This window comes from Rattus norvegicus, chromosome 17 (genome assembly GCF_021556685.1).
Source record: "Rattus norvegicus strain SHRSP/BbbUtx chromosome 17, alternate assembly SHRSP_T2T, whole genome shotgun sequence".
NCBI lineage: Eukaryota > Metazoa > Chordata > Mammalia > Rodentia > Muridae > Rattus > Rattus norvegicus.
In genome coordinates this window covers 8,916,387-9,057,283 of record NC_141550.1, presented here as the reverse complement: position 1 = coordinate 9,057,283, position 140,897 = coordinate 8,916,387, and the positions used below count along the sequence as shown (strand labels likewise).

General features: G+C 46.3%; 5 protein-coding genes and 1 long non-coding RNA gene across 21 annotated transcripts; 5 read left to right on the top strand and 1 right to left on the bottom strand.

Moving 5' to 3' along the window:
• Positions 1 to 25,056: 25,056 nt before the first annotated feature.
• Positions 25,057 to 29,564, top strand: Tmed9 (transmembrane p24 trafficking protein 9). Its single transcript, NM_001009703.1, is given in 5 exon segments — positions 25,057 to 25,244; positions 25,400 to 25,500; positions 26,844 to 26,969; positions 27,593 to 27,739; positions 28,710 to 29,564. Coding segments are annotated over 5 exon segments (708 nt in total). The 5' UTR covers positions 25,057 to 25,060; the 3' UTR covers positions 28,860 to 29,564.
• A 2,082-nt stretch (positions 29,565 to 31,646) lies between these two features.
• Positions 31,647 to 40,110, top strand: B4galt7 (beta-1,4-galactosyltransferase 7). 3 transcript variants are annotated; one of them, XM_087591236.1, is made up of 7 exons: positions 31,647 to 31,775; positions 33,478 to 33,639; positions 35,360 to 35,722; positions 37,428 to 37,653; positions 38,580 to 38,663; positions 38,929 to 39,033; positions 39,424 to 40,110. In XM_087591236.1, the coding sequence occupies exons 1-7, from the start codon at positions 31,726 to 31,728 to the stop codon at positions 39,577 to 39,579; spliced, it is 1,146 nt and encodes a 381-aa protein (XP_087447362.1). In that variant the 5' UTR covers positions 31,647 to 31,725; the 3' UTR covers positions 39,580 to 40,110.
• A 15,701-nt stretch (positions 40,111 to 55,811) lies between these two features.
• Camlg (calcium modulating ligand) lies at positions 55,812 to 66,654 on the top strand. 6 transcript variants are annotated; one of them, XM_087591596.1, is made up of 5 exons: positions 55,815 to 56,061; positions 57,578 to 58,041; positions 59,686 to 59,791; positions 61,212 to 61,277; positions 66,057 to 66,654. In XM_087591596.1, the coding sequence occupies exons 1-4, from the start codon at positions 55,896 to 55,898 to the stop codon at positions 61,274 to 61,276; spliced, it is 801 nt and encodes a 266-aa protein (XP_087447722.1). In that variant the 5' UTR covers positions 55,815 to 55,895; the 3' UTR covers position 61,277; positions 66,057 to 66,654.
• A 4,254-nt stretch (positions 66,655 to 70,908) lies between these two features.
• Positions 70,909 to 117,069, top strand: Ddx46 (DEAD-box helicase 46). Of its 6 annotated transcripts, none has more exons than XR_015640632.1 (23): positions 70,909 to 71,089; positions 74,990 to 75,178; positions 76,732 to 76,875; positions 80,466 to 80,562; positions 81,361 to 81,526; positions 84,134 to 84,285; positions 85,658 to 85,771; positions 86,744 to 86,909; positions 87,409 to 87,529; positions 88,292 to 88,467; positions 89,276 to 89,397; positions 93,817 to 93,895; positions 95,504 to 95,586; positions 97,877 to 98,041; positions 98,433 to 98,595; positions 100,032 to 100,225; positions 106,087 to 106,224; positions 106,603 to 106,752; positions 109,889 to 110,069; positions 111,576 to 111,794; positions 112,443 to 112,587; positions 113,253 to 113,326; positions 114,361 to 114,953. XR_015640632.1 is itself a non-coding variant. In XM_087589771.1 (23 exons), exons 1-23 carry the CDS (start codon positions 71,073 to 71,075, stop codon positions 114,406 to 114,408), a joined length of 3,183 nt encoding a protein of 1,060 aa, XP_087445897.1. In that variant the 5' UTR covers positions 70,909 to 71,072; the 3' UTR covers positions 114,409 to 114,953.
• Positions 117,070 to 117,663: 594 nt separating this feature from the next.
• LOC147999978 (uncharacterized) lies at positions 117,664 to 126,078 on the bottom strand. Of its 2 annotated transcripts, none has more exons than XR_015641456.1 (3): positions 126,020 to 126,078; positions 119,758 to 119,845; positions 117,664 to 119,119 (listed from the first exon to the last, which is right to left on the bottom strand). It is a non-coding gene; the product is annotated as an uncharacterized LOC147999978 (long non-coding RNA). The 2 variants fall into 2 exon arrangements; XR_015641455.1 differs by having other exon boundaries at positions 117,679 to 119,119; positions 125,449 to 126,078.
• A 94-nt stretch (positions 126,079 to 126,172) lies between these two features.
• On the top strand, positions 126,173 to 136,093 carry C17h5orf24 (similar to human chromosome 5 open reading frame 24). Of its 3 annotated transcripts, none has more exons than XM_087591304.1 (3): positions 126,173 to 126,220; positions 131,922 to 132,354; positions 132,642 to 136,093. In XM_087591304.1, exons 2-3 carry the CDS (start codon positions 131,925 to 131,927, stop codon positions 132,791 to 132,793), a joined length of 582 nt encoding a protein of 193 aa, XP_087447430.1. In that variant the 5' UTR covers positions 126,173 to 126,220; positions 131,922 to 131,924; the 3' UTR covers positions 132,794 to 136,093.
• The last annotated feature ends 4,804 nt before the right edge of the window (positions 136,094 to 140,897 follow it).

Here is a 140,897-nt window from a genome sequence, read left to right as displayed (position 1 = left end):
ATCAAGACCTACATTTTTACCGTCTGAGATGGGTTAGACTCAATAGCCCCTGCTTTTTGATGTCCAGTTTAAGATGAAAAGCCTCAAAGTGTTCATTCGTCTATGTCTTTAACTTTAGTTAAATTCCCTTCTCCTTACTATATAAGCCTATTTCCAGGCTCTGTTTTTGTCATACAGGCTGAGTAATCCCAGAAATCCCATGTAGATCATGTTGGAAGATCCCGAGAGCTGCCTTGCCGTAGACTTTTAAATTTTCTGTTAAATGCATTTTTCTCATTCCTTCTATTCTCCCTCCCTGCCTTTATTCCCTACATTTGAAATCAAAGGCCTAGATTTCATTTTTTATATATAGATTTATTTTATTTACTATATATAAGCACATTGTCGCTGTCTTCAGACACACCAGAAGAGGACATTGGATCCCATTACAGATGGTTGTGAGCCACCTTGTGGTTGTTGAGAACTGAACTCAGGACCTCTGGAAGAACAGTCAGTGCTCTTAACCCCTGAGAGCCATCTCTCCAGCCCAGCCTGGATTTCTTTATTTCATGTGTACTTAAGAACATTTAAACAATTACCATTATACCCTCTTCCAGCCTTAAAAACAAATCAAATTTTATTGATCGCTGTCTTTTTATTTATTTGCTTGTAGGAAGCAGGCAGTGTCTACCATCTGACTCGTTCTCTGCCTTGGTGAAGCCTGCCTCTTCATAGCAAGGGCTCCCAGCACCCTGATGCCCAAGCTCTCTGGGGTAGCTAGAAAACTTTCAGAAGAGCCCAGGGTAAATCCCCATCGGCAGCTGTGTTTCATTGTTCGAGTTTTGTGGCTTGCGTGGATTCACAAATGAAAACAAACACAAACACACACACACACACACACACACACACACACACACACACACATTTAATGTGCCTAACTAGCTCAATGGTTGGGCACTTCTAAACCTCCCTGCAGTTTCTCCCCTGTAGTTTCTACACTTGATCTTAGCCAAAAGGCCGAGAAGCGATTACCTGATAGTTTCTATAACTGTTGTTATATATAGTTTATAATCTAAGATCCTCTTTTAGACTAAAAGGGGGCAATGTTGGGGAATGTTTTTCAGCACTTTATATTTAAGGACTGATTTCTGTACCCAGAGATCTGAATGTAGTCCAGAACTGTTAATTGTCAATTTTTTTTTCTTCTTTTTTCTTTTTTTTGGAGCTGGGGACCGAACCCAGGGCCTTGCGCTTGCTAGGCAAGCGCTCTACCACTGAGCTAAATCCCCAGCCCTGTTAATTGTCATTTTTATGAAACATTTCCTCACTCAGCATTTTGTGAAACAATGACCTCCAATATCTTCTGATTGGTCAATAAAGAGCTGATCAGGCTAAAACTGGGCAGGAAAGTATAAGGCGCGACTTCCGAATGTTTCAATTGGCCACAGGAGGACTCAACATGAGGAATCAGATGAAGACAGAGATATCAGAGTGAGGCCAAGATGACCAGTAATGCATGTGGTGAGGAAGTTGCAGGCATAATGTCACTGTGCACTGTGTATAAACATTCACCTGTCAATAAAAAAAAGTTTTTGGCCAGTGAGCTGAGGCAGAATTCAAAGGTAAGACACCTGGCAGGGAGAGAGAGAATTCTGGAAATGACACAGGCACATGAGAGTTGCACCTAAACTCTGAGGAGACAGACACATACATCTGAGAAGTAGGTAAATAACCATGTGGTTCTAGAATAGAATAAACTGGATTGTTGAGATATGAGTGAGTGAGGGAACAGAGCCAAAGTTATTGGCTTATATATAAGAAGTTTCAGAGTCATTGTTTCTGGGAACAAATCTTGGGAGGAAAAAACCACAAATCTTGGGAGAAAAAAAAAAAAAAACCTCTTACAGATATATGGCGCCCAACATGGGGCCTAGATGTCAAGCTTAGAAAAGTCCCTAGTAAGAGGCAGTGCAGTGGGGCTGGGGATTTAGCTCAGTAGTAGAGCGCTTGCCTAGACCCTGGGTTCAGTCCCCAGCTCCGAAAAAAAAGAACAAAAAAAAAAAAAAAAAAAGAGGCAGTGCAGTTATATTTCGCACTGAATGTTGGGAAAGTGCTTGCCCAGAATCTGAGACAGAAATCTAAACTTAAAGTTTGGGTGAGAAGAGAAACAACCACACTCCAGATGCAGAGCAGTTTCTTTGTTTTGTTCCTTTAAGAGAGGAAAAAAGCCATAAGAGCAGCTGGGAAAAACAGTTGCTTAGCAACACAGTTTCTCAGGAGGCCAGGTGTGGCTGGCTGCAGAGAAAAAAAATGGCTGAGGAAAAAACACAGAGAGGCTCTTTTAAGAAGCACCTCCCAGGGCTGGAGAGATGACTCAGTGGTTAAGAGCACTGACTGCTCTTCTAGATGTCCTGAGTTCAATTCCCAGCAACCACGTGGCCCATGTGGCCCATCTGTAATGGGATTGAATGCCCTCTTCTTGTGTATCTGAAGACTTACTAAAAGACAGATACACTATACTTATATACATAAAATAAATTAACTTTAAAAAAAGTTTTTTTAACATCCACACCTAACATGTGCTAGGCTGAGGAGATGCCTCAAGGGTCCAAAAGCAACTTTCCAGAGTTGGGGAGGGGTCAGGATTTGGGAATACACATATCCTGGTTACAAATAACCAGGCATAAACAGGACAGAGGTCAGGTCAATGACAGTGCAAGGTCTGAGCTAAACAGCAGAAGCCAAAACACAGACACAGAAGAAATATTGAACACAGCTAAAGTTTGGGTCAAGTAAAATCATGTTTAAATGCTAAAGAGGAAAAGCCCAGAGTTACAGGAAGTGACTGAGAAGTCCAGGCGAGTATAGTTGGGTTAGAATAGATCAGTATCTGCCCAGCTGTAGTGCTCAGAAGTATATAATAAATATACCAGGTCTCTGTGCCATTGTTTTAGGCAAAGGAGGGCACAGAAAAGTCCTCAGCTATTACAGAGTACTTGCCTATTATCCTATGCAGAGAGCCCTTTGTGTTTTGTAGCGCGGAGGGAAATGACAGAGCATTCTGATGATTTTGGTTCTGATAAGAACTCCAATTTCATGTTGTTAAAACAGATGAGCGGGTTTGACTTCTATTGTGGTCCATGTAGCCATCCTTTGCCATCCCAAGTGTTTCTGCTCGGCTGGAAGGTGTCCTGAGACACAGGAGCTCAGGAACCACGCAGCTCTGAGAGGAAGCCTCTTCAGCAGAGGCGTTGCAGCTCCCAGCGGAGGGGATCCCCAGCTGAGCTAAGGAGTCTCAGCCCTGCTCCTTCTCTTCATTGCTTCTTGGCTTCTTCCAATGAGAGAGCCACACCAGGGAGCAAATCTCACGAAAGAGACTGACTTACTGGAGGGTTCAGGGCATGGAGGGATGAATCCAGGGAGTGGCTGCCCCCTGCTCCTGGGAACAGACAGCAAGAAATTAAGCAACGGGCAGGGTTTACGTAGGATTTCTTAGGGGGCGGAACTTCTCAGAGCAGAGACTTCCAGATTGGTGATTGGTGGGGATTTCAAGTTATGAGCTTGGGAAGTTTAGGGATTGGTGGGGTTTTGTGGGACGCTTGGGGATTGGTGGGTTTTCCTGCTCAGAGGCGGTGGCTTTTTTTTTTTCCATCCCCTTTCCACTTCATCAGGTCCATGGGTTAGGGTGGGTAGGGTGGGAAGTCCTTCCTAGCCACAGCTGGCTTTTGCTGAGGTGCCATCTCTGTGGGGCTTCTTGGGGTGTCTGGAGAGGAGGTGCTGCTGCCACTGGGGACAGCTCCTGTGGAACTGCTCCTGCACCCTGCTGCGGTGTTTCACCAAAGCTGTAGGCTGAGGCAGGAAAGATGGTGTCGCCACCATGGACAGCTCCTCAAGACAGCAGTAGGCTGAGGCGGGAAAGATTTTGCCACCATGGATAGCTCTTGAGGGCAGAGTCTGCTGAGGGGAGAAAGGTGATGAGCCACCGTGGACAGCTCCAGCGATGGCTACCGACTGAGGTGCTGTCATTTTGACAGAAGCCACCATTTTTGACAGCTCCTGCAGGGGCATCTCACCTCAGCTGTAGGCTGGCACAGGAAGGAGGAGCTGGCCGCTGCTTTGATGGCTTTTTCGGAGTACCCTTTAGGGACTACACCAAGACTTCTGTGGATGTCTGAAATCGTGTACAGGATAAATCCCCTCCACCTGTATAAAGGGTTGCTTGCTGGGATAAATTCTGCGGTGATGTATGTATATATTTTTATTAGGTAAGAGGTTGGAGAGATGGCTCAGTAGTTAAGAGCACATACAGCTTTTGCAGAGGACGTGAGAGTCCCTTCACCCACATTGGACGCCTTACAACCAATCACCTATAACTCTAACTGCAAGGGACTCTGACACTTGGGCTTCTGAAAAGGAGGGCACATACATTCATGGTACATATACATTGCCAAAACACACAGATGTAATTTAGGGGGGGAATTAGGTAAGAGAGCAACTCCAAAAGTACAATTAGAATGACGTACTGTAAGAAACTTGCAAGCAGGGGTTGGAGATTTAGCTCAGTGGTAGAGCACTTGCCTAGCAAGCGCAAGGCCCTGGGTTCGGTCCCCAGCTCTGAAAAAAAAGAAAAAAGAAAGAAACTTGCAAGCTTCGCGCTGCTCCTGGGTCTGGGTCCATTTGGTAAAATAAAGGCTATTTGAGCACAACTATTTTAATACCGTGACAGTCAGTCAACAACTGAGACGGCAACTAAGTAACTGACAGGCCGGTGGTGTGTTTGGAAGGCACAGTGTATGCATGCACTAGAGGAGGAAAAATAAATTGTACAATTAGCCTGGCATAGTGCCACACAACTTCGATCCCATCCCTCAGGAGACAGAGGCAGGTGGATTGCTGTGAGTACCAGGATAGCCAGAGCCACACAGAGAGACCCTGTCTGAAATAAATAAAATAAAATCATAACATAAATAGGCCAATAAACCACACAAATAGATATGAGTTGTATCTGTTCAGTGTCGTGTTGGAGGTTGGCACAGTGATTTTATGTATTCAAATACTAAACTAAACCCCCGAGATCTGGTTGCCACGACTTTCAGATCCTCATGTATACCTAAGCGATGCTATACAAATATCGTTCCCCAACTTAAAGATATTGGTTAAGTAAAAGTGGCTACAGCGAGTTACCAGGGAGAATAGAGGCAGGCAGGGTTTCAGTTACCAGCCTGGTGCAGCAGGACATTATAAACAGATGTTTTAAATAAAATAAGCACTTTTCAGGTCAGTGGCTAAGGCTTTGTTAATTTCTCCCAAAGAGTTGCTACAAGCTCTTTGCCAATCCTCATTGATTGCCCAGAAAGACAAGGTCTCAGCATCCGTATAAGGTACTCAGAGTTCTGCCAGGTCTGTTCCTGACAATTGATGCAATCTTTTTTTTTTGAAAGACATTAGTTATATGAGTACACTGTTGCTGTCCTCAGACACACCAGAGAAGGCATCAGATCCCATTACAGATGGTCATGAGCCACCATGTGGTTGCTGGGAATTGAACTCAGGACCTCTGGAAGAGCAGCCAGTGCTCTGAACCGCTGAGCCATCTCTCCAAGGATTTTATCTTTTGGGATTCAATTGGAAGCTCTTTTTATTGGCCTGTTTTGTTTTGTTTTGTTTGCTTTGTGTGTGTGCTGAGAAAATCCATTCCATAACACTATCTTTGTATAATGAGCCAAACAGGAGAGTGAGTTGAAGGCAAAAAAAAAAAAAAAAAACCCCAAAACTGCAGTCAAGAATTGCAGTGATTTTCTGGGAGGTGTCTGCCCCACTCTAGCCCATGCATTTCCTGAATAAAAGACACAGAACATTGTAATTTATTAATAAGCTAGTTGTACTGGCTTGTCTGTGTGTCAACTTGACACAAGCTGGAGTTACCACAGAGAAAGGAGCCTCCCTTGAGGAAATGCCTCCATGAGACCCAGCTGTAAGGCGTTTTCTCAATTACTAATCAAGGGTGGGAGGGCCCAGCCCCTTGTGGGTGGTGCCATCCCTGGGCTGGTGGTCCTGGGTTCTATAAGAGAGCAAGCTGAGCAAGCCAGGGGGAGCAAGCCAGTAAGTAACATCCCTCCATGGCCTCTGCACCAGCTCCTGCTTCCTACCTGTGTTAGTTCCAGTCCTGACTTCCTTTGGTGATGAACAGCGATGTGGATGTGTAAGTTGAATAAACCCTTCCCTCCCCAACTTGCTTCTTGGTCCTGATGGTTTGTGCAGGAATATAAACCCTGACTAAGACACTCCACAGTTTACTAATGGCACTGTGTGTGCCAGGCTCTGAGCTATTCTAACCTGCATCCCAGCCTTAGGTCCCATTCTCTTTGCCAACTGGATCTTGCTCCATTTGTTCTGTTCCATTTATGACTTCAGGGCAATTTTCTCTTTGCAGCATGCTCATGGTCCACTCTGCCTCATGGCAACCTCCTTCTGAGAGAACCAAATCTCTTGGATTTAGACTCCATCTTAGAGAATCTGACCTCAGGTTGAACTCAAGTTAACTAAAAGCCAGTACCTAACACCAGTTTCCAGGTTATTCCCCAACAAATCTGCACCCCCAGGTTACAAGCCTGCCCCTGACACGTCACTTCCTAACAACGACCAATCAGGAGAAAAGCAGAAGTTAAGTTTATGGTTTGGCTCCCAGCACCAGCCAATTAGTTTAAAGGCCATAATGGCCCCCAATCAGATGTGTACCAGGTTAGATTCACCCTTCTTCCCTCCATAAATACTTACCTGGGGGCTGGAGAGATGGCTCAGTGGTTAAGAGCACTGGCTGCTCTTCCAGAGGTCCTGAGTTCAAATCCCAGCAACCACATGGTGGCTCACAACCCTCTGTAATGGGATCCGATGCCCTCTTCTGCTGTGTCTGAAGACAGCTACAGTGTACTTTTTTTTTTTTCTTTTTTTCGGAGCTGGGGACCGAACCCAGGGCCTTGCGCTTGCTAGGCAAGCGCTCTACCACTGAGCTAAATCCCCAACCCTTACAGTTTACTTTAATATATAATTTTTTTCTTTTTTTTTTTTTTTCTTTTTGGAGCTGGGGACCGAACCCAGGGCCTTGCGCTTCCTAAGCAAGAGCTCTACCACTGAGCTAAATCCCAACCCCCTACTTTAATATATAATAAATAAATTGTAAAAAAAAAAATACTTACCTGAAACTGGGCTCAGGGCCCCCTCCCATTCTCCTGCTTCATTTATTCTGCTCAAGCTTGAATAAAAAGACCCTAATCCAATTGGGGGTTCATGAACTTTTCCTGGCATACTTCTTCCTTTCTCCTCTTTCTCCCTCTCCTAGTGATCCCTAGCTGAGACCCCCCCACACTCAATCTCAAGTCCTGCCTTCGCCTCCCAGTCAGAGGCCTTTTATTACCCAGATTATTGGGGAGCATTCCTTACTGTACATTGTTCAGCACAGTGCCCATGTTCAGACTGCAACCTGATCTCAGGGCCCGGAACTCAGTATCTGAACACACGGTGCACAAGACCGTATGCAGCGCACACGAGCATCTTGTAGTCTCTGTTCTACAGCAGCTAACTCTCTCTCTGCCTCCCCCGTTAATCATCTTGGACCCTTTTAAGTCTGAATCTCATTGTATTGTTTGAAACAAATTACTTAATTCCTTTGAGTAGTTCATTCAATGTTAAGCCATAGCCAATAAACGTCTCCCCTTAATCTCTGAGAATCATTAAGAGATTGCAATTGATCTCTTCCGATCTGTAGCTTTTGTGGTTGTATTTTCTGTTCCCTTGTCATATAAGCAAAGGGTTAATAGAATCTCCTCCCTGAAAGGATTTTTTTTTTTCAGGAGCAACTTGTAACCCCCACCACAGCACAATTCTTGGTGTTTCCTTAAACATTTTCTCTAAAGTAACTGTGTCAGAATCAGTCAACAAAGTATCGTCTGTGCAGTGATAAACAACAGATTGAGGAAACTGCTCAGGAATTGTTTCTAGTAGTTGTTGCAGAAAATATTGTGGAGCTTTGAATATACTTTAAGGCTGTGGGCCTTTTGTAAGGCAGTTTCCCCAGTAGCTCATCTAAATTAGCCTGACTTCCTGGCCTAACCCCCACCACAGGACTAACCATTTACCTCCCTGCTCCACTCCAGTCTCCCTTCTGTGGCCACTCTTGCCACATCACCTGCGCACCCCTGGAAGCCTAGGCCTTCTTTCTGGTTTATATTTAGAAAAACCTTTCCCCTTAGAAATGCCTTGTTCACAATTTTGTTACAAATGACCAAATCTCTCACAATCAAAGCACCAAGCATTTTGACCTCTGAAGCTGTAAGCTGCTTGGTCACAGTCTCTTTGCAAATGACCGCATTTCCCATGATTGAAGCCTCAAGCGTTTTTTTGTTTTTTGTTTTTTTAAAGATTATTTATTTTTAATGTGTATGAGTACACCGTCGCCGTCTTCAGACACAGCAAAAGAGGGCATCAGATCTCATTACAGATGGTTGTGAGCCACCATGTGGTTGCTGGGAATTGAACTCAGGACCTCTGGAAGAGCAGTCGGTGCTCTTAACCACTGACCCATCTCCCCAGCCCGAGACTAATTTTTGTAAAACAAAACAAAACAAAAAATCCATGAAGACTTCTTCAGACCTACATAGTCCTTATGAGTGAGTTGGATTTTCCCCCCAGGTTCCTGCACTTGGTCCCAAGCTCTTAAAGCCACTAATAGACACCATTCTATAATAGTGTCATTTGTTCACCCAGCAACTGACCTTTTACTCTACTCTGTCCCCTGGTTCTATTACTCACAGCTTTCCCCCTCACCATGTTAACCATTGCAACATAGGCCTCGGGTACAGCTGTTTCCAATCCCTTCCAGTCTTGAGGAATCATTCTATTTTGAGTAGGCCGGTTATTTAGAATTTGTTTCAGATGAGGCCACTGCATCCCATCTGAATTTCTACGAGACACTATTCTATCTTGTCCTGATCTTGTTATACACCGTACAGACACATGCAGTCCATATGCAGTACATTAACTGGCATGTGCAGTGTGACTACTGAGGAAGAGGATAGTGGTTTTGTAAACCTGGGCCACCCCTCCTTCCACTCTGGTGACACAGTTGGTTTGAGATGAGCCCTTGAAACAGATTGTTTCATCAGACTGTTCTCCCCAGTGTCCCAGCTTTCCTCTGGCCTCACTGCCCTCTGGTACAGTTCATTTCCCTCTTCCCACCTCCAAGAAGCTTCCCCACTGTCAGCCACTGGGACTGAGCTCTTTTGTTCTCCTGTTTCTGGTGCTTCTTGCTTGCCTCCCAAGTGCTTCCACATGGACCCGCAAATTTTCCAGTTGCACAACCAATTCTTCAACCCTTTCAGGAGTAAGAGCAGAGAGATCCTTTTCTTTTTTTTTAAGATTTATTTATTTATTATATATAAGTACACTGTAGCTGTCTTCAGACACACCAGAGGAGGGCATCAGATCTTATTACAGATGGTTGTGAGCCACCATGTGGTTGCTGGGATTTGAACTCAGGACCTCTGGAAGAGCAGTTAGTGCTCTTAACCACTGAGCCATCTCTCCAGCCCAGAGAGATCCTTTTCATTTTCCCATTTCAGCCATTTTCAACCCCTCAGGATCTTCATTTCCACCTGCAATTTTTCCTGTTTGCAACCATTCTCCCAACCAAAAGAAACAAACAAACAAACAAAACAAAAACAAAAAAATCAAACAACCAAAACCAAAACTGAACGAAACAACAACAGCAACAACAACAACAAAAAAAAATCACAAAACAGGATATAGGGAAAAGAAGGGGAAAAAAAATCAGGACATCCCCTCTCAGGGACATGTCAACAGTAGCAGCCACAACTATTTTTTGACTGGTGTCTTGAATAGAGCTCTCCATTCCTTCCTTCCCTGCCATATTCTTTTCTTTTTTTTTTAAAGATTTATTTATTTATTCTATGTAAGTACATTGTAGCTGTCCTCAGACACACCAGAAGAGGGCACTGAATCCCATTACAGACGGTTGTGAGCCACCACCTTGTGGTTGCTGGGATTTGAACTCAGGACCTCCTGAAGAACAGTCAGTTTTCTTAACCATTGAGCCATCTCTCCAGCCCCTTGCCATATTCTTTATGGCATTTCAAATCAAATTTTCCGTTTTGCCTATGCCCATGTCTGGGTGCCACTTGTAGTAGCTGGTCTTTTCTATGTCGTGGGTTCTTCTGTTTTGCTTGTTTGTTTTAATTTTTTTTTAAAGATTTATTTTATGTGAGTACACTTAGGACACACCAGAAGAGGACATCAGATCCCATTACAGATGGTTGTGAGCCACCATGTGGTTGCTGGGAATTGAACTCAGGACCTCAGGAAGAGCAATTTGTGCTCTTAACCGTTGAGCCACCTCTCCAGCCCCGTGGGTTCTTCTTACTTCTACCCTTTTCCACTCTTTCAACCCCCTAACACTAGATAAGAGGAGGAAGAGGATGGAGAGGAAAGGAGAGAGCTTGAGCCCAATTACAGTCAGCTGCTGTGGAAAATCTGCCCCAGAACAGGTAATACCTGGGATTAAAACAAAACCATTCAGGGGCTGCAGAGATGGCTCAGCGGTTAAGAGCACTGACTGCTCTTCCAGAGGTCCTGAGTTTAAATCCCAGCAACCACGCTCATAACCACCTATAATGGGATCTGGTGCCCTCTGCTGGCCTCCAGGTATGCATGCAGGCAGCCTGAAAATAATAAATAAATTAAAAACAAAAAAAAACAAAACAAAACAAAAAAAGCCATTCTTAGAGTTTCTGTGTTTTCTAAAATTCCAAAATTGTCACTGCAGGGTCTCACTATGTAGCCCTGGCTGGACCTCACTATGAGACCAAGCTGGCCTCAAACACACAGAGATCTGCCTGCCTCTGCCTCTGATGCTCTAACATTACAGGTGTGCCCCCATGCCCAACTCAAAAGAAACCCCTAAAGGACTGGTTGGCAGTATGACTTTTGCAGCCGTTAAACTCTCTGCTTCCCCCACCCATTTCACCGACACAACTGGCCCAGCGACACGGGGTGTTTCTCCCAAGTTGACTGGTCCTCTGCTGCTAGGTGATATGAGTCTCTGGGAATCAGCCCAAACCTGTGTGGAACTTTATTTTGAGGAGATCAGCCAGTTAGCTTCCTGGGGAATCATGATTATTGTGCATGTATTAGTGAGTGTTTGATAACTGCTGTACCAAACAGGATTCAAATGTCAAAGGTTTAGCCCCTTGGGTTTTTTGTTTTTGTTTTTGTTTTTGTTTTTTGTTGTTGTTGTTTTGTTTTGTTTTGTTTTTGGTCATGCCACAGTCATTGGTTGAATGAGAGTTTGTTCATGGGGTCACTTCAGTCTTCTGCTTGTGGCTCTGCCTCTTCTGGGTTCTCAGAGTCCTCTTCAGTCAACTACAAGATGGGAAGGAAGAGTTGGGGAGGGTTGCTGTGTTGGTTTGTAAGTGCTAGGCCTGGGGATTGGCGCTATTAGAAGGTGGGGCCCTGTTGGAGCAGCTGTGTCACTGTGGGTGTGGCCATCCTCAATCTCCCTAATGGTGTGATCCTGTGTAATCAGAGCAGGGAGCCTAAGAGGGAAAGTGAGCCACAACAGCTGGGGGGGTACTGAGGCCTCAGGTGGTGAGTGAGCTGAAGAGAACAGACTCATGGGTGGCAAGCTTCACTGAAAAGCTCATTTAATTGGGGGGGACAAGGGGTCAAGGGTCATTTAAACCCTTTCGGGGGTGAGTAGGGACTATGGGGCCAGGATACTGGGGATGGTTCATTTGCATAAGGAGGAATTCCAGGTGCTGCCAGACTTGACCTCATCAGGGGAAAGAAAATTTAACCTGGCTAATGGCTACATGACCTCCTTTGGTGAGGCAAAGGTGGGGGGCACAGGCTATGTGCACCTGTGGCAAAGGGGACATGGTCCTACTCCTGCCGATCTCGGGATGAGGTTTCGAGGGTTGGATGTGCCTCGACCCCACTCTTGCTCCAGGCCAGCTTCTCCCAGTCCCACCGTTCCATAGCTTCAACCCCACATAACTGGGCACAGTAGCTTCTATCTATTACCCTACGATAGGAGTGTTTGAGGCAAAAGTCTAATTTCTGGCAGCCCCAACACATTGGGCTTGGCCCTTCATCTCCGATACATCAATTATAGAGATAATCAATATTGAAAAGCAGGGAGGGGGCTGGAGAGATGGCTCAGTGGTTAAGAGCACTGACTGCTTTTCCAGAGGTCCTGAGTTCAATTCCCAGCAACCACATGGTGGCTCACAACCATCTGTAATGGGATCCAATGCCCTCTGCTGGTGCGTCTGAAGACAGCAACAGTGTACTCACATACATAAAATAAATAAGTACGTCTTTTAAAAAAGAAAGAGGAGTTGGGGATCTAGCTCAGTGGTAGAGCGCTTGCCTAGCAAGCGCAAGGCCCTGGGTTTGGTCCCCAGCTCCGAAAAAGAAAAAGAAAAAAAGAAAGAAAAGAAAGCGAGGAGGGGGGATTTATATCAATGTGCCTACATTGAGAATAGGAATACATAAAGGGATCATGGTAGTTAATCTTGACCATCAACTTGGGTATCTGGAACAGATGAAAAGACACACAGAAGGAGTGACTGAAAGGAGAAGATGCTACCTGGGTGACTATAACTGTAAGTCTCTTGCTCAAGTCATGACACAGATACTTTAATTAGTTATGAAAGCTTGGCCTTAACTAAGGCTTGCCCTCACCTAGCTCTTATACTTAAATTGACCTATTTATATTAATCTACATTCTGCCATGTGACTCATTACCTCCTCAATGCCTTCTTGCTCCACATCTGGCTGGTGGTGAATCTCCTGCCTCAGACTCTTTCTTCTATCTCTTCCTGGAAGTTCCACCCCTATCCTTTCCTGCTTTGCCACAGGCCATTCATCTCTTCATTAAACCAATCAGAAGGTGGTGAAGATGTTGACAAAACGCGGAGTCAACCGTGGCGTCTCATAAAAATAACAGCCCCGCGTCCTGTACTCAAATCTCTGCAGGTATACGAATCACCACTTGAATAATAGTGACAGCCTTTACACACTGCACGAAAGATTACCCCCAACAGGCGGCAGCTTCCATGCAGTGGCTCTCAACCTGTGTATGCGTCGTCACAACCTGATTGGGGTCGCCTAAGCCCATCAGAAAACAGATATTTGCATTATGATTTATGTCAGCAGCAAAATTACAGTCATGAGGTGAAGTGGAAACTTAAGGGTTCTTCGGAAGTCATTTGTGTTGGATGGCGTTTTGCTAAGGCGGACTCGTGAAGGAGAGTTCTCTGGAAGCAGACACAGGTGAAAGGATGTTCTGCTATAAAGCAAGCACGAGAAATGACTTCACTAGCAACAGGCATGTACTGGTCTGCCTTGCGTTGCATAGTTGAACTGCATTCATTGGGACTCCGTAGAGAGAAACCGCACCAAAACACTGCTGGTGGTGTGCTGCCGTTTCTCGCTGCTTTTGCAGACTCAGGCTGATTGGCTGAGTGGCGTCAGCTGAGGCAGACAAGTGGAGGACACGTGATGTTTGGGGGGTTATACACGGGCTGAGCTTGGCTTGATTATAGAGGTGGCCATACAGTGCTTGTGGGTCTAGTGTAGCGGATATCCATATGCAGGTGAGGGCTGGCACAAGATAAGGCAAGGCCTGTGGTTGGGCAGTGAAAAAGTAAGGCGGGGACAGAGTTTTTGTAAGGTGGGGGAGAGGAAAAAGAAAGAACCACGATGGAGGCAGAGAAGGACGACCCAGATCTGTGTGGCCTTAAACGACCACAGGTAGCTATAAATATTTCCTTCTTTCTTTCTTTCTTTCTCTCTTTCTTTCTTTCTTTCTTTTTTTTAAAGATTTTATTTATTTTATGTATGTGAGTACACTGTTGCTGTCTTCAGACACACCAGAAGAGGGCATCGGATCTCTTTACAGATGGCGGTGAGCCACCATGTGGTTGATGGGAATTGAGCTCATGACCTCTGGGAGAGCAGTCAGTGCTCTTAACCGCTGAGCCATCTCTCCAACCCTGAATATTTCTTAAGGGATGGATTTTTATAGGACAATTTGTCTTATCCAGGTGGGCACTTTATATCATTATCAATTGGTTGTGAGTTTATTATGTAGGCATTTTGTGGATTGAGAATTTAAGATATAAGTCTGATTGCTAAATTACAAGGTTATTGAGTTCTGATTTTAACGGGTAACTGGGAGTTGTGACTATAATCACAGGGGGCGGATGCTGGGAATGTGAGCGGAGTCTGCAGCAAGAGAGTTGCAAGAGGGCGGCTGCTGCAGGGCTCAGGGAGTAGCCAGCCCACCGGAGCTGGCACTAGAGAGGGTTGCCAGAATCTTTTTTTAATATTTACCACAACAGTCTAGTGTCTTCGCTGATCTTCACTTCACTGCGAGAGACACAGTTAAGAACTCCTGATGAGGGCTGGAGAGATGGCTCAGCCGATAAAGAACAGACTGCTCTTCCAGAGGTCCTGAGTTCAATTCCCAGCAACCACATGGTGGCTCACAACCATCTGTAATGGGATCTGATGCCCTCTTCTGGTGTGTCTGAGGACAACCACAGTGTACTCATATAAAGTAAATAAATAAATCTTAAAAAAAAAAAAAAAAAAGAACTCCTGATGATCCTGCTGACCTTGGTCCCTCTTCCTAACTCACGCTGAGGCTGAGGCCTGGCTGTCTTTGCTAGGTGGTGCCACCGCTGCTGATTCCTGTTTGCTATCCTGGCTCTACCGAACTGGCCTGCTGGTGTATCTGTGAAGTGTTTGGAAATGAATCAGGCTGCCACTGGTGGCCTGGGGAACTGTAATTTCTCCCAAACCTATTTTTTTTTTCTTTTTCTTTTTTTCGGAGCTGGGGACCGAACCCAGGGCCTTGCGCTTGCTAGGCAAGCGCTCTACCACTGAGCTAAATCCCCAACCCCCCAAACCTATTTTTAATGATGGTTCTTAAATTATGTAACCTCCCTTTTAGCCCACCACCCACCATTAGGTAGTGGGAAAGAAAGGATATGGGAAAAGTGGACCTGTTCAGAGAGGTTCTTTGGAGCAATTCCCAACTGTGTTGTCTGGAAATCGATAGTTCAGTTCACAGGTCAGCAGTGGCAGCTCGATCCACTCGAAAATACCTCACAGATACGCCAGCAGTCCAGTTCAGTCCAGTTCGGCAGAATTGGGTTAGCAACAGCAGTGACACGACCTAGCAGAGACAGCCAGGCCTCAGCCTTAGCATGAGTCAGCAGGAGGGACCAGGGGGAGCACGGGTATTTTGTCTGCAGATTATATAGGCAATTTCTGCCCAGTGCCGCGACAAGCAACCTCACCTGGAGGTAAAGATGCTCAATGTCTTATTTGAACTGTGAGGGAGGCACTGTCAGGAGCAGACGTGTCTCTAGTCAAAATTCCTAATAATAATGAATTGATTAAATGTCAGATTCTGTGGACTTCTGATGTTTTTGAAGACTATCTGTTTATATCAGGTATATCTGAATTGTTAAACCTTGACTACTCTTACCTATTTCTAAGATTTATTTATTTATTATATATAAGTACACTGTAGCTGTCTTCAGACACACCAGAAGAGGGCATCAGATCTTGTTACAGATGGTTGTGAGCCACCATGTGGGTGCTGGGATTTGAACTCAGGACCTCTGGAGGAGCAGTTGGTGCTCTTAAAGACTGAGCCATCTCTCCAGCCCCCTACAAAAAGCTATTTCTAATTGAATAATATTGAAAACACCTTATTATACTTAAATCAGAATCTAATGTAGCTGTGAGTTTGCTCTCTGGCCCTTAACTTGCATCACTTACTCATCCTAGACAGTTTGCAATGGCAGCTACAGAAGGACAGGGTCAAAGCCTTGTATCCTTCAGTGAATTGCATAGGCACAATGCCTATCTAAGAGTAACAATATTAATTTCAAATTTTGTGTCAATATACAAACTTATACCAATGTGAACCTTATTTCTTTATCAATTTTGGAACCATAGGAAGGAATCCCCACGTGGCTCCGGAAAAATCTGAATATTTCCCTCTATCCTTAGAAACAAATAAATCAAATTTATAAGTTGCTATTCTTTATTTATCTGGTGGCTGGTGGCAGGCAGTTTTTATTGTCTGCTTCTCATTGTCTTCCTCCTAGCTCCTTGCTCTTAGCTCCTAGCTCCTCTCAGGGAACCATCCAGCCTCTCTGCACAGCAGGGGCTCCCAAATCCTTTGCCCCCAGGTCCACCGGCTGAGAGCTGGGCTGAGAGCTGGTCCACCCTCACTCACAGCTCTTACTGCTTACATTCCCAGCGTCTATCTCCTGCTCCCAGCGGTGGCTACTGTCTTGTAACTGTCTGCTGCTGCTCTGTTTACATCTGCGTCCTAATGGTTACGGTATAAACTCCCAACAACCCCCGACAACCCGTTAAAATCAAGACTCAACAAACTAACTCAACAGTCAGATTTACATGTTAAATTCTCAATCCACAATACATCTGCACAATAAACTCACAACCAATTGGTAAGGATATAAACCACCCACCTTGGTAAGATAAATTTGCCTACAGAAATCCATCCCAGCTACCTTGGCAATTCAAGACCAGATTGGGGTCATCCTTCTCCGTCTCTATCTTGATTCTCCTTCGTTCTCCCTCTCCCCTGCCTTACAAAACTTTGTCCCCACCTTATTTTTTACTGCCCAGTCATGGCCTTGACCTAACTGGTGCCAGCCCTCACCTGCATATAGACATCAACCTATAGGCATTTTGGGCTGCCCTGCTTTGACTCCTGCAGGGTTACACGTGAGCACCCGTCCAGAAGCTATCTGGATTCACAAATGGAAGGCAGGCACGCAGGCCAATTAATTTTAAAATCCCTTGGCTAACTCAAAGACTGGGCACTCCTGAACCTTCCCTTGCTACCCCAGACCCAATTGGGAAAGGGGCCAGTGTCCACCCACCCAAATTCTCTCATGGCTGGTTGGCTTTCTCTCCTGCGACTCCTACTCCCATCTTTGAATGGAGGCCTCCCTCCATCCACTGAGTCCTGACTATCCACGCTCCTTTTTCCCACTTCTTAGCCCATGCAAATCGAAAGGCCCTGCACCATCTCCCTTTTGGCTGCTGGCATCTTTATTGGTCGATGAAAAACCAATTGGGGGGAGGGGCTGGAGAGATGGCTCAGCGGTTAAGAGCACTGACTGTTCTTACAGAGGTCCTGAGTTCAATTCCCAGCAACCACATGGTGGCTCACAACCATCTGTAATGGGATCTGATGCCCTCTTCTGTTGCGTCTGAAGACAACTACAGTGTACTCACATACATGAAATGAATAAATCTCAAAAACCAACTGGGGACAAGGACCTTCAGCATGTGGACACGCAGATTCCTAATTAAATCAAAGCATGAAAACCAATCCCCAACACACAAGGAGGGTCCTTTCCTACAGTTTGTAGAATAAGGATCACTACTCAGGAATGTGGACAGCACCCCTAAGCTTGTGTCTCAAGCTTGTGTGCCACTGTCCTTGTGTCTATGATCAGATCCAAGGGAGAACTTCCCTAGGAACATCCACATTAGAAAGCCTGAGTCCCAGGATAGAGAGATGGCTCAGCGGTTAAGAGCACTGACTGCGGGGCTGGGGATTTAGCTCAGTGGTAGAGCGCTTACCTAGGAAGCGCAAGGCCCTGGGTTCGGTCCCCAGCTCCGAAAAAAAGAACCAAAAAAAAAAAGAAAAAAAAAAAGCACTGACTGCTTTTCCAGAGGTCCTGAGTTCAATTCCCAGCAACCACATGGTGGCTCACAACCATCTGTAATGGGATCCAATGCCCTCTTCTGGTGTGTCTGAAGACAGCAACAGTGTATTCATATACATAAATAAGTTATTTTATTTTAAGAAAAAAGAAAAAGAACAAAAAGAAACCCTGAGTCCCTACACTCACTGGATGCTCTTCAGCTTTTGCCCAAACTATTCTAAAGCTCACGCTGACCTCAGACGCAAAGCTTCCTGCTTTTCCTGGAGTGCTGGAATTACAGGAACACACCAATCCTATTCTAAAGTTCTTTTACTCTGTTTAAAATCTGGATTTGTCATTTTTTTCTTTAAAAAAAAATCATTGCCAGGATAGAAATCTAATACTTTCCCCAACAATTACCAATGCTGTATTCCTGGAAAGTAAGGATTTGGTACCTGAGTGGGTTTATTTGTTTGCTTGTTTGTTCATTTTGTTTTGTTTTGTTTTGTTTTACTTTATTGTTATTTTAAGACAGGGTTTCTCTGTGTAACCCTGGCTGTCCTGGAACTAGCTCTGTAGACCAGGCTGGCCTCCAACTCACAGAGATCCGCCTACCTCAGCCTCCTGAGTGCTGCTGAGATGAAAGGCGCTCCCAGCAACGCCCTGCTTCGTGTGGTCAGTCTTAGATGCACACATTAGCTTTGCTTGCTATCTTTACCAAGTACGAAAGATATTTTATGATTTCCTGTGTCCAGCATGTATTAAAAGCCCTGACTCCGGTGCTGTAGAGATGAACAGTGGTTAGGATCACTTGCTGCTTTTGTAGAAGCCATGGCATCTGTCTGTAACACCCACGTGAAGGCTCCCAAGAATTGGTAACTCTGGTTCCAGAAGAGCCAATGCTCTCTAATGGCCTTTGTGGACCCTGGTGACTCATGTGGAGTCTAGACGTATGTGCAGACAAAACACTTATACACAGAAAATAAATAGACCTTTAAAAAGAGCTGATCCGGAGTAAGAGATTAAATGACTCCTTGCTCAGGGGATGGCCTTTGGGAACAGGATCTTGCTATGCTGCCTAACTGGCCTCAAACTCCTAACTCAAATCATCCTACTTCAGTCTCTTTTATTTTTAATTATTTATTTAGTGTATATGAGTACACTGTAGCTGTCTTCACACATCAGAAGAGAGCATCAGATCTCATTACAGATGGTTGTGAGCCACCAAGTGGTTGCTGGGAACTGAACTCAGGACCTCTGGAAGAGCAGTCAGTGCTCCTAACCACTGAGCCATCTCTCCAGCCTCTGCTTCAGGCTCTTGATTGGCTGAGGCTATAGGTGCTTTGTAGAATGTTTGACACTGCTTTACACCGAGTTGTAAAATCAGAACCCTACTCATCTACTCACAGCAGTGTACCCAGGATTACTCAGTTGATGAGTTTAAATGTGGCAGGATGTTTCAGAAGGTAAAGGGGCTTGCTCCCAGGATGGATAGCCTTAGTTCAATCCCCAGGGCCCACATGGTAGGAAGAGAGAACGACTCCAAAAAGTTGCCCTCTGACTTACACTTGAGTAGTACAGCATGTGTGCCCCTTCCCCCAAATAAAGAAGAAAATGTCTTTTAAAATAAGGTAAGTGCTAAGAACAAGCCGAGGAGAGTAAAGGATTGCCACCAAGTGTACCTTAAGAAGCCTTACCGTCACCTAAGCACTAGGGTGTGCACATCTTTATCCCCCGCTGTCTGGCTATGGCTTTCTGATAACTTTTGAGCCTGTATCGTGAATTCAAGTCTATACTGTGAGACTGACTCTATTGCTCTTCCCAGGACACTGGAGGCTTCAAGATGTCGAGGTTGTCGTCTCCTAAGTGTTCAACCCGTTACAATAGCCAGCCTGCCTGTGCTTCTTTTTCTTTTCTCCTTTCTGTTAAAGCTTTTTTTTTTTTTTTTTTTTTTTTGGTTCTTTTTTTCGGAGCTGGGGACCGAACCCAGGGCCTTGCGCTTCCTAGGCAAGTGCTCTAACATTTAACCTAGGGTTCGTTCTAACCCTAGAACGAACAGGGTTAGTTCTACCACTGAACTAAATCCCCAACCCCCTGTTAAAGCTTTTAAAAATGGCTAGTAAAATGGATCAACCAATTGTTACATGAGCCATCCAGTCTGCAGTATTAAATACATCCTTGTTTGTGCAACACATTTTCAGGACTCTTGTCGTTTCACACTTAACTCTGGGAAACATCTCTCCACTTGGCTGAGTGAGCCCTATCAGTCAGTACGTCCCTATCTGTCTCTATGAACTTGAGTGCTAAGATACTTTGCATATAGTGTATATCTGTGCATATGTGCACAGTATATATGTCTATGCATATAGCATGTCTATACATATGCACATAGTATACATCTATGCATATGCACATAGTGTATATCTATGTATATGCACACAGTATGTCTGTGCATATGCACACAGTATGTCTATGCATATGCACATAGTATACATCTGTGCATATGCACATAGTGTATATCTATGCATATGCATGCACACAGTATGTCTGTGCATATGCACACAGTATGTCTATGCATATGCACATAGTATACATCTATGCATATGCACATAGTGTACGTCTATGAATATGCACATAGTGTATGTCTATGCATATGTACACAGTATGTCTATGCATATGCACATAGTATGTCTATGCATATGCACATAGTGTATGTATATGCATGTGCATAGTATATGCATATGCACATAGTATATGTCTACGCATATGCACGTAGTATATGTCTACGCATATGCACATAGTATACATCTATGCATATGCACATAGTATGTCTATGCATATATATATTGTATGTCTATGTCTATGCATGTGTGTAGTATGTCTATGCACATAGTATATATCTGTGCATAGGTATATAGTATATGCCTATGCTCATGCATAAATTATGTCTGTCTATGCATACATAACATCTATGCACACAGTATGTGTCTATATCTATGCATATACAGAAAGTGTGTCTATACACATAGTATGTCTATTCATGTGCCTATGGTATGTTGTCTATGTCTATGCATATGTAGTATGTCTATGCATGTATTATATGATTATGTCTAGCATATGAACATAGTATATATCTTTCGGTATTGGTTTCTTTTATTCAACGTTGTCCTCAAGGTTCATCCACACTGCAGCATATGCTGAAACACTTCCTTCCCTTTAAAGAGCTGAATACTACATTGTTGTACATAGAACCCACCTTCGCTTTCTTTAAAAAGTTGTTCTTTGAGGGGCTGGAGAGATGGCTCAGTGGGTAAGAGCACTGACTATTCTTCCAGAGGACAATTCCAAGGAACCACATGGCGGCTCACAACCATCTGAAATGGGATTCGATGCCCTGTTCTGGTGTGTCTGAAGACAGCTACAGTATTCATATAAATACAATTAAAAAGTTGTTCTTTGGGGGCTGGGGATTTAGCTCAGTGGTAGAGCGCTTACCTAGGAAGCGCAAGGCCCTGGGTTCGGTCCCCAGCTCCAAAAAAAAGAACCAAAAAAAAAATTGTTCTTTGGACTTACGTTCTGTGTTTGGGTGTTTTGCTTGCATGTGTGTATGTGTGTTCCACGCATGCCTGGTGACTGAAGAGGTCAGAAGAGGGCATTAAATCCCCTGGAACTGAACTTAAGGTTGGTTGTGAATCACCACAGTGGTGCTTAGAATTGAACTTGGGTCCTCTGCAAGAGCAACAAATGCTCTTAACCACTGAACCATCTCTCCAGCCTCTTTAGCCACTCATTTGGTGGCCGCTGTCTTCGTTATTTTTACATCTCTGTGGCCAAATCCCTAACGAATACCTAGCAACTTAAGAGAAGAGAGGTCTGGGTTGGGTCACAGTCCACAGAACGTGGTCCATCTGGATAATGAAAAGCACAGCAACTGGGGCAGCTCCAAGCAGAGAGGCGGGAGTGTGAGCAGATCAGGAATCTGGGCCGTGACCAAGAGCGAGGACTATTACAAGCATCATCGTCGAACGCCTGCCCCTGAGATCCACTTGTTAGACCACTACGGCTAAAGTGTCACAACTTTTACAGATTGTGCCACCAAGCAGAGGCCAAGGGTCCAAACAAGTTTATTGAGCAACATTTCCAGTGCCAAATATGCATGGGAGCACTTGGATTGCTCAACCTTGGAGCTATTTTAAACCTGCTATGACGGCGGTACGTTTATCCTATTTCGTCTGTTTAATTAGATTTGCGGAAGACAGGGTTTCTCTGTGCAGCCCTGGCTTCCCTGGAACCCACTCTGTAGAGCAGCCGAGCTTCAGACTCAGACACCCGCCTGCTGAGTGCTGGGATTAAAGGTGTACACCCTCACGACTGGGCTCTCTTTATTAATTACTTTTGACACAAGGCCTCACCATGTAGCCTTAGATGGCCTGAAACTGCGTAGACCAGGGTGGCCTCAAACTCACAGAGTTCCATCTGCCTCTGTATCCCTTGGACTGGGTTTAAAGGCACAAGCCACCATGCCCAAGTCTTACAGAATACAGAAACCCCATTGTCCATTTCAACTACATTCCTGCCAGCTTCTTACTCCTCCAGGATCACCCACAACTGCAGCTTTTGGATCTCTAGATGAAGTCATTCCTTTCTTTACACTTTCTTACTCCTGCCGGGTGTGTTTTGTTTTGTTTTGTTTTGTTTTGTTTTGTTTTGTTTTGTTTTGTTTTGAAATGAGTGCTCTATCTGCACATATGCCTGGGTGCCAGAAGAGGGCAGCAGATACCATTACCAGTGGTATCTACCATGTTGTTAGTTTTTTGTTTTTTGTTTTTTAGATTTATTTATTTATTTATTTATTTATTTATTTATTTAATATATATAAGTACACTGTAGCTGTCTTCAGATACACCAGAAGAGGGCATCGGATCTCTTTACAGATGGTTGTGAGTCACCATGTGGTTGCTGGGAATTGAACTCATGACCTCTGGAAGAGCAGTCGGGTGCTCTTAACCACTGAGCCATCTCTCCAGCCCTTTTGTTTTTTTTTTTTAAGATTTATTTATTATGTACATTGTAGCTGTCTTCAGACACACCAGAAGAGAGCATCAGATCTCATTGTGGATGGCTGTGAGCCACCATTTGAACTCAGGACCTCTGGAAGAGCGGCCAGTGCTCTTAACCACTGGGCCATCTCTCCAGCCCCACTTCTGCAGTTCTTTAGCACAAGCCCTTTCCCCAATCCGATTCCAAAGCTGGGGACCTCTGTGTCAGATCACAAACTTGCTCCCATCCCTACTGTTCTAATTCCTGTCTGGGAGAGTTGCCGCACGCAGACTCTGTAGGATGACTTCTTCCCTGCTGAACTCTTTACCAGGTTAGCAAGAAGTCTGAGCAACTATTGCTGTACTGTGCTTGTTTTTTTTTTTTTCTTTTTTTTTGGTTTTGTTTTGTTATCTAAGGTGGGGCTGAGATAGCATTCCTGGTGTAGAATGAGAAGCTGTACTAACACGGCTACCCCTAAAGAGGCAGCTGATAGCGGATGGGGTCTTGGGACAGAAAGCACAGGGGATGAAGTTGGCAGAGCAGACTGGCTCTGCCACTTCCGTGACTGTAGCTGCTGTTTCTCAAGGATTATAGAGGACACCATCTGAACCATACAAGTGCTTCATCAAGGACATTGCTAATGGCATTGTCAACCTAGGTCCCTTGCTCTCCTGTACCCCAGAGGCCCGAAGGGGTATCAGGTCTAGCTTTTCTGCTATTTCTCTTCATCAGCATTTCTGGGGTGCCCACTGGATCTCCTGCACTATCAGCCTGTTCACTCTTGTCTGAGCTACACTGTGGGACTCCCTCTTCTTGCCGGTGTGAGGTTTCCTTAACACCATCAATCTGAAGCCTCAAGAGGGATGTGTATCCTTCATCACCCTACAAGCATGAAGAGATTAATCCCAGCAGTAGGGAGGCAGAGGTAGACAGAGTTCTAGGAGTTCAAGGCCAGTCTGGTCTACATATCAAGGTCTGAGCCAGCCAGGGCTACGTAGTTAGACGTCTCAACAACAACAACAACAACAACAACAAAAAGGTGCTACAACATATCTACTTAGTACACATAAAGGTATTGGCGAACAAGAAACACAAGAGAATAAACAAATAAATAAAACAAACAAATAACACAATGATTGTTATAAATCTTATTAATGACTAAATTAAATTAAATGTAAGTGGCATACTCTACAATTAAAAGGGAGAGCTTGGCAGGATGGCTTTTAAAAGGTATGATCTAATTGCATGTTGCCCATAAGAGGTTCATCTTTTAATATAAATAGAGTAATAAAGACATATATACATCTAAAAGGTAAGCGTGGGAAAGGATAGACCATGCAAACAGTAACCAAAAGAGAGTAGAATGGGGCTGGAGAGATGGCTCAGCGGTTAAGAGCACCCAACTGCTCTTCCAGAGGTCCTGAGTTCAATTCCCAGCAACCACATGGTGGCTCACAACCATCTGTAAAGAGATCCGATGCCTTCTTCTGGTGTGTCTGAAGACAGCTACAGTGTACTTATATATAGTAAATAATCTTAAAAAAATTATTTAAAAAAAAAGAGAGTAGGGGTTGGGGATTTAGCTCAGTGGTAGAGCGCTTGCCTAGCAAGCTCAAGACCCTGGGTTCGGTCCTCAGCTCCGGAAAAAAAGAAAAAAAAAAGTGAATCTAAAAAAAAAGAGGGGTTGGGGATTTAGCTCAGCGGTAGAGCACTTGCCTAGCAAGCACAAGGCCCTGGGTTCGGTCCCCAGCTCTGAAGAAAAAAGAAAAAAAAAAAAAAAAAGAGAGTAGAATGGCTGAACATAGTGTTGCATGATTATATCGCAGCACTTGAAAGTCAGAGACAGGAAGATCCCCACAAATTTCAGGCCAGCGGAGCTTGCATCCTAAGTTACGGGGAGGCAAAGCTACACTGCAAGACCCTGTCTCAAAACAAACAAAAGTAAAGAGGGATGGGGAAGAGCTATATTACTATTGTGTGAATCAAGTTCGAATCTTGCCTCCGCTTATTTTCGTTGCGCAGACTTACAACCATTATTAGTCATCTCGCTATTTGGCTAAATCAAAGAAAATCCTCCCATTTTGGAGACCCCAATCCGCGTCCTGTAGAAACCCGCCCCAATCAGATACTGCCGCGCATAGGCGTGGTGTATCTAGGGACTTGTAGTCCACGCGGCGGAACTCGTAGTCCCGGCAGGCACCGCGGTAGCCTCCGCAGGTCTACGTGGCTCGGCAGTCTGCGCCTGCGCAGGCAGGTGGGGCAAGATGGCTGCAGTGCGAGGCGTGCGAGTTGTCGGAACCTCACCTGGACTCTTGCTGGGGAGAGGGATGCGGGCCTTCCTGCTACTGCTGTGCCTTGCAGCCCGCGGAGGCGCGCTCTATTTCCACATAGGAGAGACAGAGAAAAAGTGCTTCATTGAGGAGATTCCGGACGAGACCATGGTCATCGGTGCGGGGGCGAAGGGAAGCGTTTGGGACAAGTCCGTGGTACTGGGGCGGGGGGATGCAACCCGTTCCAGGTAGCTAGCCTGGCACTGTCCTTTCGGCCGCAAACTCGGCACCTCTTTGAGCATTTCTCATCTTCCCTTTTCTGCCTGTCTCCAGGAAATTACCGGACGCAGCTGTATGACAAACAGCGGGAGGAGTACCAGCCAGCCACTCCTGGGCTTGGTATGTTCGTGGAAGTAAAAGACCCCGAGGACAAGGTGAGCTGCCCCTTACCCGCTCCCGGCTCTGCGTCAAGCAAGCTCCGGTACTTCTTTGTTAGTTTCCGTATCCGTTCGATCGAGAAAGATAGTTGGTGTTGTGCGAAGATGCTGGATCTTCTCCACGAACTTGGGCCGCGGTTGCAGGACAGGTGCTGTTCTCAACTTCTCAGTGACTCCCCCAATCCAGTTACTGGCCTTGAAGCACTTCCCTAGTCTGTGAAATGGAAGCTCACTTCCTCTAGCGATAAGTGTATTAATTGCAGTGATGGGTATTAAAAAGTTGGTAATCTTTTTTTTTTTTCTTTTTTCTTTGTTTTCGGAGCTGGGGACCGAACCCAGGGCCTTGCGCTCGCTAGGCAAGCGCTCTACCGCTGAGCTAAATCCCCAACCCCAAAAGTTGGTAATCTTAAAGGTGTTATTTAGGCCTTAATTTCATAAACCAGAGCACGTTCCAAAAAGGGGTACCTTTCAGGTTGAACAAATAATGTTTTAAAGACAAAAGCAAAATAGTTTTGTTGTCACTAACCATCAGTGTAGTTGTAGAAGTTACTTGTCATCACCTTTCAATCCCAACACTAGGGAGGCAGAGGCAGTCAGATCTCTGTGAGTTTGAGGCCAGCCTGATCTACAGAGTGAGTTTCAGGACAGCCAGTGCTACACAGAGAAACCCTTGTTTGGAGAAACCAAAACAAGCAAACAAAAAAGCATTTGTAGTTCTTGTTCAGAATCAGAGTTTGATTCCCGGCATACACATCATGGCTCACATCAACTCATAGGCATGGACATGAACCACATATAATAAGGCAAAACACTCATACACATAAAGGAAAAAAACAATATTTTTTTCTTTTCTTTTTTTTTTGGAGCTGGGGACCGAACCCAGGGCCTTGCACTCTCTAGGCAAGCGCTCTACCGCTGAGCTAAATCCCCAACCCCTGGAAAAAACAATACTTAAAAAAATTAACAGACATTAAAAAGCAAAAGCAACAATAACAAAAACCCTGGTAACATGCTGTTAATTGCAGCCCTGGGAAGGCAGAGGCAGGCCAGCTCCACGTTAGAGGCCAGCCTGGGCTACTAACCCTGAAAGAGCTAACAGTGGATACGGAGCAGTCCTTCTGGGGAGCAGTCACTTGCCAGCCTGATGTCAGACCCTTCAACCCTGCCCCAGATAGTTCTCCAGGATCGTTTCATAATTGCAGCTGAGTTCCTTTGGATCCGTTAGTGCTGGGACATGCCCAGCTCTTCTTGCAGACTTTTGTGGTACTTGGAGCCTTTATCGCCATTTTTTAAACCTCCCCGCAGCAGCACTGACTGAGATTCCTCCCTGTTATCTGTAGGTCATTCTGGCCCGGCAGTATGGCTCTGAGGGCAGGTTCACATTCACCTCCCACACCCCCGGTGAGCACCAGATCTGTCTTCACTCAAATTCTACCAAGTTCTCCCTCTTTGCTGGAGGGATGCTGGTAAGTGGATCCATGGGCGACCAAAGGCTTTCAGGCAGCATACCCCGCTTAGGACTGGGGACTGGTACTGTCAGTGTGGCAGATACTGGATTTTGTGCCTTTTAAAGCCATTGGATTTCCAGTGGACATACAGGGCACAGTGGCTGATCAATTTGTATAGCCGTCCCTTATGACCTTAATAGTGTGCTTCTCTACAGTGTATACATACCTTGCCGTATACTTTATTGTCTCTAGATTACTTACAATCTCTAATGCAGCGTTAGTGATATATATGACATATGACTTGATCGTGAGAATGACCAAAAAGTCCTCATACTCAGTGCAAATGTGCATGTTTTTTGAGTCTGTGTTTTTGCTTTTTGAAGTTTTCCTGGTCCTCAGAAGCCACCGATACAAAGGACAAACTGTATGAACGTCAGTCAGAGCGTGAGCCCAAGCTCATTATGTTTGCTTGTCTACCTGGGGCCCCATAGCATTGAGCGGGTCTCAGTGTGTGAGCTGAATTTAAAAAACAAAACAGAACAACAACAACAACAAAAACCCACAACAACAAAGGAGAGAGAGGAGCTGCTGCTAGTCGAAGGCAGTGGGCCTGCCTCACCTTCTCACTCTTCCGTCCCCAGAGAGTTCACCTTGACATCCAAGTGGGCGAACACGCGAACGACTATGCGGAAATCGCGGCCAAAGACAAGCTGAGTGAGCTGCAGCTGAGAGTCCGACAGCTGGTGGAGCAGGTGGAGCAGATCCAAAAGGAGCAGAACTACCAGCGGGTGAGTGCCCGGCCAGCCAGCGGCAAGCTTGTCAGACAGGAGTCGCAGGAAAGATTCGTTATGGAAGCCCATATCATTTACCTGTGCCAGAGTGCAGGTCTAAAAAGTCCATTTGTAATCGAGCCACAGACTTGGAAAAGCCTGACATCACAGTAAATCACAGTGACAAACAGGAGAACATGGTAATTAATACCAGCACTTTAGGAGCCGCTGTAAAGGTTCTGGGTGCCCCCCAGAATCAAAAGCCTCTGAATTTTTCGTGCAGGAACCAGATAGATATCATGAATGAATTGTAGTTGACCGGCAGTGACCCGTCTAAACAGGAAAAGTTACACAGTGTCTGCTACAGCCTCCTTGCAGTAAAGGCAGCCCTGAGACTTTAGCTCCCCGCCTTACCCTTCCCCAGTTTTTTTAGTTTTTTGAGACAGGGTTTCTCTGTGTCCTGGAACTTGCTTTGTAGTCATGGAACTGGCCTTGAATTCACAGAGATTCACCTGTCTCTGTCTCCCGAGTGCTGGGATTAAAGGCATGCACCACCACTGGCTGATATGAGACCACATTATAAAGAAGGAAAACAAACACAAGCAGAAAAACCGTAAACCAAACAAACCTTGTCCAGCCCACCAGTTTTTATTCTGAATATATGAGCAGATTGAAAGAACCAGACAGAAGTCCACACTAAGCACTCCAGGACACCACTGTCACTTGGAGCTGTCACCACCACCTTCCCTCTCCTCTAGGTATCAGGAAGGGTCAAGTGAGGACTGTATCTGACAGATGGACAGACAGACTTAGGAGAAATGCATTAGTCTGCCGGCAGTCATCTGACTGTTGCCGCCGAAGGTAGTCCCCACAGGCATCTGGCCACACTTTGGGCAGAGTGGGTGGCCCTGGGGCATCTTTGCAAGCTGGGAACACAGTGGTTCCAGCAGTCTTGAACTACTAAGCCTTGCCATTTATTTCCCAACAGTGGCGAGAGGAGCGCTTCAGACAAACCAGCGAAAGCACCAACCAGCGAGTGCTGTGGTGGTCCATCCTACAGACTCTCATCCTCGTGGCCATCGGCGTCTGGCAGATGCGGCACCTCAAGAGCTTTTTTGAAGCCAAGAAGTTGGTGTAGCTGTCCCAAGCCTCACAGGCAATCTTTCTTCCAGGCTGTGGGAAAAGGACCTGGAGCCAGTTCCTCTCTGGGAGGACAACTGGTTTTCAGCCATAGATGTTCTGGAGGAGAGAGGGACTGCAATCATGTCCCCGTTCCTCAGGCTCAAGTGGAGGACGGCAACCGGCTGGCTAATGCTAAGCAGGCAGTGGGACCAGCCTTCCCCACCTCCACCTCTGGACCTTCTGCAGTAATCACTCGGGGGCTGGTGATGCCCTTGGTGTCTCAGTGTTACTGATCAGGGATGTGGGTTGCTGTCTGGGGTAGGTTTCGGGAGGGACGTGGGTGGGCCAGCAAGCTGATTTTCCTTGTCTTCCTTTGTTAATGTGGGATTTTGAGCAGGTCAGGGTGCATCAGTGACTCCTTGCTATTCCAGAAACTTGCTTTTCCTGCCTTTGGCTTAGAACCAGCCTGCTAACCTAAGGTGTGTTTGTGTGTCAGTTTAAGGGCGTGGAGGGGTTGCAGTGCACGAAAGGGGCCCAGAGGTTGATTTTAGTTTCTCACGGTTGTCCTTTTGGGGCTTGAGCAGCCGGTATCAAACCAAGCAGAGACTTTGGTGCTGGTTGGAGACAGAGCCTACAGAGTCTTAGTTACTGAGTTTATTTTCAATGAGTGTGGGTTTGTTACATTGGTTTCCCAATTAAAAAAAAAAAGATGAAGAAGAAAGACTTGTCCCGTGCATGGTTACTCTCGGGTGTGATGGTGCATGGACTCAAGAGAATGGAACAAGGCCAGACATGGTGTGCACAACTTTAATCTCAGCACTCAGGATGCAGAGGCAGGTGTACCTCCGAGCCTGGTCTACAGAGCAAGTCCAGGACAGCCAGGGCTGTTACACAGAGAAACCCTGTCTGGAAAAAACAAAAGGAGAGGAAGGGAAGAACATCTTCCAGTGGGCACAGGGCCTCACATTCCAGACGAGTCTTCACCTGAACGTCGCGCTCTCCATCCTTGCGTGTTTCTCGTAGCAGGCACGAGGTGGTGGGTTCCTCTGAGTCTGCAGAGCTGCTTGTATTCTTCTCATCGGGGCTTGATGGGGCTTTGAGAGGGATACCCGGAAGCCAAGTGCTGTCCTTACCGCACTCATCGAGAGTACTCGGGCTGAACATGACCAATAACTGAACACTGGTTTAAAATGAGTCAATTTGGGTTTTGATGTAAAATTTAGTTCCTTGAGATTTAGAGGGACAGGTCACATGACTGTCTCATCACCTCATTGCCCTACCTAATTGGTCTCTGCAGGAGGTCAATCCTGCCTTTAAGATCTGCCACATCAGACTGGAGACATAGCTCAGTGGTTAAGAGCACTGACTGATCTTCCATAGGTCTCGAGTTTATTTCCCAGCAACCACATGGTGGCTCACAACCATCTGTAATGGATTTGATGCCCTCTTTTGGTGTGTCTGCAGACAGCTACAGTGTACTCCTATAGTTAAATAAACCATATTTTTAAAAATGTTAGAAATACCAAGTCATATAAAAATTGTCCAGATTCCGCCTTAGAAATCCCTGAGCTGTCAAGATGAGGCTGGGTGAGAGTGAGTAGACTATTCCACTTTCTGTTAGGGTGTGTTATCAACTCCATTACCATTTCCAAAGAGCTAGGTATGCTGGAGCAATGTGGACCTGAAAACAAGTAGTTCATAGACAGACCCAGGTCCCCACCCCCCCCACACACACACACAGGCAGAGACAGTTAACTTGGTAAGTTTCTGGTGTGGGATGCAGAGCCCCAGGGTGAGAAACGATTGAATTGTATGTGTCAGGGTTTGGTTGTGGGGAGGGGAGTTAAAAACAATTAACTTCTCAACCAGTAGTGAAGATCTACGTTTAAACAATATACTTGAGATCATTGTGCTTGGAAAAACGATTATGCAGACAAATCCTGTGCCTCGGTTCTTTCAACTTTACGGTGGAAATAATACCTATTCCTAAAGACTGAATTTTTATTTAGTAGTAAAGAATTTAGAATAATAATGACTAGCACAAAGTAGGACTTAATAACTGCTAGGTACTTATTAGAATATTGAGTTTTGCCTGAAAGAAGAGCAGTCATTGAGTCTAGTAACCGCTTCTCTTCTCCCAGGTTGGAAGTGGCAAAGCATGAGGGTCAGTCAGGGAGTGGTTAAATTAACACAGGCAAATCGGGAGCTCCACTTCCTGTTCCTTCAGTTCTCTAGTTGGACGACAGCATTTACACGGTAGTGACTGTGCCAAACACGCACCAAATGGATTTACGTTTCCTACAATGACCACACAGAGTAAGAACAATTCATGTACCCAAGTGCTGAAACAGCCACAGAAAAATTGACTCGTCTCAGCCTTGTTGAATTATCAGAGCAGTGTTTGAAGTACAGTCTTCCGAGATCAGCTCTGAATCCTGAACTGGATCTTGTGCTCCAAGTGTACATGTTTACTCTGCTGGGCTGACCGTAGGAACGCTGCGATGCTAACAGCCTTCATTGGGAGGGGTTGGGGGGAGGATGTACCTTATCCCAGATGTGCTGTTCTGGAGTACAGGTCTAGCCCCAGCTAGTCTCTTGCTTGTTTGCTGGCCTTTGACTTGGGTGAAGGGAGGGAGTTCCCTTTCTTGTGACATCCAGTGGGTCCTTGTAGGTAGTGAGAAGTTAGGTCCCCCGCCATCGTTTTGATTTTTCCAGGCAACGGAACCGTATAGGCTGCGGCTCTGAGGTGCAGCCGGCGCGGCCGGAGGAACGGACCGGGCGGACCAGGGGGCGGGCCGGGGGCGGAGACGCCGCGTAGGCTGGGCAGGCCGGGCGGCGGGACTGGGGAGCCGGAGCCCCATGTCCTGCTGTGTCCCGCCACGATGTTGCCCTCCCGGAGGAAAGCGGCGCAGCTGCCCTGGGAGGATGGCAGGTGAGCGGTGGAAGCCGGCAGGAGCCGCGTCCCCCTGAGTGCCATTCCTTTTCCCGGCCTCCTGCAGAATCTAGCAGCCCGACGCCGTCGCATCTGGGTTTCTGGGGGTCACCCTGAGTGTTTGTGTTTCTCTGAGGGGCGTCATTGGCATTGTCTCCGTAGCTCTCTTTTCTGCGCGTCCCTGTGTCTGGGCTTCTGCCTCGGGTTCTCTATTAATTTTTTTGTTTGGACCTCGAGCTAGTCCAGTTGTTCTCAACCTATGGGTCGCGGCCCCCTTGAGTTGCGTAGCAGATGTTTACATTACGATTCGTAACAATAACAAATTTGCAGGTATGGAATAACAACGAAATTTATGGTTGGGGGCCACCATAACATGAGGAATAGTATAAAAAGACTGCAGCAGCAGGGAGGCTGAGATCTACTGATCTAGCCCCTTTCTCTCATGTGTCATTTGTGTGTTTCTGCATCTATGTTTTCATGCAGCTGCTGATTCTGTTCACTTCTTACAGCGGATCTCACTGTGTTGTGGTGCTGAGGGTCTTTCTTTCTTTCTCTCTTTCTTCCTTTCTTTCTTTCTTTTTTTTTTTTTCTGTCTGTCTGCCCTGTCATATCTATGTGACTTCAGATCCCGTCCCTTTCCTTCATGCTCTCTCATACTTTGCGGCTGGCAGGGAAGATCACACCAGACAGAGCTTCCTGTGTTCTCTTCCTGGTTGGTTAGCCATTGCCTGTCTTATACTAGACACACCCAGTATTCATTTCGTGTTCTGTTGTACTTATGTGGGCCCTGCTTTGAGTGTTAGGTGTGAGTCTGGCTCGAACCTGAGTTTAAGATATTTCTCACTGAAACAGAATGGGGGAGGTGATTTTCCTGCCTAGATTTATGGGGGCATTACACTTTAGGCTTGAAATATGCTTCTTGTCCCCATTTTCTTTCCCCAGACACACGTTGGTGCATATTCACTTAATGAATGGCACATTTGCTAGCTATTGTAAGACTCTGAGCTTTAGTGGGCACAATTTTGGGGGGGGGTTGTTTTTTGTTTTTTTCAGATTTGGTGTTAAAAAGTGACAGTAACATAATATTATGTCCAGAAATAGACCACTTGATTTTTCTGACCTTGGTTATTCATCTCTGAAAATGAATATCATCATATTTGGAAGTACTCATTGAAGAATGGTGAAGATTGTATATAGGGAAAATAGAGGAGAGTTGCCATCTTCTCATCATTTTCTATTATTGTGTTCTTAGAAAAATAGATTGATGTCCGTTCTGCGCTTTTGACACAGCAGCATAGATCCGAACAACAAATATAAAGTAGTGTAGTAGCCGGGTCGTAGCGCTAGCACGAGCCTGCTTGGGTTTGAAGCGCCCCTAACTAGCCTTAGGCAGTGATTGATAAAGGAGAGACCGTCCCTTTTCTAAATCGTTCCTGAGAACCTGAGTGTGGGAGCAGCCACGACTGCAGTTCTGGAGACTACCACCAGGTGGCACCAGCAGTATCTCGGTGTTCAGTATCGCTAGAGATAGAATTGGGACCCTCAGTGGTTTTGGCCTTTAGAGCAAAGAACGAGAATGAACTTTGGCACACGATCTTCGTAGAAGGGGCAGGTTGCATTGAAGAACCAGCTTTAGAAAGCATATGGACCTTCCAGGCCATGACTTACTCCTGGATAATGGTCATTGTTTATTCCCCCAAAGGAGGCCTTTTACCCATTGTTCACCTTGTAAGTCTCAATCCCGATCCCAGAAAGAGCCCAGAGTGCAAGAAGGAATCTGTAAAGGTTCCAGGCTTGTGAGACCATTTGCAGGTCTGGGCTCTACTACTCCACAGTGGAAACCATCACCACAGGACAGTGGGGGGTAAGTCAGAAACCCTGTGAGGGGAACCCTATCAGCCATCTCTCAGCTGCATGTGGGACCTGGGCCTGGCTTTAGGGCTGCTGGCTTCCAGATTTGCAGTTGTGTCCTTAAAGAAAGGCAGGCATGGATGTGGCTCCAGTGTTTGCCTTGAAGCATGCTTGGATTTTTTTAACCCTTTCCCTAACTCAATTGATGAGCTCTTTTCTGTCTGTCTGGGCCTGAGGCCACCAATGAAAACCTGACATGTTCTGCAAGTAGGACCATGCAACCCATCTCATGCGAGTGCTATAAAGAGGAAAGGAAGTACCAGGTACCCTGGGAACACAAAGCAGAGAGTGTGGCGGGGGCAGTGATGGGTATGACGTGGACTTTGACCTTGAAAGATTGGTAGAAGACTGCCAAGCAGATAAAATAAGGGGATATCTCGCAGGAGAAAAAGGCGTGTGGGGATGGGCTGTAGCAGGAAGGCGTGTGGCAAGTGGAAAGGCCTTGTGTTACCCTGAATGAGAGTGAACGGTTATGAGAAACTGGAGATTTGACAAAATCACAGAGCGCCTCGACAGTGGATTCTGCCTGTTAGACTAAGGGTTTGGGCATTAATCTTGCAAGCAGAGGCAGAACATCGCAAGGACCAGTAGACAAGACCATCACGGGCGGTGAGCTTAGGAGGAAGCGTCTACAAGACCTAAGAGCCAATTCTTGACCCTTAGAGGTTATAAAGTAGGTTCCTTTGCTGGTCACTTGGGCAGGGGCAGGGGGAGCTGGAGAGGAAGCCTCCTTAGGTTCTTACAACCTTTCCTGGTATCCCCAGAAACTTCCAGAAGGGGGACAAATGTGAATTCCACTGCTTCTTTTTTGCTTCTTTGGTTGTTTTTGAGATAGTCTCACTGCGTAACCCAGTTTGGCCTTGAATACAGAATCCACCCTGGCCACTTTGTAAGGCTTTTCACCTGGTTTTTTTTTTTTGTTTGTTTGTTTGTTTTTAGTAATTGTTAAACTAAAGAGCAGTTTACCAGACACCCAGTGTCTGAGATATTTAGTGTTTGACCAGGTTCTTAAATTAGAATATAGGTGCTGAACCCTGTCCTTTCTTCATCTCGTGCTATGGATTATCCTGTGCTCTGCCACTATCCCTTTAGACCTTACACTGGGCAGTTTTGAGCTTCCTAGACTAACTATTTGCAGTTTTGCTTGGGGCTTATTGTTAGTACACACCCATTCTTGGGGGCGCTTTCTGGGCACCTTAGCAGCGCAACAAAATAACATTTTCTGCTGGGATGGATTTTCTGGAGAATAAGTTTGGAATTTGGAAATCAGTGGTTGTATCTCTGTAAGCTGGAACCTCTCCCACTGGCTCAGGACTTGAAGATTCTGTCCTAGGGAGACACAGATATGAAACAATGAGCCCGTCCCTTCCTCTGAGTGCTCCACCGGGACTCCAGCAGGATGCAAGAAGTCATTGAATGACTGGGGCAGCCCTGACTGCTCTGACTGGTCTGAGAAGGTCCCAGCAGGTAGCACGAGTTGGGCCTACAGAGGCAATAGCCTGATCACGTGTGGAAGTAGCATGCGCAAAAACATTAAACACCGCTTCTGCACTAATTCCCGGTATTCAGGGGAGGCCAGTCATTTGGGCCTACATGTGAGGAGGCCAGGGAAGGGTCCTGAGAGGATCTCAGCTAGCCCCGTTCACCTGACCTCCTTCCCGCTCTTACCTCAGGGCCAGGCTGCTTCCTGGAGGCCTCCGCCGGAAATGCTCCATCTTCCACCTCTTCATTGCCTTTCTCCTGTTGGTCTTCTTCTCCCTGCTCTGGCTGCAGCTCAGCTGTTCTGGAGATGTGGCCCAGGTGACCAGGGGACAAGGGCAGGAGACCTCGGGTCCACCCCGAGCTTGTCCCCCAGAACCGCCCCCTGAGCACTGGGAAGAAGATGAGTCATGGGGGCCTCACCGGTTGGCAGTGCTGGTGCCCTTTCGGGAACGCTTTGAGGAGCTGCTGGTCTTTGTGCCCCACATGCACCGCTTCCTAAGCAGGAAGAAGATCCAGCACCACATCTATGTGCTCAACCAGGTGGATCACTTCAGGTGAGGAGCAGCTCCTGAGCCTGCACCACTCATCCCGGTGCCTCTCTCTCCTTGCCCTCAGTTCCCAGTGCCTGTCCCTCTCGCTCGCTTAGGGCTCGGGCCTGTAAGGGACTACTGCGAGTAAGGGCCAGATGGTGGGAGGAGGAGGCCACTCTGACTGGGTATAGTGGGAGTGGGGTGGGTCCTGGTCTAAAGTCTGCTTCAGAGAGAGAGATCACTGTTTGTGGAATGTTGAGTAAGGATATTGAGAAGCAGTGATGCAGGGTTTCTGGAGGAGCCTGCCTCAGTCCTGCTGTCTCCACTCACCTCCCAGCAATCCCTGTCCCAGGATCTCTGGGACTGTCTCTTCCACTGTAGCCTTGGACTCTTCTCCCCTCTCAGGACAGTGCTCCCTCTGGCCACAGGGCCCCTTTTCTGCACATCTCCTCCCCCTCTCAGGACAGTGCTCCCTCCGGCCACAGGGCCCCTCTTCTGCACATCCCCTCCCCCCCTCAGGACAGTGCTCCCTCCGGCCACAGGGCCCCTCTTCTGCACATCCCCTCCCCCCCTCGGGGCAGTGCTCCCTCCGGCCACAGGGCCCCTCTTCTGCACATCTGCTCGTCCTCCTCACGATTCATATTAGCACATAGACACTCAGAGATAACTCCTCTTAACAGGCAGTAGATAAAGGTGTTTGCCACCGGGGCTGGGGATTTAGCTCAGTGGTAGAGCGCTTACCTAGGAAGCGCAAGGCCCTGGGTTCGGTCCCCAGCTCCGAGAAAAAAAAAAAAAAAAAAAAAAGAACCAAAGGTGTTTGCCACCAAGCCTGGTGACCCCACGTGGTGGAGGGAGAGGCCTGACTCTTACAATTTCTCCTTTGATGTCCACCACTCTGTAATTTACTGATATTCTAAGTTAATGTCTTAAAAGAGGGGTTGGGGATTTAGCTCAGCGGTAGAGCGCTTGCCTAGCGAGTGCAAGGCCCTGGGTTCGTCCCCAGCTCCGGGGGAAAAAAAAAAAAGAGGGAGCCAGGAATGGTGGCACCGCCTTTAATCCCAGCACTGGAGAGGCAGAGGCAGGTGGATCTCAGCCTGGTCTACAGAGCGAGTTCCAGGCTAGCCAAGGCTATACAGAGAAACCCTATCTTTTAAAACAAAACAAAACACAAAAACAAAGAAAAGAAAGGAAAGAAAGAGAAGAGAAAAAGAAGGAGAAAGACTTCTTTGATATATCCATTGCTGTTACCCTACTTCTTTCTTCCTTCCCTTTCATTTTTCAAGGCATTCCCCCTCTGCCTCTCTGTCTCTCTCTGTCTCTCACTGTCTCTCTTCCTCCTCTTCCTCCTCTTCCTCCTCCTCTTCCTCCCAGCTTCCATATAATCACTCCCTCTGGCTGTGTCAAGTTCCACCTTAGATGCTGCCTGTCATTCTGGCCCTCCTGGCCCCGTGTCGATGAGGATCGATACCCACCTACCCTGCCAGTTTCCATTTCAGTGCCTGGCTTGACTTGCTTGAGAACAGGGATTTGTTTCTCACTGCTATTTCTTTCATGAAATTTTGAACATTTTCTGGCATAAACCCTTGTGCGGCAAGCTGAGGGGACAGTGTTGTACAGTGTAGTCAGTGCTGGGTGGTGACAGTGAAGAAGCTCTCATGCGTAGCCAGGGCTCGAGTTAGGTTGATGACCAAGCCTGCTTCGTCTACCTGGCATCATTTACCTTGTGTAGGTTCAATCGGGCAGCACTCATCAATGTGGGCTTCCTGGAGAGCAGCAACAGCACAGACTACATCGCCATGCACGATGTGGACCTACTCCCTCTCAATGAGGAGCTGGACTATGGCTTCCCGGAGGCTGGGCCCTTCCATGTGGCTTCCCCAGAGCTCCACCCTCTCTACCACTACAAGACCTATGTGGGTGGCATTCTGCTGCTGTCCAAACAGCACTACCAGCTGGTGAGGCCCAGCCCCACACGCTCTGCTCGCTTGCTGGGGATCCTCCCCATCATGGGTCCAGGCCGGTGGGAGGGTAGAGCAACCTTCCTGGGGCCCAGCACATGGAGCCTTGCCGGAGCCTGACAGGGGATGTGCAAGGGAACCAGGAGTGAGTGCATTAGCCAGGGGGAGCTCTGCTGTGACCACAGAAGTCCCAGTGTCAGCTGGCCACAGGCAGCCAGAAATGGGAGAGCCTACAGAACCTCCCTCCCTGCAACGTTACTGGGTCTTCCTTTGTCTTCCCAGGCCTCGGTGCTGCTACTCTACAGTCCTCTTGTGCGAGAGGCTGTGTAGCTACAGCCTGTAAAACATGGCCTGGTTGGTGGGAGATGGAGTCCTTCACGCCCTAGGAGTCTAGACAGGAGTCCCACACTAAAGCACATTGTCTCTGGATGGGACCCAGGCACACAAGTGGGGAGGAGAGGACCAGAGTGGCTTTTCTCTGTCCTCCATGGCTGAAGCCAGTTTTGTAGATGAGGCCCCCCAGCAGATGCCAATCAACAGTGTTAAAGAGCCAGTTGTCCCTCAAAGACAGGAAGAGACCTGGGCAGTGCCATCTCAGGAGAAAGGGAGTTGAGAGGACATGAAAAGTAGCAGTCAGCAGTCTTTGCCCTCTGAAGAGAGCCCACACTTGAGACACTAGTCATATACTTGTTCAACGCCCTGTTAGAAGCAGGGTAGGACTAAGACGTGCTGAGGCTTCCCCTCGACCCCATGCTCCCACCACAGAAGTGAGGGGACCTCACAGCGCCCTGTATCCACTCAGAACAGTCAGAGCAGGAAGAAGAAAGGGGGCCGGCTGGCTGGGCTCAGACTTGGTTCTCCCGAGCAAAGTGCACCCCTGGGAGGAGGGGGCATGTGACAGACACTGCCTGTCTTTGTGTCAGTGCAACGGGATGTCCAACCGCTTCTGGGGCTGGGGCCGAGAGGACGATGAATTCTACCGGCGCATCAAAGGAGCTGGTCTCCAGGTAAGGCAGGCTCCTTGCACGTCCCGAGGTTCCCTTTATTGCTGCATCAGAATTCTTGGGGTCCCCCGGGTTCTGATCCCTGCCTTTACCCCGACTCCCGGGTCTCATCCAGTTCTGTGCTCTCACTAGAGTCTCCTCTCCTACAGGATGGCTCCTAAGAGCCTCTGCCTACAGCAGCTAGGAGGATCCCAGAGGAGTTAGTGGTAAGGGCCAAGACTACAAGAGAGGCAGCCTGACTGACGCCTGCATTCTTTGTTCTCCTTAGCTTTTCCGCCCCTTGGGGATCACAACTGGGTACCAGACATTTCGCCACTTGCATGACCCAGCCTGGCGGAAGAGGGACCAGAAACGCATTGCGGCTCAAAAACAGGTGCTGGCTAGTCAGTGGAGTGGTGAGGGATAGGTAGGAACCAATGGGCCTAGTCATTTCACCAAGTTCCCCTTTGGCCAAACGGCGCCTTTCCCCCATGCTGGGCCCAGGCCACTCAACAGGCATTCTCCATAGCACCTTGCCCTGTTTGATGGCTGCTATGTGGATCTAGGCACCATGAATCAGCCCAGACCTCAGAGTCCATGCAGGTTGGGGTGGGAAGGCTTAGCCCCAGTACCTGTATTATCCCACATAGAAGCCTGTGTTTTCCTTACTGAGGGGTACAGGCCTGGGCAGCATGTCAGCCTTGGCCTCTTTCTCTTTAATGGAGACGTGAACAGCTGGTGCCATGAAGCATGGGTTCACGTTCTCTCCTTCTCTTCTTTCTAGGAACAGTTCAAGGTGGACCGGGAGGGAGGCCTGAACACTGTGAGGTACCGGGTGGATTCCCGCACGGCACTGTCCGTAGGAGGGGCCCCCTGCACTGTTCTCAATGTCATGCTGGACTGCGATAAGACAGCCACTCCATGGTGCACATTTGGCTGAGAGCTAAACTGTGAGGAAGCTTAAGCCTCCAGACCTCAATGCTGCTCAGGCTCAGGAAACCTCAGGCCTTAGGCCCAGCTCAAGAGAAGCCTGAAGGAGTAGCTGGCCAGTCTTCAGCAACCTGCTCCCCAGAGCCAGGCCCAAGTCAGGACACAGGTAGACCTGGGATGCTGCTGGAAAAATTTGTCAGAGAGGCTGGAGCTGTGGCTCTTGACTGACCTTCTCTACCCTGCTTACCCTGCTCTGCCTGTCCACCCGTGCTGAGGCCTGAGGCAATGAAAAGGTGGACCAGGACAACCTCAGCAGGGACAAGCTGCTCCTCCGGAAGAACAGCCTCATGAAGATGTAGTCAGAAGCCGCCACATGGCCAGTGCGTATGGCAGTTGCTATTAGGAGACTTAGAACGGCAGAAGGCAGAACACAAGCCCTGGGCAAAGGAGTGGCTGATACTAGCTGTAGCTGGTGCCACTGCGGAGGAACCAGGGCACCAGATCTCACTTTTCAAAAGAAACTAGAATGCTGGATTCTTAAGCAGAATTTCTTGATTTTTTTTTTTTAAAATGGCAGCATGCCCTGTCTCACAGGGCAGTTGACAGGGGCTGGGGTCCACCTAGGAGAGAATGGGGGACAAGAGACGCAAAGAACGGACCACAAGACAGGAGGTCTGATCAAGCTGACATTTTTTAATTTTTCTCAGGCAGAAGTTATACTGGTAGAAGCAGGACGTGGGGTGGGGTTAAGTAACCACAAAGGAATGAGCTTGGCTCAATGAGCAGGATGTTGGGGTGTAAATCGGTTGGCGGGAGGAACAGTACAGGGAGGGTTGCTTAGTGACCTGACCATCAGCGCTAATCGACCTAACGACAAGATTTATATCTGTGTTTTAAATTCAAGCAGCGCTGCAGGCTTAAGGCTCCCAACAGCAGCCCCTAACTAAAGCTTTGAAAAGCTATGCAGGCCAAACAGAATGTTTTATGGGCCACACGTCTGTCACCTTTGATTGACCAGAAGTGATAGACTGGGGTCGGGGGAAGGCGGCAGGTGTGGGTGGGCAGAAAAGCCAAAGGCCGGTTTCCTGTTCATCCCGGCTCATGGGCAGCCCCCTTGCTACCGCTGGGAAGCCTGACTTGATTCTGGCTTTGTCTGGTTGGGCTGTCTCTGATGTGGTGCTGCATCCGGCCTCATTAGGAAATAGGCAGAAGGAAGAGAGGTAACTGAAGAAGTAGAGCCGTAGGACCTGATGGGCTGGGGACAGGACAGCTCAGAAGGGAGCCATGTTCCTGAGGTGGAAGAAACTGCAGAGTCTGTATTCTCACAGCTGGAAGGAAGGGTGGGTGTTGAAGCAGAGCATGGGACTGGGGAGTACCTGGGGAAACCTAGTGTTAATCCTCTAGTTGAGAAGAATAAGACCACTACCATGATTTTTTTTTTCGGAGCTGGGGACCGAACCCAGGGCCTTGCGCTTCCTAGGCAAGCGCTCTACCACTGAGCTAAATCCCCAACCCCATGATTTTTGAGCCGAATTTGAAGCCAGCTTTATTAAATATCGGCCAGGTATCTGTTTTGGCCAAGCGGGGATCGCTGGTTAGAGGCACGTTGTCCTACAGCTCTCTAACTCAAGCTCAGACTGGAAGCAGAAGGTTAGCTCACATCTAGCACCAACATGAGTAGGGGAATGAGCAGCTGTGTAGACAGGGTCCAAGCAAGGCTTGCCTCGCTGGGAGCAGGAAAGAAGCAGTGCACACACACCCAGAATGCCGCAGAAGGAATGGGCTGCGGTCCAGGGCTGAGAGGGTAGAATTCACAGTTGCTTCAAGACTCGGGGTGTCTTCCGCCCTGCTGTGTGCGGTTGGGCAGACTGTGAACCACACAACCTGAGTGTAAGTTCAGCAAGAGGCTGAGATGGACCGGGCAAGGCTTCGGGTTCCATAGGGACAGAGCCTCAGCCACTGCATTGAGAAGCACAGAGCCGTGGTAGCTGAGAGCTCTAGTCCTCTCATCTTGGATTTACATGTCCCCTTGAGCAATTACTCATGCCTCCTGGGGGTGGTGGACACAGATGTGACAGCCAAGCCCTGAGCTCTGCATGGACCTGGCATGCAGAAACACCTGAAAAGGGAAGGGTCCCGTCTACCTGTTCTGGGGCTGTGGGACCAGAGGAGGGCCAAGAAGAGGCTCTCCAGGCCCACATTCCCCTTGGTTTCCTCCGCACACTGTCATTGTGCTGTGGATGCCCCTGGCAGGAGCTGGTGGGCATCCCTGGCAGGAGCTGGTGAGCATCTCTGGCAGGAGCTGGTGCAGCCCACGTCTGTAGCCTCCCTTCCTTGCTCTCTATTCTCCCCCTTTCCTGGAGGGTGGAATAGTCCTGGAGCCTGGTGAGCCAAGGCTGAAGCAGATGAATCTGCCTCTGTGTTTCCCTTTCCTGCGTTACGCACTCACGGTCAGCAAACATTCCTGATCTGCTACTGGGGATGTGCATAGACTCTGCCAGGACATAAGCCTACTAGCCAGTGTGGGTGTGGGAGCACTGACTGTCATTCAGAGGGCCATCGCCATCGTCACCTCTCTTCCTGTGTTAGGGTTCCCTAGTGAGACGGCTGATAGAATGAATGACATGTGTGGGACTTAAAGTGACTTACAGGCTGAGGCCTGGCTAGTCCGACAATGGCTATCTGCCAAGAGTCTAATAGTTGCTCAGTACACAAGGCCGGATGGCTTAGCTGGCCTTCAGTCTGTGGTGGAATCCCAAAGGTTCTAATATCAGCAAAGGAATACCTCAGCTGCTGGACAGACTAACTTACCAGCAAGAGTGAGGACAAACAGGCCAAAACCAGATTCCTACTTTTACTTAGGCTGCCACCAGAAGGTGTGGCTGAAATTCATGGGGGGGGGGGGGTTCCTCCTAACTCAAAGGATCCAGTCAAGAAAAATCCAGCTGAGCGTTGATGGCCCAGACCTTTAATCCCAGAGGCAGGCAGATCTCTGAGTTTGAGGCCAGCCTGGTCAACAAAATGAGTTCCAAGACAGTCAGGGCTACACAGAGAAACCCTGTCAACAATAAAATAAGAAGAGAAAAATCCCATACAGGTGTGCCCAGTGGCTTGGGTTTTAGTTAATTCCAGATGTTAGTCAATTTTGCAACCAAGAGCAGCCATCACACTGCCTAGGAGCTAGGGGCCGTTTATTTTTGTATATTGAGGCATAAACAGGCAATAAAGAGGCTTACCTGACAGGCACCGTGGCTTGGGATCGGCCTCCCTGGTACCCACCCCCAGAGCCCGTGACAGGTGTCCCAGCCTCCTTCTTTGAACACCTCCTGCTTCTCCGTGGGAGAAGGCATGCACGGAGGGCTGCCACTGCCCCACCTCTGGGAAGAAAGCTGGCCACAGGAGGTGCAAGGCTCTTCTGCCTCAAAGAAGATGATTGTTTTGACTGCTGGGGAGGGAGTGAACTGAGGGACTCTGAAGAGACATCAGGGTGCCCCAGAGTGTTGCACAGTGAGAGGCTATACAAATCTGTGGTGGGCTCATTGGTGGAGCAGGATCCTGTTGGAATGAGGAAAGCTTCCAGAGGGGTGAATCTACACATACGGAGGGGCTGGAGAGAACACTAGGATCAGGAGCCTGGGAGTGGTTGTTTGCACCCCCCAGACCCTCCAGAATTAGGGAGCTGGGCAGAGGAAAGGCTGGGTTAAGTTGTGATCTGTGTTGGCCACACTAAGCAATTTATTTTTTATTCCAGAAGTGCAGGGTTTTCTTTCTTTTCCTTTCTTTCTTTTCTTTTCTTTTCTTTTTTTTTTTAGTACAGAATAGATTTTATTCAGGACATGGGGAGTGGGGTTAAGAGGGTAGTAGGGCAGAGAAAGAGTAGTAGAGAAATAGAAGAGTAGAGGAGTAGAGGCCGGCCATGAGCACGTGGAGAGAAGGGGGAGGGGAATGGGGAGAGAAGGGACAAGGGGAAAGAGGGTAAGAGCAAGAGAGCAAGGGCAAGAGAGAGCAAGCAATGCAGGGTTTTCTCACAGAATCTGGGCAGATTTCAATCCGACAGATCATTTGAGGTTTAACAATCCAATGTAAGGGCTGGGTATGGTGGTGCATGCCTTTAACCCCAGCACTTGAGAGGCAGATCTCTGAGTTAAAGGCCAGCCTGGTCTACAAGGTGAGTTTCAGGAGAACCAAGACTTTGCAAAGAAACCCTGTACCGCAAAACAACAAAAAGGACCCGGGCCGGACCGCAGGGTGGGTTTTGGAAGCAATGCAGCCGAGAAGACACAGTGAAGTGGCATGGAGGGAGATGCGAGGTCCCGAGTCAGCAGCTGCTGCTCCTGGCTCTCACAGGGTTAACTGTACAGGCCAGAGCCCTCCTCGACAGTGTGCACTCCTCAGTGGACCTCCACAACACCAAGTGGATGCACACAGCCTCTGTGTCCTCCCTTCCCCTGTCGAACAATTGAAGTTGATTTTGCTCACGGTTCTAGGGGCTCAGAGGTTCAGGAGTGTGGTGCTTGCACCTGAAGGCCTTTTAAAAAAAAAAAAAAAGTCTATTTTTTTCAGCCAAGTACTGGTACAAGACTAGACTCAGCACTAGAGAGGCTGAGGCAAGTGGAGGTCTGTGAGTTCAAGGCCAGCTTGCTCTATGTAGTAAGTTCCAGGACAGCCAGAGCTACATAGGGAGACCCTTTCTTGAATGCCCCCCCCAATTTAAAAAAGTTTTTTTTCTATGATGTGTGAGTTTCTAAATTCCTTGACAATTTCATGCATGCATACAATGACTATATATTCCCACTACTAACATTGTATCTTCTTTTTCTAACTTGATAACTCACTAAATCCAACTGGTGCTGCTCATATGTGCATGTGGGTGTTGGGAGGGCATCCACTGGAACACGGGAAACCTCCCATTGTCCATACCCTCAAAGAATGATTCTTCCCCAGAAGTTACCAACTACCAAAACCCCCTCAGCATGAAGGAGACTTGGAGATCACCCACCCTGTCTGTGGGTGAATTTTAGCTGGCTTGATCTTGTGTAGGTCTTGTTCTATGCCATGCCCGGAAAAGAGCATTTCACACTACTCCAGCCCTTGCAGTCTTTCCTCTGCCTGTTCCTCAAAGTTCCCCTAAGCCTGGGCTGGAGAGATGGCTCAGTGGTTAAGAGCACCGACTGCATTTCCAGAGGTCCTGAGTTCAAATCCCAGCACCCACATGGTGGCTCACAACCATCTGTAATGAGATCTGATGCTCTCTTCTGGTGTGTCTGAAGACAGTGACAGTGTACTTATATATAATAAATAAGCAAATCTTTTTTAAAAAAAAAGTTCCCTAAGCCTTAGCAGGGGTGAGGAAGGCTAGGTCTTATAAAGACAGCCCATTTAAAGCTGAGCGCTCCATCTGGTCTTCCTAGCATTTCGACCAGTTAGTATGTGTGTTTGACATATATGACACATATTTGACACATTGTGTGTGTGTGTGTGTGTGTGTGTGTACACACACACTCACACTCACATACACTCACACATATGACAATTCCACAGTGTGGCCATTTTGCAAAATAACACTAACAGCGGCAGGTTTTGTCCTAAGTAGTACCAGACATGAGATCCCCCTCCTGTGAACCAGAGAGTGGTGAGTTACTCCGTAACACTCAGGCCAGTATTGCACCAATGGACACATCTTCCCCGGCAGGTCAGTATTGTGGCATGTATTGTCCAGCACACATGTACCAACCTGCATAGCACCTCTGACACTAGCACGGTGGGGAGGAAGTTTCCCAGTCCTTTAGAGCCAAAGTGTGCGGTGTTCTTCAGCAATAAGGCCTTATCGTGTAGCTATGGCTGTAACCATTGTTGTTTCAGAGGCTTCTGGGGCCTCCCTAGCCAACAGCGGGTAAGGAGGAATCTCATGCCTTCCACTCCAGTTACTGTTCAGGGACCCGTGCCTGCTGCCACTGGCATTGTGTGCACCTATGCAAGCTACCCGTGTAAGCTCCTTCCTTAAAGTTACATTTTGAAGTCAGCTTACTAAATAGTGGGTTTCATAGCATCTTTTCACACGTCCTTAATTTAGATTAGCACATGCACTCCATCTCTGCCATCGCCACTTAACCCTTTAATCTCTGCTATTCCCCCATTTTTATCACATTGCATGCATTCTACTATCCCTCCAACCAACTATATTTTCCATTCAGTTGTGAGCTGGTGGGCTTCCATATTGGCTTTTGTTTGTTTTTTTAAGAGGGTTTCTTGGGGTTGGGGATTTAGCTCAGTGGTAGAGCGCTTGTCTAGCAAACGCAAGGCCATGGGTTCGGTCCCGAGCTCCGAAAAAAAGAAAAAGAAAAAAAAAAGAAAAAAGCAAAACAAAACAAAAAAGATAGGGTTTCTCTGGGTAGCCTTGGCTATCCTGGAACTCAGTCTGTAGACCAGGCTGGCCTTGATCCCACAGAAATCTGCCTGCCTTTGCCTCTCAAGGACTAGAGTTAAAGGACTGCAACACCACACTCGACTCCCTTTGGGTCAACCCTGCTTCTACCCGATTTCCCCATATTTCTATTCTTTTCCTTGCCTAAACCTTTCCACCCACAATATTTGTCTTAGGATTTCTTTTTTTTTAAAGATTTATTCATTTATTATATATAAGTACACTGTAGCTGGGAATTGAACTCAGGACCTCTGGAAGAGCAGTCAGTGCTCTTAACCGCTGAGCCATCTCTCCAGCCCTTGTCTTAGGATTTCTATTGCTGTGATGAAACACCCATGGCCACAACACAAGTTGGGAAGGAAAGGGTTTATTTGGCTGACACTTCCACATTGCTGCTCATTATTGAAGGAAGTCAGAACAGGAACTCAGTCAGGGTAGGAACCTGGAGGCAGGAGCGGATACAGAGGCCATGGAGGGGTGCTGCTTACTGGCTTGCCCCCTCCCCCCAACCCCTCCCATGGCTTGCTCCTCATGGTTTGTTTAGTTGTCTTTCTTATAGAACCCAGAACCACCAACCCAGGGATGTTCCCACCCATAATGACCTGGGCCCTCCACCATCGATCACTAGTTGAGAAAATGTCTTACAGCTGGATCTCATGGAGGCATTTCCTCAAGTGAGATTCCCTCCTTTTGTATGCATCCAGTTTGCATGTCAAGTTGACATAAGACCAGACAGTTCAGTAGTCTACCTTTCTACTTCCCCCTGATCTATCTAATCTGCAATGTCCCCTTCCCTAACAGTCCCCACCCATCAGTAGGCCCTCTTTAGGCTCCTGGCTTCCACCTGTTCTCCACATCTATCCTCCACACAAGACAGAGAAGATGTGCCATCTCTCTTCCTGGGCCTGAGTTACCTCAGTGTAACTGTTTCTACTTCTGTGGTGATTTGAATGAGATCGGCCCCCATAGGCTCATACATTTGAATGCTTGGATCCCAGTTGGAATTGTTTGGAAGGATTAGGAGGTGTGGCCTTCTTGGAGGAACTGTGTCACTGGGGGTGGGCTTCGAGATTTCAATAGTCCATGCCATACTCAGCTTGCTCTCTCTCTCTCTCCTTCTCTCTGTCTCTGTCTCTGTCTCTGTCTCTCTCTGTCTCTCTCTGTCTCTCTCTGTCTCTTTGTCTCTGTCTCTCATTGCCTCTCTGGATTGTGCTTATGGATCTGATGTAAACTCTTAGCTACTCCTCCATCTCTGCTGTCTCAGCCTGTCTTCTCCATGTTTCCTGATGTGATGCACTGTAATCGTCTGGACCTATGTACTCTCAAGTTAAATTATATATATAATATATCATATATATGTATATGTATATATATTATATATATACACATCTCCTTGGTCATGGTGCTGAGTCACAACAATAAAAAACGTAACCAAGACAAATTCTATCCGTTTACCTCTAACTTTCATGATTTCATTTTTCTTCACAGTTGAGTAGTATTCCATTTGCATATGTACATATGTGTCTATGTGTTTTTCTTATCTACTCGTGTGTGGATGGGCATCTGTGTGAACTCCTCCTTGCATCATCAGCTCCACCGTCAGTATTTTATTTGTTGTATGAATGGGTATTGTATGTACTGTATGTATTTGTTGTATGAATGATTGGGTATTATATGTACTGTATGTATTTGTTGGGTGTTTTGGCTGTATGTATGTCTATGCACTATGTACATGCCTGGTACCAGAGGGGGCATCAGGTCCCTTGGAACTGGAGTTTCAGATGGTTGTGAGCCACCACTTAGTAGATGCCGAGAATCAAACCCAGGACCTCTGGAAGAGCAGCCAGTGCTCTTAACCACTGAGCCACCCCTCCAACCCAAACTTACTGTCTTTGAAACTGGTTACTACACTGGAGAAATGGCACAGTGGTTAAGAGCACCGGCTGCTCTTGGTAAGGTTCAATTCCCACCAACCACGTGGCGGCTCACGACTGTTTGTAGCTCCAGTTCCAGGGGACCCAATGCCCTGACACAGACATACATGCAGGAAAAAATGCACATGAAATAAAAACAATCCATAAAAAAGAGCCAGGTGGTGTGGTGCACACCTTTAATCCCAGCATTGGGAGGCAGAGGCAGGTGGATCTCTGTGAGTTTGCGGCTAGTCTGGTCTACAGAGAAACCCTGTCATGAGAAACAAAAAACAAACAAAAACAAAAACAAACAAAATTCCCAACTAGTTACTGTTAGTCAGGCCATGCAGAGGAAACAAACCTACAACAGAGGAAGCAGTGCGTACGTTGTCTCGGCCCTGGACATGGCAGAGGGGACAGTGTGACCTGTATTTTAGGTCTGTCCCTGTGTGGGAATCTATAGGGAGGTGGTTTCCTACTGACAGAAGAAAAATTAGGAGTAAGATTCGAACCCTAGAAAAATCAAGCTGTATCAAGAAAATGAACAAGGGTGCTAGAGAGATGATGGTTCTGTGGTTAAGTGCACTGGCTACTCATCCAGAAGACTTGGCTTCAATTCCCTTTGGTGCCAGTTCGTTTTCAAGGCTCTGACGCCCGTTTCTAGCCTCTGAAGGCACTAAGCAGGCTAAACACCCACATGCAAATAATTTTAAATAAAAAGAAAGGAAATTATGTCCAACAAGAGCGGACTTGAATACAATTTAATTTAAGATCTACTAGTGTGCCTCAGTGGTTCTTTTTTTTTTTTTTTTTTTGTTCTTTTTTTTTCTTTTTTTGTTCTTTTTTTTTCGGAGCTGGGGACCGAACCCAGGGCCTTGCACTTCCTAGGTAAGCGAAATCTACCACTGAGCTAAATCCCCAGCCCCAATGTGGTTCTTAGCAATCGCTTGACATTCAGAAGCAAATCAGGACAAGACGCTGTGATGCCCATTAGCATCCAGATGCCCTCGCCTCCAGAGTTGCTCAGTATTGCCATCTGTGGTTCTCCTCACCGCCTACCCAAAAGGTCAGCTCACAGGCTTCCCTCCCCCATAGCCCTGCCATTACTGCTGTGCTCCCTCTCTTCTCCCTCCCCCTTTCGGCTCGTGTCCTGGTCCAGTCTGCTGGCCATAATCAATTAACTACTTAATCTCTCTGCTCTGGAATCCACCAGATGCCTCTGGCTGTTCTCGCCCTCATATCTATAATAAGCCCCCCTCCCCAACCACACTTGATAGATGGAAATGGGTTCCAGCATTGGGACAACTGTGGGTTCCTTTGAACCTGACAGGCAAAGGCTTGCACAGCCTACAAGTAGGCCCAGGAAGCTTAAGAGAGTTATAAGCCTCACAAGGACTGCTTCCGAGGTTGTAGAAGTAGTAACAGCTACTGGAGACGGGAGACTCCCTCTTGTAGAGCACATTGCATCCAAAAAACAGAGCTTCTATGAGCTATATCATGCTAGAAGGCTAAGGGTGGTTGATGATGTCACCCATGCTCTCTGTGTGACCCCAACAGATTCACTGGTTCACTAGGCTAGACTTGGCTACAGTCATTTGTTTTGTCAATTATCGGTTTCTTATCTGGGCTAAAGAGATTTCTGCTCACATCCCCCCAGGGAAATTCGTACAACACTCATTTTCCTTTGACTCAATAAGTAGCACAAGCCGACTTCGAACTTGGTATTCACGTGTCCTGTTTCAGCCTCCGAATTCTGGGATTAAAGCTGTGCACCATCATGCCAGGTTACCTGTTGAATTATTTTTTTTTTTTTTTTTTTTTTTTTTTTTTTTTCCACGTGGAGAGGTTTAATGAGAGAAGAAGAGGAGAGGAGAGGAAAGGCCGGCCATGAGCACGTGGAGGGAAGAGGTGGAGGTAGAGAGAAAGGACAGGGAAGAGAGGAAGAGCAGGGAAGAGAAGAGAACAAAGAGCTGTTGAATTATTTTTTTTTCCAGCCTTTTGACAGTGATGAGGAGTAAGGCCATCACTTTTTCTTCGGCAGTTAGATAAGGAAGAGACAGAGGGAAAAGCTGTTAAAGTCAGCAGGGCCAGCTTCTCTAAGAACTCAAAAGACAGGCAGGAAGGGAACATTTATCTCCTGAGAAGGAGGTATCTGCAGGACTGGCGAGCCCGGTGGGGAAAATCATCCCAGGAGCTGGACTCAAACACCGCCTCCAGTAAACTCAGTTCAAAAGTTGCGAGTTGAACCCAGAGGGTGAGAATTTTTAAGACCGTAACAGTTCAGCTAATCGCCTCCATTGTGTTTTTTCCTCTCTGACCTTGAAACTTGGCACGTTTTCCTCGGATAGGAGGCTTTTCCTGAGCACAGCTCTCTCTCTCCCCACAGAGTTCCCTACACTCCCTCAGGTCAGAAGACCCTCAGATCCATCTCCACTTTATAAACAGGCCCAGCCTATCAGAGTCCTATACTGGGTACAGATGGGCGGAGCCAAGGAACCAGAGGCTCCCTTTCAAGTCCCGCGCTTGTGTGTGGAGAAAACTCTGCTCGTCCTGGTTCTTCCCTCTTCACAGTTGTGAGACAATGAACCTGGGAGGCACTGGCCCTAAGTTAGGAACATCTGAACCAAGAAACTGACTCTATCTCTCACAGAGAATCCTCTAACACCATGCCAGACTTCCTTCCTTCCTTCCTTCCTTCCTTCCTTCCTTCCTTCCTTCCTTCCTTCCTTTCTTTCTTTCTTTTGGATACAGGGTTTCTCTGTGTAGCCTTGGCTGTTGCCAGACCCAGCATAGCTGCATAAGGGGAGGTGTCACAGAGTTCCTGCTCCTGGAGCATCGCTAGGCCATTGATCCCATGACCCCCACGTGTGCCGATGATGCTGTTGTCCCATAGTTGAGCTGCTGTCTTCACCACCTTACTTCAATCTTTCTTTCTGAGGAACATACTTCCCCCATTACTCAGGGCTAATCATGCAATAGTAACCCCAGATGCAGTTTTCCGGAATGAGGGATGGAGACGGTCATGAGGCTGTGGAGGGTGAGTGACAGGCCTCCGCTCGGCCTTCAGGGTCATGGGAAGGGATCCAGACAATATAATCATAAGGCCTGTAAAAAACCTTCATGGTTCTTTTTGGAAATGGTTCATTGCTGGCCTTGGCCTTGAATTTGGGATCGTGAGGAAGCACGTGTACCCTCCGGTCCCATGACTGCTGCACTGATCGACTTGGGGACATCAAGGATAGAGTTAGAGTGAGCTCAGAAGGAAAGGGTATGGATGGAAAATATAGGAATTTATATATGATTTAGGAACAAATAGTATCAGAAGGAGAGCACGTGGGGCTATGGAATTGCTAGGACGAGGAAATGAAGATTAGAGAATTAAAAGCTGAGGTGGAAGCATATAAAAGCTAGTGCTCTGTCTTTCTAGCCGACTGAAGAACCCAAGGTAGCAATGCCTGCAAGGACATCAGAGAACTAACTGTTTCACTGTCTTTTTTTTTTTTTTTTTTCTTTTTCTTTTTTTCGGAGCTGGAGACCGAACCCAGGGCCTTGCGCTTGCTAGGCAAGCGCTCTACCACTGAGCTAAATCCCCAACCCCTCACTGTCTTATTTACATAAATTCAAAACTTTGTAAGGAGTTACTTTAATTTCAGTAGTTTGTCATTTTTTTTTCTTTTTTTCTTTTTTTTTTTTTTTTTTGGTTCTTTTTTTCGGAGCTGGGGACCGAACCCAGGGCCTTGCGCTTCCTAGGCAAGCGCTCTACCACTGAGCTAAATCCCCAGCCCCTTTTTTTTCTATTCTTACATGGAAGCGGTTACTAAAGACTGCTGACTGGGGCACCAGAAAGCTAGAGGAGCTGTGTCCAGCTATGAAGAATGGGCTGCAGAAACCTGAAGGGAAATGTGCTTGGTTCTGCTCTAAGAAAACGGGGGCTGGGCTGGAGAGATGGCTCAGCGGTTAAAAAGGCTAGGCTCAAAGCCAAAATAATAAGAAAGTGGGGTCTGGGACTGCTGATCCCGGACTTACAGAGTTTATGTACATTTTAGAATTCTTGATAATAGGGGTTGGGGATTTAGCTCAGCGGTAGAGCGCTTGCCTATCGAGCGCAAGGCCCTGGGTTCGGTCCCCAGCTCCGGAAAAAAAAAGAAAAGAAAAAAAAAAAGAGTACTTGCGGGCTGGGGATTTAGCTCAGTGGTAGAGCGCTTACCTAGGAAGCGCAAGGCCCTGGGTTCGGTCCCCAGCTCCGAAAAAAAGAACCAAAAAAAAAAAAAAAAAAAGAGTACTTGCTGCTTTTACAGAGGATCCAAGGACTGCTCCTAGCACCCACAGGGTGCCTCACAACTGACTATAACCCCAGTTCCAGGTGATCTGACACGCTCTTCTGTCCTCTATACACACCAGGCACTCGGCAGAAGGGACAGGAAGATGTCCCTAAGTTTGAAGCCAGTCTGGTACATAGTGAGTCCCATGCCAGCCAGAGTTATGGAGTGAGGTTCTGTCCTAGCGCCCCACAAACACCCTTCCGGATTCCAATAAGACAAAATAAAATTCTCTAAATAAACGATGTATAAAATGAGTTTTATGTTGTTCTGTTTTGTTTTGTTTGCTGTTGTTAAGAACAAAATAATTTGCTGGAATATGGAGTTAGCTGGGTGTGGTACACATGTGCACACATGATCTCAGCCTGTGGGCGGCAAAGGCAGGTGGATCTCTGTTGAGGTCTAGGCTTGCTTGGTCGATACAGTTTCAGGACAGCCACAGTTATGTAGAGAGAAACAGTCAAGGGAAGAGAACAGGAGAGGGGAGGGGAGGGGAAGACAGGACAAGAGAGAGGAGAGGAGAGTATGCACTAAGTGAGGGGACTGGATGTATAGGGATGAATATTTGTTGCTCTTGCAGGGGACTGGAGTTCAGCTCAAAAACATCATGTTAGCTCAAAAACATTATTTATTTATTTATTTATTTATTTATTTATTTATTTATTTATTTATTTATGGGTTTTATGCGGGAATGCTGACTCACACATATGCAAGTGTGCCTCCAGGCCAGAAGAGGGCGCCAGATTCCTTGCCAGATGGTTGGGAACCACCCATGCAGTTGCAAGGATTTGAATTTAAGCTCTCTCTCTGGATGAGCTGCCAGTGTTCTTTTTTAGATATATTTATTTTATTTTATGAGTACACTGTAAATTCAGACACACCAGAAGAAGGCATCAGATCCCATTACAGATGGTTGTGAGCCACCATGTGGTTGCTGGGGATTGAACTCAGGACCTCTGGAAGAACAGTCAGTGCTCTTAACCACTGAGCCACCTCTCCAGCTGTAATGGGATCTGATGCCATCTTCTGGTGTGTCTGAAGACAGCTACAGTATACTTACATATAATAAAATAAATAAATCTTAAAAAAAAAAAAGAGTTGCCTTGGTCATGGTGTCTGTTCACAGCCGTGGAAACCCTAAGATGCAGGGTCTCAGTATGTAGCCCTGGCTGAACTGATGGTGTATACCAAGCTAGCATCAAACCCACAGATTACCTACCTGCCCCTTCCTTCCCAGGCTTGAGATTAAAGGCATGCACCATCATACCAGGCAAATTATGGCTGGTAATCTGTTGGTGTAGAACAAAATTCTGCAGGAAGGCAGCAAGTTCCATTTTAGTAGACGCCTCCTGTCTACTGATGGAATGCATCAACTGTATCATCTCCTAGTGTGCGCATGAGTGTGCTGTTGTCCATCCAATGGAAGCCTGATGTGCTTCCCTGACAAACACTGCCGTACCTAATGGCTTTCATTAGTTTACTGTCTCTACTCTTAGCCTGCATGACCGACCCATGCTATACCACCCCTTTCAAATCAGTATGATCACGACGCTCAGCCTTGACCCCTTACCTGTTTGGTTTTTTTTTTTTTTTTTTGAGCTGGGGACCGAACCCAGGGCCTCGAGCTTGCTAGGCAAGCGCTCTACCGCTGAGCTAAATCCCCAACCCCGTTTTTTGTTTGTTTGTTTGTTTATTTTGTTTATATGAGCACACTATAGCTTTCAGACACACCAGAAGAGGGCATCAGATCTCATTACAGATGGTTTCGAGCCACATGTGGCTGGCTGGGAATTGAACTCAGGACCTCTGGAAGAGCAGTCAGTGCCCTTAACCGCTGAGCCATCTCTCCAGCCCATAACTTTCAGATTTATCAGTTACCAATTTTTTGCTTTTTGTTGTTGTTGTTGCTGCTGTTGAATTTTTAAAATTACTTATTATTTATTTTATGCATATGGGTATTTTGCCTGCATACGGGTATTTTGCCTGCATACGGGTATTTTGACTGCATACAGGAAGCTCTACACGCATGCATTACCTGCAGTGGTCAGGAGAGGGCACTGGATCCTGTGGAAACAGAGTTACAGACGGTGTTAGCTGCCCTGTGGGTAATGGGAATAGAAGTTAGGTATTCTGGAAGAGCGCCCAGTGCTCAACAGCTGAGCCTTTTTTTTCCCTTTTTTTCCCCAGCCCCATTGTTGCTGACTTTTGAGACAGTGTCTCGCCATACATCCCTGGCTGCCCTAGAATTCACTAAGTAGATCACGCCAGCAGGAATTTATACGAATATGCCAGCCTCTGTCTCCCTGTTACTGGGTTTCAAAGCTTTTGGTTAAGCCTATACTCCCAGGCATGACTTTCTATTGCGTTTATCAATTTTTCTGTTTAAATTGTCCCATCCTTCGGTAGTAGGAGCCAGTTAGGCTCCCTGGTCACACTGATATCTGATAACTTCCTTGTGTGTTGATATGAAATAAGTCTTTGAGATAGCAAGAAAATCTAAGTAAACAATATGGTGTGTGTGTGTGTGTGTGTGTGTGTGTGTAACTTTTATTTTTATCCTATTTTATTGAGGCAGAGTCACACTGTAGAATCTGCTACAAAAAAAAAAAAAAAAAAAAAAAAAAAAGAAGAAAGACAAGTGCCTGCTATTGCAACCTCCATTTTGCTTCCTGCACGAGTGTAAAATGAGCCTGCTCCTTACTGGCATTTCACCCACCAGGCAGGGTGTGGGCTGTCTTCACACAGGAGAAAACAGAGGGCACTTGGTAGTGAGATGCGGTTTATTCAAAGGGTCAGAGATCTGAGAACAAGGTTATACTCCTTGGAAAAACGATTTAACACTCCATGTCAAAAGGGCAGTTTCACAGGGAATGAAACAGTTAATTTTAACTGCTCAAAGTTTGCATTTCCCCGAATACAAATCTGGCTAGTATTGAACGGTTTTAAGTCTGCACTCTTCAGCACCTGAACTGGAGAGCGAACTCAGAACGAACGAGCTATTAACAATATACCTATGCAGAGCAACTTAGAACAAACTACTGGTGCATACTTCAGGCTCTTTTCTAATATAGAATACAAAGTCCTCTACACGGAGATTTAAGCACGCAACAGGGTTGCAAGAGTAGGGAGAAGGGAAGTAGGGAGTGTTGGCAATTTAGACGACAGGGGTACAGAAGAGACTAGGGAAATCTGGCGGAGTGCTGTAAAGAACTAGAATCACCACCGCCACCAAATCCCAGGGCCATGCTCCCTGAAAGCGTCGCACCCGCAATTACGTATCCCAGGAGCAAAGAGACGTTGACTGGTAAAAAGCTCCTGCCGCTGCAACCTCCATTTTGCTTCCTGGCAGAGAATAAAATGGACCTATTCCTCACTGGCATTTCACCCATCAGGAGGGTGTGGTCTCTTCACCTTCGAGAGCAGCTGAGAGGTAAACCTGGTGGTGAAAAACCTCAGCACTGCGAGCCAACTTGGAAGGGAGAACCCTTAAACCTGGCCTGCCCTCACTGAACATGGCGGCAGAGCCTCGTGCAGGCCTTCGGCGCATGCTCACTCCTCAGTCCCCGCCTTCTAGGGGCGGGACTACAGTGGGAGTGGGACCGAACTCTGAGGCCCTGCCTGAAGTCATCCTCGCCTTTACTGTCACCCTGAACCAGGCAGTAGAGAAAGCATGGAGCCGATGCCTTCGGCCACCGACGGCGGGGACAGGTCCGCGGCGCCCTCGGGCCTGTCGGCTTCTCAGCGTCGAGCAGAGCTGCGGAGGAGGAAGCTGCTCATGAACTCCGAGCAACGCATCAACCGGATCATGGGCTTTCACAGGCCCGGGAGCGGCGCGGGTGAGAGCTTCGGTTTCCCCGTCTCCCGCCTACCTCTTTGAAAATTCAAGATCCTTCCGTCCCCTCAACTTCCAATCCATTTGACCCCAAAATGCACTCTGACCCAACTCTGTCCCCGCCCCCTAGGTGACGACCCATATTATATTGTCGCTTAGCCCCAGGATGTTCCTTGTTGCTTCCAATTTTCTTGGATCCTCGCCCTGAGATTGTCTCCACCCTGGCCACAAAGCCTTCGTTCCGGAATCTGTGTGTACGGTTATCTGAGACAGCACCTATATTCCTGATTACTCGCCTTTCTTGAAGGCTGCGCATTTTATCCCCATTCTCATTCCATTGCGCCCCCAGGGAGATTTTCATATCCGCTCCAAATGCTTTTCCTTCCAGTTAATCCCCTGACCTAGCTTTTGCCTTTTGCTTTGTAACTCTCGTCCACCACATCAGTCGTTACTCAATTATTGGCTGGTCCGTCCATTGTGGATCAGAGACCCTATGGTCCTATCTTGGTGGCTGTGCTCGGTGCCTTCAACATTGTTACAGGTCTTCGAGGAGAGGGAATACATATGTGCGAGCATTCTTTATAGACCTTCCCGAAAGTTGTGATGCCCCCGCTGAGATTTCCTTTCATTAGCAGAGGTACATCACATTTTAATAACTGCATTTACCCTAAGAAAACTCATCTTTCATGCAATGCAACCTCGTGTTTTCTTATGAACACAATTGAATACAATTATGCTTGACTTCTTTAAGTTTCAGTTTGGGTGTTTCCTTTAGTAATTGGCTTTTTAGTCACTGTTTGCAAGCGTGGTAGAACTCAAGTATTTCTATGAGGCGTTAGAGATGTAGTTCTGAACTTCTAGACAATAGAAATGAGATGTGTGGGTACCACTTTCGAATCATCTGAAACAGTACAGGAAATATTTTTTGTAGTGATCAGTCTGAAGATAGTCTTAAAGTATTGGTGTTTCTCGAGTCCCTTTCCTATTCTGTTCTTTTGCTCTGCAAATTTTTATCACTTTTAGAGTTCTCTCTTTAAAAACTAGAACAGCATCCTAAAAGTGCCAGCTCATGGCTACCCAGGGGATGGCCACCGTGGTTATAGGCACGCCACACCCTGTGCTCACAGCTCTCCCGACTCAGAAATGTAATTGTAAAATAGAAACCTTAAGAGACTTTAATGATTTTGTATTTTTATCAGTATCAGCTAGTGGGAGAAATTGAGGCATATCTCTGGGTATTTTTTTCTGGGAAAGAATTGTTCTTTATTTCTTGGGACAGCCTGTGCTTGATTTGCTTGTTTACTTAGAAGTGGTAGTTTCTGTCCTCAGCGTTTGAACTTCCCTCTGCCAGCCTGCCTTTTTGTGGCGGCCTATTTGAAGGTGGTAGGCGAAAGAGCTAGTTCTGTTTTCTGCATCAGTCTCTATCCTGACTCAGAGACCTAGTTCTAGCAGCAGTGGGAGCGTTTAAGATGTTCGTGGGTATGTAATACACAGAGCTCTTTTTTTTTTCCCTCCCTCAGAAGAAGAAAATCAAACAAAGTCAAAGCCACTGGACAGTGACATACTGAATCCCCTCGGCGTTCCTTCCGTTTCCAAGAGGGTAGTGCTTGGCGATTCAGTCGATGGAGGAGTAACTGACTACCAGCCCAGTGGTGGCGCCGACATCAGGGGAGCCCAGCTGGGAGACAAACTGGACTCATTCATTAAAGCACCAGAGTGCAGTAGCAAGGATGGAGTTGAGCTTCGGCAGCGGAACAGAGGTGACCTGACGGCAGACTCGGCCCCGAGGGGTTCTCACCACGGCCTAGAACAGTACCTCTCCAGATTCGAAGAAGCAATGAAGTTGCGCAAACAGCTGATCAGCGAGAAGCCCAGCCAGGAAGATGGACGGACGACGGAAGAGTTTGACTCTTTTCGAATATTTCGACTGGTGGGGTGCGCCCTGCTTGCTCTTGTTGTCCGAGCTTTTGTTTGCAAATATTTGGTAAGCCAAGAGCTGCAAGCGATCAGCTAGGAAAACGCAAGTCAAGGTGCCGTGCTAGGGATTTCTTGTCAGCATTACCGGATCTATCCGGCTGCTTGAACGTGTGTTATACGTTCTGTTATTTGTCCCAGTTACAGAATGAGAGCCTATTCGTAGTAATAACTAATGTCTGTAGCACTTTATGTGCTCGTCTTATATTAATTCACTTAAACTCCATCTTTAGGAGCCATGTGTTGTTTGAACCCTCGAAAACTCAGATGAATTCTCTTACCCAAGGTCACAACAGCCGCTGACAGGTGGGGTGAAACCCAGGCAGTTTCGTCCCAGAACCGAAAGTCCAGATGCCTATATGTACTGTGTATTAGCAAGTGATTTCCCAAGTGGTTTGAGATGTTGAAATGTGCTTCTTGCGGTCCTGTGTATAGGCAATAGTCTACCGTTCAGAGATCGATTCTGCAATGCATAATGTAGTAGCATCCTAGCAACAGTGCATTGTGGGACACAGACGAGTGCAGAAAGGCACAGTCTATATAATTCAGTGTCTTGGCTAGAACTTTTCTTTTTAAAGATTTATTTATTATATATAAGTACACTGTCACCATCTTCAGACACACCAGAAGAGGGCATCAGATCCCATTACAGATGGTTGTGAGCCACCATGTGGTTTCTGGGATTTGAACTCAGGACCTCCGGAAGAGCAATTAGTGCTCTTAACCACCGAGCCATCTCTCCAGCCCTAGAACTTTTTTTCAAAAGATTTATTATTAATGTATTTCTGTGTTCTGTCTACATGTGTGTATGTATGTGTACCATGTGCATGCCTGGTATCTACCGAGGCCAGAAAAGGGTGTCAGGTCCTCTGGAAATGGACTCGCAGGCAGCTGTGAGCTGCCATGCGGGTGCTGGGAACTGAACTCCAGCACTGTTACCCACCCAGCCCCTGCCCCAGCCTCCCAGTGTCTTGATTTGAAGTAGGTCCATTCAGTAGTCATTTTAAGAATGCTTACTGTGTATTGGGTACGGCCATAAGATTTTCATACATCATTAGGCAAAGCAGGTTTTTTTTTTTTTTCTTTTTTCTTTTTTTCGGAGCTGGGGACCGAACCCAGGGTCTTGCGCTTTCTAGGCAAGCGCTCTACCACTGAGCTAAATCCCCAGCCCCATTAGGCAAAGCAGGTTTTAAAATCCGCTTTTGCAGCGAGGCACGGCAGCTCACACCTTTAGTCATCGCTCTTGGGAGGCGAAGGCAAGCAGAGCTCTGAATTCAAGGCCAGCCTGGTCTACAGAGTGAGTTCAGGACAGCCAGAGCTACACAGAGAAACTGTCTCAAAAAAACAAAACAAAACAACAACAATAACAGCAAACCTGCTTTTATGCAAATTTTTTTTTTTTTTTTTGAGCTGAGGACCGAACCCAGGGCCTTGCGCTTGCTAGGCAAGTGCTCTACCGCTGAGCTAAATCCCCAACCCCTGCAATTATTTTCTTAAATAGAATCTGTTCAGCAGATTTGATTGTCTCCCCTGATGGTAAATTGTCAACACACCAGAGACCAGATGATTTTAGTACATGAGCCAAGAGCTGCTTTTACCTAAGGGCTCTGTGCTATCATGACTCAAAAGCTATACCTGTTTTCTTTTTAAATAGATTTGTTTATCGTGTGTGTGTGAGTGTTTTGCTGTATACTCCGTATGTGCTGAGTACCTGCCCATTCAGAAGAGGGTGACAGAGCTCTGTGGAACCAGAGTTATAGGTAATTGTGAGCCACCATGTGGGCCCTGGGAATTCTTCTGCAAGAGCAAGAAGTGTTCTTCCCACTGCACCATCTGTCCAGCCCCTATGCCTTGTTTCTATGTAAGGATTTGCTGTTGGTGTTCTGGCTTTTGGGTTTTATTCGTATCAGATAGTCAGTGGTTTGTTTCTTGCCCCTGCCATACAACAATGTTTGTTCCTTTGCCCGTTGGGAACCTTTTACATCTTAGAAGTAATTATGTGGACTAAGTGCCATATTGATCTTTTTCCTTTTGTTGACGATAAGATGTCAAGCTGCCTTATTATTATTATTATTATTATTATTATTATTATTATTTATATTGGTGTTCTCCTTTTTGTACCTCTGTGTGAGGCTGTCAGATCCTCTAGAACTGGAATTACAGACAGTTGTGAACTGCCATGTGGGTGCTGAGATTTGAACCTGGGTCCTTTGAAACTGCTCTTAACCACTGAGTCGTCTCTCCAGCCCCCGCCCTACTCTGTTTTAAAAAGTTGTGTGTGTCAACTCTGCCCCCAACTCGGAGGGCTCTGTGGCTTTCAGTCAATTGTCAGTCTCCTCCAGCGGAGAGAGATGTTACTGCACCACTTAATACTCTAAAAGGTAAGTTTTGGACTGTGGATGGTAGGGTAGCCTGTAATTCTAGAACTCTGAAGGCTGAGGTCGTAGGATCATGATGAGTTCAAGGCCAGCCTCTACATCCATGGTTCTCAACCTTCCTGATGGTGCAACCCTTTAACACAGTTCCTCATATTATGGTGACCCAAACCATAACATTATTTCCGTTGCTACTTCCTTACTGCAATTTTGCTGCTGTCGTGAGTCGTAATATAAATATGTGTGTTTCCTGAAGGTCTTAGGTGACCCCTGTGAAAGGATCGTTTGGACCCTGAGGGGCTCGCAGTGTACATGTTGAGAACTGCCGCTCTACATGATAAGATCCCGTCTCATAAAAAGAGAACAAAATTTTTTTTTCTTTTCCTTTTTTTCGGAGCTGGGGACCAAACCTAGGGCCTTGCGCTTGCTAGGCGAGAACAAAATTTTGTATGAGAGAACACATTTGGGAGGGAGCGCACTGAAAAATGACATGACTTGGTGTGTTTTATGGTTAGAGAATCAGACCTTAAAAAACAACAACAAACAAACAAACAAAAAAAACAGTAACAGGGTTGGGGATTTAGCTCAGTCCTGGGTTCAGTCCCCAGCTCTGAAAAAAAAAAACCAAAAACCAGAGAATCAGACCTTGTCGTTACCTTTACTTTTCTACAGAAATAAGAATGCTTTTAGCTGTTGCATTGAATGTTTTCCTGTCCTGTTTTGCTTTTATAGCCTTTGCTAAGTTGACTTATTATGATATGAGTAATCTACTGGAAATACTTAATTTTATTTTCTATCTTCACAGTCTATATTCGCTCCATTTCTTACTTTGCAACTTGCGTACATGGGACTGTACAAATATTTTCCTAAGGTAAATTTACGTCTTTTCTTAATTACGATGTATTTAGGCTGACTCGTGACTCAGTGATTGTCAACAACTTAATTTGTGTGTGTGTGCATATTTGTGTATGTGCAGGATATGTGAGTGTGGACGCGCTTTTGTGGAGGTCAGAGGACAGCTTTCCAGAGGTGGTTTTCTCACGCCTTGGCTTCTAGGGATCAAACTCGGGTTGTCAAGCTTGCAAGCAGGCACTCTTAGCTGCTGAGCCACCCTCATGGTTCCTGACTCACTCATTTAAAAAAAAAAAAAAAAGAACTTAAGGGCCGGGAAGGTACCTCAGTGCTTAAGAATACTTACTGCTCCAGAGGACCCCACATCAGGGGGTTCACAACTGCCTGCAATTTCAGCTACAGCTACAGTGGGATCTAACTCCCCGCACTCCTGTGCGCATGCCTGCACAGATACACATAATTAAAAAATAAAATAATTTTTTTTTGTTCTTTTTTTTTTTTTTTTTTTTCGGAACTGGGGACCGAACCCAGGGCCTTGCGCTTCCTAGGCAAGCGCTCTACCACTGAGCTAAATCCCCAACCCCCATTTGTTACTCTTGATCTGAGTTAGTGCTTTAGGGTCAGGACCAACAAAATGGCTCCTTTGAAGGTAAGGAAGATTTCCACCATACCTGGCCTGAGCATGATCGCTAGGACTTGCATTGGGGAGCAGAGAATGGCCTGTGCAAGATGCCTTCTGATCTTCACACCTATACTCAGTCAATTAATAAGTCTAACACAAGCGTTCAAAGTGGTGATCTTCAGGTTCACCAGAAAATTGAATAATTCGTTCTGTGGCTAAGAAATTAATTTTAAAACAAATCGGATTATTTACTGAACCCAGTTTTGGACCCATGCTAGGCTAGCCGTTCACGTTAATGTTAAGAATGAGAAACATTTGACAGTCACTCAGCGGATTGATGCTGACAGCTGATGTTTTCCTAGTCTGCTTGACCACAGGCAGATGCATCTTCTCACTGAGCTGGGCTCGCAGGATGTCCTTGTAGGTCAGGCCAAGTGGTGCTTGCAGGTAATTCTAGTATTCAGACGGTAAAGTCAGAGGAGTGTGCATTTGAAGCCAGCCCGGGCTGTGCGGTGAGGCCCCACCTCAAAAACATAAGTAAAAATGGCATGGTCTGTGTGATCGAATGCGTCAGAGCCCTGATACATGGCTCAGGTAGGCCTAGAATTCTATTCTCCTGGCCTAGCTAGCTCCCTGGGGTTCCTGGCCAATGCTACCACACCCAGCATTTGATCAAAGTTTGTGTCAAGCTTTTGTGCTGAAAAATGACTGTGTTGGGTGGGGAGGGGACGGTTTTACATCAAACCCAGGATAACACATTCCAGGCAAATACTTTGCCCATGAAGTTATTTCACAGGAGGAGGGTTTGGTAAACAAGACAGCTGGGCTGGAGAAATGGCTCAATGGTTAAGAACCTGGCTGCTCTCCCAGAGATCCTTGTAGGATTCAATTTTCAACATCTACATGGCAGCTCAAAACTGTCTATGGGATCCGATGCCCTCTTTAGTCTATACCCTCTTTCGGTGTGTAGATAGTAAAATAATTAAATCTTCTTTTGTTTCTTTGTTTGATGTTTCTTTGAGACAGTAGCCCCTGGCTAACGTGGAACTCCTTCTGTAGACCAGGCTGGCCTCAAACTCAAAGATCCACCTACTTCTGGCTAGGAGTAAAATAAAATCATGGGCCACCACCACCACCTGGCAAATAAATAAACTGTAAAAGAGAGAAGGAAGATCTGTTGCAGTTCGGGGACGATAGGGTGAGAGCTGAGGAAACCATATGTAGATGTGTGTTTAAGGAAAATAAGAGTCTTAGACTATAAAAGCTCACTTTGGATCAAATATTCCTTACTCGGGGCTTCTAGGTGAGAAAATACAGGTTCACGGGTTGAATAAGGGTTTGGTTTCTTTCTTGGCTGAGGGTTGGACCTGAAACCATACTCTCTGAGACTCTGCTTCTGAGCCCCTGTGCATTTTGTAAGCCATCATTCTGCATGACGTTTTTGAGATTATTCCATACTTGAAGTTGTATCTGTAGCTCGTTGTCCTCTGTGTTTTCAAAGATTAATTGTGGTGTGTGTGTGTGTGTGTGTGTGTGTGTGTGTGTGTGTGTGTTTGTGCTTGTGCACACAAATGCAAGCAAGTGTGATTGTGCCAGGAGAGGACATCAAGTTCTCTGGAGCTAGAATTATAGGTAGTCGTGAGCCACCCAGCGCGCATACTGGTAACTGAACTCAGGTCCTCTGCCAGAGCAGTAACAGCTCTGAACACTGGGCTGTCTCTGCAGCCCCGAGCTGAGCAGTACTTTATTGTTTGAATGATTGATTGACTGACTGATTGATTTATTCACTCTCCTGTCGATAGGGAATCTCCATACTTGGTGAATTATGACTAAAACCGCTAAGAATATTCTTTTGTTTTGTTTGTTTGTTTTGAGATGATGTCTTTGTGTAGTTCACATTGTCCTAGAACTTACTCTGTAGACCAGGCTAGCCTAGAACTCAGAGATTTACCTGCCTTTGCCTCCCAAGTGCCATTATTAAAGGAATATGCTGCCCAAATCCAGCAAGAATATTCTAGTATGAGTCTTTATGTGGACATAAGCTTTCATTACTTTTCTTTTTAAAGATTTATTTTATGTACATGAGTACACTGTGGCTGTCTTCAGACACACCAGAAGAGGGTATCAGATCCCATTACAGATGCTCGTGGGCCATGTGGTTGCTGGGAATTGAACTCAGGACCAGTGGAAGAGCATCCAGTGCTCTTAGCCACCTTTCCAGCCCAAGTTTTACTTTCTATTGGTTAACTATATAGCTTTTTATGTATTTAAAATTGCTGAGTTATCAGTAGGTATTTAGTGACACTAAATACATTTTAGAGATCACCTTTTAATTCCTTTAAAAAACTGAGTCTGGGGCTGGAGAGACGACTCCGTGTTAAGCATAATGGTTCTGTAACGCCAGTTCCAGGCGTCGGATGTCCTCTTCTATGTCTGCAGGCACCAGGTATACATGCGGTGAGTGAACACACGTGCAGGCAAGCACCCATGCACATGAAGTAAAGATAATTTTACAAAAAGGAGACGAATGGCTGGTGGTGGTAGCCCACCCCTTTAATCCCAGTACTCCAAGGCAGAGGCAGGCAGATCTTTGAGCTCAAGGCCCCCCCTGGTCTCCAGAGTGAGTTCAGGGACAGCCAGGACTATACAGAGAAACCCTGCCTCAAAAACTTAAGGGGGGCTGGGGATTTAGCTCAGTGGTAGAGCGCTTACCTAGGAAGCGCAAGGCCCTAGGTTCGGTCCCCAGCTCCGGAAAAAAAAAGAACCAAAAAAAAAAAAAAAAAAAAAAAAACAAAAAAATTTAAGGGGTTGGGGATTTAGCTCAGTGGTAGAGCGCTTGCCTAGCAAGTGCAAGGCCCTGGGTTCGGTCCCCAGCTCTAAAAAAAACAAAAAAAAACCAAAAAAACAATCTTCCCTAGATCTTTTCTTGGGACTGGAGAGATGGCTCAGCGGTTAAGAGCACTGACTGTTCTTCCGGAGGTCCTGAGTTCAAATCACAGCAACCACATGGTGGCTCACAACCATCTGTAATGAGATCTGATGCCCTCTTCTGGTGTGTCTGACGACAGCTACAGTGTACTCATATATAATAAATGATTAAGTCTTAAAAAAAAAAAAAAACTTAAGAGAGCCTAGTGTTGGGGGATCTCACTCTAGCACGATTGAAGCTCTGAGGCTGAGCCTGAGCACCACGTGGATCTGAGCTCAGCGGCTCGGGCCTGTGGTCCCAGCCACTGGGAAGGGAAGCAGAAGGATCAGTGAATCTTAGATGTGTAGCAAGTTTGAAGCCAGTCTGGGATCCTGTGACTCTGCCTATTTTAAAATGAGACCAGAAAGTTATGAAAGAAATGTTCTCTCTTCCTCTAGAAGTGTTCTGAACCGTTCAGTGACGTTCCATCGAACATATAACCAGGGTATGTTTTTTTGCACAGCGGTCAGGGTCCTGTAGGATTTCCCTGGGGTTTTGTTTGCAATGACCCATTCTCCAGCACACCTAGATTCTTCCGCTTCTGGCTTTTCATTGTCATGAGACTCAGCTTATGACAGAGTTCTCCTCTGCCTCTGAGAGGTTGCTGCTCATCTGTGAAGGCTTCTTTTCTCTCCCCTCTGAAAGTCTTCCTTACACATTTCTGTGTGTGGTGGTATAGTGGGCAACAGAACTGCCAGACCCCTTCCTTGTGCCTTATTTATGTAAGACACCAGAGCAGTCTCTCCGCCATTAGGATTCCTGTGCCACACACTACCATTCCATACACGTGTCCAGTCTTATTTCCCTCAATTTTTACCGTGGTCATTATAGATCTCTAAAGTCGTTACCTGTGTCTTGCTTCTAAAAGGGCACAGTTAATAATTAATTATTTAGGGACTCTCTGCAGGGCCCTGGCTGTCATAGATAACACTAGGAGAGCAGACTGACCTTGAACTCACAGAGGTCTGACTGTTTCTACCTCCCAAATGCTGGGTGGGACTAAAGATGTGACCCATCACAGCCAGCCAGGGTGACATAGTTACAAAACTTCTGCTGGCTGTCATGTCCCCTGTTGCCCAGTAAGTCTCAGATTCACCTGTCCGGCTCAGTGAGCCTCCGCACGTCAGTAGCCGGTTTAGAACTGAGGAGCGTTCCCATCTGTCATGTCCGCCGGGAGCAAACGGCTAACTCTCCTTTTCTCTGCACAGGGTGAGAAGAAGGTAAAGACGACAGTGCTGACCGCCGCACTGTTGCTGTCCGGGATTCCGGCTGAGGTGATAAACCGGTCCATGGACACCTATAGCAAGATGGGTGAGGTCTTCACGGACCTCTGCGTCTACTTCTTCACCTTCATATTCTGCCACGAAGTGCTTGAGTACTGGGGTCCGGAAGTGCCCTGAAACCTGAGGAACTTGGAAGTTTACGAGTGAAAACTACTTCCCTTCTACACTGCAGTGTCTCTAAAGGGGGCAAATCGGTTTATAACTTCATCAAATTCTTTGGCTTTACAGAAAACCCAGTTAATCGTTTCCCCGATTTAAAAGGGTTGAATTTCTATCAGTCCAGGTCTGAGTTACCACATAGGGTAACAATGGCATTAACAATTTTTCTTGTTTAATTAGAAGTCCAGCCTTACACCTCTCCCCTAATGTCTGAGATTTGTGACCCCCCCTTACAGGCCCAGGCTGGTACTTGTAGGGGACCAGACGGACAGGTCTCAGCTGGCCTAAAGGCCTAAACCTTGTATTTGTGTCATTCCTTCCTGAGAAATGAAACCATCCTAAAAATAAAGCAAATGGAACTGAATTGTCTAATAGTAAGTCTGCCCGTTTTATTTAATTTTTTTTAAATGTATCCTTCTTGAGTCCATGTACAAATATTCAAAGGGAGAAAAGGCTGAAGTTCACACATGTGGCAGTAGTGGAGTTCAGTGACAGTGGTGGAGCTCAGTGACAGTGGTGGAGCTCAGTGACAGTGACATTGGTGGAGCTCAGTGACGGTGATGGTGGTAGAGCTCAGTGACAGTGACAGTGGTGGAGCTCAGTGACAGGGCCCTTGCCAACATCGAATCTCTGACATTGGAGTGGTGGGGAATTGCCCAAGTGACTGTAAAAGGTATTTATACAGTTTTTAAAATGTCGATATTCTGTGCATCTTGTATTCATCTCTCTTGTTTAGATTTACTTATTTTTATGTGTATGAGCGACTGCCTGCATTTGCCTGTGCATATCGGGTTCTTGCAGAGGCACGAAGAGGGCATCAAATGAATCCCCTGGAGTTGTCAACAGTCGTGAGCTGCCCTGTCGGGGTTGGGGACTGAATTGAAGTCCTCTGCAAGAGCTCTTAACTGTGCAGCTACCTCTCCAGTATATTACACACACAAAAAAATATTGTGCTTTCTCTATTCACCGTGGTAGTTGGGCATTTTTTCTTATACGTTTTCACAAGAATGTTTTTGTTTGCCCTGACTTGTCGTGCTGCAACTAAACTCAGACCTGTGCACACCAGCTCGGTGCTCTGTTAGATTTATTAATTTTTTTGTGTGTTTTGCCTGCGTGTATGGGTGTGTACCCTATGTGTGCTTGGTGCCTAGAGAGGTGAGAAGAGAGCATTAGATCCCTGGAACCTGAGTTATGGATGGCTGTGAACCACCATGTCTGTAATGGGAATTGGACCCAGGTCTTCTGCAGGAGCAACAAGCGCTCTACCACTGAGCTAAATCCCCAACCCCGCAGAGTATCTTTTAAAAGCACACTCAAACAGAAATGTTAAATTCAGATTAATATAGGCAAGCTATAGAATAGCATAAACACTTTACATTAGTGAGTGTATTAGTGTCTTGTGTATTAATGAGACTTATAAAAGAAAGTTTTTCTTTTTTTTTTTTTTTTTTTTTGGTTCTTCAAGATGAGGAACCTCTGTGTAGCCGTGGCTATCCTAGAACTTGCTCTGTAGACCATCCTGGCCTTGAACTCACAGAGATCCACCTGCCTCTGCCTCCTGAGTGCTGGGATCAAAGGAGTGCACGCCACCGTCAATCTGGCCTTACATGTAATTCTAAGAAATACTCAAGGTGTGTTAGTTTTAAGAGTGAAAGAAAGATCGTTAATGTCACACATGCACACGTGTGGTTCCACGTGTGTGTATTTCCTCTGTCAGGCTGTCCAGATGCTGCTGCACACCAGGCTGGAGGGATGAAGCCAGAGGGGTCTGCAGGAGTGCTGCTCTCCTGAGCTCTTTTAGACATTGTCCAAGGGGCTGGAGAGACGGTTCAGTGGTTAGAGCACTGACTGTTCTTCCAGAGGTCCTGAGTTCAATTCCCAGCAACCACATGGTGGCTCACCACCATCTGTAATGGAATCTGATGCCCTCTTCTGGTGTGTCTGAAGACAGCGATAGTGTACTCATATAAATAAATAAATCTTTAGACATTATTCAATAAGATGGCTCTCTTAGATGATCCTCAGTGAGGCAGCTTGTGTGCATGCATTTGATTCACCCAGAATAAACAATTATTTGCCCTGAAAAACAGGCTAAGACTGCTTTATTGGAACAGCGAGTGACCCCATCCTTCCTACACGATAGAACACATATTCACAGAACATTTCTGTATTTTGAAAGAAACCAAAATTCGCACTACAAAGAATGGCTCCGCCCTACCCTGCCCAGTTAGCTTCACCTGCAGAAATAGTATGATCGGTATGGAAAACATCCCACCCTGCTCCCAGTCAAACCACAAAATCAGCTGTAACTTCCTGCTAGCCATCTGTGCATGCATCTATACACCTGTCCCCCCAGCCTGAGCTCCTTGGGGCAAATCCAACCAGCAAACAGCAGAAGCAGTGGTTGCCACCCACTCTCAGGTCTCTGACATTAGTATCATCTCAAGTCCCTAGAATTCCAGAGGTAAACTACCTTGAGCTGGCAGGATTGCACTCCTGACAGACCACGTGACAAGTCATAGCTGCTGTGGACAGTTTGAAGCAGCCCCATGACTTAGGGTTTTTATTGCAGTGAAGACCATGACCAAGGCAACTCTTATAAAGTAGGACATGTTTAAAAAAGATTTACTTAATATATGAGTGCTCTGTCTGCAATGTATACCTGCATGCTAGAAGAGGGCATCAGATCCTAGTATGGTTGGGAGCTGCTGGGAATTGAACTCAGGACCTCTGGAAGAGCAAACGGTGCTCTTACCTGCTGAATCATCTCTCCAACCCAAAGGACAACATTTAGTTGGGGCTGGCTTAGTTTTAGAAGTTATCGTCACGGCAGGAAGCATGGCAACATCCAGGCAGACATGGTGTTGGAGGAGCCAAGAGTTCTACATCTTGATCTGAAGGCAGCCAGGAGAAAGCTGGCTTCAACAGGCAGCCAGGAGGAGAGTCTCTCACAATGGGCAGAACTTGAGCAAAGGGCTTTTTTTTTTTTTTTTTTTTTTTTTTTCCCGGAGCTGGGGACCGAACCCAGGGCCTTGCGCTTCCTAGGTAAGCGGAGCAAAGGGCTTTAAATCTGACCCCAACAGTGACTTCTTCCAAAAGGGCCACACCTTCTTCAACACTGTTGCAACCTCTCTGGGCCAAGCATATTCAAACCACCACACCGGGTTTTAAAAGAAACCAAGGGGTTGGGGATTTAGCTCAGTGGTAGAGCGCTTGCCTAGGAAGCGCAAGGCCCTGGGTTCGGTCCCCAGCTCCAAAAAAAAAAGAAACCAAATCCCATTACAGAAGTCCCATGCTGCTGGGATGGGGGCTGGTTATTAAATGAATTTAATGACCCTCTGGTCTGGAAAAACTTGTCTGGAGACAGCTGAAAGGACAGGGAAGGAAAGGACAAAGTAGATACTGACTTCACCTGCCGGGGGGGGGGGGGGGGGGGGCGATGCAGGGCCTCACGCAGTCCACTGTCTTCTTCCAGAATGCATTGTCTGTTCTCTTTCTGTTTTTTGTTTTTGTTTTTTTTTTAATAGTTACTCAGTAGTTTCCTGTATTAGGCCAGATTGGTTTTCATGAAAACAGCACGTTCTTCTGGGAAGGCACAGATGCTTCTCTTTTCAGCAGTCATTTAGTTCTTTGTAGTTTTGGGGGATCCCTGTAGGCAGGGAATCTATTTGATCTGGCTGGGTGACTGTGTTTTGTTATAAGAAAGTCAAGTCATCTTTAATCTGATTGGTGAATTGATTGTGTTTGTACCTGTTGGAACCCGTTGGGAGGGCTTACGTAGATTCTTTGTTCCGGTCTAGGGGTAAGTTCAGTAACTTATTTAAAGACCGGTCAAAATGTGAATATGAAGAGAATACGCAGAGAAGGAGTGATTCAGACCAAGAGCCAGAGCAGGAGGGAAGCCCGTGCTTTTGTCTGGTCCCTGTATCTTTGGACTCCATCTCCTGAGCGGTTGAATTGGACCATGTATTTCCTACCCCCCCCCCCCCAAAGTTTCCCAGTGTTAAGAACTGTTATAGTGTCGTTTTGCTCTTCTGTAGATTCTAAATCTTCACATCTCATCTTGAGGAGTCTTCCCTTTTCAGTGTGGCTCTCCCCTCCTTGTGTTTTTTTTTGTTTGTTTTTTTTTGTTTTTTTTTCCTTTTCCGGAGCTGAGGCCCGAACCCAGGGCCTTGCGCTTGCTAGGCAAGCGCTCTACCACTGAGCTAAATCCCCAACCCCCCCCCCGCCCCCTCTTTGTGTTTTTAAGTCTTTTCGAAGCTCCCAGGATCTTGCATACAAATGTAGAAATAAGTGACTAAGTAAGTACAGAGTATATAGGGAGACAGTTGAAGCGTTATTTAATGCAGGTTAAGGCAAACATACACACTTCCTGGGAGAGCCTGAGGCTGCATAGGTTTCCTCAGTGGTCTGCAGCGAAGAAGACCCTTACAAGGCTGACCTGGCTGAGGTCACACTCCATAGCACCAATGAGCGCTGCGGGTTGCGCTGGGAAACCAGGCTGCCGCGGTAGGCGCAGCCCGCGCCGCGCGGCCTCCAGCCGGTTGGTGGCGCTGTGGGGAAGCAGCCGCTTCTTTCCGCTGGCCTCTTCCTTCCGCGCCCGGCGCCAGCACATCCTGTTTTCGTTGGCCACGCTCTGATGGCGGTCACTGCTGGAGCTTTGGCCATTTCGTAGGGCCGGTCCTCGCTCGGTACTGTGAGGACTTGGTGCCTCCCTCCTTTGTCCTCTTCACCGGTCTGCGCATCGTCCCCAAGGGCGCAGGCCTTCCGCTGGCTGGCAGCATGGGCAGGGAGTCTCGGTGAGTCCGCGGGCGAGCGGCTTCTTGGTCTCGGAGGGGAGCGGTGGAGGTGGCGGCGCGGCGAGTGCGGGGCGACCGCGCGTGTGGCCGCTGAGCATCTGGTCGCCTGGACTGCGAGGAGGCGAGGACCGCAGATTCCCGTCGACTTGCAACCACCGGTTCGAGCCCTGAGCGGGAACAGACCCGCTCATCTCACCCCGCCCCTCCACGGTGCCTCCAGCCTTATCCTCTCCAGTTAACCCTGACCCGGTTCACTCTGTTTCTGCGTCGCTTTCACTACCCTAACCCTAACCCTAGTTTACTTTGGTGCGCGCGAGGTCTTCTCTCCCTAAGTCATTTAAAAGCACGTGCGGGCATTTTTTTACGCACCTGCTATAAATGCAGGACTGGCTTTTATTGGATTACAGCAACCTGTTTCGTGAACATTTACTTCGCTGGTAGATTTCCTTACTTTGTTGCCTACTTCTTTGTGAAACGGTTCCCGCGGGCACCGTACGGTGTCTTCAAAACTTTAGGTGTTAATAACAGGTTCAGGACCTTGAGGCTGATGATACTATCATCATCATTATTTTGAAAGATGAGATGACAGGTATGTATGTAGCCAGTCTGAAAGATGCTATGGTTCAGTGTGTAGGGAGAATGAAAAGTTTACGTTGCTTTTACTGCTAACAGCACTTTACTGGGTTATAACTTAGGTTCAGGGAAATGAGCAAAGTGTGAGTGGAGCGTCTTGAAAGTTTGCAAATATAAAAAGCCTGGAGGATCATCCGGTTAAAGGGTGTATCACCGTGAATACAGTTCATGTGATAGTCTTGTGAATCTCCCAAAGGCCATTGTTCTTCATCTGGCTGTCCAGACCTGAGATCTGGAGGCAATGTTTGGCTCGTTCTCCCTCTGTTTCTAGTTAGATTCTGTACTGTTTCCCCATTCCTGAAGTCTTTTGACTTAAAGGTGGTGCTTAATGCTAATTGTTCAGGTAGCTTCAATTTGATTCCTTCCTGATCTTGCCATTACAATTATGATATATATACATATATATATATTTTTTTGGTTCTTTTTTTTTTCGGAGCTGGGGACCGAACTCAGGGCCTTGCGCTTCCTAGGTAAGCGCTCTACCACTGAGCTAAATCCCCAGCCCCAATTATGATATATTTTAAGATTTATTTATTTATTATATATAAGTACACTGTAGCTGCCTTCAGACACACCAGAAGAGGGACTCACATCTCATTACAGATGGTTGTGGGCCAGCCATGTTGTGGGAATTTGAACTCAGGACCTCTGGAAGAGCAGTCAGTGCTTTTTTTTTTTTCCGGAGCTGGGGACAGAACCCAGGGCCTTGCGCTTGCTAGGCAAGCGCTCTACCACTGAGCTAAATCCCCAACCCGCAGTCAGTGCTCTTAACCACTGAGCCATCTCTCCAGTCCTAATTATTTATATTTGTGTTGCTGAAACCAAAGTGACATTTCAGACCTTGCCATTTTTTGACTTAGTGTCTATTGGATCCTGTTACTTTCAAGATGAAATTCAAACTCCTCAGATCTTTCCCAAGAAGGACTCTTTTACCCATTTACCTGTATACTGTTGTCTCCCTGGGGTGTCTGGCTTCTCTGTTCTTGGTTTTTTCAGGGAAGAGTGAAAGGCTCAGAGGTAAGAAAAAAGCCTTTTTTTTTTTTTTTTTTAAGATTTATTTTATTTATAAGTGAGTACACTGTAGTTGGTCTTCATACACTTCCGATGGTTGTGAGCCACCATGTGGTTGCTGGGAATTGAACTCAGGACCTCTGGAAGAGCAGTCGGTGCTCTTAACCACTGAGCCATCTCTCCAGCCCCAAGAAAAAAGCCTTTAGTCTCCGTTCATCCAGAGCTTTCATGGGGAATAGAATGAGGTAGATCATGATCAGAAAGTGAATGGAGGCTGGGGATTTAGCTCAGTGGTAGAGCGCTTACCTAGGAAGCGCGCAAGGCCCTGGGTTCGGTCCCCAGCTCCGAAAAAAAAAAAAGAACCAAAAAAAAAAAAAAAAGAAAGTGAATGGATTGTTGCTTCCTAGTAATGGTGACCTTCAGTGGTGGTGAGGAAGGCTGCTGCGAGCTGATCTCAGGGCCTCACACATTCAGAACATGTGCTGGACCATAGCCTCTCCGTTCAGCACAGTCTCCCTTTCCTGCTTATTCTGGTCACACGTGCAGACCTCCAGTCCTTCTCTCTTACCCTCAGACTTGACATTTAATTCATAATTATTTGAGTCCACGCTAGTGTTTTGGGCTACTGTGCTGTATTCTTGTTGCAGATCTTGATATTTCTCAGCATCTTCACTTGCTATTCCCACCTATTCGGCCACATTCCTCCTAAGCCGGATGCTTGCTTTAGTTTCATGTTTTCTCTCCTGTTGCCTCCTTTGTCTGATTTGTTCTTTGTTGCTAGCAACAAAACAGTACTTTTTCATTCATTTAAACTTTTGTTAGTTATAGGCTGTCTTAGTCAAGGCTGACTTTGAACTGCCAGTTGCCCTGCCTTCACCTCTGAGTGCTGGCATTGCAGCCCTGACTCTTGAGTGATAACTTTAAAAATAGGCATGCTTAAAATTCTCCCAGTAGGGGTTGGGGATTTAGCTCAGTGGTAGAGCGCTTGCCTAGAAAGCGCAAGGCCCTGGGTTCGATCCCCAGCTCCGAAAAAAAGAAAAAAGAAAAAAAAATTCTCCCAGTAACTTTTCCTTTTTTTGCTATGTATTGTAAGAATATTTACTCATGGGACTGGAGAGGTGGCTCAGTGGTAGAAAGCACTGGGTTGGGCTGGAGAGATGGCTCAGTGGTTAAGAACACCCGACTGTTCTTCCAGAGGTCATGAGTTCAATTCCCAGTAACCACATGGTGGCTCACAACCATCTGTAAAGAGATCCGATGCCCTCTTCTGGTGTATCTGAAGACAGCTACAGTGTACTTATATATAATAAATAAAATAAATCTTAAAAAAAAAAAAGAAAGCACTGGGTTTGCACCAAAGGATCCAGGTTTACTTCCTAGCACCCACATGGCTCCTTTTCTGGTTCCATAGGTACTTGCATACAAGGGATGCCCATGTGCATACAAACAAATTCACACACACACACACACACACACACACACACACACACACACACACTCTGGAATTCCTATTCTTTTTTTTTTTTTTTTTTTTTTTTCCGGAGCTGGGGATTGAACCCAGGGCCTTGCGCTTACTAGGCAAGCGCTCTACCACTGAGCCAAATCCCCAACCCCCACACACGTACTCTGGTGTATACATATACACATAAATTAATTAAAGTGTTTAGAGATGGAAACATGCTGGTCTTAACCGTCTTGATATAAGTGATCTTTCCTCAGTAGCTGAGACATCTTAATAATATTACAGGTGTCTGCCGTCATGTGTGGCCCAATACTTACTCAGAGTAAAAACAGTCATTGTAAGACCCTGGGAGGTTCTCCATATTTGAGTATTTTGCTATTTCTCTGATCTTGTCTAATGGCACTCTCTTGAGTCCCTTTCCCTCCCCCCTCCCCACCCGGCTGGCCTTGAACTCAGAGAGCTGCTTGCTTCTGTCTCCTGTGTGCTAGGATTGAGTCATGTGCCACACCCCTGGCCCACTGTCTAGCTTGTTTAACTGTCTTTCTTGCTATTCCTTCTTGTACCTCTGGTCCAGATTCCTTCCCACGAGTTTACTCCTGTGCCTTTTGCCTGGAAGGTCTCCCAGTCTGGCCTCAAGCCCATGGTGATCCTCCTGCCTCAGCCTCGCATGAGTCGCCATGCCTGATTCCTGCTTTCCTTTCCAGTCTGTACACGTACAGCAAGAGTTCATTTTCTCCTAATTAAATCATCTTTTCTGTATTTGCTGAGTTTTCTTGGGTTTGATATTGTTCTAGCCATTACCGAAAACGGTCAGCATCTCGAGGTCGCTCTGGAAGTCGGTCTAGGAGTCGCTCACCCTCTGACAAAAGAAGCAAACGTGGAGATGACAGGCGTTCCAGGAGTAGAGACAGAGACAGAAGGAGAGAGAGGTCTCGGAGCAGGGACAAAAGGAGATCTCGGTCACGGGACAGGAAACGCCTGAGGTAAGACGTCCAGTTCTGCAGAACCGGTAACACTGGGCATTCCCGGACAAATTGGTCTTCTCCAAAGCTGTGTTCTGGTTTGGAAGTTAGTGGCTCATTTGTGGGCCTTCTGCTATTTTCTCAGTTCTTTATTAGACCCAGGACTTGTGTATAAAGAGAGTCTTAAGCCATATCTTTAAGCTCAGACACTTTAGATTGTGGTTTTTGTAATCCAGAGAGAACCTTGAGGTCCCCGAGAGATTAAGGTAATATGCTCTGCTCGTGGAGGTTTTGCTTCTACCCAAGAGGGCCAGCCCTGTGTGAAGGGAAGCCACTACAGCAGACACTGGGAAGAGATGGGAAGAGCCCCTGCGGGCCCTCTCCGATGTTTTAAGCTCGTTTAATGACTGTTCTTGTGAAAAACACTCTGAACGTTTTTATTTCACATTTACTCACATATTTACTGACACTAACGTCAATAGTTACAACCTTTCTCAGTGACAGTGTCTTCAAAAACAGAAAGCTTGACGGCGTTAAAGTGTGACTTTGTCTTAAGAGGTTGGAAGGTGAGAATACTGTGGTCTTAATGCCTGACAGTCTGAGAAGCAGTTACCTGTGACATTGTAGAGTGTGGGCGAGTTCACCTTCCTGTTACAGGTCCCTCAGACAGCTTCTTAACAAGTAACAAATGCATAATCCCCAACCCTCTGCCCCCACCCTTGGTTTCTTTGTGCAGCCCTGGCTGTCCTGGAACTTGATCTGTAGACCAGACTGGCCTGGAACTCACAGAGATCCATCCTCCTGCCTTTGTTGCACAGCCACCACCTCCCTCCCCGCCCCCTGCTGATCTTTGACTTTTTTAAAAGACTTATGTGTTATATATGAGTACACTGTAGCTGTCCTTAGACCCACCAGAAGAGGGCATCAGATCTCATTACAGATGGTTGTGAGCCACCATGTGGTTGCTGGGAATTGAACTCAGGACCTCAGTCAGTTAGTGCTCTTAACCACTGATCCATATCTCTCCAGCCCAATTTTTGACTTTTTATGTGAGAATAAATTTGCAGATTTTAGGTCAAGGATTTCTAGGCTGGGTGTGCTTGCACATGCTTCTAATCCCAGCACTAGGGAGTCAGAGGCTGGTGGATCTCTGTATTCAAGACAGTGAGACTCAAAACAACGCAAAAACAAGACTGGAGATTACATAGTGAATTCTTCATAGCAGCGCAAGGGAAGAAGCGTCACCGTTAGTCATAAGAGTCTGCCCATTTCCTTCATAGGCTCAGGCTTCCCTGGCCAAGACGAGGAGCGTGAGTAGCTCAGCCAATGCTCCAGGGGGGAGCTGCAGCCCTGGCTGTGGGCTGGGTGACATGTAAAGTGCCTACCACAGCCTGCTGTGCCCTCCCGGGTCTATCTGTTTGTTGGACTTGTTTCCCACTCAGCCGACCTGGTAGCTAAGTGAGGCTCTGCCTCAATAGTGCACGTGATTGGGAGCCCCTTTCTGGCTGGGACGGTCACGGTCTGAAATGGTGAGTATCTTTGGCCACAAAATAAAAGAAAGGTCTTCTTTCCAGACGTTCCAGAAGTAGAGAGCGTGACAGAAGCCGAGAGCGAAGAAGATCTCGAAGCCGGGATAGAAGGCGCTCAAGGAGTCGGAGCCGGGGCAGGCGGTCCCGGTCTTCCAGTCCTGGCAGCAAAAGCAAGAAGGCTGAGAACAGGTAAGGCTGTCAGCTTCCTCCCCTCCGCCTCTGTTTTCTGCCTTTGAATGCATCCTTATCGGCACTCGCTGTGAATGCTGGCAGAATGTTTGTTAGTTATGGGGCTTACACTTCAGTTGAGAGTAGTGGGTTCTATTGGTTTTACGTACTACACTGTGCCCTTATTTAATATTTACTAACGGGCAGAGCTTCTGTTAGCATCGTGTGGGGCCATGACTATTGTTGTAGGCACGCTGGTCGCTGTGCTAGGCAAGCCCTTGGGCGTAGGTGCCAATGGAGACAGGAGGCCTCAGGTCCCTTGGAGCTGGAGGTACAGGAATTCTTTTTTTTGAAAGATTTATTTTATTTATATGAGTACACTGTCTCTCTCTTCAGACACACCAGAAGGGGGCATCAGATCCCATTACAGATGGTTATGAGCCACCATGGGTTGCTGGGAATTGAACTCAGGACCTCTGGAAGAGCAGTCAGTGCTCTTAACTGCTGAGCCATCTCTCCAGCCCAGGGATTCTTTTTTTTTTTTTTTTTTTTTTTTGGTTCTTTTTTTTCGGAGCTGGGGACCGAACCCAGGGCCTTGTGCTTCCTAGGTAAGCGCTCTACCACTGAGCTAAATCCCCAGCCCCCAGCCCAGGGATTCTTATTTATTAGTTATGGGGCTTATGATTCACTTAGAAACTCGCAGATTCTATTGCTCTCATACTCTGCGCTGTACCCTTATTTAATGTAGATAGTTAAGGGCCAGAGCTTTTGTAAGCATCTTCTTTTGTGGTGTTGTGCGCCATCTGCTGGAGGTTCTGGGAACCGAACTCCTTTGCCAGAGAGCAGTATGTGATCTAACCATCAGTCAGCCGTGCGCCCCAACAATGGCTTCTTTACTTTTATGTGTGCCCTTTGGAGTTGCTACTTGGGAAAGCGTGGCCTTCACTGGTGTGAGTTTGTTGTGTGTCTCTTATGATGCTCTTGTCAGGTCAGCGAGTTTGCTCTCCAGTCTTCTACCACCTGGTAACAGTGCTCACTGAAACCACGAATGTGATTATGTTGACTCTCACCTCTTTCCTGTTCCTGTTTTACTCAGTGTTGGCACCTCTCCAGTGTTGTTTTCCTTTGTAAGTTGTACTCGTATCTTACCAAGGCCAGTGTATAATACTGTTGGGATTTCTTGACAATAAGCCTGGGTCCTAGCACTTAGGAAGCAGAGGCAGGTGGATCTCTGGGTTTGATGCCAGCCTGGTCTACACAGTTAGAATATTCCAGGACAGCCAGGGCTCTGCAGAGAAAACCTAGCTTAAACTAAACAAAACAGCAACAAAACCAAGAAGAGGGAGAGAAAGCAAGCAAGATGGAACCACAAAAAACTGGATTTATCTCTCTGTCTGTGTGGGGATGTTCTGCCTGCATATGTCTGCATGCCGTGTGCATGTCTGCTGCCCTGGATTTCAGAAGAGGTGGAGCCCCTAAAACAGGAGCCACAGTGGGTTGTGCCTCTGTGTTGGTGCTGGGACTTGCACCAGAAGGAGCGATTGGTGCTTTCACCGCTGCGCTGTCTCTGTCGTTTTCTCACGGAGAGCCATTCAGAGTAGTACTCCATTCACTTGCCTACCTCTGTTTCATTGTTTGAGATAGGATCTTGCTGTGCTGGTCTGGTTCCCTCAGGAGCTATCTGTCCTCTGCCTCCCGAGTGTCACTTTGTTAGCGCTCTGCCCCTGGATGAAGCCACTGCCATAATGCCGGTGACCATTCCTGTGCACATGCCCCAGCATACCTGTGCGTGAGCGTTCCCAGGCAGTACATGTGGTGGAGACTGCAGCCCTGACTGGGTGATGGCAGCAGGTTCCTCTCCGGGGGGTTTGCACCTCTACCCCAGCACAGCATGCGAGAGAAGAGAGTTCTCTCGCTCCCTGCCTTCCCAGTGTCTAGACTTGCTGGTCTTTTATGTTTGTGTCAGTTGGTTAGATATGCAATTATATTGTAGATTTTTTATTTTAAGAATTGGGAAGAATTGGGGCTGGGGATTTAGCTCAGTGGTAGAGCGCTTACCTAGGAAGTGCAAGGCCCTGGGTTCGGTCCCCAGGTCCGAAAAAAAGAACCCCCCCCCCCAAAAAAAAAAAGAATTGGGAAGAATTTCATTACAGAGAAAAGGTAAGAATTCAAGAGCTGATTTTTGGCTTCTTGAGGTGAGGGGCTTACTGTGGCTTTAATGTGCATTTCTTTGATTGCTAGTGAAATTATTCATTATTTGGGTTTCTTTTCTGAAGAACATGTTCATAGCTCATTAAAAAATTTATTTTTATTTAAAATTTTTTTATGAATGCAGTGTTCTCACACACACACACACACACACACACACACACACACGTATCACGTGAGCATTGTGCTGAGGTCAGAAGAGGGCATCAGATCTCTGCACCTGGAATTATCCGTGACGTGGGTGCTGGGAGCCGAGCCGAGGCTTTCTGTAAGAGCAGTCTGTGCTCTTGACGACCCTGACCCTCTCTCCCAGGCTGTGTACCTTTTTATTTTTCCTTCTTTCTTTTGGACTGTTTCTCTTAGAAAATTGTTTTAGACTTGTACTGGTTGAATACCTAGCACTAAGTGAGATAAGAAGTGTTTTTAGTTTATGGCTTGTGTGTTTTGTCACATATGAATGTGTAATGACAGCTATCATGGCAGTGACATCCCCGTCTAGCCACAGAGGCTATTTTTATGAACATGTTATGCATATTTAACCTGAAAGTAGGGTTTCTGTTTGGTTTTGCACTGCTAGGGATTGATCCAGTGAGGTGCCCTCCCACCTGGCTACATCCCCTCCCTCGGAAGGTAGCTTTTACTGTGTTTTCAGTGTGTGGCTGCAGCCTGATATGAGGGGATGTGGAAATCTATCTGGGATGTCATGCACACATAAAGTTTCAGATTTTGCCTTTCAGATTAGGGCCTTTCAGTTTGCACTTGTGATAAACAGCGGCTGTAAGGATAAGCCTAACCCCAGCCCTGAGGGGCAGGGAAGAGGCAGGGGTCTGTTGTTTCCTACGGTTGTAGGCTCCACGGGGTTGCCAGGGGGCTGAACTTGGGTCTTCTTTACGAGCAACAGTACACTTAACAGCTGAGCCATCGCTAGCCTGACAATTACCTTTATATCACCAAAATTAAGCCGTTTTCTTATGAGAGGCATAAGTCAAATGTGAAGCCCCTTGTGATTTTGAGTATTACTGTATGTATGAATTACTAAAATTTTCTATCCTGTCTAAATTTTATAATTGTTTTTCTCAGACAAATTTCCAAATGTTTAGTAGTGTTTGCTATAAAAGATTGACTTTTCTCATATACCAAGGTATTTGTTTTTGACTATGAAAATGTGTTGATTATTGGAGGAATAAGATGAGATCCGGGTCTATGAAATAGTCTTAAGTCAGTATCGTAGACTTCACGATGCCTCAGTGATGGGGGCGCAGCTGCTGAGGCTCGAGCTGACTTTGGTCCCTGATGCAGGTATAGGAGAGGCCTGACTTATGCACGTTGTCCCCTGACCTCCACAACACACGTGACCAAATGCTTTCCAAGTGGGTGCTATCTTACTCTTTATTCTTTGGTAGGTCTAGGTCCAAAGAGAAAGCAGAAGGTGGGGACAGCTCCAAGGAGAAGAAGAAAGACAAGGACGACAAGGAGGACGAGAAAGAGAAGGATGCTGGGGTAGGTCAGCCAGCCAGGGTGACCGCAGACATGTTTGTATAACAATGTTCCGTCCATGTGTCCATCCATCTGCTCTCTGTCTGTCCCCCCTCTCACCCCACAATGGCAAAGTTCCTCTGGGTAGCCTTGGCTGTCGTGGACTTGCTTTTTAGACCAGGCTGGCCTCAGACTCAGAGACCCACGTGCCTCAGCCTCCGGAGTGCTGGGGATAAAGGTGTGTGCTGCCCTACCCAGCCCAGAGTCACCTCTGCGTCACCTGTCCTTACTTAGAAAGTGTGACCTGTGCTTATAGTATCAAGTTGACCTAACACGTTTAGACCCAGGAATCTGGGCACGTTGGATCAGCAGAGTGGTTTAAGGGGAAAGCAGTTGTCACAGAGACCTGTGACTGAATCAAGGAGCCCACGGGAAGGGAAGAAAGGACGTCCCTCACATTTTCCCTGACTACTACACCTGCACATGTGCCCACACAGATGTGATGCACACGTAAATAAATAAAAGGGTTAAGGCGCAGCAGTGCGGTTCTCCTTACGTCCTTGCCAATGTGGGGATGTCAGATCATATTTCATCAATGTGGCCGGATGTAGTTGATAATTGGAGAGGGACTCTTATTCTACTGGTGTAACTGTCATCTCCGAGGCCCATGACCTCTGTCTGCTGTCCTAGGCCTAGTCCCGGAAGCTTCTAGTCTCTGAACCGTATTTTGGAGAATGTATTTAAAATTGCATGTGGAGTATACCTGCTGATTCTGACTTTGACTTTCCCTTTTTTTTTTTTTTCCTCTTTCTCTCCCCAAAGAATTTTGACCAGAATAAGCTGGAAGAAGAAATGAGAAAACGAAAAGAAAGGGTTGAAAAATGGCGAGAAGAGCAGCGTAAAAAGGCGATGGAGAACATAGGGGAGCTGAAGAAGGAGATCGAGGAGATGAAGCAGGGGAAGAAGTGGAGCCTGGAAGATGACGACGGTACCTGCGGGATGCGGGCGGTGCCTCTTCTACCCTGCAGAGCATGCACAATGTCGAGTCTACATTTTAACCGTTTGCCCATACCTCCTGTCAAACTGAGGGCTAGAGCCAGCGCTTTGTGGGTGTTTAGCACCAGGTTACTTCCCTAGTCCTGTTGTCACCATGAAGCCACCGTTGCTGCCCACTGCCGCAGCTCTTTCGTCACCCTAGGTAGACGTTGCACATTACAGGTCTACCCGTCCTGTCTCCCTAGGCCTCTGTACCTCATACTGCTTTCTGTCTCTGCTGAGGACTTGCTCGTATTCCCCAAGGTGCAGTCATACTACTGGTGTCTTCCTGTGTCTGGTTATTTCTACTCCTCCAAGACAGCATTTCTCTGTATGGCCCTGGCTGTCCTAGAGCTCACTCTGAAGACCAGGCTAGCCTCGAACTCACTAACCTCTGCCTGCCTTGGCCTCCCAGGTGCTGGGATTGAGGGCGTGCAGCACCACGCTTGGCTCTGTGTCTGACTTTTGAGTTTAGCATTCTGTCTTAGAGGTTGATTCCTACGGTAGCACATTCTACTTTGTCTTACATGGCTAACTAATAACTCAATATGTGTATGTGATTGGGTCACACTGCATTAGCTCTGACTGTCCTCAAATCCCCTATGCAGACCAGGCTGGTCTTGAATTCTGCCTCCCATGTGCTGGGATTGAAGGGGTGCGCCACTGTACCTGGAAGTATTTTGGGTTTGTGATCTCCCTACGTCAGTCTCCAAATCCTAGGAGCAGGGCTTGTGCCACTGCACCCACCCAGTTTATGCTGCGCTTTATCCGTCTGCTCACTCTCTATTAGACGTTTGAGATGCGCCGGACTCGTACTGAGATTCTTTACTTCTAGACATAGGGTCTGCTGTGCTGTTTAGGCTGGCCTAGAGCTCCTGCACTCACGTGATCGTTCCCTCGGCCCCCTGAGTGGTTGGTGTAAGTCCTGTGCCTTGCTGTATGGAGATTTTTAAATGCTCCGTTCAGTAGATGCTAACATTTCAATCCAGAGGTAATCCAGAGCCTCTGGTAAGAATCACTGACTTTACCTGAGAGAGCACAGATGCACTTACAGATTTAACGGATGTTGCCAGTGCATTTGCTGCCGTCATGACTGTTAGTCATGGGTCATGGAGTAAGGGCTCACTACAGTCTAGAGCTCCGGTGGGTCCAGCCCCATCTTCTGATCTTAATGCACCAAGGTATGTGTGCGCATGCATGCTTATCTTTTAAACATAAATGCACCTCCCAACATTCTATACCTGAGGAGAGAACTGTTCTACTTAGAACTGAGGAGAAAACCATCTAGTTTCTGTGGTTCTGAGGCTTGAATCCAGGCTCAGCACATGCCGTCAGAGTGCTCGCTATACCCTAGCCCGTTTTTTCTAATTTTTTTTTTTTAAGATTTATTCATTTATTATATATAAGTACACTGTAGTTGTCTTCAGACACACCAGAAGAGGGCATCGGATCTCTTTACTGATGGTTGTGAGCCACCATGTGGTTGCTGGGAATTGAACTCAGGACCTCTGGAAGAGCAGTTGGTGCTCTTAACCGCTGAGCCATCTCTCCAGCCCCCTTTTTCTAATATTTACTCTTAAGGTTTTAGTAAAGTGGTATCTTACAGGAGAGCAGAACTGTGGACCATTTTCTGTGAAAGGTCTGTGCACACAGTTTCTGTTTATAAATGATCATGATGGGAAGAGTGTCACCAAAAGACACTTGAAGGAAAAATCATTGAAGTGTCCTCTATGGACTTGGGAGGAAATGGCTGTGAGCATAGGCGTTGATGTGCGTGTACGAGGACCTGAGTTGAGTTCATTGCTTGAACCCATGGAGGAGAACAGCATCGCGCCTCCCGTGAACCCGGCGCTGCAGGCCCAGAGAGAGGCGCATCCCTGGGACTCAGTGCCCAGCTGCCTGGCCTAGGTGGGACGATCAGGCCAAGTGAGACAACTAAGATGACACTCGAAGAATGATGGACTGAACTGACTTGTGGCCACCATATGTGTGTACAGAGTGGGGAGCCAGAGAAGGAAAGTATTTAATATAAAATCTGGGGCTGTGGGTGTGTATGTTTTTCGAATGTTGGAAATCGGCCCACAGCCTAATGCACACTAGAAAAGCCCCTCTGCTGGGGAGCTGGCAGTGCGTCCCCAGCTCTAGAATACATTCGAGCATTAGGTTCATTTACTGCTCTTGAGATAAGTGATATCCTGTGCTCACTATCACCTGACGGTAATACATGAGTGTTAGGAACGTAAGACCGTGTAGGTGTGAGCGCGAGAGCTGCACAAGGAGCAAGCTGTGCAGTGGTGTTTGCACAGTGAGAGGAGAGATGACGTGATGGCGGGCCTGTCTCCTCTGTGAGAGATGATTGTAAACGTCCCGGTGTGCTTCTGTGTGAGTGCGAGTGTTCACACGCCTGTGCATACATGCAGGGGTCAGAGGGCGGCCTGCACGATCTGTTTGTCTGTCCACTGTGGCTGGGATTGCCTCAGGGAGTCAAGCTGTGCGGCAAGTGCGTTTACCTGCAGCATCTCACTGGTCTGTGTCCAAAGAAGTCGCTCTGCTGTTGTAGATGATGAAGATGACCCTGCCGAGGCTGAGAAGGAAGGGAATGAAATGGAGGACGAGGAGCTGGACCCATTAGATGCCTACATGGAGGAAGTGAAAGAAGAGGTAAAAAAGTTTAACATGAGGAGCGTGAAAGGCGGCGCAGGAAATGAGAAGGTACGTGGACGTCTGGCATTGGTCACTTGTCACTTAAAAGTTATTGGGCTCTTTACCTTAGGTGATCACAAAGAAGGAAGCTAGGCTGTAGTGAGGGGTGGGTGGTGCACAGCTCTAATCCTGGCACTAGGGAGGCCGAGGCAGGTGATTTCTGTGAGTTTCAGGCCAGCGCAGTCTGCATAGTGCGTTCTGAGTTCCAGGACAGTCAGGACTACATAGAGAGACTCCGTCTCACAAAAACAAAACAACCAAAAAAGAACTGGACTAAGCTGTTTTTATTGCAGTTATTTCCTAAGTGGTGGTGGTTGGGGGTGGGGTGAGATGGGAGGCATGAGCACAGCACAGTGTGCCTGGGACTGTGGGCGTCAGAAGGTAACTTGCAAAGGCAAGGGTATGCTCCTTTCTCCATTGTTAGTAAGTATCATTATCTGCTGAGCCGTCTGCCTGGTCGGAAAAAAAAATGCAGTCCCACGTCTAGAGACTTGACTAAGACAGTTAAGAGCTCTGACTGCTCTTCCAGAGGGTCCAGGTTTGATTCCCAGACCTCACATGGTAGCGCATGTGCGTGTGGTCCTTAGACATGGGCAAGGACATAAATTAGTACAGTTTTTTTTTCTTTTTCGGAGCTGGGGACCGAACCCAGGGCCTTGCGCTTGCTAGGCAAGCGCTCTACCACTGAGCTAAATCCCCAACCCCCTAGTACAGTTTTTTTTAAAAGGATGCTTTTTTGTTTTGTTTTGTGCCTGGAGGGTACTTGGGGAAAAAATTAAAAATTTCATTTAAGGCATCAAGGAAGTAAGGACCTCAGTGTATTTTATTGGTTGATTTAAGCTCCTCAGAACAGGGCTGGATTGTCTAATGAGTGAAACACAACATTTAGTAGAATTTAAAAAATATGTTAATGTTGAGGAATGAGCCCATTTCGTAGTGAAGTGTCTCATGTTGGGCCTGGAGACGCGGCGTAGGGGTTAAGAGAAATTGCTGCTGTTGGCAGCAAACCTAGGTTCAGTTCTCAGTACCAATATGGCGACTCACAATGGAAACTGACTTTTGGCTTCCTCAGGCATCAGGTACAAGTGTAGCGCACAGCACCCATACACATAAAAATACATTTTAAAAATGTTGTATACACATACGTATTCTGCAGTCAGTTCTGGGTACCTGAGTGTGTCTGAACTGTCATGCCGTCACATTGGGAAGTTCCCACAGGACAAAAGCACAGCTCTCTTGCTCCTTTAAAAACACAAATCATGGTAGTTTGAATTGCACATTGTGGGAATCTAACATTTTGTATCTAGTGTTCATGTATTTTTGAATCTCTTTATTTTTTGTTTAGCTTTTGCAAAATATTTTAATACTTTTTTTATTTTAGAAGTCCGGACCGACTGTCACGAAAGTGGTTACTGTGGTAACAACCAAGAAAGCAGTAGTAGATGCCGACAAGAAGAAGGGAGAGCTGATGGAGAATGACCAGGACGCCATGGAGGTGAGGCGGCCTTCCTTTTGCCTTGTATATGATCGTGTCCTGGGGACATTTCTAGCAAAGCTTTGCAGTCATAGACTCCTGTGGGGGTCCCTGCTGCTCTCAGTCTCAGCAGGGGTGTGGTGGGCGGGCGGGGTTGTGGGATATTCTGATCTGTCCTCTTGTATCCTTTTTCACTCCCTCCTCTTGATTGGCCCATGTTGGGCATAGAACACAGGAAAAGTAGTGAACGGCCACGTCTTCCAGTTGACTTGCACTCTAAAGGTCTGGCTAAGGGAAGAGTAGAACTTCCTGACAGAGTCGTGTGAGGCCAGTGCTACATTAAAGCTTTGAATAAGGAAAGAAATTGGGGGGTTGGGGATTTAGCTCAGTGGTAGAGAGCTTACCTAGGAAGCGCAAGGCCCTGGGTTTGGTCCCCAGCTCCGAAAAAAAGAACCAAAAAAAAAAAAAAGAAAGAAAGAAAGAAATTGGGCAGGAGAGATGACTCAGCGGTTAAGAGCACTGACTGCTCTTCCAGAGGTCCTGAGTTCAATTCCCAGCAACCACATGGTGGCTCACAACCATCTGTAATGAGATCTGATGCCCTCTTCTGGTGTGTCTGAAGACAGCTACAATGTACTCATATGTAATAAATAAGTAAATCTTTAAAGAGAAAGAAAGAAAGAAAGAAAGAAAGAAAGAAAGAAAGAAAGAAAGAGAGAAAGAAATTAACTTGAAAACTTTTTAAGGATTTATATACTCAAGTTCAAAATCATGGACATTCTTACCTGAGGACCTGAGGTTTTTAGATGATGCAGTTTCCAGGTTCCTGGAGTTGCACAGAAACCCTGCAGAATTAGATAGCACATAGTGGGATCACACACAGCGATGCACACAGTGGTTCCTAGGAGAGAGGAGAGCTTTGGCAACCAGGACTCTGACTTCCGGAAGATGAAATAAATAACAGACTTTACTTTTTATTCCTGAAAATTCAAGTACTCCTCGGAGGAGGAAGAGGTTGACCTTCAGACGGCCCTCACAGGCTACCAGACAAAACAGAGAAAGCTTCTAGAGCCAGTGGATCATGGGAAAATTGAGTATGAGCCATTCAGAAAAAACTTTTACGTTGAAGTTCCAGAATTAGCGAAAATGTCTCAAGAAGGTAAGAAGTTCTACAAGTTTTATTCCTTTATTGTGACCTCTGAGCAAACGGTCGCTTCAGCGGAGTGTAGGAGTGTGCACAGGCCTGGCTTGGCTTTGGAAGTGTTTTAAGAAGTGTAGAATGGAGTTAGTTCCATAGTTCTCTGGGTTAAAGTACCGTTCATGTCCAATTCCAACAGACTGTGCTGGCCCTGTTCATATGATTGACAGCTGTCAGTCTGCTGAGCACAATCCGGGCGACTTGGCTAGAACAGGGCTGTCAATCATTCTGTTGCAATTGAAGAAAATATTAAAACCAAAATGTTGAAATTGGGCACTTGCTGTTATCCTCATGTCTTGTGGCAGTGATTACCGTGTGCTGGGTGCTCTTGTATGGCTCTTGTATGTCTATTGGATAGCACTTAGGGGAGGTGAGGCCTCTGACCCTTGACAGACGGCCTAGTGAATGTGGCTAGATGGTACAAAGTGTAGGAGCTTCTGACTGGGCCTTTGTTTTCTAGAGGTGAATGTGTTTCGGTTGGAAATGGAGGGCATTACAGTTAAAGGAAAAGGTTGCCCCAAGCCAATTAAATCATGGGTCCAGTGTGGAATTTCCATGAAGATACTGAATTCCCTCAAAAAGTAAGTGTTGGTGGTTATCTGCACTTTTCAGTGTCCCTGCTACTCCGGGTAGTAGCCCTTCACACACATATCTCTCTGGATTTCAGTTATGTTTCTCTTTATGTGCCCTGGCTGTCCTGGAACTCACTATGTAAACCACGCTGGCCTTGAACTCACAGAGGCTCTTGCTTCTCCCTGCTAAGTGCCATGATAAAGGTGTCTGCCACCACACTGGGTCTTTAACTGTTTTTCTCATTTGTTTATGCCATGCATCTTATTGCCCGCCTGCTTGAGCACGCACACCACACCATATGTGTGGATAGACGTTAGAGGAGAACTCTGGGAGTCTGTCTGTTTTTTTCTGCCACCTTATGGGCTCCAGGTATCTACTCGGGTCGCCTGGCCTGCGTGTAAGCACCTTTCTTCACTGTGCCATCTTGTCAGCCCAGCCCTTGTTTTTTTCTGCTCTTCACCAAATAATGTTTTACCAGTGAATAGGTCACATTTAGAAGAGCAAATTTTGCTTGTTGTACCCTGCGGGGTTTAAAGTGCATGACTCTCTTTTTTTGTTTTTTAAATGTAGGAGTGCTGTCTGCAGTAACACCTGCAGACCAGCAGAGGGCATCAGATCCCTTTATGGATGGGTGGTCTTGAGGCACCATGTGGTTGGTGGAAATTGAACTCAGGACCTCTGGAAAAGCAGCCAGTGCTCTTAACCATAGAGCTATCTCACCGGCCGAAGCTCGTGACTCTTACATTGCATTCATTTTGTTTCCTTTTAAGGCATGGCTATGAAAAGCCCACACCAATCCAAACTCAAGCAATTCCTGCTATAATGTCTGGACGAGATTTGATTGGCATTGCCAAGACAGGAAGTGGAAAAACCATTGCTTTTCTTTTGCCCATGTTTAGACACATCATGGATCAGAGGTCATTGGAAGAAGGAGAGGGACCAATCGGTACAAGGCTTCTCATTACCTCATTCTTTACAGATGTGTTTGTTGTTACATCAGAAAGTCATTGATTATGACAATAAGATGTCTTTGTATGCATTTCCTTTATCAATATGGCATTTGGGGCTGACTTCCCCTTACCAGCAGGTGGAGTGAGAACCTTCAGAGCTCTGGAGTGACATCTCAGAAGTACAAAAGCAAGGCTGGCCCAGCTCAGGTTAAAGCCCGGCAGGTAGCCCTCGTGCACCCGTCTGTTTGCTCACGTTGGGGTGTGCTCCCAGTCCAGGTCCACGCACCCCAGACCCAGCGTAGGAGGGGAGGTATAACTCCCGACTGAGGACATGGCTGGCCTCAGAAGGCCATAGTGCTGGTGCTTCATGTGGCTTGGGTCTTCTGCCCAGCTTCTTTTCATTGAGCAGGGAGAGCTACAGAGCTTTGTCACGCACACACAAGGCTCAGTCCTCCCTGTCAGTGCTCAGAAGGAATTGCGTTTGGGAGCAGCTGTGTGGCCCGTGTGTAGCCGAGGGAGTCACTTAACCCTCCATTCTGTGACTTGCTGTTGAAAACTGCATTCTGTTCAAGTCTTCTGAGGGCTAAGTAAGGTTTCATTTTTCTTGAAGCATGTTCTTAAGAATTTCTTTGCCCTTCACCTCAGTCTCTGCCATTACTAAGCTTCTTAAACACAGTTTTCAGACTTCATACAGATAAAACAGGTTTGACAGAGACACAAGCCTCTGCCGAGGTTAAAGTTAGCTCTGAAGCATCTCTCCTCAAGGATCGGCTGGCTCTGCTTTTGACACGTTTCTCTTTTCAGCTGTCATCATGACTCCAACTCGAGAACTGGCTTTACAAATCACTAAAGAATGTAAGAAGTTTTCGAAGACCTTGGGACTGAGAGTGGTCTGTGTGTATGGAGGGACAGGAATCAGCGAGCAGGTAGTTAGAACAAAGCGCTCTGTGTTTCTGTACCTTCAGGTTGAACGATCCAGTGACTTCAGGGATTCTTTTGTTTTAGTGTTTGGTGTAAGTGCCCTTAAAATCTTCAAGTATTTGGTGGGAAACTAATTATAGAATAAATCATGTGTCTGTGGTGTGCCTGTAACCCAGTGTTAGCACTGAGGAAGGAGGATCAGCAGCTCGAGGCCTTAAAGCTTCAATGAGAGTCCCTAACAGGTTGTTGTCTATATGTCTGTCTGTATGTCTGTCTATATGTAGATATGACATTTCTATAATCCTGGAACTCAGAAAAGCACAGGCAGGGGCATCACTACAAGTTTGAAAGTGGCTCTCTATATAATGAGTTCTAGGCCAGCCAGGTACAGGCGGCAAGACTGTCCTTCACCCTTCACCTTCTAAGAATGAGTGATGCAATGCCTGAAGCATGTGCTTTGTAGAGACTGGGCGTAGCATGACCGGGTACCAGTGCTGTTAGAGTTTACCTTCTGCCAGCGGGGTAGATTGTGAAGATTCTTCCCACAAAAGACAAAGATTGGTGACTAGATTGTGTTAACCATTTTGCCACTTTTTTTTTTTTCGGAGCTGGGGACTGAACCCAGGGCCTTGCGCTTCCTAGGTAAGCGGTCTACCACTGAGCTAAATCCCCAGCCCCGCCACTTTTTTAATAGTCATTTATTTATTTAGATTTTAAAGATTTGTTTGTTTGTTTTATGTAAGTACATGGTACACTGTCATTGTCTTTAGACACGCTGGAAGATCGGGTTCCATTACAGATGGCTGTGAGCCACCATGTGGTTGCTGGGAATTAAACTCGGCCTCTGCAAGAGCAGTCAGTGAGTGCTCTTAACTGCTGAGCCATCTCTCCAGCCCTTAATATTTATTTATTCTATATAAGTACATTGTCGCTGTTGTCAGACATACCAGAAGAGGGCATCAGATCCCATTACGGATGGTTGTGAGCCACCATGTGGTTGTTGGGAATTGAACTCAGGACCTCTGGAAGAGCAATCGGTGCTCTTAACCACTGAGCCATATCTCCAGCCCTTGCCACTTGTTAAAGTAACTTTTATTTGCCCCATATCATTATCTCTGAGGCTTAACTGCCTCTGTCTGCTAACTAGACAGCAGAAGCGGCCTAGAATGTTTTCAGCCTCTGAGACTTACTGCTGAATAAGCTCACCCTTTCTTGTTGTGACTGGCTGGTCAACTCAGCTATCCTGGCTCAAACTCCTCTAAGCTGACTGATTCAATCTGGCTTCTCTCCCAGCCTCTGACGAAATAGCTCTGCTTGGCCTCAAACTAATTCTAGCAATCTAATCTAATCTTCTGGCTCCTTCTCATTCTATGGCTTGTTTCATTTTCACCTATGTCTAGCTTGTTCTCTCTCTCTGACTTGTCTCCCTGTAACTGCCTGCCTGTGTGTGTGTCTGTCTGTCTGTAATGCTCCCTTTAAGTAGCTTCTCTTACTTCTCTTTTCTTGTGTGAGTTGGGTATATCCTATTCTGTCAAATCTTTCTCTGATTTGTTACTTTGTCTGCCACTCAACTAGATACCACTTTCAAACATGGGTGCTTCCTTCTACAAACTAACTTTACCTTAATTGATTGAGATAAAAGGTGTGTACTGAGGGCATGTCTGTATTCCAGCCAGAGAAGTCATGTTGCTGGATTAAAATCCCCCTATCACCCTTTGTGTATATGGGAACCTGTCGTTTATGTATGTAATAGATTTGTGTGCTGAGTGTTACTGAACCAAAGGCCTCTGACTGCTAGCTTTAGGCTTCCGTCACTGTTCTTTTTTTTTTTTTTTTTTAAGATTTATTATAAGTACCCTGTAGCTTATACACCAGAACACCAGACACACCAGAAGAGGGCATTGGATCCCATTACAGATGGTTGTGAGCCACCAAGTGGTTGCTGGGATTTGAACTCAGGACCTCTGGAAGAGCCGTCAATGCTCTTAACCACTGAGCCATCTCTCCAGTTCCCTTCCCCCCCCCCCCCCCATCGTTCTTAATGGTGATGCAAAGACTTAAGCCAACATTGACTGTCTTTGGTTTGGCATTTCTTCAAGACTGGGTCTCTTCGTTACACAGTTCTGGCTGACCGGGAACTCACTATGTAGACCAGCCTGGCCTGAACTCACAGAGATCCTCCTGCCTCTGCTTCCCAAGTGCTGGCATTAAAGGCATGCTCCAGCATCCCTATCAAGAAAACTTTAAAACTAGTGTTGTGAGAACCTGCCTTGGGAATTTTTTCTTTTCTGCTATTTTAAATACTTAATTGTTCATTTTGCTATTTCATTTGACCACATGGTCTGTAGTAAGAAATACATTTATAAAACAACTTTTTTTTCAACATAGCGTTTCTTTGCATAGCCCAGGCTGTCCTAAAACTTGCTTTGTAGACCAGGTTGGTCTCAAACTTAGAGGTCCATCTGCCTGCTTCTGCCTCCTGAGTGCTGGGATTAAAGGCATGAGCCACATTGCCCTCTGGGAAACAGATTGGGTATATTTGTTGTAGCCCTGGCTGATTTTGAACTTGTTGTGTTGCCAGGGATGACCTTGGTTTCCTGATCTTCCATTTCCCACGTAATCCTTGGATAATAAAATTTCAAAAGCAGTCATCTCAGAAATATATCTTAGAGCCTTATGCAGGGAGCATGGGGTGTTTTTGCCACAGGTCAGGGGCAGGTGAGGGCAGTGCTGCCAGGCTCGCCGTAGCTTTTCCATCAGAGTAGCCTCTCAGACCTCGTTCAGAGGAGAAACAGGAAGGAAGCTGCAATGTGGGCAGGAGCAGCCTGTGTGTTAGTGTGATTGCTGTCAGTACAGCTTCACTTCCACTAGAAAGGAACCGGGGTGTGCGTGTGTGCGAGCGTGCTCGCTTGTGTGTGTTTGCCCATGCATATGCTGCAGCACATATGTTAAGATGAGAAGACAGCTTGTAGGAGTCAGTTTTCTACTTTGTCCATGTGAGATCAGGGGGGTGGAACTTAGGTTCGGCAGAAGGCACGTTTACCACTGCACCATATCACTAGCCTTATCATATGCTTTCCTAAAGATCTTAAAACACATGGAGGAAACAGTAGGCCATCTGGAATATTTGCCACAGAAGGATTGATCTTGGTGAATCTGTAACTATAGGAGATGACTTTCAGGTAAAGATTCTAGAGATTGTAGTTGTTTTTAGGGCTGGAGTGATGGCGTGGTGGTTAGAAACAGTGTCTGCTCCTCCAGTGCCCATGTGGAATTTAAGTTCCAGGAAGATCCAGTGCCACCTTCTGGCCTCTGCAGGCAGTGTATGTCTGTGGTGCATAGACAAATGTAGGCAAAACCCCCGTGCACATAGAATGAAGGACCGAAGGAAAGAGAATGGCCTAGTGTGTGCACACAGTATAACCTGTTGCACACGCGCGCACACGCACGCGCACACACACACACACACACACACACACACACACACACACGTACGTCTGTAGGGGTCAAGCAGAGGTCACCCTGTCAAAGTACTCTTCCAGTGTCTGTTGTAAACCTGTTGGTTGATTGTAGCTTAGAAAACCCATGGTGTGGTTTCTTAAATTTACAAAGCTTTGATCTCTGTATTAGAATATATATTCGGGGGCTGGAGAGATGGCTCAGCGGTTAAGAGCACTGACTGCTCTTCCAGAGGTCCTGAGTTCAATTCCCAGCAACCACATGGTAGTTCACAACCATCTGTAATGGGATCTGATGCCCTCTTCTGGTGTGTCTGGAGACAGTGACTGTGTATACATATACATAAAATAAATACGTCTTTAAAAAAAAAAAAGTATATATTCTACTGCTTATTCCTACCTACCTTCCTTGGTTTTTTGAACAATAGTTGCAAATTAACATTTGTGAAATTCTTTAGTTTTATTAATTTCAAATTCCTGGCTATGGGTTGTCGTCTTCCAGTCCCACCCACCAGTGCTGCAGCAGCCCGAGGGTCCCATACCAGCCACCAGTCCCACCCATCAGTGCTGCAGCAGCCCGAGGGTCCCATACCAGCCTCCAGTCCCACCCATCAGTGCTGCAGCAGCCCGAGTGTCCCATACCAGCCACCAGTCCCACCCATCAGTGCTGCAGCAGCCCGAGTGTCCCATACCAGCCTCCAGTCCCACCCATCAGTGCTGCAGCAGCCCGAGTGTCCCATACCAGCCACCAGTCCCACCCATCAGTGCTGCAGCAGCCCGAGGGTCCCATACCAGCCTCCAGTCCCACCCATCAGTGCTGCAGCAGCCCGAGGGTCCTGTGCCAGCCTCCAGACCTCCTTAGGGCTTCGCCTTCTGTGGTAGAGCCACGCAAGGGCCAGATGCTCAGCTCTCACTCTGTAAGAAGTATTGGGAACTCTGCTACACAGTCTCATCCTGTCTCACCAGATTGCTGAGCTGAAGAGAGGCGCTGAGATCATTGTTTGCACACCTGGCCGGATGATCGACATGCTGGCAGCTAACAGTGGTAAGTCACAGGTATCTCATTATTTGTCTTCTTTCCCTTTTGAACTTGACATGAGTTTTGTTAAGCAGATATGAGAAACCAACAGAGGGTTTCTATGTTTCTTCTTAAAGCTGTAATATCTTAAAATGTGAATTATAACACATTGATTATTGAATGTATTAATAAGTCTTTGACAGTTCAATTTGTATTCACAACTAACCCTGCATTTAACTTGAGTCTTTTTGTTTTATTTATCCTTGCTATTAAAAAGGTGGTATCATAGTCTTTTTATTAAAAAATTCTCACCAGGGGCTAGTAAGTTATAATAATAGGCAAATTAAGTTATTGCAGCTTCAAGAAGTTAGTCTTTTGTAAGCACTGCATGTTTTTAGCTCATGTGTTATACTTTGTTAAAATATTCCCTATCCAAACTGATACTAAACTGTTGACATTATTTAACTTCTGTGGAGAAAGGCCCTTGAGGATTTATAGACCTGGGCTTCCGAGACATTAACCATCAAAGGTAGGTGACCTAATGCTGTTTCCAGTCTTTCGAGGCTCTTGGCGGCTGGAGATGTTAGTGCGAACACTGGCCTCTTGTGGTTTCTGAAGAAACAGCTTTTGAGGTTTCCATTGCAGCCTTCAGTGTGTCTGTGACTGAGTGCTGGAGTCTGAGACGTGCGTGTTTGTGCTGGTGTCGCCTGAAGCTTGGGGTAAACGTAATGCTCCCTGAGGTTGTTTGCTGAGGCCTCTGCTTGTATAGCAAATGGTGGTTTGGGGATGAATGCTGACCAGATAATCCCTTGTTTTTTTTTTTCCACTGTTGTATTAATTAAATCTCCTGAAATTCATCTTGATTAATTTTACCTTTCCCCTTTATTTGTCCTTTTTGTTATCTTTTAATAACTATTTTATACATATTTTTGCCAGGTTCTACAGTTGGTAGCAATGCTTAGCGTATTAATCTTTGAGAAAGGGTTTTCTGTATTTTTAGTTTTTAACTGTGTAAGAAGCCAGGACTATTTATTCAGTGGCAGCAATTAATAATTTAAAGTGTTTCTTTGCATAGAAAAGTATATTTGTATGTAATGCGTTTATGTTTTGGAGTTTGTGTAATGTTGCCTGGTGGTTGGTTTGATGTGCCCATGTAAGGTGCTTCTAGCTATGGACGTGGGCTGTAGAGTAACGCAGAGCGCTGCCTCTGCAGTAGTTAGCACTGGACCCTGCCTTCCACACATGCGCTGTAATCTCTAATATGCTCTTTTCTAGGTGATGCTGTCAGATAATGGCTGATGTGGCTCGATGCTTCATCTCAGTCTTAGTTTTATGATGTGTTTTGGAGAGGGCTGTTTTCTGAATTTTACAGGTCCTTCAGGCCCTATGATGGTATGCAAGAGACGAGTTTGACAAAATAAAGGGCCTCATACACCCATTGTCAGAAAGTACCTGCCACTAGACTAAGACTCAGACCACAGTTTCTTTCACTGTGTAGAGAAACTGAACCTACCCCTCGGCTCTAGTCAGGCATTTTAGTTCCCTTTCCTTTTTTTTTAAAGTTCTTTGCTGTCATCATGAATTGTGGCTGATAGTTAGTTTTCTTTTGGTCTCTCTTTTCTCTTCTTACCTTAGGTCGGGTCACAAATCTTCGAAGAGTGACATATGTTGTTTTAGATGAAGCAGACAGAATGTTTGACATGGGTTTTGAACCACAGGTAATCATTCAATCTCTATGTAATTTTAAAAGTTTATTCTATTCTATTAATTGTGTTTGTGGTGTCTGTGTTTGGGTGTGTGCACATTGGTGCAGGTGGGCGCAGAGGCTGGTTGTGTCAGATCGTCCTGGAGTTGGAACTGTGGTGATTGTGAGCTGTCCCATGTAGGTGCAGGCTGGACGCATGGGACTGGAATTGGGGCCTCTCAGAGAGCCGTCTCTCCAGCCCTCTAAGGTTTTTAAGGGTTTTATTTTGTAACTGCTATGAGAATGAAATGTTTGTGTGGTCTTGAAATTCATATTCATTTCCTGTTCCCAATACTACCAAGTGTTAGGAAATCACAATCAGTATTTACTTTTCAGATTAAATTCTTCAAACTTGTTGATTCCCCAGCAATCAGAAAATATCATTGGTCAAGTTGGATTTACTGATAATGAGATTCTGATAATGCGATTACTAAAAACTTTGATGTTTTGTCTGACATGGTGGCGCTATTGCTGTGAAATACACTTCTGTGAAGGGTGCTTGGCGGGCCCGCAGCAAAGTGTGCCCCTGAGAAATTATGCCGCGCAGCAACTCTGGTGTGAGGGTTATTTGGAGGAAGGGAGGGGAGTGAGATCCTGGAGAAGGGATAGGGGCAGACAGACAGGAGCAGAGCCTCAAGAGCAGAGAAGGATGTGGTAAACATTAAAAGGAACGGTTTTTATCAGTTCCCGAGAGCCAGATCCCCTCACTCCTGCCTCAAAGTCTGTAAGCCACCCTCTCCTGGCTCTCTCTCTTTTAGCCGCTGTCCCCTAGGCAGTAGTTACCATGCCATTTCCTTGCTGAAGGAATAAAAATATACTTACTAATTTCTAAATGCTGGAAGAGAGTTGACCACGTAAAGGAATCAGCAAACTGGGTTGAGAGGATGGCAGGCATTTTCAGCTTGAGGAGGGAGAGGAATGAAGACTTAAGGGAATTGACCCCACGGGGACATGAGATGACATGAGAATTCAGTGCTCCGTAAACAACTTCTTCTGTAGCCATATTTGGCTGGGGTTTGACATGATGTGAAATGTTTTACTTTTGTCTAATTTACGTTGATTTACATATTTATTCATTTCTTGTGTTGTGTGTGTGTGTGTGCGCGTGCGTGCGTGCGTGTGTGTGTATGTGGAGGGGGTATAATTGCCGTGGTTTATGTGTGACTGTCAGAGGGCAACTTGTGGTATTGGTTCATCCCTTCTACCACAGGGGTCCTGGGTTCAAATTCAGATTGTCTGACCGGTGTCAAGTGCCCTTTTAAGTCATCTCGCCAGCCCCAGGTTTCTTTTCTTCTTTTTTCCCATTATGTAGACCAGATAGACTCAGGCTCTTAGAGGTCTGCCTGTCTCTGCCTTCTGAGTGCTTGGGTTAAAGGCTTACTAGGATGCTGTAGATGGACTTGTCAATTTTTTTTAATTATTTATTTATTTATGTATACAAGTACACTGTGGCTGTCTTCAAACACATTACAGATGGTTGTGAGCCTCGATGTGGTTGCTGGGAATTGAACTCAGGACCTCTGAAAGAACAGTTGGTGCTCTTAACTGCTGAACCATCTCTCCAGCCTGGACTTTTCCATTATTTGGTCATTTTAAGGATCCCCTGTCTCACTGAGAGATCATTGTAATTTGAATGACATCAAATTGACATAAGAAATGGGCTTCTAGGCTTCCTTCCCACCACCACCCCCGCCTCCCTCCCTCCATCCCTCCCTGCTTCCTCATTTCCTTTCCTCCTGTGATTGTGGGTGCACATGTATGTGTATATAGATGTGTCTGGAAATCAGGATGGCACCGAATTGTCCTTCAGGAGCTGTACACCTTGGTTTTTGGTGCGTGGTCTGTCACTGGGACCTGGCATTGCTGATTAGGCTCTGCCTGCTGGCCAGTGAGCCCTGAAGACCTGCCCCTCTGCTGCCCCAGGCTGGACTTACATGTGCATGGGCTTTACCTGGGTGCTGGGCGTGGGACTCAGGTTCTCACGCTTACTCAACACATTCTTCAACTTCCCCCCCTCCCCCCAAGCTCAGGTTGTCCTTTCCTTGGAAAGTGAAACTGAGAATAGCAAATTCAGGTATAAAATAAGTTTAGATCTTCTAAGATAATGAACTTAACTGAATTTTTTTTTCTTTTCTTTTTTTCGGAGCTGTGGACCGAAACTTAACTGAATTTTAAGATAATGAATTTTTAAGTTCCTCCTGCCTAATTTGAGCACTGTGTAAGTTTTTGGAGACTCATGGTATTTGCACATCTCCTTTTCTCAGGTCATGCGCATTGTGGACAATGTCCGTCCTGACCGACAGACAGTTATGTTCTCAGCTACTTTCCCAAGAGCTATGGAAGCGTTGGCCCGCAGGATCTTGAGCAAGCCCATTGAAGTTCAGGTTGGAGGCCGGAGTGTGGTTTGCTCAGATGTGGAACAACAAGTGGTAGGTACCGTCTGTGTTCAGGAATTCGCCGGTTCTCTTGGTGTTTAGACAGTGCATCCTCTGGTTTTGTTGTGAGATAGGTTGATAACTTCTAAAGTTAAGTCATGTACAACCTTCCTGTTGCCAGGAACATGGAACTGACCTCAGGAGCTCTTTTTAGTTCTTCCCACCAGGACTGAAAGCTGAGAGAAACATTGCATGTCTTTCTTGTGTTTGATGAATAAGTTTTGAGGGAGAGGGAGAGCCAGTGACCAGCTGCCATAGATACAAACCTACCAGTTAAAGGTCTGCATTTGCTGTAAGGTGTAGGAAGCTATAGGTTAAACAGCAGTTCTGTTCTAGGACATGTTTGTGTTTTTTACATTAACTTGCTACAATGTGGTATTTTCAGATTGTGATTGAAGAAGAGAAGAAATTCTTGAAATTGCTGGAGCTTTTAGGCCATTATCAGGAGTCAGGATCTGTCATTATATTTGTGGATAAGCAGGAACACGCTGATGGTCTTCTGAAGGACTTGATGAGAGCTTCCTACCCTTGCATGTCTCTTCACGGAGGTAACGTTTACTTACCCACAAGCACGTCGTAGCGGTGAACTCGCTCTGAGTAATAACATCTGCTCTGTTGTCTGTAACGGACGTAGAGGAGATCAGGTAGTCAGACCCTGGCCTGACGACATTCCACCTTTATGTAATGCCGGCCGCTCTCTGTGGCCTGTCACTCTACTGCCTGGAGGTCATGTCTCACTGTATCAGCTGGGCTTTTGGCCATTGAGCGGTCTTCACCATCCAGCGCTAGGGTTACAGACCAAGCAGCTGTGCTTGACTGTTTACACCGGCATTAGCGACTTGAGTTTGGGTCTTTGTTTTTTGTGGAGCAGGAACTGTTTCTGCTGAAGCGTATCCCTGCTTCTTTGTGCCTACAACGATCTCTTCATCCCAAACAGAAACTGTATCTTAAGCATTTGTTCTGCATTTCTTCCCTTCACCCGTCCACTGTACCTTCCTTATAAGTCTCTGTGAACTTCTTGTCCTGTGTACTGTCTGCTGTGGAGTAAAGCTTCTTGTCTTTGTGCTTGGTCTGTTCAGTAGTCATGATGATATAACTGTAATAGAGTTTCTCCTAAAAGCTGGATACAGGGGTTGGGGATTTAGCTCAGTGGATTTAGCTAGGCCCTGGGTTCGGCCCCCAGCCCCCGGGGGGGAAAAAAAAGCTGGATACAGTGTCCTGTTGTGTATACTTACTCTCGCCTCTTGACTCACTTGTGGGTAGACCTCAGAGGTGATTTTATTATTTGACCGTTGTGTATGATGTAAACATAATTAGACACTAATGGCTTTCAGTTCCTTTTGAGTAGTGAAGTAGTGAGGTCTGAGCTTAAATTTTAAGAGAAATCATTAGATTGATTTCTTTTTTTTTTTTTTTTTTTTGGTTCTTTTTTTCGGAGCTGGGGACCGAACCCAGGGCCTTGTGCTTCCTAGGCAAGCGCTCTACCACTGAGCTAAATCCCCAGCCCCATCAGATTGATTTCTTGAGGGATAACATTGTATATTCCTACCATCAGTGTACTTAGGGTGCTAGTTTCTACATCCTGAAAACAATAAACTGTGTTACTGTGTGCTGTGTGGTTGTTTTGATTTGTCTGGTAGGAGCTGCCAGGTGGAAGCTGGGAATCAACCTTGACTCCTTTGCAAGAGCAACTCTTTTTTTTTTTTTTTTTTTTTTTTCTTTTTTTTAGATTTATTATATATGAGCACACTGTGGCTGTCCTCAGACACACCAGAACAGGGCACCAGATCCCATTACAGATGGTTGTGAGCCACCATGTGGTTGCTGGGAATTGAACTCAGGACCTCTGGAAGAGCAGTCAGTGCTCTTAACCACTGAGCCATCTCTCCATCCCTGAATTTCTTATTTCTACATCTAGAACTTTCTCAGTGGAAATGGAAAGTTTCAACATGTTTTCTTATTTGTCTCTTTAATTTTCTTGCAGGTATTGATCAGTATGACAGGGACAGTATCATAAATGACTTTAAGAATGGAACCTGCAAACTTCTCGTAGCCACGTCTGTTGCCGCCCGTGGTCTAGATGTGAAACATCTCATTCTTGTAGTAAATTACAGCTGCCCCAATCATTACGAAGATTACGTGCACAGGGCTGGGCGGACTGGAAGAGCAGGCAACAAGGTAAAGTCTCTCCGGTCTGTACTGAAGCACGGGAGCTTCATTTAAGGGATGGGTAGCAGAGGTTGTGTGACTCAGACACCAGGACCAGGAAGCAAGCTGGGGAGGGAAGGGTTTATTCAGCTCACACGTCCACATCGCTGTTCATCCCCACAGGAAGTCAGGACTGGAACTCAAGCAGGTCAGGAAGCAGGAGCTGAGGCAGAGGCCATGGAGGGATGTTACTTACTGGCTTGCTTCCCCTGGCTTGCTCAGCTTGCTCTCTTATAGAACCCAGGACTATCAGCCCAGGGACGGCACCACCCACAATGGGCTGGGTCCTCCCCCTTGATCACTAATTGAGAAAACGCCTTACAGCTGGGTCTCATGGAGGCTTTTCCTCAAGGGAGGCTCCTTTCTCTGTGGTAACTCCAGCTTGTGTCAAGTTGACACACAAAACCAGCCAGTACAATTGACCCCTTGTCAACTTGACACACAAACATATCACTGTTTAGCCTCAACCCTTACTTTCTTATTCATCCCCGAGATCTAAACAACTTTAAGAGTCCCACAGTCTTCACATATTAAGTTTAATTCCCTTAAAATAGCCAATGTCTTTTAAAATTCAAAGTCTTTCTAAAATTCAAAGTCTCATAACTGTGCACCATGGGTCTCTGTCTCCTCTTCTGGCCTCTCTGGGCTCCAGGCCTACACATGGTGGTGCATAGACATGCTGGAAACACTCAGACACTAGACACAAAGTCAAGACGGTCAGGGCCTTCAGTGTTCTGTAGCCAGCAGTGGAGCAGCTCGTGTCTCTGCAGGCTTTCTTCTCTCTTCCTACCATGTCCTGCACATAGAGACCCTTGTGTACTTCAAGGTGTTTCAGCTTTTGGTTGTTTTCTCCACTTGACTGATCTCGTCAGCATACAGTCTGAGGCAGATGTTGTTAGCCTTCCCAATGCTGCAACTTGTTAATACAGCTCCTCATGCTGTGGTGACCCCAACCATTCATAACATTTTTGTTTCTATTTCATATCTGTGATTTTGCCACTTTTATGAATTGTAAATGTCTAATATGTGTCAAAAGGGTCAGGACCCACGGGTTGAGAACCATCATCCCGCCCTTTGTGCTATTTCATTTGGGCAGTCAGATCTTACTTGTCAGGACCATTCGCAAACCACATATGCAACACCACATACAACAAAAGCAATTCTTTTTCCTGTTTTTCTATTTTGCAATGCTGTGGTTGGGACCCAGGACCCTAGCAAACCTCTCACCACTGAGCTCTATACCCATCCCATCATTCACAGGGATGTTTTCCCTGCATGTGTGTTTGTGTATCATGTGCACACATTGCCCAAGGAGGCCAGAGAAGGGCATTAGGATCCCTGAGACTGGAGTTAGGACAGTTGAGAGCTGCCATGTGGGTGCTGGGAATAGACCCAGATCCTCTGGAAGAGCAGTTGGGGTTACATCCTGGAGTAGCAGTAGGGCTAACAGGTCTTCACATCCATCATTTCGTCCTCAGTGGCCTAGTGAAGTGAGAGATTTTTCATTTTTGTGGGCTTTTGTTTTTTGTTAAAAGGCAATAGTGGTGCACACCTTTAATCCCAGCACTCTGGAGGCAGAGGCAGGCGTTCTCTGAGTTTGAGATTAGCCTGTCTACAGAGCTAGTTCTAGGACAGCCAGGGCCACACTAGGGAAAACCACCAAAATGAACAAAGAAACAAGGAGTAGCAAGTGTATGTTTTAGGAGCTACATACTCTCATCCCACTTTCTCTTTGTGTATGTGTCTATAATGGCGGAAATTAGGGTTCTTAGCTTGTGGGGAGTGCAGTGGCTGAGCCTGGATTGAAGGGGTGGCTTTAGATACTAGTGAAGCTTGGGGTGGAATGTCTGTGAGGATGGGAACCTGAGTATAGTTTGCTTCCCTGCCCTGTCCCAGTCTTCACTTTGCCTGGATTAAAGAGCTGCAGAGGCCATGTGAGGGCTTACGCTTTGCAGACTCCCAGGAAGGTTGTATACCTGAGTTCATTTTTGCAAAATAGTTTGAAGAGAACCTAACAGAGTCAGCAGTGTGTCTGTGTGCGTTATCAAATGTGCACACACGCTCTATTAGTAACAAGAGCAGAGTGCGAAGCTATGTTCTCCGATACCGGCACTCGGAAGCAGAGGTAGAGTAAGGCTGCCTTGAGCTGCACAGCTGTGGAAAGCTGCGTATCTGAACCTCCTTCAGCTGTGGTGTAAAGCTGACAGCGGACTCGTGGACACCATCCCAGCTCTTACAGAGCTCAGGCATGAGGCCTTGCCGGTAGTTCAAGGCCAGCATTTGCTATAGCGACTCTGCTTCTAAAAGCAAAGCATAGGGGCTGGGGATTTAGCTCAGTGGTAGAGCGCTTACCTAGGAAGCGCAAGGCCCTGGGTTCGGTCCCCAGCTCCGAAAAAAAAAAAAAAAACAAAAAAAAAAAAAGCAAAGCATAAAGAACTTGAAAGGGGCTGGGAGACGGGGCCGTGGTTAAGAGCATTGGCTGCTCTGCCGAGGACCAGCACCCTCTTCTGGCCTCAGAGGTAGTGCATACACGTGCGCAGACATGTGCAGGCAAACACTCCTAGACAAGAGATAAGTGCTTTTACATGTATGGCTGTTTACTTGCGTGCATGTGTGTGTGTGTGTGTGTGTGTGTGTGTGTGTGTGTGTGTGTGTGTGCGTGCGTACATGTGCATGCTTGGTGCCTGTGGAAGTCAGAAGAGGGCTTTGGGTCCCATAGACTGCAGTTACAGATGGATGTGAGGCACAGGTGGGTGCCTGGAGTCAAAGCTGTGTCCTCTGCAAGAGCAGCAAGTGCTTTTAAATGCTGACCCATCTCTCTGGCCTGGAAATATTTTTAAAAACTAGTATACACCGTAGTGTTCTCACTGTGTGTGGCGGTTTAGTATGTGCTCTTATCGGTGACTCTCTTCGGTACTTCCCTGCGCTCTTCCTTCACAGCCCTTCTGCTCATGGCATGGCGATCCATTCGTGTTTGTTCTCCCCTTTCTTCCCCTGTCTGATTTCATGACCAACCCGCACCCCATATGTGTGCATGCATACATGAAAAGTAAGAGGGGATCCACATGTGGTATTTGATCTTTCCAGTCTGTCTTACTTCATTTAACCTGATGAGTTTTGGTACCACTTTCTAAAAATGTTATGATTTAAGTTTTTTTATATCTGTATAAAATTGTGCTGCGTGTATGTGCTGCGTTCTCATCGCCCATTTACCTGTTGGTGCCTCTGTGCTGCTTACCAACTGCGAATAGTGCCTGCCCCCCTTCCCTCCCTCTCCCCTCCCCTCTCTCCCTCCCTAACTCCCTTCTTCACCTCCCTCCCTCAAGTTTCTGGACACAGTTTCTCTTTCTCTGTGTAGCCCTGGCTGTCCTGGAGCTAGCTCTGTAGATGAGGCTGGCCTCAAACTCACAGAGACCTGCCTGAGAGCCGGGATTAAAGGCGTGCTGCCAGACTCCATTTGTCTTCTTAGTGTTAGCCATTTTGGCTGGCATGAGATGGAATATCAAAGTAGTTTTAATTTGCTTTTTTTTTTTTAAGATTTATTCATTTATTATATATAAGTACACTGTAGCTGTCTTCAGACACACCAGAAGAGGGCATCGGTCTCTTTACAGATGGTTGTGAGCCACCATGTGGTTGCTGGGAATTGAACTCAGGACCTCAGAAAGAGCAGTCAGTGCTCTTAACCGCTGAGCCATCTCTCCAGCCCTTAATTTGCTTTTTAAGGATGTTAGGCTGGAGAGATGGCTCAGTCAGTGTGGGGCTGAATTCAGCCACCAGCACCCATGTAAAATGCCCATGTACAAGCATACACTTGTAACCCCTGCCAAGGAGGCTGTGGCACATAGACAGGTAGAGTCCTGTGACTTGCTGGCCAGCCCGACAAGCACCTGAGGATGGATGCCTAAGGTTATCCTCTTGGTCCACATATGTGTGCTCTTTCAACAAGCATGTGCACACGAGAAGGAAAGACTAGAGTGCATTACTAAGTCTGTTTGTTCTTCGGTCAGTTCTCCATGTAGCTTAGTTCTTACTTCTCTTTCTGGAGTAGAATTGGCAAAACATTCCCTTCCATTTTTTTTCTTTGCATAAACATTTTATTTATTTATTTAAAATTCTTTTTCTCAGATCTGCTCAGGTGCTCCGAATCACCTGTGTTCCATGGTTTACAGTTAAATTCTTTTTTATATAATAGGTATAATAGGTTTTGGTCATGTTTTTCCTTTTTTTTTTTTTTTTTTACTTACTTAATGTGAGTACACACTGTCACACTGTAGCTGTCTTCAGACACACCAGAAGAGGGCATCAGATCTCATTTTTTTTTCCTTTTTTCTTTTTTTTTGGAGCTGGGGACCGAACCCAGGGCCTTGCGCTTGCTAGGCAAGCGCTCTACCACTGAGCTAAATCCCCAACATCAGATCTCATTACAGATGGTTGTGAGCCACCATCTGGGTGGCTGGGATTTGAACTCAGGACCTCAGGAGGAGCAGTCAGTGCTCTTAAATGACTCTTTTTTTTTTTTTTTTTTTTGGTTCTTTTTTTTCGGAGCTGGGGACCGAACCCAGGGCCTTGCGCTTCCTAGGTAAGCGCTCTACCACTGAGCTAAATCCCCAGCCCCGCAGTCAGTGCTCTTAACCGCTGAGCCATCTCTCCAGCCCTCCTTCCATTACTCATGGTGTCTTTTAATTCTGATGATTATTTCCTTTGCTGTGAAACAGCTTTTAATCTCGTGTGATCCCATTTACCTGTTCTTGGGGTAGTTTCCTGTGCTGTTGGATTGCAGAATGCTCTTGTATGTGCCTGTAGCAGACATTATAGCGGTGAATAGTTAATGTGTGGAGAAGGATAAAAAACCTGTCTAGGAATAGACTGGCCTCTGATGGTGAGGGAGGAGGAGAGCCTGACAGAGGAGCAGCAAAAAGCCATCACTCAGCAAAGGTTACTGATGCAAAAAAGCCTATAGCTGAGAGACGGCAGAAGCTCATCCATGGAGAGACCTTGCAGACACCACGTCTGGAACTGCAGCCAGCTGCCTTGCCTTCCCAGTGTCTGCTGGCTGTTTGTAAGGGCTCAGGTTAACAGTGTTGTCTGCCTCCTTCTTTTGGAAACTTCACTGGAGGGGCCATTCTGCTCCACCCTGGATTCTGAGGTGGGAGCCTATAGGCAGCCTCCCAGCCAAGTGCTGGTTTGATGCTGCTTTGTTTGCCCACTCCCTTTGGCTCTTCCATAATTCCTGGCCTCAGGTTATACAAGAACACCAGAGGTGAGCAAAGCATAATATTGACACAAGAAAACAGACATGCGCACAACACCGAAAATAGAGTCCAGAAAGAAAGCCACGCAGATGTAACCGTCATTTTTCCAAAAAAATGTCAAAGTCTGTATTGAGCCTACGGCAGGATGATGACATCTAACCAGTTGTTCTCGTAGTTGTGCTGTTTGCCGTCATCTGTGTCTGAGTGACCTTTAGGAGTGTTTTCCTCAACAGTGAGGAGCATCCTTGGGATTTCTGGGTATTGCATTATCTCTGTGGATCATTTCTCAGTAGTGTGGCGATGTCTCATTACTAATCCTTCCTAGTCAGTGACTACAGTAGGACTGTCCGTCTTGTAGAATCTTCTTCAATTCCCCTCTCTCATAAAGCCCAGATGGGCCTATAAGTCCTTGTGTAGCTGTCTACTGTGTGTGTGTGGAGCTGAAGGCTTAGTGCATGCTGGGCAAATACCCTAGACTTTTCCTAGAGCTTCTGTGCATATTTTACATGACAGTTGCTGGGTTTTGGGGTTGATTTTGACTCCCTTTGTCGTCTTCTCCTTGCTTGTTTTCATTAGGGTTATGCCTACACCTTCATCACAGAAGACCAAGCTCGATATGCTGGGGACATCATTAAAGCTCTTGAACTGTCGGGGACGGCGGTGCCTCCTGACCTAGAGAAACTATGGAGTGACTTCAAAGATCAGCAGAAAGCTGTGAGTCTGTAAACCTCCTTGTATGAGTCAGTAACATGACTGTAAGGTGCTTGGGTATTTTGATGACTATGTTCATTTCTTTCTTTTTTGTTGTTTTTGGTGGTTTTTGTTCTGTTTTGTTTCATTTTGAGACTGGGTCTTTGTAGCTCTGGGTGTCCTAGAACTTGTCATATAGACCAGGCTGACCTTGAACTCTCAGAAGCTTATCTGCCTCTGCCTCTGCCTCCCATGTGCTCATATTAAGAGCACACATTTTGCATATTTAGAAAATAGAATCTTTGTTTTGCTTAGGTGTTTTTGTTCAGTTGGCATATTCTACTTCGAAAATATTTAATAGTGTTTCCTCAAAAAATTAACTCTCTACCCTCTTCTTAAAAGGAAGGAAAAATAATTAAAAAGAGCAGCGGCTTCTCTGGCAAGGGGTTCAAGTTTGATGAGACAGAGCAGGCTTTAGCCAATGAGAGGAAAAAGCTACAAAAAGCTGCCCTTGGCCTGCAGGATTCTGATGACGAGGACGCCGCAGTTGATGTGAGTATCGAGTCTGTGAGTGCCGTGCAGTGGTATATGGAAGATATTCACAGGGTCCTGTTTGACTTTGTTTAATGCAGCAATTTTCTAGCCTACCTGCTCATAGGACATCCTTTATGTGTCACAGTAAACTCGCTCACGGGCTTGATGTGGCAACGCTCTACTTCCTCTGGCATTCAGAGAGCTGTGGTCAGAGACGTGGGCCAGAGTACATGGTCAGCCTGGGCAGTAGATCAAACTCTCACACAGCCACAGATGACTGCAAATATTGTGCCCAGCCTGGCCATGCCATTGAGGACACTGACGCCAGTGAACACGTCACACTGAACACAGGCAGGGCAGGTCTCCTGACCCCTGGAGCTGGTTTCTTTCCTGTGCAGGACCAAGCCCAGAATGAAGTGAAGCAGCTGCTTGGCTACTGTAGCAACTCAGCTCGGGGTAGTGCGCTAGGGTTGGGCCTGCTAGCACAGCCTTTTCGTGCCTGGGAGACCGAAGGATCCCTTTGAATGCCATGCTAGGCCACTCTACATAGTAAGCCATAGGCTAGCCTGGGCTACATGGTGAGAACCTCTCAGAAGAAAAGAAAGAAAAAGATGATCAGGATCAAGTCATTCCATCCACCCAATTTTCAAGGTGAAAGTCACTTATAATTTTAAGCATGTTTTAAAAACACATAACACACATGCTCACAAAATAAATACAAGTGTGATTTTTAAAAGCAAGAGAGAAGAAAGATTAAGCCAGAGGCTAGAGAGATGGTTCAGCACGGTGAAGCAATGGACTGATCTTAGAGTTTTACTGCTGTGAACAGGCACCATGACCAAGGCAAGTCTTACAGGTTCAGAGGTTCAGTCCAGTATCATCAAGGCAGGAACATGGCAGCATCCAGGCAGGCATGGTGCAGGAGGAGCTGAGAGTTCTACATCTTCATCTGAAGGCTGCTAGCAGAAGACTGACTTCCAGGTAGCTGGGATGAGGGTCTTAAAGCCCACGCCCACAGTGACACACCTACTTCAACAGGGCCACACCTCCTAATAGTGCCACTCCCTGGGTAAAGCATATTTAAACCATGATAGCACTATTAATTAATTGATTGATTGATTAATGTTTATAAGTAGCTGTCTTTCTTCAGACACACCAGAAGAGGGCATCAGATCCCATTACAGATGGTTGTGAGCCACCATGTGGTTGCTGGGAATTGAACTCAGGACCTCTGGAAGAGCAGGCAGTACTCTTAATCACTGAACCATCTGTCTGGCCCAGTGTACTATTCTTGTAGAGGGCCAGAGTTCTCAGCACCACATCAGGCAATGCCAGCTTCTTGAGAATCCAGTGTCCTCTTCTAACCTCCCTGGCACCCCCAACCCCCACCCTCACATACATAGGTATAATTATAAAAAAGGTTAACGTCAAAAGTAACTAACTCATACAATACACCCTCCTCATTTCTGATCTTACCTATTTAGATTTTCAGTAGCATGTATGCTGTTCAATTTAAAACAACCTCACTAAGTTAAATGTTCAGTTACAGACACCCTCACATAGTTCTTTAAAAAAGAGGCTACATCCAGACCATTTCATTAGAGAAGACAGAACCCACGGCATCTGAGCTGCCCTTAGGAAGGAAGCTCTGTGACCTTCATCACAGAGCCCCAGCTCCTTTTGGGCAAAGCTGTTCTGTTTTGTTTTGTCCTTTGTGTTTGTGTTTTTCTCTTCTATTAACTTCATGCATGTGCACGTGTGTGCGCCGTGGCATGAGTGTGAAGTCCCAGGACAGTGTTGGTTACTTGGTCTCTCCTCCGTCCTTGAGGGTCCTGACCTCAGGCTCAGGTCTGCGGGTTTACACGGCTAGGCCTTCACCCCCTGAGCCACCTCACCAGCTGTTACAGAGAATTAGAGATGTGCGTCACCAAGTCCTGTTCAAAGACATCCTTAAAACAAACAAAGACATGGGATGGAGAGATGACTGGAGAACAGCGATGCTTGCCATGTAAACCTGGCTATTTGAGTTCTCTCCCCAGAACCATGTAAAGATGGGAGGAAGGAGCCAGCTCCACCACGTATCCTGACACAGACTCCCACACCTCCTTATCCCCTCTCCTGCCCCAGGCTCCGGAGTGCTGGCATTAGAACTATATACACTACATTGACCTACACCTCCTTATCCCTTCTCCTGCCCCAGGCCCCGGAGTGCTGGCATTAGAACTATATACACTACATCGACCCATTTCCTTCCAACAGTAGGCTGGGTGTGACTCAGTTGGTAGAGCGCCTGCTGGTATGGTCTCTCCAGCAGTGCACAAGCTGAGTGTGGCAGTGCGCGCCGGTACCCCCAGCATCCCCTGCACTTGCCAGAGGTAGCAGGAGAGTCGAAGGTCAAGATCTGGGCTGCAGAAGTGACTCTGGTTTGAAGCTCTTACCCCAGAGGGCCCAGGTTACTCCCAGCACTTGCATGGTGGCTCACAAGTCTCTCTACACACAGTTCCGAGCAGCCAGTGCTCCCTTCTGACCATGACAGGTATCAACCATTTAAAACACAGCAAGCATGGTACACGGACATAAAAGCCAGCAAAACTCATGTACATGTCTACCTTCTAAAAAGTTTAAAAGGACGACCCTCAGCTACATGGAGTTGTCTGAGCTACACACATGACAACCTGCTGTAATTGAACAATTAAACCCTGGTCTTAGGAGTTGGGGGTGGGGGTCCCGCGTTAGGAACACAGCATCCTTTCTCCTGAGGATGGCTGGCCCTAAGCTACAACCCTTCTAACTGCTCTCACTGTAGAGTGATTTGGGCTCAGTGCCTACCCCCGGATGCCTGAGAGTTGTTGGTAATGTTCTCAGCTTGAGCCTCTGTATCCTCGTGGACAAGACTGCGTGTTCTCTCTCTGCCTCTCAGCAGTCTCAGTGAATCATGTAGCAGTGATGTTCTTATTTTCTTTGTTAAGATTTTCCAGCAGAGAAAGTAGGTTGGCAAAGCTAGTGAAGAGCTGGTGTATTTTTCTATTGATTCAAGTATTTAAATTTAAATCTAGCCTTTTATGGGAGCACTCCTTGTTTGTGTAAATTATTAACATTGTGTTATATTTCTAATGCAGTGTTTACTAGTCCTTGATTTTCCTCCCTGGCCTAGATTGACGAGCAGATTGAAAGCATGTTTAATTCCAAGAAGAGAGTGAAAGACATGGCTGCTCCCGGCACATCCAGTGCGCCTGCTCCGACTGCGGGCAATGCTGAGAAGCTAGAGATTGCCAAGAGGTTGGCGCTTAGAATCAACGCTCAGAAGAACCTGGGCATCGAGTCTCAGGTATTAAGTAATTTGTTCCGAGTTATTTCTGTTGTTGCTGTGGCGTGAGTACCTTCAGAGCAGAGACCCCAAAATGGAAAAATGTTCTTTAAGAAGGAGGGTTTCTTATGGCCTAGGCTGGCCTGAATTCTCTGTGTAGTCACAGGGACTGGGGACTGCTGGTCCTCTTGCCTCCACGTCCCACACGCCAGGTTTACAAGTGTGCTCGCTGAGTGCGCTTCAGACACTGCTTCCGGTGTAGATCCTTTCCAGGAGTAAATTGAGCACAATAAACAAGTTTTGTTAGAGATTGAGTACTCAAGAGTATATTGTGCTCAGTATAGGATTCTCTGAATTCCTCCTTCAGGAAATCTCTGTGTGCCTCTTTTAGAAAACCAGTTAGGCATGTGAGCCATGAATGGTTTGTATAGAGCAGTGCGTCCCCAATCCAGAATGCCACACATGGTTTATAGAGCAGATGAGCATCCCCAGGCTGGGAATGCTCGAGAATCTGAAATTTCCCTTTGGTGACCCGGTGCTGCGGCATGCCCCACCACATGCTTTGAATATTTTTATTAGTTATATATATTCAAATGGTAAAGTTTGTGCAAATATTCTAAAATTTGAAAATTTAAGCTCCAAAATGTTTTACTCCCCAGGCATCATGGACAAAAAAATCCGCAGCTTGTGCTGCAGTTCTGTCTTAGCAAAAACTGAAAAAATAACAATTTTTCTTAATCTGTCATTGGGTGGGTTTATCAGGTATAGCAACAATTACCTTGCTATTTGAACACCTAGTTCTCATTCAAAATATATTTTAACAGAGTGTTTCCTTTATTTCACGTGATTTGTGTTTTGGAGGGTTTTAAGGTTTTGGAGTGTTTTTGTTGTTTATTTTGGGAGACAGGATTTCAGCCCTGGCTGTCCTAGAACTCATTCTGTACATGAAGCTGGTCTTGAACTCAGAGATTAGCTGCCTCTGCCTCTCCAGTCCTGGAATTAAAGGCCTGTTCCACCACAGCCTGGCTGAGATTTTGGTTTTTTAAATATAGGGTCTCATGTTCCCTAGCCTACATGGAGCTGGCAGCCACTCCTTTTCTCTGCTTCCTGAGTGTTGGGATTACAGGAATATGCCATCGCTTTTAAGTAAAACAGAATTTTTCTAGCACGCCCAAAGGATGATGTAGTTAGTTCCGACAGTATTTTGAAGATTCTGAGTGAGTCACTTACTATAATGTACTGAGTCTTTGGATGGATCTTTGTGGGTGGGAAGGTTCAGTGATGGTAGCGGCACAAACCCCGTGAAGCGGTACAGATGCCTAGTAGTCATGTGCTATGTGTCGTATTGAGGGTCAGCTCCTGACCGGTGTCTAGTGAGCTGGGGTAGGCCTTGAGTATCCCTCTGTGCTCTCCAGGATGAGAGGGGTAAATGACAGCATCTGTAGATGACGTGGGGGGCTCTGGTGGAGTCGTGTGTGGTGAGGCTGGTGCTTCCTCTGCGGCAGGTTTAACTGAAGGTCTTCCTAAACTGTAGGATGTGATGCAGCAGGCCACAAATGCCATCCTCAGAGGTGGCCCTCTTCTGGCTCCCACCGTGTCTGCAAAAACCATCGCAGAGCAGCTTGCCGAGAAGATCAATGCCAAGCTCAATTACGTGCCTTTGGAGAAACAGGAAGAAGAGAGACAGGAGGGTGGGCAGAGCGAATCTTTCAAGAGATACGAGGAAGAATTAGAAATTAATGACTTCCCACAGGCAAGTAACAGATTCAAAGGTTCTTATGTTGTGAGGTAGAAATGCTTCGTTGGGAACAGAACCCTTTTTTTAAAATACAGAAACTGTTAGGCTTTTGGTGGTGGTGGTCTGAGTTGGTTTTTTTTTCTTGAGGAGGCTTTATAGTACAGTCTGGCCTCAAAATGTCCTGTAGCTAAGGGGGGGTGACCTTACTACCTGATCCTCCTACATGAGTGCTGCGTCATGGGTGTTCACCACCACCTCTGGCTTTGCTCGTTCAATTTCCAGCATGAGAGAGAACCCAGGACTTGATCCATGCCAGGCATTAGCACTGAGCTGTAGCTCCTGTTTCAGGAATAGCTCTAAGTTCACATTAGCTGTTTGGCTTTACCTATGTAGGGAGCTAGTACTGGGCGTTGAATATGCTTCTTCAACTCGATTTTAGGCTACTTGAATTGAATCTTGCTTGTTTGAGGGAGGGCACAACACCAGGATTGGAAGTCAGAGGACAGCTTGTGGGTCTTATCCCCTCTCACCGAGCAGGCTCCTGGGCTCGGGCTCAGGTCGTCGGTTGGACAGCGGGGACCTTTACCCTCAGCCACTGCGGCTCTCCCTGCTATGAGCCCAGATGTTTACGGGGTAATGTGATTCGCCAACCCTTTCTTTCAGACGGCGAGGTGGAAAGTTACCTCTAAGGAAGCCTTGCAGAGGATCAGTGAGTACTCGGAAGCCGCCATCACAATCAGAGGGACCTACTTCCCGCCTGGCAAAGAGCCCAAGGAAGGAGAGCGGAAGATCTACTTGGCGATTGAAAGTGCGTACCGTTGCTTCTCTTGGAAGCTTGAGTTAGATCATGGTTTGTAGAGACGGAATATGGGTCAGTGTGAAATTGATAGTAGGAAAGACTGAAAATAAGAAGCATCTTTAAGAAGTACATCATCGGGTTGGGGATTTAGCTCAGTGGTAGAGCGCTTGCCTAGCCAGCGCAAGGCCCTGGGTTCGGTCCCCAGCTCAGAAAAAAAGAAAAAAAAAAAAAAGAAGAAGTACATCATCATGTGTTGCTTGATGTCTTACTAGGAGTGACCAGATAAATAATAAAGCTGAAAGATCTATTTGTGGAATTTAAGTTTGAAAATTTCTATAAAGCAAGCATGGATTTTAAGGACATCCACTTTTTTCTCTTTAAATACTGAGCACTTCATGATCGTGTGTCTTCCTCATGCACAGGCTGTGTTCACCATTTCTAATTTTAATGCCTGTGCTGTCCGAGTGAGCTGACAGAGCTCACTAACTGTATTTGGGCTGGAGTGTAAGTTAGACAGTAAACCAGCAACACTGCCTCACTACCTTGGCGGGCAGTGCACTTGTAACATGGCGAGGTGCTGCTGTCTGCTGGACCCTCTCATTGTGGAGAAACACTGGCTGTTTCTCCAGTGTAGTTCAGGAGTGTGAACCGTATGTTTTCTAATCAATCATCAGGTGCCAACGAGCTGGCTGTGCAGAAAGCAAAGGCAGAGATCACCAGGCTCATAAAAGAGGAGCTGATCCGACTGGTGAGTGGGACCCGCGGGCCTTACTGCTTTAGTTACTCTGTCAGTGAGCTTCAGTTCAGACGGGCACGGAGGTCAAAACACCTACCTTGCCAGCAAACACCTGGATCACAGCTCGTTGGGAAGTAGAATTCAAGGCCAGACTGCTGGGCTACTCAGCGACCTCTTCTCAACACAGATTATCATGAAGAATTTGTAGAGTAGGCCCAGTCCTGTGATCACTCTGTAGATGCAGACATGCAGAGTACATACCACACCGTCCTGGGCATCTGGTCCCATTAGGGCAAGGCACATCCTCTCCCACTGAGGCCCAACCAGGCAGTCCAGGTAGGGGAAAGGGGATCCAATGGCAGGGAACAGAGACAGACAATCCCCAGTCTACTTGTTAGGGGACCTACATGAAGACCAAGCTGCACATCTGTAGGGGTCTAGGTCCAGCTCCTGCATGCTCCCTGGATGGTGCCCGAGGTCTGTGAGCCCCATGGGCCCAGCTTAGTTGACTGGGCTTTGTGGTGTCCTTGACCCTCTGGCTGGCTCACCTTTATCCCCCACTCTCTCACAAGACTCCCAGAGCTCCGCCTGACGTTCGGCTGTGGGTCTCTGCATCTGTCTCTGTCTTCTGTGGGATGTAGCCTCTCAGGAGACAGTTATGCCAGACTCCTGCTGTAAGCACAGCAGAGTGTCATTAATAGTGTCAGGGGTCGGCTCTCTCATATGGGATGGATCTCTAGTTGGGCCAATCATTGGCTGGCTGTTCTCAGTGAGAGCAGGGTTCTTTATAAAACCATTCTGTCTCCCTCTACTCAATAGCACCAGGCCCTCCCCCCTTTGCTTTAGGAAGATAGGGTTTCTCCACAGCTCTGCAGTCCCAGAATTCTCTGTGGATAGTGCTGGAATTTAAAGGGTGCACAGCTCCACCTGCTAACAGTAACCTTTTTAACTGAAAGTTTTACGAATTGTTAAAGACCGTGATCTTAAACATTCACTTCTTTGTGTGTTTTTTCTAACCTTCTTCTGTCTTTTATTTTCCATCATAGCAAAATTCATACCAACCCACCAACAAAGGACGATACAAAGTATTATAAACACCGGAGCCACTTTGTACCCGTGCTGTCTGTGACGTTTACAGTGTATTGTAAAGTAAGACTTTTAAAATTCTGTCTTGCTTATTTTTTAAGTACAAGAAACCAGTGTTTGTTCAAGAGGTCATCTGTAAGTACTACCCTATACCCATCCAAACTCCATTTAAATCAGAGCTGTTTTCAGAGTGTGATGTTCTTCGATGTAAACCTTAGATACCAACACTTTAAATATCTGGAGACATTGGGATTTTGTACTGAATGCAGTAATAAAGTGTGTCAGGCACTAAGGGACCACTGGCCTATCCTTTTGGTGGAATTGTGATGTGCTCATCGCCTGAGAACAGGTAAAGAAAGTCCTTGTCACTTCTTGTTGCTGCCTCTAAGCTTATGTCTTCCTGGACAGAATGGACCGTAGTAACTGGATCTCAGAATGTTGGGGGAGAAGTTTACATGACAGGCTCAGAGTTTTTCATTTTAATTTTATCGGAATGATAAATGAGTAATAGTCAAGCCTTGGTTATAAAATTAAAGAGAAAAGTATAATGGGATTTTTGCGTTTCTTTCTTTTTTTTTTTTTTTTTTTTTTCCGGAGCTGGGGACCGAACCCAGGGCCTAAGCGCTCTACCACTGAGCTAAATCCCCAACCCCTGCATTTCTTTCTTATTCCTACTTTTGAGAGAGTCCCTGTGGAGCATGGGCTAAGGGCTGGCCTTGAACTTACGATCCTCCCTATCTGCCTCTCCAGGGCTTGTTTTTACCACACTCAGCTTCCACTTCTTTTTACTGTGCTAGTGTTTCTACTTCAGGTTCTCTCTCAACCTCTGGTTTTGCCCAAGTATGAACTCCTTTATTGACTTCCTTTAGAGAAAAGGATTGTGACCAATATACTACATGTCATGCCCATCCCTCAAAAATGTTCCTTCACTCATCGATATTATGGTCCATACAAGCACTGTAATAATTCAACTTGGATTTTCCTTCAGGATGACGGAGTTATAAGTTGTCCCCCTTGTTAAAACAAGGCCTGGTGGTGCATTGCCTGTACTCACGGCCCCTGGGAGGCAGGGGTAGAAAGATCATGAATTTGAAGTACAGTTTGGCCGTACATAATAAAGCCTCGTGTCAAAAAACTAAACAGACAAGGCTGGGGATTTAGGTCAGTGGGAACGCACTTGCTTAAGTGAACCCCATGTCTGACACAGGATAAAGCCAAAGTGTTTTGTGCTAACTACTGATTGTTGGGCCGGTGAGGTGACTCTGGCTGTTGGGCCGGTGAGGTGACGCAGTGGGTATGGTTTTTGCTGTCACACCTGATCACCTCGGTTCCATCACTTGGATCCATATAGCAGAGTGCAAGTTGTTCTGTAATATGTGTTAACGGGTGTGTGTGTGTGTGTGTGTCTGTGTGTGTGTGTGTGTCTGCTCTGTGATAATACATCTCTCTCAAACACAGCTATAAATAAACGCAGGAAACGGAAGTAAACAAATTACATCAAATGCTGGCATTTGCATTACGGACCACAGCATTTCTTAGTAAGATTTAGTGCACAAAGAACCAAGAATTGCTCTTCAGAGCACTGAGGTCTAATTCTGAATAATCGCATTACCTAAAGGGACAGAACAATTTTTTATTCTCGATTTAAACCAGGTTTAGGGGCCCCCACCTGTAATTCCAGCCCTTAGGAGCCAGAGGCAGGATGGACCCTGAGTTCAAGACCAGCCTGTTCTTTCCTGCATGTAGTTCTACATAGTGAGTTTCAGGTCGGGGTTGGGGATTTAGCTCAGTGGTAGAGCGCTTGCCTAGCAAGCGCAAGGCCCTGGGTTCGGTCCCCAGCTCCAAAAAAAAGAAAAAAAAAAAGAGTTTCAGGTCAGCCAGAGCTACACAGTGAGACCCAGTCTTGTAAAAAGAGAACAGGCAGATGTATATGTATATGTTGTTGATGTAGAGGTTGATTTTAAGTCAGAGCATACGATAGTTGTTAAACACTTTTAAGGCTAGTGGTAATTCAGTGGTCAGAGGACCCAGGTTCAGTTCTCAGCACCCACATGGCAGCTTACAGTTGTCTGTAATTCTAGTGGCTAAATCTAAAGAACAGTAAACCAATGTAACATAGTTAAAAGCCAGGTGACAGCCATGTGTCCTACTTGTTAGTGTAACTGTAAAGTCTCCTTGGGAAATACTTTTAGACCTTCACATGCCCAGTCACTTCACTCCGAGCAAACAAAGGAGTCACCAGGACAGCAGAAGGCAATGCACTCTACACTGGAACCCCAGGCACCAGCTTTTCTTCCCGCCCTCCCCCTTGGTTGGTTCATTGCTTCTCTCCATCGCCCAGGTGTAGTTTGTTACTTTCAGAGTATGCAGCAGCCACACTGGTACAGTGGTGCTCCCTGAACTCCACACTGGTGCAGTGGTGCTCCCTGAACTCCCTGGCTCCCTGGAGATTCAGAAGTTACATCATATCACATTGTCTGTTTGTGTATCTAACTGTGAAGAGACACCGATAGCATTTTGTTCTAAAATGAGATATTGTTGATCTGTTAGTGTCAACACTGGTTTTTAAAGTTTTAATGCTGTACAGAGTTAAATTCATTTTTGATGCAATATCAATATTTGCTTGCACTCTCTAAATTTCTTACAGAATAAAGTTAAGTCAGCCGGCATTTGACTCAGATTATCTTTCCTTGAATGCTTTCTCTTTTGTTTTTCTCTCCAATTTTCTTTTATTTGTAGATATCTAAGAGAAATATTAGTGTTGGTATATCTTTCTGTTTTTTTTTAAGACACTAGTCTCACCGTGTAACCCCGGCTGGCTTCACTTGTTTTGTAGACCAGGTTGGCCTTGAACTCACAGAGAGATATATATGCCTGTCTCAGCCTCCCAAGTGCTTTTTAAGAAATAAATAGGGGGTTGGAGAGATGGCTCAGCGGTTAAGAGCACTGACTGCTCTTCTAGAGGTCCTGAGTTCAAATCCCAGTAACCACATGGGGGCTCACAACTATCTGTAATGGGATCTGATGCCCTCATCTGGTGTCTGAAGACAGCTACAGACAGCTAAATAAATCTTAAAAAGAAAAAAAGAAATAAATACATCCTTTTACGAAATACATTTTATGTATTTCATGCATATGTGTTTTTTGTCTGCGTGCGTGCGTGTCTGGTATTGCAAAGCCAGAAGGTGGCGCTGGTTTCCCTGATACTTGAAAACACAAGTTCTTTTGGAGAGTAGATGAGAAATTTTAAAATTAAGAGACAGTTTTTTTTTTTTTTTTAAACGTTCTGTATTTAAGCCGGGTGTGATGGTGAATTCCTTTTATCCCAGCACTTGCAGGCAGGGGCAGGTGAGTCTTTGGATTTGAAGCCAGCCTGGTCTACAAAGTTCCAGGATAGCCAGGGCTACACAGGGAAACCCTGCCTCAAAACAAACTAAAAATTCTCTCTTACTCGATTATCAAATAACCGTTCTTTTTAAAAACACATTTTATGTTCCATGTCCGTGTTTTGTGCTCGGTTACGCCGAGCGAGCCCTGGCTTTCTTCTTCATCCCAGAAGAGCCAAGGAAGAAAAGGGAGCTCCGGATGTGACGTCACGGCCGCTCCAGCCCCTGGCTCTGCACGCTCCTCACACGGAATGAGTGCGCGCATTCTGATTGGTCACCACGATGTCTCTGTCGCTTCTCAGTCTTCCTTGGGGCCTCAGTTTCTAGATACTGAGCTGGTTTTGTCGGTGTCACACACACAAACCAATGGAATTAACTGGAGTTGGTTTGTGTCTGTTTTAAATGAGAAACTCAGGCTTGACGGAGGTTTATGAATGCGTCCAGCCTTCTATAGGGTCTGCTGATTGTTTTAAAAACACATTTGTATTCTTTTTTTCAATTACATATTATATACTCAACTTTTTGTGTGTGTGCGTGTGTTTGCTTTTGTGAGTGTGTCCCCCATGGCTCAGATGTGGAGGTTGGGAGACAGGTCCCAGGAGTAGGAACTTCTGCCAGCGACTGAACTAGGTGGTCAACTGCAGCCGTGAGCGCCTTCACCACTAAGCCGTCACACCTCCTCCTCAGGACCTTGAGAATGGGAAACTAGAGAACAGATCGGCTGCCGTCCGAGTTGCCTCTGAGCTCCTTTTGCTGCTGCACACAACACAGTTTAGCAAGTCCATCACACACAAATGAAAAGACAGATCAGCCATTTTCGTTACACTCAGTACCATCTTATGTCTTTGTTTTGTTCCTTGTTTGGAGGCAGTGCCAGTGCCCTGTGTAGTCCTAGCTGACCTGGATCCCCTCATCTGCTTCACCTGAGTGCTAGGGTTACAGGTGCCCTGCACAGCCTGCCACAGAGCTGTGCTCTGTTTAGTGCCCACCTCATAGAATGTAGAAGGTTAGAGACCGTGTAGCCCTACACTCAGTAAATGCTTGGTTTCACAGACTGAGTCGTGTGTCCAAGGTTATACCCGTAGCGAGGGGCAAGCCTGGGGCAGGGGGCGGGGGGGGGGGGCAGAGGGTGGGGGTGAGGTTCCGTTACTCAGGTCCTGCCTGGTGAGTGCAGCGTGTGCAGCAAATGTACACTCGTGATGCTCTGACTTCTTCCACTTTGGCTCGTGATGAGGGTGTGCCGCTACGGGGGGGGGGGGGTGGCGAGGGGGGATAGAAGTCTGTGGTGGAGCATTGCCAGCATTTGGGCGGTACGGGGTTCCCAGCAACACATCTGGCAAAAAAGAACAAAGAACATGTTAGTACTGGTTTGGTTTGGGTTGGGTTTTTTTTGTTTTTTTTTTTGGGGGGGGGGTTTTTTTTGCTATCCATGTTGCCCCGGACATGGTTGGCTACATACAGGTGTTGGGAATTGGTTCTAATGCTTTCTTATTTCGACTCCCAAAAGCTGCGCTTCCAGACCTGAGGTCCTGCCCCCAGCTAGCTTTGATTGATAAAAGAATGGCCAGTATAGCCATTCGCTGCGCAAGGAGACAGGACTCTTAGATATCATGGACAAGGGACTGGGAGGGAGGAAGAGGAGAATCACCATGACTCGGAGGGAGAGGGGTAAGATTTAAGATATGCAGAAGAAAAATCGTCCAGCAGTGTAGGTGGAAAGGGGCTGTGGCCCTATAGGGGTGAAGGGCTGCCCAGAAGGTAACATGGCAGCAAAGATAAAGCATTAGAAGGTGTTAAGCCAGGAGTACTGGAGGGAAATGTGTGCTAGCTGTAGGGAGGTTGAGAAGTGCCCAGCCATTGAGTTAGTCAAGGTCTATCAAAATTAACTGGTGTGTGTGTCTTTCATTCACGAATCCAAAGGGCTCCAGGATGGGTGCGACTTGGGGAGCCAAAGTGGCTTAACAAACTCACCGTTACGCACTGGAGCATAGGTTGTCATAGCTAGACTACTGAGGAGTCTCTTCTGTGATCTGAAGGCTTGAGAGCCTCCCGCTCCACTCTGCAAGAAAAAGTCATAATCTATAATAATAGGCATAATCTCAGCTTGTCTCATGTGGGAAGCCAGAGCTCTTGAGGCAGAAAAGGAAGGAAAAGGAGTGTAAGAAAGCAAAAAATACCTTCCCTGACCCCAGAGTTCCAGAACAACGAGTGTTTGTTGGGAAGACTGCCTACAAGCATGTTGCTTTGTTTATGTAGAGAATTCCAAGTATGGAGCTGAAGAGATGGCTTAGTGGGTAAAGGCACTTATTACCTGGTCCAAAGACCTGAATAAGGTTCCCAAGACCCACTCGGTGAAAGGAGAGAACCTGCCCTATATGTTGCCCTCTGACCTTCCTACAAACTCTGACATGCAACCCGTGCCTCCAAATTAGAATAATAAGAATGCCATATATCCAGCTCAAAAACCTCTGTAACCTGGGCAGGAGAAGATGGCTCGGAGGTTAAGAGCACTGACTGCTCTTCCAGAGGTCCTGAGTTCAATTCCCAGCAACCACATGGTGGCTCACAACCATCTGTAATGGGGTCTGATGCCCTTTTCTTGTGTGTCTGAAGACTGACCATGTACCCACATACATGAAATCTTTAAAACAAAACAAAACTCTGTAACTCAGGAGCTCTTGCAAGAGCCCCGTCTGTTACAGGTAGCAGTGGGGGCCTGATCTCTGTTATCCTCTCCCGCTGCTTCTGACTAGAGAGGATCATGTTCATCCCATAGGAAGCAGCTAATCAGCGGAAGATGGGCTTCCTTGGAGCAATAGTCACTTTCTAGATAAAAAACATGGAACCATAAAGCCATTTTCTCCCTGATGGTTCTAGGCCCTTTGGCTGCTGTGTCCATTCCCTCAGAGTCCTCACCAGACACTGCTTTGAGCCAGGTGTGGTGGTACCCACTTAAATCTCAGCTCTCTGCGATGAAGACAGAAGATCAAGATATCATGACCATCCTCCGCTGCTCTACACGAGAGCCTGTCTCCAGAAAAATATCACTGCTTTGTGGGATCTTGAAAAACTGATTTTTTTAAAGCCTTTTCTCTATCGCTGTTTTGGGGGGATGAATTATAGATTACACTGAAGAGTACCTACCTATAGGGGTGACTCTCGATGTTCCCCTTGCCTGGCTCTGTAATCAACAGAGACACCTTTGGCTGGGTCTCTGAGAGCATGTCCAAGAAACGTTAGCTCTAGGAGGTGGGAAATACTGCCTCCAGAGTACATGGTGGTCTCCAGAAGCATCCAGAGCCCGGGAGCAAGCAGTGTCCTCGCTCCTTTGCTTCTCATTACACCACTGCCCCCTTGCTCTTGCATGCCCTCACGTGCAAACACACCTGGGCTAGCTTGGAACTGCTAAGGCATCCTCCTCATGGGCTGAACAGCCGCTGGGTGCTCAGCCGGTCCGGCAGGCAGGCAGCCATCGTATATCCCAGCCAGTGTTGTTTAAGGCAGTCTAGTAAATTCCTCACATATGTGCATTTCTGTCGTCTGTGTTCCTTTAGGAAAAATCCTAACCACGATATCAGCTTCAGTCCTGCCTTGTGTCTTTCTGTAGCAGACTTTTCTGGAATGGCCTTACAAAGTGTTAAGAACGGGCAGGGTGATAGCTCTGTTGAGCGTGAAGACAGGGGTTCTGTCCTCACCTCCAAAACTCACGTATGGAAAGTAGAATAAGCAGGAAACGACAAGCCAGAGAGATGGCTCAGCAGTTAAGAGCACTGGCTGCTCTTCCGTGGGTCCTGAGTTCAATTCCCAGCACCCACATGGTGATCATCATCTAAAGTGGAGTCTGATGCCCTCGTCTGGCATGCAGATGTACGTGTAGATAGAACATTCACATACATGAAATAAATTTAAAAAAAAAAACTTAAAAAAAAAACCAACAAAAATTGACCCCATAGACCTACATTTTTCAATGGTTTGTGGGAGTGGCCTTAGGAGGTGCAGCCTGGTTGGAGGGAGAGTCACTAGGTCTGGGGGTTTCAAGTGCCCACGGCAGACTTATTGGCTCTCTCGTCCTGCTGCCTGTGGGTCCGGATGTAGACCTCAGCTACCTCTCCAGCACATGTCAGCCGGTGTGCTGCCATGCTTCCCGACATTGTGATAATGGACTACACCTCTGAAGTGGTATTCCCGCCCCTAAGAAGTGCTTTCCCTCCCCAAGACAGGGACTCACTATGTAGCCCTGACTGTCCTCGAACTCACTGCCTCACATCCACCTGCCTCTGCCTCCCGGGTGCTGGGACTAAAGGCATGCGCCACTGCGCTCGGCTCTCAATGCTTTTGTGAGAGTTGGCATGGTCATGGTTCTCCTCATAGCAATAGAACACTGGCCAAGGTACTGTGTACAAAATATGGACGGGACTGGGGAGATGGCTGCTCTTTCAGAGGTCCTGAGTTCAATTCCCAGCAACCACATCGTGACTCACAACCATCTGTAATGGGTCTGATGTCCTCCTCTTCTGGTGTGTCTGAGGACAGCTACAGTGTATTCATAATAAATCTTAAAAAAAAAAATGGAGCACACGTGTAATCCCAGTGCTGGGAAGCAGACAGAAATGGGTGATTAGCCAGCAGCCTGGCCTGCCTAGCCGATAAGAGACTGTCTCAGAAATAAGGTAAACAGCAGTGAAGACCAGCAGCCAGCGTTGTTCTCTGGCCTCTACTTACATGCACAGAAAAAAAAAGATCTGAAATTAGATGTTAGACCTTATTGTCTCTTAAAAATCCGCCACTTTTCATGTTTCTGACTGGTTCTGGCACTTTCCCTAAATCCTTTGTTGTGAAGTTGGAGTACCTCTTTAATGTATGGGTTATTTTTTAATGTTTCATGTCTCTCTTTCTTACAAACAGTAACCAGTTCTCTTAACTCCCTGCCAGCCTTCCCCTCAGTTTCCAGTCCAGCCCCTTCAGTTGTTTCTCCTGACCAGTCCTCCCTCCCTCAGTTCCCAACCCTCTGCTTGAACAGTCCCTTCTGTTTCTCCAATAGTAGCTGTTCCAAACTATGCCTTGTTGACGTTTAGTCTTTAGCTATGTACTGTAATGCTAATTTCTGGGTCCCAAGGTCTAGTTGCCTCAAGAATTCTCACCTATACCAGCTTAAGGTCTTTAGGTGGGCAGAAGAGAGGTAGGTGGGGCTTTGGTTCTCAGGCTTGGGGTCTGAGGTGGAGACCAGGAGAGAGGGAGGAAGGGAAGGAAGAAGGTACCATTGGGTAAGTGGGTTGAGAGCGCATGGCCATGAGGGCCGGTCAGTCAGAATAGCAGCAGCCCAGGCAGACACAGCAAGTTATATCTTGGGGCAGTTGACAGGGAAGTAAAGTAGCGTAGAGAGTTGATGTCTGCTCAGGTCTAATGCTCTTAAGGCTTATTATAAATACATTCTGTGTGTCTTATTTTGGAACTAAATGATCTAGGGTGAGGTAGCAACCCCCAAGTAATACTTGCCACCACATCTATCCTAGCTTATCTGTTCAGCTCAGCCTCTGGCTCAACTCTCACTGACTTTCTCGTCTTCTCACTGCCACACCAGTCCACTCCACTGTCGCCTAGCAATATCATCTCTGGCATATCTCGGTTTCTTCTGCCCAACTGTCTCCTATTTTCACTCTGCTCAGTCTCTCTTTTTTTTCCGCTCACCATCTTCTCTAACACTACTCCCCTCTCTCAGCCACTGCTTGCTTTTTATATCTCCTGCTCCCAGAAGTCCAAGAAGCAACAGACACTGAAGGCCATAGGGTCAAGCAGTTCTCCTAAAGGCCAGTTGACTAGCAGCTGGGGATATTTTAAAGAGCCAGGCACACAAAAGAAGTCACACCACATACTTCCTCTAAGTCTGCCCTTGTGTCTGACACCCATTGGAAGTTAGGGTTCCCCAAGGCAAACCCTCAATCCTATGCAGAGCGATGCTCTGCGGAAATCACTGCAGGCTGCATGCATGTGACTTCTCAGGGAACAAGAAGCCGAGTGTGGTGGTCCTTCTAGGGCCCAGCGTAGCCACTCTGGAGTCTGAGTTGGAGATCTAGTAGTGTTTTCCTGCTAAACAGCCAGCTTCCCAGATGCCAGCTCAGATCGCTGACCCTTTGTTCAGAGTTTGCTTTTATTTGAGACTAAGTCGCACTATCCATAGTTCTCAATCTGTGGATCGAGACTCTTGAAGTCCTCCATTTCCAAAATAAAGTTTACATCACAATTGATAACACTAGCAAAATTATAGTATGAGGTAGCAACAAAATAATTTTATGGTTGTGGGTCACCACGATTTGGGGAACTGTACTAAAGGGTCACGGCAATAGGAAGGTTGAGAACCATTGTTCTTTGTAGCTGCCCTGTAACTGGCTGTGTAGACCAGGCTGGCCTTGAACTCGCAGAGAGCCTCCTGCCTCTGCCTCCCCCGTGCTGGGATTAAAGTCATGTCCCACCAAAGTTTTCCCTGGAGGCCGAGTAGGCAGACTGCTGTCCATGTGGCTAATCTGTCTCCAGTTCCTTTGGAGATGGTACTGATAGGTGATGCTTTCAGACCTATGCCAAATCACTCTGATGGCCATGTCTCAAAGCAAAGCCCCAGCCAGTACAAACACCATGATGCATGGCATAGAGGTCACATCCAAGCTTCTTCCTTTTGCTCTATTCAAAAAGAAACTGACGGGGCTGGGGATTTAGCTCAGTGGTAGAGCGCTTACCTAGGAAGCGCAAGGCCCTGGGTTCGGTCCCCAGCTCCGGAAAAAAAAGAACCAAAAAAAAAAAAAGAAAAAAGAAACTGACTTGAGCTGAGCCAGTAACCAAATGCAGTGCCAGGACCCTCCTCTTGAGAGCAGCTTTTAAGTGCCAGGGAACTGGTTTCCTGTCTCTAGTTAATGCTCAAAAATGGGGACATCAGTACCCTCAACTTAATGTCACAGCTCAGTAGCCAGAGCTAGCAACTCAGTGCCTTCCTCTCTCTGAGCAGGATGGTGGACCTCCAGTCTCACCTCCCAGTCTGACTCCCAGATCTGTGCAGTCTTGCTGCTACAGTCTAGCCACCTGCTACCTGCTTCTAGGCTGCCAGCTCCAAGTCACCTGCTTTTTTCTTACAACCCACTAGGCCCACTCTGCCAGAAGACAGAAGGCCCCAGTAGGCAATGAAACCCTGGAGACTGGTCTTCCCCAGACCTGTGTTACAGCACAGAGCCCTGCTGGGAAGGAAGTTTCCCCAGATGCTTCCAGAGCACGAAGGGAGTAGTGTTTTTATGGTCGAGCTGTCATGGGATGGGGAGATGTCGCTGTCTGAGCAGACAGAAGACTGCTGCAGTTGAGACCCAGTAGATGTGTGAGCAGGGTCATCTGGGGTGACGTAGGCTGGCTCATCCAAAGGGAGACAAAGCAAGGCCAATATTGGAGCAGCTGCCAGAAGCATCGCAGCGGTTCTCTCTGCCAGACAGGAGTCTCCTTGGGCAGCTCTGATGCCACACAGGAGTCTCCTTGGGCAGCTCTGATGCCACACAGGAGTCTCCTTGGGCAGCTCTGATGCCACACAGGAGTCTCCTTGGGCAGCTCTGAGATTTGTGGCTGTTTTCTTTCATCTTAAACAAAACAAAAACAGCAAAACTATGTTGTTAATGTATGCTTGCAGACCTTTGAAGGGAGGGGCTCCTTGGGTTCCTGAGCAGAAGATGAGGTCTTTGTTGCCTCCTGCTGGACAGGTTTTGGATTTCCCTCGGAAGTCTATTTAAATTCGGAGTGCTGGAAGACTGTCAATTTCATGTCACCTTCTCGTAGTAAGAACTCTACAAGAATCCAGGATAATTCTACCACAAAGTGACTCCGAAGGAACGGCCAAAATGCAATCAGGCTAGTGGCTCGCCCTTTTTAGGATGAAGGATCTGGCACAATCTATAGATGTCAGGGATTTAAAAAACAAAACTAAATGCTACGGGGCATCCCACAAAGTACTTTTAATTATTACACATCTTATGTCTGAGAGCCCTAACACTATCACCATCTGAATAGTCTCAGGTTTGGAGGTGGGTAATCTCGCCCTACCCACCCCTAAGAAGCTAAAGGGCAGACATGATCGGGCATCGTTTAGAAACAGCCGTGAAAACGGCTTCTGGAAAACAACAGCGGGATTCAAACGTTGCCTGCGTCACCGAGTAATCCTGTGATCTGAGAAATCTACCGAGTGGTAGGACCATCGGAATTTCACCTAGGCTAACCGCTCTCTCTTCTCGGCCCGACACGCAGCTCCGCAAAGGCCGCGTCCACGCCGCGCGCGCGCGAACTCTGTCGCGGGCCGCACGACCGGTCTCGCGATATTTAGGCGGGCGGGCGTGCGCCTGCGCCTGCGCGAGCGGCGCTCACATTCCGGGGCTGTGGCGGTCTCTTCCTCCCGCGTCCGGGGCCCGCGGTGAGGGCTCTTGGGAGTCGGGCGCTGGCGTGGGCCTCGCCGCCGCCGCCGCCGGCCCTCTGCCGTGACTGGACTGGGCCGCACGGAGAGGGCGCGGCCGGACTGAACGGAACGGGCGGGGGCTTTCCTGCCTATGGGCGGCCCCTGGGCGCTCTGAGGGCCGGGCTCCGAGCGGCCGAGGTAGGGCGCGGGGCGGCGGCTGGCGAGGGGTCTGGCGAGCCCGGGCGCGGGATGCGGCGGAGAGCGCGAACTCCTCCTTCCTCCGGGGCGGCTGGGCCCGCGGTACTTCCGCCCGGATGCCCGCCGGCCTCGCGGCAGGCGGAAGTCACGGCGCGGGCCGCGCAGCCATGGCTGCAGGGTGGGCGCGGGGATGCAGGCTCGCCCTCGAGCTGCGGTAGACCCCGCATCCCGGCGACACGGCGGGGAACGCTTCGGGTTCCAGTTAGGATGCTGGCTTGGGGGAGCCGCCGTGGGGCACGGTTAAGGAGCGCAGAGAAGACAAAGGAGACCGTTATTTATGTTGTGTCCTAGTATCTAAACTTCTCGCGAGGCAGGGAGCGGAGCAGCACCCTCAATGATTGACACGGCCCTCCACACACACTGGTTTAGAATTATGAAGTCACATGTAATTATCTATAGTAGTTAGCCAAATAGTAACAAAACCCCCGAGGATTATGTGATATTTGATCTTTGGACGAGAACGGGATGTGGGCCTTTGAAGCTTTGCTATATTTACAGAGCTTCAAGGTGTCTTGTGAATTTACTAAAGATAGTTTTCTTGGGAGCTATGTCTGCCACATGCAAGGTTAAAAAAAAAAGTGATTTTTTTTTTCATTGAAAGACGGCGGGATTACCTACAGTAAAACTGCAGGGAAAGCAAATCGCAGCAGACCTTCAAAACTATTAATTTAAGTCTCAGTAAAACTCCTTGTTGGCTTCCTTAAACTTTCCAGTAAACCATTTTAAAAGATACTTCTCCGTTGCTTGCTATGTGCAAGGCATTGGGTTCCACCCCTAGTACTACGAACAGCTGTAGCCTTCGCTATGCAACACAATTTGTTCTTTAACTCTTAGCTTACATGCCAACTACATATTCTTCCCACTTTTTTTTTTTTTTTCTTTTTTTTCGGAGCTGGGGACCGAACCCAGGGCCTTGCGCTTGCTAGGCATTCTTCCCACTTTCTTAAATGTAACCCACATCATTTTAGTGAGCTTTGCATGGAGAGAATCCAGGAATAGCTGGGGGGTGGGGGGGAAGCGATTAAGAATGTACGGGTCTTGGGCTGGAGAGATGGCTCAGCGGTTAAGAGCACTGACTGCTCTTCCAGAGGTCCTGAGTTCAAATCCCAGCAACCACATGGTGGCTCACAACCATCTGTAATGGGATCTGATGCCCTCTTCTGCTGTGTCTGAAGACAGGAATGGTGTACTCATATATAATAAATAAATTTAAAAAAAAATGTACGGGGCTGGAGAGATGGCTCAGCGGTTAAGAGCACCCGACTGTTCTTCCAGAGGTCCTGAGTTCAATTCCCAGCAACCACATGGTGGCTCACAACCATCTGTAAAGAGATCCGATGCCCTCTTCTGGTGTATCTGAAGACAGCTACAGTGTACTTATATATAATAAATGAATAAATCTTTAAAAAAAAAATGTACGGGTCTTGGAGAGAGCTAGGTTTTGGTTCCCTTCAGTATGTTGACACAACTCGAAGCCAAAGGTAACTAAGTGTACTGGATCCCAGGGGCACTCACACTCATTTGTTCTCATGTAGACAAGCATGATTTTAAAAATAAGGTAATAGGTGGCCAAGCATGTTGGTTAACACCTTTATACCCATTACCTGCTTGGTGAGGCAGGAGGATTGCTATGAGTTTCAGGTCAGCCTAGACAAAGTAAGACAAACTTTAAAAATAAAAAATAAAAAAAAAAAACCCCAAAACCAAACCAAAGAATTATTAGCAGGTAGGTCTTGGAGTGGAAACAGATAGGCATTTTGATGAACAGGGTTAATGCCAATGTGTTATCCAAATGCTGAAAGTTATCATGCACGTAAATAAATGGTTTTATATATAAAGGATTTCACAGTGCTGAAACAGGTTGTAAGAATACTTTTTTCTTTGCTGGAGAGATGGTTCAGTGGTAAGAGCACTGACTACTATTTCCCAGCAACCACATGGTGGCTCACAACCATCTGTAATGGGATCTGATGCCCTCTTCTGGTGTGTCTGAAGCTAGTGACAGTGTGCTCACATACATGAAATAAATACATCTTTAAAAAGAATATTTTTTCCTTTATCTGGCAATCCCATGTATAAGAGAAAGAGCTCCCATCTTACTACCTCCGTTTCTTGCTTTCTATGGAGCTCGGGGATGTCTGACTCTGGATGCTCTGCAGCCTTTCCAGTGGTAAGATTGGCAAGCATGGTTGCACATCTGTGGTTGTGTGCATGTGTGTGCATTCCTAGCGCTAGAAGTCAATGCCAGGTGTCTTCCTTAGTTGCTGCTCTCCATCTTAGTTTTTGAGATAAAGTTTCCCACTGAACTTGAACCTGGAGCTCTTAGATTCCGGTAGGCTGGCTGACCAACGAATCTGCTGCCGGCCTGCTACCTCCCCTGTGGGGTTACAGACACAGGGTGCTGTGCTTAGCATTTTTGCTGGAGATCCAAACCCAGGCACTTCACCCACAACTGAGCCAGTTCCAAGGGGTTTTTTGTTTGTTTATTTTTTGAGGTCCTGGCTGTCTGAAATTTGCTATGCACTATCTAGAGAAAGTCTTGGTTGTCATAAATTTCGGGGAAAAGCAGTATTACTGACATCTCGTGGATGCTGTTTAGCAGACTCAGTGTAGAGAAGGCATACCTGGCTGGCTGTCGTGACTGTGCCATGCTAGCACAAACGGCTGGCTCCCTCTTCAGGTTATCTAAACTCCTATTTGGCTTTGTAATCTAATGAGTGTAAAAAGAAAGGGAAAAGGCTTATTTGTGTGTGTGCATGTGCGTGTGTGAGCAAGTACACACTTGTTCATGTATGTGACTGTGTTGATGCAGAGACCAGGGTATTGTCTTCTGTTTGTGTTTGTCTCATCTCGTCACCTCCTCCCCCCCCCCCCTTCTTCTTCTCTCTCTCCCCCCCTCTCCCCCCCACCTCTGGTTTTTCTGAGAGACAGGTTTTCTCTGTGTATCTCTGGCTTTCCTGGAATTAGCTCTGTAGACCAGGCTGGCCTTGAACGCCTAGAGGTCACCTGCCTCTGCCCCCTGAGTGCTGGGACTACAAATGCGTTGTCACTACAGCAAGGTCTACCCAGTCTTTTGAGTCAGGATCTCTCCCTGAACCTGGAGCTTCTTTTTTCTCAGCTATTGATCTTCCTGACTCCACTCCTCTTGGCAAGCTGTGTGTGTAGTCAAAATTGCTCTGTAAGGTAGGTGCTAATATCCAAACTCTAGTCCTCAAAATCGTGCACCAAGCACTGTTCACTGCTGAGTCAGTCTCCAGTCCCTGTTCTGTTTCTGTGAGAAAGCGTACACTGCGGAGCGTGTGCAAAGTGTAGTATACAGAGAATGCTCAGAAGCCAACTTTAGGCTAGTATTATGTTTAAAACTTACCTTGAGGATTCCTATTTCTTTATTCCTTTTTTTTCTTTCTTTTCTCTTCTTTTTTCTGTTGTTGCTTGATTGTTTTCCAAAATATGGGTTTCTCTGGCTTTCGTGGAACCCCTGTAGATCAGGCTGGCTAGGAACTAAGAGATGCAAGTGCCTTTGCCTCTGCTGGGATTAGAGACAAGTGCCAGCTGTTTCCTTCCTGAAGTTAGAATTGGAGCTAGTGAAGTAAGTGTTGGTAGTTGGCTCGCATATCTTGGGAAGTGAGCAGAATTACTCCTTTTAGTATTTTTGTTGTTCTTTGAGTAGCGCGTGCTCTGTGATGAGTTCTTGTTCCTCCTGCTCGCATGACTAAGTGGACTAAGTGCCTTATTCTGATCCCAGGGCAGAATTGCAGTGTTCTGTATGTGGAGGATGCCACTGCAGGCCTTCTATTTTAAATCCGAATCGGAGTTCATAGCTTTGTCTTTCTTGCCTTACAGTATTGCGGCCTGAAAACTCATTGCCTTGTGGTATAGAAGGAAAAAAATCACAGACAACCGATGACTTTGGACTTGTTCAGGGCTCTGTAAAGCAAGATGGCATACCCTGTAATGACCTGTTTGGCGTTAAGGTTATGTTGTAGGAGTAAATGGCATTTGATTGTTACTTGATGTTCAGGTCGTGAACATCAGTCACATTGTGTATGTGCTCATCTGTTTTAGCTGATCAGACCCTTTGTTTAGCCTCTGTGTGGATACTGCCTTTTGTTTGGATAGAGGCCATTGAAAGGGATTTTGTGCTAGGCCAAGACATTGTGTTCTTTGCTTGACAGTATCTGGTTTTGAAAAGTGTAACACACACTCAGGATCCTGTATAAATAATATATTTCCATAATGACTGGGTGTCCCCTTTGTGGAAACTGATCAGGTTAAGAGTGCCCAAGTGAAAATACACTTCAGTACCAGGAAGGCAGGCTACAGTTAGGCAAGGAAACCCAGTTTAGTGAGAGTTCTGGGGTTTTATTTGTGTTGAAACTTTTTTAACATTTATTTCTGTGTTTGTGTGTGCATGTGCGGGCACAGGTTATGCAAATATGTGGATATCAGAGGACACATGAGAATGGATTCTCCTACCTTTCCAGTCATGGGAATGTCAGGTTTGGCGGCAAGGGGCTTTACCTGCCGAGACATCTTTTTGGCCTTTGTTTTGGATTTTATCTTTCTAGGGTTTAATAACTTAAAAGGAAAAAAGCCTACAAACTATTCATTTTCTACTTCTATCAGCTCTAGCCAGATATTATAGGTATTAAGTTAGTGTTTTGAGTTCTGTTTTCAGAAGAATTAAGATTTTTGAAAAATAATTGTGTATGACTGTTTTGCCTACATGTATGCATGTTTACCATGTGAATGCTTGGTGTCCAAGGAGATCAGAAGAGGATGTCAGTCCCCTGGAACGAGAACTATTATTGATGGTGTGAAACTATGTGGGTGCTGAGCCTTGTTCCATTGCAAGAGCAACAAGTCTTCTGCTGAGCCATTGTTCCAGCCTCTAATTGAGTGGTCTTATGTGACATTGGTTCCTACCTATAACTGAGAAAGCCATGACTCTTTGATGCTGTTTGTGGTGTGACTTGGGGGAGCCATGGACAACACTATGTACTCTAGGTCGGGCACCAACAAATCACAAAGAATTCCCATCAAGGCTGGCTTAGTGAACCAGCGAGTTAGGTCACTTACGGCCGTATAGACAACTCAGAGGCAGCTGCAGCACTGAACAAGCTACCCAGCATGGGTCACAGCCTAGAAAAACCTCGTTCCTAGAACTCCTGTCTACCTCACCCAGGTGTCTGGGTTCTCTGGTCTTTCTCTCCTTAGCATCTGCTTCCTAGTTTTATAGACTTGGCAGGGAAGGAGAGTAAACCCCCTAATTGAACCTTCTGGGTCTCCGTCCTCACAGAAGGAAGGAGTGCTTTAGCTGGATGGAACAGTGTGTAAGAGTTTTGGAGTCTACCATGTTGCTGTAGTTTTCGGTAGTCTACATGGCTGTCAGAAGATGACTTTCCCATTGCACTGTGTCACACAGACAGGCACTCATCTGCTCTTGTCTCTGTCTCGGTAGGAAATGATGCACCCGGTTGCAGGCGGGAACCCAGCGTTCTGCGGGCCTGGCAAGCCTCCCTGCCTCAGTGATGACGCCGCCATGAGAGCCGCTGATCAGTTTGATCTGTACTCCTCCCAGCAAAGCAAGTACAGCCACACAGTCAGCCACAAACCCATGCTCTGTCAGAGGCAAGACCCATTAAACGAAGCACACTTGCAGCCTACCAGTGGCAGAAACACAGAGATAAAAGATGAACTAAAGAAAAAGAAAAACCTCAATCGATCTGGTAAGCGAGGCCGGCCTTCGGGAACCACCAAGTCAGCAGGATACCGGACCAGCACAGGCAGACCCCTGGGAACCACCAAAGCAGCTGGATTTAAGACCAGTCCAGGCAGGCCTCTGGGTACAACCAAAGCTGCAGGATACAAAGTCAGCCCAGGCAGGCCTCCAGGTAGCATTAAAGCTCTGTCCCGTCTTGCAGATCTTGGTTATGGCTGTGGCACTGCTGCCTTTCCTTACCCTATGATGCACAGTAGAGTGGTTCACGGGGTTCAGGAAACGAGTGGTGAGGTCAAGCCACCCAGTGAATGAGCGAGACAGGAGAGCACGTGCTAGGAGCAAATTGTTAGTCACCCCAAAGCTTCTTGCTTTAATTTGACATAATCATACCACGTGGACTCCCCAGTTCTGTTTCCGTTTGCTTTCCCTCACCCCGCACTTCTTTTTCTTTCTTTTTAGCTCAGAAGCTGCCACAATTGAGAGGTGCACTTTGGGCAGGAGTAGTACATTGTGTCTGTGTTGTACACGGTTCACAGGACAGGACACTCAGCTCAGTCGTCTGTGCTTTCCCTTTGGGCTGTTCTAAGTGGACTCCTTTTACTTGTGAGTAATCCAGAGCGAGGCACTGTAACTGAAGCGGGGAGCAGCAACTAGTGAGCAGATGGGCGGGGAAGGCTGTGAAATAAGACACAGCTCTCTGGATGCTTTGGAACTTAAAACACAGCTTCTTCTTTATTGATTCGCATGGCATTAGTGATCATCATTCCTAAAGCACTGTGCAGTGTCTGCCTCGAAGAGAGCATAGTTACAGGGTGTGTGTTTTCAGTTGCCTAAGAGCATATGCACCAAACACTACAAACAGCTCAAACCCTTGAGTACGTCAGAAACCTGCACAGCATATTTAATATACAAGAAAAAAGAACCCTTAGAAGTCTGCATGTAACTATAGTCATTCTGTTTTGTGTTTCATATACTTAGTATTATATTTTAAAACATTTATTACTATTGTTCATTTATTTAAAAAAAATTTTTTTTTTTTTAGTTTTTCTGCGTAATTGTTATTACACTTCATTAGTACTTAATTGCATTTTCAGATTTATACCTACCAAAGGACACAAATTGAGTGGTCAACTGCAAAATTGGTCTAAGCAGGAAGCAGTGTCCTGGCTGTCAGGACCCAAATACCAATAAATGTAACTTGGTATGCGCGAAACCTGTGAAATGAGCGCTGGGTAGCATAAAAATGGCAGCATGGCTCCAGGATGACCGTTTCTTCCAAAAGAAGGCTCCCTGGTGCGGCTTGCTTTAGACACAGTGTAGAAAAGTCAAGTACTGGGCATGAAGGTATACTCATTTAGGGTAATCTTTGGAAATGTTTCCTGTTAATACACATTTTATTTATTTTGAATTTGTTCTGAGTAAACTGTTATAAACTTTAAGATTGAAAAGCTTTCCGTGGGTCAGGTATGGAGGCCCAGGAATTTGATTCCAGCATTTGGGAGGCTGAGGCAGGCAGAGCTCTGAGTGTGTGAGGTCTACATAGTGCCAGGACAGCCAATGCTAGGTAGAGAGACCCTATCTTTAAAAAAACAACAAAGAAAAGCTTTTACTGAACTTAAAAAATTATGTTTTTTACTTGCATTTTAAACGCTTTTGAGAATAAAATGTAGATTTAAAGGACTTAAAAACTTTAAAAATAATCAGAAATTTAAAAGGGACACACGTACTGGTTGGTTAGGCTTGCTCTCAGTCCATGCAAACTGACTGTATGTAAATACCATGTTTCAGACCTCTGTCGGCGGACAAGCAGCAAATCTCAGGTGCCCCATGATAGCTGACACAACAGCTGGGCATCTGCTCCTGCAGTAGTACGTGCTTTATTATGTGTGGAGACTGTAACCTCAGCAGTACCAGCTTCGCACAAACCACAGGGGACAGTGAGCAATGCTGGACGACCACTGAACCAGCCTAGAATATAAAACTGAATGACTTATTCAGAACAGTGTAACTTCTGGCACATGCAGATGCTTGTCTTCATTGGCGTGTTCATCTGTCACGTAGCTGTTTCTGAAGTTGTTCAGCAGCTGGCTGTTGAGAATTCCTTGCAAGGCTAGTTCCTGAGGACAGTTGAAATAGTCTAGTCTAGAATGTCAAGGACTTGGGTGCATGTTGTGTTTCCTCATGAGTCTACATGGCATCCTTTCAGTTTGATTTCCTTCCTGATTTTCTACCTTGTCATTTCTTCTTGCCCTTTCCCACACCTATCCCCTTCCCTCAGCTCTCCAGCACGTCTACTCAGTGGTGCTGTGCTGTGTGTCAGAAGATAGAGTGGGTGGCTTGTATATGTTGATGACAGTGTTTGTATTAGGAGCTTGATCCCAGGAACAGGGGTGGATGGATGGATGGCTACAGTTGTGAGTGGATGACGTCACTTAGGAAACTGCGAGCAGCACTTGGGATATGAAATGTGTGCACTGGTGAACACCTGATTCTACTTTTCTCCCTGTGGACAGTTTACCAGTGCCACGTTGGAGAGGCACGGTGAGGACAGGAAGGAAGTCTTCACATAAAAATATTTTTGCTTCTACATGATCTAAAGACTGCATTCTGCATCTTTTGTAACATGGTCCTTTGTCATGACAGACACTGAAATAGCATGTGAAACATTGCCTAGATGCCAGTATATTCAGTCGGGGAAAACTGTTGTCCCCTACCCCCACCCCACTGTATAATTGTTCCTTAAAAGGTAAATTGCTAATTTTATACTGTGTGATTCTATTCTTCATAAATAGGTTTCACTATTCTATATTAAACTTTGTCAGAAAATGATCTACTATTCAAGTAAGTTTGTTTTACTTTTTTCTGAAAAGGATATTTTACATGCCTTATTTATTATTGTTATCAAAACAAATAAGGGGTCAATACAGATGAAAATTTCACTTTCCACAGCTATCACCTTGCCTAATTAATCTTTAGTATGGGGTGATTTTGATACTATCTTTGGAGTTTTGCACTGGATATTTAAAAATATATATTGGCACAATATATTGAAAAATTAAATAGTATTTGGTTTAATTTTTAATATTTGAAACATTTTTTAATTAGTGTTTAAATCAGACTAACAATTCTTTGTATTTTTAATTACTTTTTTAAAAGGGACATCTGAAAAGTGGTATTTATTCATTCCAAACTGGTGTTTGTGTGAATTTACATATATTTTCATGAAATATGAGTAGGATTTCTTTGAGGTAAAATCTGGATCCATTTATTATCAGGTTAAAGACGCTTCATCCAGTGTAATAATAACCACAGTGTGTAAGTTTAAATGGTGAACTTCTTCATGCTTTAAGAAGCTTTAAGAGAACAGTTCAGGGGATACTAAGATGATTGCTCTGTCAGTTCCTTGTCTATATGCAGTAAAACTTTATGATCCGTTACAGCAGTGTAACAGTTCACAACAGTCTTGGGCATAAAAAGTTTTGATGCTCTTTTAATCTGTCTGTTCTAGCATAATGACTGCGTTCAAACTCTTAAGATGTATCTAAATATTTGCTTTTCTCCCTTTTCCTTCCAAGTAGACAGACCTGTGCTCTCACATACAATGTATTTAAGTTTTTAGAAGTGATGCTGTAGTAAGTCAGTTGTGTGATTTAATCAGGCCACTCTTGATTCTTTGATTCACAGTTTCCTTTTTCCACAGACAATTATGAGAAACAATTACCAGTTAACTGATAATAAGCACGTTGTCCTCTGCTGTAAAAAGTCTGAATAGATACTGTGTATGTTTCCATGTCCATGAACTTAAGCTACTCGTGTGCAGTTATGTGTATGGAATGGAGTAGTGTTCATGATTTGTATCTACATCATCATATGGATGTATATTTATTAATAAAGTCATCACTTTAAAGCCAGCTGTGTACCACTTTATATATTTTCTATGTGGGGGGTTCAGGAGTCATGTGCATGCCACAGTATCTGAAAGGTCAGAGGACAGTCTTGGGAGTGGTCAGTCACGTAGCTCTGTGGTCTTGGGACCAAGCCTGCTGTTCCTACTGTGAGGGTAGGCTAGCACAGTAGAGAAGCCATAAATGAAAACAGAGACCTTCTCATCATTTGTTGGTAGTATATTTATCTTGGAATTTTCTATTATTTTTATTTATTTGATTGGTTAGTTTTGTTTTCCAGACAGGGTTTCTCTGTGTAGCCCTTGCTTCTTGGAACTCACTGTGTAGACCAGGCTAGCCTCAAACTCAGAGACCCTTCTGCCTCTGCCTCCAGAGTGCTGGGATTAAAGGTGTGCACCATCACTACACCCTGCTGAATTTTGTATTCTAATATTCCTCTCTTTAAAAAAAAATATAATTATATATTTGTATTTCTTGAATTTCTGTTATTGGGGCTGGAGAGATGACTTAGTGGTTAAAAGCAGTTACTGTTCATTAAAAATAGATATTTTTGGGGTTGGGGATTTAGCTCAGTGGTAGAGTGCTTGACTAGCAAGCTCAAGGCCCTGGGTTAGGTCCCCAGCTCCGAAAAAAAGGAAAAAAAAAAGTATATCGGGCTAATAATATGTTGTTTTCATTCAGACAGCCTCATGCAGTCCAGATGTGCCTCCAGCTCACTATTGTAACTAAAACTGGCCTTGTACTCTTTACTTTTAAAAAGGATTAATTTGTGTGCCTGTGCACACATGTGGTTATCTTCAGAGAAAGAAGCTGGAGTTAAACTGTTAGGAGCTGCTGTATAGGTACTGAAACTTGAACTCAGGTCATCTGGAAGAGCAGCCAATGCTTTTAATCTCTGAGCAGTCTCTCCAGACACTTGTGTATTTCTTTGTTTGGCTATTGTTATTTCTTTGTTGTTTGTTTTGTTTTGAGACAGGGTCTCCTCATATCCCTGGCTGTTCTGAAACTTACTATGTGAATTATACTGCCCTCAAACTCACAGAATTCCACTGGCCTTTACCTCCCAAGTAGTTGTTTGGATTAAAGGAAAGGCTTCACTACTTTTTTTGAGACTCCAGGCTGGCCTCAGACTCATAATGTAGCCAGGGATGACCTAGAACTACTGATCTTGTCCTGGGACTGCAGGTGTATACCACTGTACCTCACTATAAATTATTATTGTTGCATTTTTACTGCAGGAATGTGTGAATGTTGTGTGTGTATATGTTCTGTGTGGCTTCTGGAGATCACACAAGTAGTCTTGGCAGCATGCTGGCAACAAGCATCTTCCTCAATGAGCCGTCTCACAGGTCAGTCTTATGTGTGCTGATCTTGTTTCTGAAGTCTTGCAAAATTCACGTATCACCCATTGTGGGTTTTTTATTTGTTTGTTTGCTTGCTTGCTTGTTTGTGTTTTTCTTCCTAAGAATTTTTTCTTTTTTCTTTTTTTTTTTTTCTTTTTCTTTTTTTTGGAGCTGGGGACCGAAGCCAGGGCCTTGCGTTTGCTAGGCAAGCGCTCTACCACTGAGCTAAATCCCCAACCCAAGGATTTTTTCTTAATTGCTTTTACTAGCATTAATTATACATATTTAGAATGTGTTTTGAGTATATTAATCCTTCATCCTTTTTGGCCCTCTCCTCCAGTCTCCTTCCTCTTCTGAAGCAGCTCTCTCCCGTTGTGTCTGGTTTTGTTTGGTTTTGGTTTCCCAAGAGTTTCAGTAGGGTTACCTGTAAGCATAGACTCCTTGCCAGTGACTGTCAGCAAAGAAGATGTCTCTTCTTCTCCAGCAACCATTGAATGCCAAAAACAGAGGTATTTTGGGGAGGAAAGGATTTATTTGGCTTACACTTCCACATCACAGTTCATCAAAGGCCATCAGGGAAGGACCGTCCTCCCCATGGCTCTCTCAGCCTGCTTAGAACCCAAGACCACCAGCCCAGGGGTGGCTCCACCCACAAAGGGCTGAGCCCTCCCCTTGCCTACAGCCTACCCTTATGCAAGCCTCTTCTAAATTGAGGTGAAAACTAGCCAGGACAAGTAGGCTTGTGGCTGAGCATCCCTGTTAGTTACTTTTTGTTGCTGTGATAAAATGTCCAGAGAATAGCAAGCTAAGGAAGAAAAGGTTTGTTCTGCTTTACAATTCCAGAATCCACCATAGCAGCAAGAATGGAAGGCTGGCCTTTTGGTTGGGAAGTAGAGTAAGACGGAAGTGGGACCGGGCTATACAACCTCAAAGGCTCTCCCGAAATGTCTCGTAACCTTAGGAATTCAGCTAGGGACCAAGTGGTCCCTAGTGAACTCAGGGAAGGTATTTTGTCTTAAAATCACAACAGCATCCAAGAGTCTTGTATGTTCTTTGACCAGTTAGGAATCTGCAGTTGCTGCTGCAGAACTGCCTCTTTGACCAAAGCTGAGAACAATATTAGTCATAGACAGAAAAAGGAGGGCTGGGGAGATGGCTCAGTGGTTAAGAGCACTGACTGCTCTTCCAGAGGTCCTGAGTTCAAATCCCAGCAACCACATGGTGGCTCACAACCATCTGTAATGGGATCTGATGCCCTCTTCTGGTGTCTGAAGACAGCCACAGTGTACTCATAAATAAAAATAAATCTTAAAAAAAAAAGGGGGGTTGGGGATTTAGCTCAGTGGTAGAGCGCTTGCCTAGGAAGCGCAAGGCCCTGGGTTCGGTCCTCAGCTCCAAAAAAAAAAGAACCAAAAAAAAAAAAAAAAGTAAATACTAAAGACTGTTTGTAACCTCAAATTTATGGGCTGGAAAGATGACTCAGCGGTTAAGAGCACCCGACTGCTCTTCCAGAGGTCCTGAGTTCAATTCCCAGCAACCACATGGTGGCTCACAACCATCTGTAAAGAGATCTGATGCCTTCTTCTGGTGTATCTGAAGACAGCTACAGTGTACTTATATATAATAAATGAATAAATCTTTAAAAAAAAAAGAAAGTTCCAAAGGATCAGCACCTGCCTGATACCCTGTGCACTGCCACCAGAACTTGTGGTGTCTTGGGCAATAGGGTCTTTCCATCTAGTTCTGGTTGGCAATCAACAGCAGTAGCGACTGCCCGTATTTCTGATTTCTAGTGCCTTCCTGACCAATATCTACAGGGAAGTAGTTTGCCCTCCTCCTAAGGGTTTTCCATGTAAATGTTCCGTGACTTACAATGAGGTTACAGTCTGAAAGGACAAAGCACTGTAAACTGGAAAGTCACTGAACAGAGATAATCTCTCAAACACCGTAGCAATGGGTGCAGCATGCTGTGATCTGGTGGCTCTTCACCGTGGTAATCATAGCTGACGGAGGGTCAGTGAGATCACCCAGCGGGTAAGTGCCGGCTCCATAAGCCCAACAACTTGAGTCCTGTTCCTAGAAGCCACGTACTGGCTCAAGGAGAAACGTATTCCACAGAGTTGTCCTTTAACCTCCACATGTCGGGGGCTGGAGAGATGGCTCAGTGGTTAAGAGCACTGACTGCTCTTCCAGAGGTCCTGAGTTCAAATCCCAGCAACCACATGGTGGCTCACAACCATCTGTAATGGGATCTGATGCACTCTTCTGGTGTGTCTGAACAGCTACAGTGTGCTCATATATAATAAATAAATAAATCTTTAACCTCCACATGTGTCCTGTGCTTCCGTATACACGTACACAGGTAATATATATCCTCAGATTTATTTTTGTTTTATAGGTGTGTATGTATGTGCACCACAAGTGTGCTTGTACTTGGAACACAGAAGAAGATGCCAGGTCCTCGGGAACTGGAATTATGGATGATTGTAAGCCTCCGTATAAAGGACACCAGGGTCCTTTGCAGGAGCAGCAAGCCTTCTTTCCCGCCTAGTCATCTCTCCAGCCCATAATAGTAAGGTTCTAAAAACTTAAAAAAAGCAGGGCTTGGGGGGGGGGTGTTCAAAAAAAAAAAAAAAAAAAAAAGCAGGGCTGGGAACTGCCTTGCTGTTGCCGCCCAACACCACAGGAGAGTGTCACATCACATAGCGCTAGCCGGGAAAATCAAAACTCGGAGAGCAGCTTATAGTGAGTGAATGTGTAGTAACTTGAGCCACTATAAGTTTGGGGCTGTCCTACAAGGTCATGCTCTCTGCATATGGTTTTACTCTACAACTTTAATGTCTCTTTCTCTTCTGTGATTTATTGCCTAGTGCACTTGCTAAAATCTCAAGTGTCGGCTAAGTTGTGAGACACCACTCCTGTCGCAGGGGAAGTGTTCAGTGTCACCGTGAAGGATTATGTTAGCCCTGCTTTTATGGTAGATGTCTTAACATACTGAGAGTCTCAGTCTCCTGTCTGTCTTCCAGGTATTAGGGGTACAGGCATTTGCCACCCAAACGTAAGCTTTCCCATGATCAAATCCCATGATCAAAACTATATTTTGTGCAAGACGCAGAGGATTCTTTTACCTACTGGTTTCATTTATTTTTAAAAGATTTATATTTTTTTTAGTTTATATGTGTGGATGTTTCACTTGTATGCACACATACTACATGCCCATGCAGCTGGTGCCTGAGGAGGTCGGAAGACTGTTTCCAGTCCCTAGAACTGGAGTTGCAGGCCGTTGTGAGCCGCTAAGGGTGCCGAGAACTGAACCTGGGTCCTCTGGAAGAGCATCAAATGCTTTTACCTGCCGAGCCATATCTCCAGCCCCATACTACTGGCTTTCAGAATGAGTTTGTTCTCTATTATGTTCCAAAGGTTATGGAAGTCCATTGGAACATGCTTGAAAGTGTTTTTAATATCTG

What these genes read in the sequence shown, in the direction of transcription:
- C17h5orf24 (XM_087591304.1), top strand. Translation starts at nt 131,925, where the DNA reads ATGATGCACCCGGTTGCAGGCGGGAACCCAGCGTTCTGCGGGCCTGGC. An exon ending in CAGCCCAGGCAGGCCTCCAG is followed by an intron (nt 132,355 to 132,641) that starts GTAGCATTAAAG and finishes CTTTCTTTTTAG; the next exon opens with CTCAGAAGCTGCCACAATTG.
- Camlg (XM_087591595.1), top strand. Translation starts at nt 55,896, where the DNA reads ATGGAGCCGATGCCTTCGGCCACCGACGGCGGGGACAGGTCCGCGGCG. An exon ending in CAGGCCCGGGAGCGGCGCGG is followed by an intron (nt 56,062 to 57,577) that starts GTGAGAGCTTCG and finishes TCCCTCCCTCAG; the next exon opens with AAGAAGAAAATCAAACAAAG. An exon ending in CTTTTGTTTGCAAATATTTG is followed by an intron (nt 58,042 to 66,056) that starts GTAAGCCAAGAG and finishes TTCTCTGCACAG; the next exon opens with GGTGAGAAGAAGGTAAAGAC.
- B4galt7 (XM_087591236.1), top strand. Translation starts at nt 31,726, where the DNA reads ATGTTGCCCTCCCGGAGGAAAGCGGCGCAGCTGCCCTGGGAGGATGGC. An exon ending in TCACCACAGGACAGTGGGGG is followed by an intron (nt 33,640 to 35,359) that starts GTAAGTCAGAAA and finishes CTCTTACCTCAG; the next exon opens with GGCCAGGCTGCTTCCTGGAG. An exon ending in TCAAAGGAGCTGGTCTCCAG is followed by an intron (nt 38,664 to 38,928) that starts GTAAGGCAGGCT and finishes TGTTCTCCTTAG; the next exon opens with CTTTTCCGCCCCTTGGGGAT.
- Ddx46 (XM_087589770.1), top strand. An exon ending in GAGCCTGGAAGATGACGACG is followed by an intron (nt 81,527 to 84,133) that starts GTACCTGCGGGA and finishes CTGCTGTTGTAG; the next exon opens with ATGATGAAGATGACCCTGCC. An exon ending in CTTTTGTTTTAGTGTTTGGT is followed by an intron (nt 89,485 to 93,816) that starts GTAAGTGCCCTT and finishes CTGTCTCACCAG; the next exon opens with ATTGCTGAGCTGAAGAGAGG.